Source organism: Pseudoliparis swirei, chromosome 23 (genome assembly GCF_029220125.1).
Source record: "Pseudoliparis swirei isolate HS2019 ecotype Mariana Trench chromosome 23, NWPU_hadal_v1, whole genome shotgun sequence".
Taxonomy (NCBI): domain Eukaryota; kingdom Metazoa; phylum Chordata; class Actinopteri; order Perciformes; family Liparidae; genus Pseudoliparis; species Pseudoliparis swirei.
In genome coordinates, this window is record NC_079410.1 from 17,825,390 (window position 1) to 17,946,249 (window position 120,860).

The following is a 120,860-nucleotide window of genomic DNA, read 5'->3' on the forward strand; positions in this document are numbered from 1 at the left end:
TACATATATATATATATATACACACACACACACACACACATACCACCACCATATATACAAACATATATATATATAACACAAAATAGATCATATATAAATACATATATTAAATTAGCTCTATCTCCTCTACCATATGTTATTGCATCAGTAATAATAATCCAATAATATAATGTATAATAATTAGTTCGTTCTTGCAATGGATCATTTTCATATTGCATTATTGGTACTTATACTTAAGTAAATGACCTGACTTCTTCATCTTGCTAAACAATGTCTGACCATTAGTCGTTTGAAATCAACCCCTATAATAGTATAACAGTTTATAGCAGCTGTTCAGGATGTGTGTGTGCCTTTAAAGCAGCCTGAGCGCCCAAACTCAGGGCAACGAATCCCCGGGGTCCTGCGTCATTTTGTCTCACAACTCGCCTGAATGAAAACAGAGGAGAGACGCCATTGTCACTACCAGCGAATCGGAGTTTAGGCAACAAAGATCCTCTGTGAGCTTAATCTTAGGCTTCACTTATCGGCAGTCACCGGTGTACATTTCAATCAGGTGCGTTTCCCTTCCGTCACAGACATCAATGGCCGCAGCTCGCGAGTGTTTTTCATTAATCACGGCCTGTAGCGGCTAACGGCGTGTTCATGCGTCAAACAGGCGGCGCGTCATAAACGGCTTCACGTTTCCAGAAACTTCTGTTTGGCGACCGTTGGAGCAGCCGTGTATGGAAATGCTGACTTATCACTACCCTCTGAATTGCACGTTTTTTGGCGGGTTTGTGTGAAGTGAGCCGCGCTACAGAGTCACGCTCGTTCAACTCCCGCACGTTAGCGCACCGAGCTTAGCGTAGACGCACGCAAACCAGTCGCACTCAGCTACGTTGTTAGCTTCATTGTTTCTCTCCCCCCACCCCCATCCACAGAGTGTCTGCTGGACGTGACGGAGCAGCATGGACCCGCGAAAAGTGACCGAGTTAAAGGGCTTCGTACAGATGTGCGCGTCCAGTTCCGATATCTTGCACCTTCCAGAAATGGCCTTCTTCCGGACCTGGTTGCTGGGGTCAGTAACTCATACATAGACTTATACCGCCTGTGTGTGTGTTAGAGGTTATTTAGGGTGGTTGCTTTCTGTCGTCACTAAAGTAGCTTTTTAAATATTAAAACCCAAACCGACTGCAAGTTTATCACGTGCCCAATCCCGCCTACTGTGTAAATTTATCACGTGCCCAATCCCACCTACTGTGTGTGTCCTTTGTTTGGTATTAGTAATAACTGGCATGTATACGTATGTTTATATTGCCATTTCAATGTGTATACTGTATATTTTAGTGATATAAATTACAATTTGTGGGGATATTTACTGAGAAATGTTGTTTGTTAGTATATCCATTCAATACAATGCCTGAAATGTCACGGCCCTTGTATTTCTCTCTGATTCGTCTTTGAATATTGTTTTATATTCCAGCATGGGTGCAAAAATCCCACCCAAGTCCAAGTCTGAGAGGTCGTCATGCCAGGTGAAACCGAAATATTACAATGATGTCTTTTTTCTTTCTTTTTCTGTGCTGTTGATTCTTTGATTTTATTTATTTATAATTGACACCTTGTTGTAACTGAGTGCTCTCTGACTTACAGGGTGGCTGTCCTTGTGGTCCTCCCCCTACTGCAGCTTCCCCTTCTGAGCCAGAACCTCCGGTACTCTCTGAGAACGAGGAGAGTGATATAGGTACACCACGTTTCTGAAATCGCAGCTCTGGCCTCAAGGGACCAGAGTGTTTAAGTGGGATTCCCGTAGAGTGTGGAAGCCCAGGCAAAACAATGAAGTGTTGTTGTTTTTTACATTTGGTCGTTTGTCTCTTTGTTGTTACAGAGCTTAGCTCGCTGGTTCTAACCTCATGCTAAGCTCTGTTTATATTTACCGTACAGACACGAGAGCGCTATCATTCTGCTCAACCAACTCTCGGCAACAAAGCAAATTAGCCTATTTCCAAAATGTCAAACCACAATTTCTAAGGTATAATTATAGGTGCAGAACTCTTTCTGCAGGTGGTGTAACCCTTGATATATGAAGGCTCTGCACAAAAACTTTAGGTCCATTCTGGTCGTTAATTGGAAAGAAAGTGCCTTGGGATAGATTTGACAGACCTGCCTGTGTGAGATTTGGGAGTCAGACTCCAACATTTACTTTTATTAAAGTAATGGTTTTATATGCTGAAAATAAATTACACGTTGTTGTGAAATGTTTCTAAATATGTGTTTTTATTACTTTGTAGACAACACTCTGTTCTCAAAGTAGTGGGTACTACTAGTAGTGTGTACCAACAAGAGCTCGTTGTAAATGTTGGACCCTTTTCAGAAATGGACAACGAGGGAGTGATCGAGCCAGACACCGACGAGCCCCAGGAGATGGGAGAGTTGAGCATTGAGGTAACGATGTTTTCTATATATCCATTAGTCATGCATGCAGTTACTCAAATATACTGAGTATTTAGATACTAATTAATAGCGTAACCGTGACCACTTGAGGCCGCAGTAGTGTGAACGTCTGTCCGTACATTTCCTCAGGTCACAGAGCAGATGATGGATGAGGCCGATGAGAAGAAGATGACGGCCATTGATGCTCTCGGAGAAGGTATGGTGACTTCCTGTTGAGTTTCTGCATTCATGAGGGGAAACTAAAAGATATACGGAATTGGATTTATGATCTATAATATTTATTTTCTTTTACAGGTAATCTGCAGAAAGCCTTGGATCTTTTAACCGAAGCCATCAAGCTGAACCCCTGCGTAGCCATCATGTACGCCAAGAGGGCCAGGTGAGAGTCCTCTCATTCAGCTCGCCCATGGCGGAGCATTCAAGTGTCACTCGGCTTTTGGTTGCATCATGACTGCGCGAGTCCGTTCTGAAAGGCTGAGTGGCATCGGTTGTCCTCGTTTGTGCTTAGCGTCTATATCCAGATGCAGAAACCCAACGCAGCCATCAGAGACTGTGACCGAGCCATCAGCATCAACCCAGACTCTGCACAGCCTTACAAGGGGAGGGGAAAGGCTCACAGGTACGTTTGTACTTTACACCTCTGTGCACACACACAACCGAACCCTCAGTGTCAACACTCTGCATTACTCAACTCATCTTGTTTGGAAACTGGCATTTAATGTTTCCTCAGCTGAGCTCGCTGTGTTGTTACAGCTGCACCCCTAACATTCAATATAATATTATCGTGTGCTGTCGTTATTACATTGTCGAATTATGTAATGTTCATCTTCATGCCATACACGACAGCAGATGTGATATTTATCCTTGTATGAACATCATAAATCTGATTTCCAGAGGACCAAGATGTAAATGGGGTTTGCAGTCTGATAGAACTTGTGTTGAATCTTTTTATAACTTGAGTTTTCCCAGATGAGAAGTTGACATTTTAGTATGTATTTTCATTAATCGTCGCTTCAAAATGCAGGCTGCTGGGCCACTGGGAGGAGGCAGCCAAGGACCTGGCCACGGCCTGTAAACTGGACTACGACGATGACACCAGTGTAATGCTGAAGGAGGTCCAGCCGAAGGTAAAAGGCCAGAGAAAAGAGGCACACAAAAAAAGAATGGTGCAAACGGGTAACAGGATATGCTATTTTGAATGTGGTGCTGAGAAGAGTTGTTGTGTCTGTGATGCGGTCACATGATCCTGAGCAGATGGATCAGAGCAGGGCTCCAGAAGCCCCAGACTGGGACTCGAAGGTGACGCTCCCAGCCGTGAGTTCGTGGTTCTTCATTATTTTCTCCTTTTTTCTTCAGGCACACAAAATCATTGAGCACAGACGCAAATACGACCGTAAGAGGGAAGAGAAGGAGGTGCAGGAGAAACAAGAGCGGGTAAAGAAAGCCAGAGAGGCGCATGCACGGGCTCAGAGGGTGAGTGGCTGTGTCCTATTTTAGACTTTCACGAACAAAAAAAACATGACAAATGGTTCTGTTCTATTATTCTTCCTACACAACTGTAGCTCATACTAATACAGTAGATGGTTGAAAAGCAACACGATTACAGTGGCTGCAGAGAAGCAGACACTTCACTCCATTCTCGCATTCGGCATTTTAAACTCGGAAGAAAACGCCATTGACATTTTCACAATAAGAGTTTCCGATGCTCCTCCTAAGATGGAGGAAACCACCCCTGAACCGTCACACTTAGTAACTCCTTTTGTATTTCAACAGGAGGAGGACGCCCGGCCATTCGGAGGAGGAGGAGGAGGAGGAGGTGGAGGATTCTTCCCAGGTAGGAGAAAGGGTGGGGGGGGGGGGGAAATACATCACACAACGAGATGAACACTACACATGTCTGTCATGTGGCCAATATTTTTGATTTAATATTGATCCAATACATGCCGTTGTATGCTGTATAATCCGACCGTCCATATTTAATCTTTATCTATATTTAAATGAATGACTTTCAGCGGGTCCTGCTGGATTCCCAGAAGGAGGAGCCCCTGCCGGCATGCCTGGTTTCGGTGAACTCCTGAAGGATCCGGAGCTGCTCAACGCCATGAAGGTGACGACGCTAGTTCTCCACGTCCCACCACTGTCACATGACTTTAAGGAATAGGTCGATGATTTGGGGAAAGCTGTTAATGGCTTTCATGCGTAAAGTTAGCTGGGAAGATTGACATTCCCCTCCAGCTGAGCGTGAAGCTTGTGAACTCACGTCCTATACGGACCCTGTGGAAGCAGAACTCACTGAGATCTGCGTCATGTTCACATGAAACTGTGTTTTTGCGTTGCTCACCAGCCTCTCTTGGGGGGGGGGGGGGGGGCAGCTGTATTTGAGCCATTTGGCAGCACCACAAATGGACTTGGATGCATTAGCCTGTAGGTCACTTGAAGAGATTAAAAAGCTCCGGGAGGGAGATGGAACATGCACCTGCTCACGTCATCAGTCAGAAAACACCTTTCTATGAGAGGGAGTGTACTTGCCGACAATCACACTTCAGTTTGAAAGAAAAGTGTAGACGTGTAGGTTTTATTTAACAGGACATTTATTTTTAGAGTTTAAAGCTCAGCTTATCTGCTTCATTGTTCAGGTTTTTATCAGATATTGACTTTGCGCTTTCTCATAATGAATTTGACAAACAATTAAAATAACTCCTTTGGGAAATTGGAAGAACATGTTTATTTTCTGATGTAGGCAATCAACCGTTAATCAATAGTAGAGAGCTGTGGAGATTTGCTGAGCTGGAGATCACCGTTAACGTGACGGTCTGAAGTCCGTCTCCATGCTCGGGGACTTCCCAGGATCAGAATGCGACGAAACGCGCTTTGTCTTTTTAGAGCTGCTTTTGAGATGCACTCCATGTGTAACGCTGACTCTGTTCCACTGCAGGACCCGGAGGTCATGACGGCCTTCCAGGATGTGGCACAGAACCCGGCAAACATCGCCAAGTACCAGAACAACCCCAAGATCATGGCGCTAGTCAACAAGTTGAGCTCCAAGTTCGGAGCGGCACCGCAGCCGTAGAACCAAAGACGAGTGGATGGATGGTGACTACGTTTGGAAAGCCGCAGCGTATTTCTATTTTTCCGCTGTGTGCAGGTGAAATGGGGATTGGTGTCGGGGAGAGAAATTGAGGCTACTTTCTAAATGTTCTTAAATCAGCCTGTTAGTTCAAACAAAGGTTAGGGGTCAACTTCTTCTGAATCGCCCCAGCTGGGACTTCACGTAACCGCAGGTTGACGTTTCCTAACGTGTATAGAAGCTAAACTGGGAGTTGCTGCATTAAGACGCTGGTTCAAACATTTCTACAGCCATTTATTACATTGGCTACGGGCCTTTCCTTTCTCCGAACAGAGCCAAACTCTCACGTACAATGTTTTTGTTATCGGATCTATTATAAAATACACACGGAAGAAAAAAAATGTACTGATGTTGATGTCTGACCCTGTTGGAAAATGACTCCCAATAATAAAACCTGTTGCTGCAATCAGTCTGACTCTGTTCTCGTTTCCTTTACAGACAACTGATTAACTGTTTCTCATCCGTTAAACAGATTTCATTCCTAAACATCGTCCAGGAGGACCTGCACTCAGACCTCTCTGGTCCGGACATGTTTGTTGTCGGATTTAAATGCAGCAACTTTAGTGGATTTGTGCTTTAATCCATTTGAAGAATAACATTTTAGTGAAGTATAAACCGATCATTTTACTGGGTTCCAGCCTCAAACTGCTTCTTGAACCAGTTTATTGTAATGAAACTAAACCAAATGGTTGTAATTTGAGACTGAAGCAAAATGGATGAATCTGAAATATTTCCACTGACCACAGTAAAACTAAGGTTTTAAAGCTGAAATGATTAGCAAACTGGATTATTTATTTATGAACCGATAGTCTGAAGTGTCAGCTTTTCACTTGTCAGTTTGGGCTTTTAGTCAAACCACTTAATTATGGACAATATTAATTGATCAGTAATAGCGCTGCAAACGGTATCGGTGCTGCTGTATGAATCCGGCCCAGGAGGAGGGGGTCGTCACCAGGCCACTAATCCACACAGGGCATCTTTCAGCCGGAGGATTACTGCTCTATAAACACATGGGTGCTGGCTCATGAAGCCCTGAATTACTGCATCAAAGCAGATCTGACCCTCTGGACAGCTTTGTCTAACACAAATGAAGTTTAAATATTTAGTTACAAATTAGTCTTTTGCACAAAACCGAAGCAAATGTGGATTGAACCTGTGGTATTTACAGCATCTGCCATTCTTGCATCACAAACCAGTACACTGAACCATCAAACCCGCTTATGACTGCACAAGGACCACAAGACCTGTGACAATATTGATGTTTATTTTTGTACTTACAACATACCAAAACAAAAAGACATGGGCGTAAAATAACCGCTTACAAGCAGGAGGGAACAGAAGAAATACGGGTGATGCTTGTAGCGCAAAAAAGTCAGCAAGAATACAGCTAGTGTCCGTATCTGTAAAAAGAGAGCGAGAGGACACACCGTCAATACAGATGTTCACTTCAAGAAATAATCACAACTTTACACTGTAGTGATACTCACTTCTGAAACTCCCACTCCCTGTTGTCCAGAGGACACACCTGTCTGGTTTTCAGCCAGCGGGAAATACAGTGGAAGTGGAAGGCATGCTGGGGACGAGAAAACCAACCAGGGTAGAAATACACAGGAATATATGTGGTTCAACGTCACCGTTAATATTCTTTAACATCCAGTTTCCCAAATAAATAAAACAGATGAGTTTGAATTATTTGTCAATTCTCCTCTACACTTATCCTATTTGGCAACAAGGTTTACAGTAATGTTTGTCAATAAAAAGGAGAGACACCGGCTTATATTTGGTCGGACATTACAATGGGAAGCCGTCACTTGAACAGTAAAATGGATTAAATGTACTTTTATTGTAAATAAAGACTGAAAGTACTTGGAGACCATTCCAATTAGTTTAGGTTTCTAAACTACGGATTAGTTATTAAAATCAGATTCACAACTGGACTCAGGTTGCTGAAAATAGGCCCACAATTATAAAAAAGAAAGACCTCATCGACATAACGTAGTTTACTTTTTACTGTAGCACTACGATAACTGGATGAAGTTAGCTTCATCACATGAGCCTGAACTAGGTGAAGAACGGGGACCTTTTTGACAACACAGGTACTCACATTGCAGACTCCCCAGGCTACAGTGCACTCCTCAGAGGTCGCAGAGGCCTGGTTGGCCTGGCACTCTATACCTGATGAGGGAGGGAGAGAGGAGTCAGCGATAAACCACCACATAACTGACTCGTCTTGATGAGTCCAAACACTGTGAGGACATGAGCTCACAGAGGTCCATGATGTGGTTCCGACAGATAGCACAGTTATCCACCACGATGTCCCAGGCCCACAGCGCCACTGCATTCCACTGGTGGGGATCAGATTCACAAAGCAACATTACGGGGCCATCACAGCAGGTGGTCTAGTTGACACCGATGGAGAGATTTAACGACAGCTTCCAATTATATATAGGTTCATACTGGCTTATTGTTTTTAAATATTTGTGTTCAGCTGGATGCAGTTTATAGTATTCATGAAAACGGCAGCTTCATTCTCACCTCCACAAACAAACCTAAGAATTTGACTGTGAAATATGAGTTGGAACATCGCATCTGCGACACAGTCATGACACCCTGTCAGATATTGCGTCATTATAATATTAATACACTATATTAGTCTAACGCTAGCGAGCTAACGGTCACCGCTGTTAGCTTGTTGATGGACGTATTTCAGCCGGCTTATAGACCGTTGAGCTGACGCGAGTTACTCCTTTGGTCCAGTTAGCGGCGAACAACTCTTCATTAACCGCAAATTGCTTTTATGTTGTCCTTGTAGCTCATCTAAACATCTTATGGCGGCAGGCTTTGACTCCTTGTGAGGGCTTTCAGTCTCCCGGTAACGCGGCTTAGCTAACCAACTAAACGTTTCGCCAATTTAGCTCGCAAAGTTAAAAGCATTTGTTTTTACGTCACCTAAAATGTAACAGTTACATTGGTACGGCTTTTCTGTCGTTATGGTAACGATTAAGACAATGGAGAGTTGTCTCAAGCTGATATAACGGTACATTTGTTTACTATTCTTCCTAAAGGAAGTGCACATTCGTGCCGTTAGAGGCTAACATATAGTTAGCTAGCGAGCTAACCTAGCTAACTCCTGTCCCAAACTAGAGCGATTTAACGCTGTGCGTCAGCAAGAGAGCCGAGTTAGCGCCATTTAGAGCTGCCGGTAGATGCACGTTCACATCTTATATAAAGCACGACTCTGAGTTACTTAACGCAGGCATACCTTCTTCACTTCAAACCGCTTCTTGCTAGCGCCACTGTTCGTGCTACTCGGCGTGTCAACATCCATCGCTGCTGCCATCTTGAGAGGAGAAGTTTGGCGTGAAGAGGAATTCAACCCGGAAGGAACACCGCGATTTCTGCCGGTGTGTCGGGCGTTAAACCCGCGGGTTGTGTTCGTCTGAGTCGCTTCACAGCGGTGCTGTTATCATGTTATGGCGTTTAAAACTAATGCAGGATTGTATCATAATGAATCAAACAGCGCATCAAACTATACTCAGGTTCCACCGAGATTTGAACTCGCATCGCTGGATTCAGAGTCCAGAGCGCTAACCATTACACCATGGAGCCGGTGGCCCGCCGCGACGCAGCAGAGCTATACGGCAAGACGGGTATTTAATGCAGCGTTATATGCTTAAACTATATTTCAAGTTTTAAGGTTTTATTTGCCATTTGTGCCAAGATCAAAAGTCCAGACACATTGGAAATATAGTTCAGGGCTCTTCGAGTCAACAGTTTAGAAATAACACTATAGTAAAGAAAATATCCAACATATAAAAGCCAACACTGTACAGAAGTTGGTAGTGTGTACATATAGGTGGTAATATGTACAATAAAAAGAAAGGTGCTACTATGTTTTTTAAAAATACAGATAGTAGAACTTTAGCCCACAGATATGTGGTTGTGTGTGATGTCCATCTTTCTGGTGGCTATACAATGAATAATCTTTCTTATTTGTGATGCATTTGTATTCATTTTTATATTTCGGATTCTGTAAGGCCCTGGGTACATATCTCATATACCTTAAACACCTTTTTAAGCACCTTGTATGGCAAGACATACTACCGTATATAGATGCAGGGGGATGCCAATGAAATTTGGCATTGAGATTATTTTATTCATATGTAGAAATGCAAGAATTCTTGTCCAGTAAAGTAAACATTTGTCACATAGAAAGCACCATATATAACCTATAACCATGTGGATTTTGAGAAACTGGCAAGGTTGCAAGAAAAGAGGATACAACACAAACTTTGATGCAAAGAGTTTACAGAACAGTAATAAAGCTCATTGCACATGATAAGCGTAGTGAGGTCGTTTTGGGATATTACACATATTTTAATAGTTTTGTTTTGCCATCAGTCTGACTGTGGCAGGGAAGAAGCTGTTCTGTAAGAGATGATGCTGTGTCTCAGGTTATACATGCAGTGTTTGTGTCTGAGCAGAGAGTGAGCTGGGTGGAGAATATATGAGTATATGTATATGGTTATTTAAAATCCCTTATTGATTTGTTTTAGTGTTTTTTTTTAGATGTTTAGCAGTCTGAACTAAATATGCCAATTTTGAATGTGTTGAATATGTTGTTTAAGTTCTTTATTTATCAAACAAAACACAAACATGATCTCATTCAAAATCAGGAAGGCAACAGGCTGGCTCCTCAGGTTTCTTTTGTCTTTTATTATATGATTGTTTTTACTTTACTGTGTTGATTTTGCTTGGATAGTAAATTGTGCATGTAGATTTCTAACACAGCTGTATTTCAAGATATTTTAATAAAAAAGATCTTAAAACTTTAAATGTGTTATATTTATTACAGTGTCTTGTTCTTGGTCACTTTTGGTCCCCCAGGTTTCCTCTGACGCTTACTCTTGGTTGGTTTGAGGAGTTTAGCTTTAGGCTTTGAGGGCCTAGCCTTCACTCCAGGGGTCTTCGAGAGGCTGGTTTTGGGTTTCTTGAATTTTGGAGATCTTGAGGACTTCACAACCTTCTTATCTGGAGGAGAGCTGCTTTCTGGACAGGCCGTGAACACATGGACATCCTTGACCTTCTGACCTCTGAGCTCGGGAGGATGACCGCAGGTGGCCATCACCTCCAAACTTACATTCTCCATCCACCTGAGACAGAGACAGCCACACACGTATTGTCAATGATGTAGCTTTCAATAACAATTAAGGTGAATTGATTACTATGCTTCCTTGATCCCTGTAGCAGCACTCACTTGTTTTACTCTTTTCAAGTTTACAATCTCACCACCACCTGTGCCACCCGGCTGCATAATTAAATGCAAAAACTCTACTTCCAGGTAAACTCTGCACTGACCTGCGTAGCGGCCACAGAGGACAGTCACACATCAGGGGGTTGTCCTGCAGGTCCACCACCTCAAGGCCGGTGAGTGGGCTCAGGTCAGGGAGCTCCTCCAGCTGGTTCCCTCTCATGGTCAGAGCCCTCAGCCCTGGGCCCAACCCGGCCAGAGCGTCCATGGACATCTGGACAGTGGTAAGTCAAAGAGCTGATCACCAATAACACCTGCTTTAGATCTTGTCAATAATACTAATCCATTCTTCATATCACAAGAGGTTCAGGTCTCAATAACTAATTTCACTTGTTGGGACTAAAGACTTATGTTTTCGGGTCCCATTCCTTCCCACCCTTTATCCTGCATTTGGATTTTGTGGCTCCAACAACTATCAAAAAAAGCATTCACTCAAAATCCATGCCTCAAAGAGTCCTTTCAGCAACTTGTTGGTGAAATCACAAACTCAAAATGTTTCTACAATTCATAACATGATATAAGTTTGAAGTGAGAGACAGTTTAGGATGCACAGAAACACGAGATAAAAAAGGTCCCGCACCTTCTCCATGCCCATCTGATCCATGTAAAGCCTCTTCAGACTTTGGGATACGGGCTTGAATGCGTTCGGTCCAACCCAGCGAATTGAATTCTGAGACAGGTTGATCTCCTCCAGGTTTGGGGCCTTGGACAGAGCATGGGTCGGTATCTCGCTCAGCTGATTTGAGTCCAGGTGAAGTGTACCCAGGAAAGCCGAGTCCAGAGCCCCTTTGGCTATAGCGGTGATGGTGTTGTTGCTCAGGAACAGTTCCCTGAGGTTGGGGCTCACTGACAGCAAACCAGCGGGCTCCAGTTTGGAGATGGCATTTCGCTCCAGGTGTAACACAAACAGACTTGGTAAGAGGGCCAGGGCTACAGGACAGACACACAAAAAGATAGGAAGTATCATTATTTTGGTTTCTTATGTGTTTTTACACACACTCGACTGGACCGACCACTCACCTGATCCGGGGAACTGCACCAGTCGGTTCCCTTCGAGATGAAGGTACGTGAGCTCGGGGGCTCCGGCAAAGGCTCCGGGGTCCAAGGACGTGAGGTCATTGTCAGAAAGATACAAATAAACAAGTGTTTTCATCCCCCGGAAGGCGCCGCCTTCAATTTCGTGGACCTTGCAGAATTCCAGGTGAAGAGAGACAATGCGGCCGGTGCCTGGGAAGCTGTTGGCGGGAAGGTGGTGGAAGTGGTTTCTGCGGAGGTCAAGCAGCTGCGTCTTGGTGGAGAAGCCTCGCGGGACTTTGGTGTGACCCCGACCCTCACATGTCGCGTGCTGGGTTTCAATCTGGGGAGGGTTACAATCACACCTCTTAAAGGACTGCGTAAACACCGGGGGACAACGTATTGAGGTGTTCACGTCATTGCTCAACATGCACAGCAGCTCCCGCATCGTCAAACACTCACGTCGCAGCCACAGTCAGCCGGACACTTGACTTTCTGCTTGGGCTTCTCTGTGGTGGGGGGGCTCCCTGTGCTCTCTCCCTCCTTCTCTAACTCGTCCTTCGACGCCTCCCCTCTGCTGCGGCAGCGCAGGTCCAGAGGAACCACGGCCTGCAGCGGCTCGTCCGAGAGGTGAGGCGGCCCCGCGCAGGCTCCCAGCAGCTTCACGCCGCCGGCACCCGCCCACTGCCTCAGGGGCCGCATGTAGCAGTTACAGTACACGGGGTTGCCTTCAAGAACAAATTAAGAGGCATATTGAAGAGGAAATCTGGGATGCTCCTTATCCTCCTCAAGTCAAGCAACACAGTTGTTTGTACCGGTCAGGTTGAGGCTGGCCAGCCTCTTGGGGCCTGGGAGGGGCTCCAGGTAGCGAAGCTGATTGTGGCTGAGGTCCAAGTGGGAGAGGAGCGGCGCGCGGGACAACGCCTGATCCGACAGGTCCTGAAGGGACATGTGGTCGAGGTAGAGGTGCGTGAGCTTCGCCATGGAGACGGATTCTTCCCCGAGGTAGGTCATGGGGTTGTGGCTCATGTCCAGGCGCGTGACCTGGGGAAGTCTTCGCGAGGAGAGGAAGAGTGGAAGTAAAAAGTTAAACGACACATCGTTTACATGACGTTTGATGTTTTATTGTGGACCATGTCTTACATTTCTAAAAGGGAGAAAAGTCATGAGCAACCGAGGACCAATCCCGCCTCTCATACGTGTCATAACTGTATAAATAGAGTGGAAGTATCGCACATTTATGTCAGCAGCCCTCAGAGAGAGGTCATCCGTGACATCACAGGATTCTTACTGGTCAGTAACACCATCATTGATATTTGCACTTTGTTTGCCAATAATCTCTAGTAATGTCGCATTTTTTTACCTATAGTCTGCTGAGAAGTCATAAGCACTGTTTTCCATTAGAGTGTTACACTGTTATCATGCCCATAATAACCCTTCCCACCTGGTCATGGTCTGAGTGGGGAAGAACTGCAGCTCGTTGTGGTCCAGGCTGAGGCGGCTGAGGGTGAACAGTCCAACGAAGGCCTCCGGGGCCAAGTTGTTCAGCGAGTTGTGGCTCAGGCGAAGCCACTTGATGTTGTGCAGGCCCTGGACGACGGGTCAGATTGCCGCGTGATCATATAGCCAAACAGAACTATTCATTGAGATTGATAAAGGTCTATGATCCCAAGAGTCTGAGTACCTGGAAGGCCATGTTGGGGACGTACACCAGCTGGTTGTGGGTGAGGGCCAACATGTTGAGGAAACCGAGCTGCGTGAAGGCTCCGGGCCGGATCTCCTCCACGCGGTTGTGGTCCAGGTGCAGCTCCTTCAGGGAGGAGAGGCCGTCAAAGGATTCCTGCAACAGTTGGGGTCAGAGGTCGGAGGTGAAGGGGTGAAAAGAAAGGAAAATTAGACAACCTCACATAAGTGCGTCAAAAATATCAACCCGGACTCTTCCGTGCTGCGTTCTCCTCTCACCTGGTAAAGAATGTCAATTCTGTTGTAGGCCAGGTTGAGGGAAACCAGGCGGCTCAGGGTCCGGAAAGCGCCCTCTTTCACCTTGTTGATGTTGCAGCGCTGCAGGTTGAGGTGGGTGAGGTAGGGCGTGAGGGTGAACGCCCCCCTGGACAGCACCTGCAGGTTGTTGTTCCTCAGCTCGAGCTTCAATGTAATCTGTGAGGGGGGTGAAACCAGAAGAGAGGATGTATCCTGTGGGAATGCCGGGTTAAAGGACGGGACTCATACAGGGATGCCTGATAAGAACAATACTATTGCCATAGAGCCCTTGAGCAAGGCACTTATCTCCTTCATGCTGCTGTCACTGTCACATTTGAACTACTTCCTATGAGATAAATACAAATTCATATTTCAGAAACATCTCAAATGCACCAAATAGCCCTAAGATGCCATTTGGTGTTTCTTGTGTGAGGTGGAGGTGAGGCGCTCCCCTTCACTGAGTGACTCACCTCATCCACAGTCGGGGGAATCTCCGTTAAGTTCTTGCCCACGCAGGTGACCGTGAGTTTGGTGCCGTCACAGCTGCACACTTTGGGACATTTTCCTGCTTCAACAGGTGAACTCGGCAGTAAAACCAGCAAGAAGGCCGCAGCCCCGAAGAAAAGCATCTGTAGCCGCAAGACAGTGAGACAGATGACTCAAAGGCTGCTGTAACTCCACCCAGTGACGTCTGCATCCAGATCAGAACCAGTGTTCAGATAATGTATTCAGTCTACTACACTATTTATTTCTTAACACTGCTTATGTGCTGTTTTCTTATTTCTGAAGTATTTGGGGATTTAAAGAACACATATGAAAACAAATTGTTGGTTGTGTGTATATATATATATATATATATACACACTACCGTTTAAAATGTTGGGCTCAACCAGACAATTTTGTGTCTTCCATGAAAACTCACTTTTATTCATCAAATGAATTTCAAAATGAATAGAAAATAAAGTGAATACTAGAAATAATTACATTTAATGAGTTTTTTTTGGAATATTAATAATTTTGTTCTCCAAACTTGACTCAAAGGCCAGTTTTACAGCTTCTCTCACCAGCAGAACTGTTTTCAGCTGCGCTAACATAAAAAGGGCTTTCTAACCCTCCGTTAGTCTTCTAAGGCGATAACACAATGTTCCATTAGAACACTGGAGATGGGCCTCTAGACACCGATATAGATTTAATTAAAAACCTAGAATATTCATTTACCACATTAACAATGTAGTGTATTTCTGATTAATTCAATGTTATCGTCATTAAAAGAACAGAGCTTTACTTTGAAAAATAAGGACATTTCTAAGTGATCCCAAACTTTTGAAAGGTAGAATATATTTATATATATATATATACATACACACAGAAACAATGTGTTAGTTGTGTATTCTTCACTAACATTACATGCTAGTGATTTTAGATATACAGTATATATAATATACAGTAATAAGTTCATCAGGTGAAAAACAGTATCAAGAAAATCCCAACTCTAACCTGGAAAGACAAACTGAAACATCCATCTTACCTCCAGCAGAACCTCCGCAGCCTGAACTAAAGAAAGTGTGAACGTGACTCTGCTGCTGACTATTTTACTCGGTGTCCAGCGGTCCAGCAGGGTTAATAAACACGGCTTTGGTAAATTCTTTTACGATGACCCCTGACTCGTGAGCGCCCTCAATGCAAATTAACACCGTGGCTTCACATTTCCGTTCTGAAACGGGGAGGAACTGAGGCTGCTGGTCGGATTGAGCCCATCAGTTGATATGTGGAGGCCATAAACTATTCTTGGTTCAGAAAATCAGGAACAACATGAAAAAGAAAAGAAAATCAGCTTCTTAAAACCTCCGTTAATGAGAAGCAATTAAAAAAAAAATCTATTTTTGTTGTAATACAAACTCATAAGTGGTTTTGCTCAGTTTTTACAGAGTTGTATATTCTTGTGATTTCCCCTTCAGAGCTCATATTTTTTTCTTCAATAAAACTTCTGTGCAGTTAAAATGCAATGACATCGAACACTCAGAGCAGCTTTATTTTTGCAACACAAATCCCAAACTTTGCACCTCTTGCCCCATTTAAACAGGCAGAAAACACATTTACACACATTTCATCCCTTTTGATTGTTCTATTGTCTTTTACAGTCTTAGTTTTTGTAACCATATTTATCGTTAATATATATTTAAATAATGCCAAAGTTTGACCACATTAAATCCAATAAACATTGTATATATATGTATATACACAGACATATATATATATATACACACATATATATATATATTTATACACATATGAATATATATATTTATACATACATATACATATGTATACATACATATATACATACACATACAGAACAGTAAAAGGTATATATGAAATATAATATAAAATGTGCAATAAGGGAAACTTAGAGCCCGGATCCTTTGTGCTCAGAGCTTTTCTAGTTTGCACCAAAGTGAATCTGAGCGTCTCTAAACCGACACACGGGTCTTATTCACCAGAATACAGATCAAGAAGACCATGTTGTCCGTGCTGTTCTGTGGTGACACAAGTGTACACAAAGCACTTCAACTAGTCCACACCAGAAGAGCGTAGAGTCTACATCGAAACACAAAGCATTTAAGACCAGGGTCCGGAGTCCAGGAGGAGGTTTGTTGCTGAGCCCGCGAGCGACGGACAGCGGGGATGAAGAGGAGTGAGCGGGTCGGTTCTTCTCAAGAGCTGCTCAGCTTTATTTGAGCTTGTGTGTGCTGGTTTCCAAAGGTCCATCAGTGATCAGTCAAAGTTCAGTCTGTCTCTGTGTGTGTGAGTCTGTGTGTGTGTGTGTGTTCACAGTCCTCAGATCTGACTCGCTGCAGTGTCGACTGGAGGCTGTTTCTAGCATTACCACATGACTCTAAAGCCTTGGGGTTTCTGTGAAGGAAACACACAGTTAAGAGGATGAAACACACACACACACACACACACACACACAGTAATTAAAATGGTATAATTAATACATTAACTAAAAGGGTTAGTCTGGTATTTCTCAGATTGTGAACACATGCCAGATCCTCAGTTGTCCAGAGAAACCCAAGTGAGCCTCCCTGCACATGTTCCTTTGCCCTGTAGTTGAGTCAATATCCATAAACGGTTCCGTTGCTGTTAATATGCAAAAGAGTTAAAAAAAATACATTAATCTGCTAAATAAAACCTTCTAAAAAAACAAAAAGGAAACTATATATTTGTACAGAGAGCTGTATACGAAAAGAAAGTATTAAGAAAAGTATTTTTATGGGATTTTTTTTGACAATGAGAAGAAAAAATAGCAGCTATAATCTTTATAAGAGTCATAAAATCTGCATTTATGTTACTTGCAAATCAGCAAAGAAAAGTTGTTCGAGGAGAATTTGCTCCACAGTTAAATCTTAAGGACGATAACTTTAAGGCTAAATCCCCATGAATCCTCCATGTACGTCAATGTTAGCCCATTAAGATGTGTGATATGGCGCCGTACGTGATGGCGGCTGTGTTGCGAGCTCCCGGATTTTGTAGTAGTTTTTTGTTATTTATTCTTCTTATTGCGACTATTTTTGCACAAAACGTTAGCAGCCAGTTAACGTACGACAGATGCACACTTCTGGAGATTGGATCGGCAGTTGCTCGCCGCCTACCAGAGTTTTTCAACTCTTACTCGGACGTCCCGCCAGGAACAGTAGCGGAACTATCTCCGTCCATTTTAGGCGCGATCTCACGCAAACGTCGCCGACGGAGGGGGAAGCGAGCTGGCGTGCTGGTTAGGCTGAGACGTCGAGCCAATCGACCCCACTACCCACCATTTTACTGGCAAATGTACAGTCTTTGGACAATAAGCTATGCGAGCTACAGGCTCGTATTCAATTCCACCGGAAACTAAGGACAACTGCATCATCTGCCTTACGGAGACATGGATGTCGGAGGAGGTTACCGACTCAGCCATCGAGCCGGCAGGATTTTCCGTCCACCGCGGACAGAACAAAGACTCTCTCTGGTAAAGATCGGGAGGGGGTATGTCTCATGATAAACAGATCTTGGTGCAACCAAAGTCATGTACATACTCTCAAGTCGTTCTGTTCCCCGGACCTGGAGTACCTAATGCTCATGTGTCGACCATTCTGGCTACAAGGAGTTTACAGCAGTCACCGTAACTGCTGTGTACATTCCGCCTCAAGCTAACACGGACATAGCGCTGAAGGAACTCTACGGGCGATCAGCGAGCAGGAGTCGGCACACCCGAGGCTGCTTTCATTGTGGCGGGGGACTTCAACAAAGCGAACCTGAAGAAAGTTCTCCCGAAGTTCTACCAACACATAAAAAGCAACACGAGGGGGGAGCGGATTCTCGACCACTGCTACACTCCCTTCCGGGATGGATACAAAGCCCTCCTCCGCCCACCGTTCGGCAAATCGGACCACCGCTCCATCCAACTACCACCCGCCTACAGGCAGAGGCTTAAGCAGCAACCAATCGCTGTGAAGGAAGTGCAACGCTGGTCGGACCAATCGGAGTCTATGCTACAGGACTGTTTTGAACGTGCTGACTGGGATATGTTCAGGGTCGCGTCGGACAACAACGTCAGTGAGTACGCGTCCTCAGTCACCGGGTTCATCAAGAAATGCATAGATGACGTTGTTCCTACCAAGTCGGTTCGGATTTATCCCAACCAGAAACCGTGGATAAATGGCGATGTTCGCTGCACTCCGCGCGTAACACCGCCTTTGACTCGGGAATATGGCGGAATACAAAGAGCCCGCCACGACCTCCGAAGACCATCGGCTCTGCCAAGCGGGAGTTCAGGAACAAGGTGGAGGAAAAGCTCAAGAGCCATGACGTGAGAGGTGTGTGGAAGGGCTACAGACAATCACGGACTTCAGAGGGAGAACCAGCGGTGAAGAGAACTCCTCTACCTCCCTCCCAGGCGAGCTAAATACATTCTTTGCTCGGTTCGACGTGAGCGGCAGCCCGCAAGGCAGCGCCGCCGAGGAGACCAGCCTGCTGATCATCTCAGAGGCTGACGTGCGCAGAGCCTTCAAGCGGGTGGACATCCGGAAGGCGGCAGGTCCCGACCACATCCCGGGCGCGCCTCAGAGCATGTGCAGACCAGTTGGCAGGAGTCTTCGCAGACATCTTCAACCTCTCCCTGTCCCAGGCTGTTGTTCCTGAGAGCTTCAAGATGTCCACCATTGTGCCTGTCCCCAAACACCCCAAGGTAACCTGCCTGAATGACTGGAGACCCGTAGCCCTCACCTCGATTGTCAGTAAATGCTTGAGAGGTTGGTCAAGGACTTCATTTGTTCCATGTTGCCTGCCACGCTGGACCCATGGCAATTTGCATATCGTCAAAACAGATCCACCGACGACGCAATTGCCATGGCACTTCACACCGCCCTTTCCCACCTGGAGGGGAGGAACTGTTGTGTGCGAATGCTGGTTGTGGACTACAGCTCAGCGTTCAACACTATTGTTCCCGCCAAGCTCGACACCAAGCTCAGAGGTCTAGGCCTGCACTCTACCATGTGCAGCTGGATACTGGACTTCCTGTCGGGCCGCCGCCAGGTGGTGAGGATGGGCGGTACCACCTCAGACCCTCAACACGGGAGCCCCTCAGGGATGCGTGTTGAGCCCTCTCCTCTACTCCCTGTACACCCACGACTGCACGGCCATGCACAGCTCCAACGTCATCATCAAGTTTGCTGACGACACAACAGTGTTGGGGCTGATCACCGACGACGACGAGACAGCCTACAGGGAGGAGGTTGGATCACTGGTACAGTGGTGCCAGGAGAACAGCCTCGTCCTCAACGTCAAGAAGACCAAGGAGCTGATCGTGGACTACAGGAAGCGGAGAGGAGAGCACACCCCCATCTCCATAGACGGAGTTGCAGTAGAGAGGGTCAGCAGCTTCAAGTTCCTCGGCGTGCACATCTCCGAGGACCTCACATGGACCACGCACACCACTCACGTGGTGAAAAGGGCCCAACAACGCCTGTATTTCCTTAGGCGACTGAGGAAATTCAACATGGCCCCCGCATCCTCAGAACATTCTACACCAGTACCATCGAGAGTGTTCTGACAGGTTGCATCACCGTCTGGTACGGGAACTGCACCGCCCTGGAGCGTAGGGCACTACAGAGGGTGGTGCGGTCGGCACAGTACATCGTTGGAGGTGAGCTTCCCTCCATCGTGGACATATACACCAAGCGGTGCGTGGCCAGGGCCAAACGGATGATGAAAGACAATAACCACCGGCCACAAACTGTTCACCCTTCTACCGTCAGGCAGGCGATACCGCAGTATCAAGTGCCGCACAAACAGACTGAGGGACAGCTTCTTCAGTCAGGCCATCAGGCTGCTGAACAAGGACTGAGACCCTCATTAACACTACACACCAGAACATATTCTGTGAATATCTATGGCCATGGTGTATATTTTATTACATTGTTTATATATATATATATTGTATATATATATTGTATGTATATACATATATATATATATAGTCTCAAAAAAGTGTATATTTTATTACATTGTTTTATATATATATATTGCCATGATGGATATTCTATTACATTGTTTTATATATATATTGTTAATACTTTCTTCTTTTTTTTGTGTGGATATTGTATAGTTTATTCTCATTCTTATTCTTTTTTTAGTCTGCTACTGCTGTCGGGTGTTTTGCACATAAGAATTTCACGAACCGATTATACTTGTATAAAAGGGGATGTGACAATAAAAAACTTGAAACTTGAAACTTAACAGCGATCGGGTAGCAAAACAACAAAAACAACAAACCCATCCCCAACACAACAATGAGCCATCACCAGCGTGTCCACCACCGTTGCTACGGCCACCAAGTGTAAAAACAGTCATTATGTGCTTCATCCCTGAAGATGGTAATCGTGGTATTTTGTACCTGGAAGCTGCCTGCTGATTGGCTCAATCTGTCACGTCCTTACCGGGACAGGAAGACCGCGAGCACGTCCACGTACTCCTTGGGGAAGTAGTCCTGGCTCGCGACGTGCTGCAAGGCGTTGAGGTGGCCGCGAACCACGAGCACCGGCGCCACCTTGTCCTCACTCTGGGCCGCCGAGAGGACAGGACCGAGGGACGAGGGGACAGAAGTGAGACGAGAAGAGAAACGTAAAGGAAACACAAGGCATGGGGAGAGACGGCCGGGCCTGGGCGAACACAGTAAACCCACCTTGATGAGTCCGAGCAGCACCAACAGAGTTGATACAAAGTTGCAGCCTTGGAAAGACGGAGTGGAAAAAGCTTTCCTCAGAAGGGCATCTGTGAGGAAACAAGTATTACTAAGTATTACAAGCATATGTTCCAACCCCCGTCAGCAAACGAGACAACAGGAAACGCCGCTCCCGTTAGCACGAACGCTAAACGGCATTTAGTGAGGCATTAAAAAGGGTTTTGAGTGCACTGTGTAACAAGCAGACGCTCGAAAAGACCACCATGCAATTCAGCCTCTAGAAAGGTTTTCTTCTGGTTCGATTGGAGAGACAAAGGACTTCTGACCTCATTAGATGAGAACAGCTTGGTAGTACATCAAAATGAATATATGAAAAACATAAAAGAACTGCAAGACATTGAAGGGCAGACTTGTAGCTTCTCTCAGCAATGCTCACCGATGCTGTCCAGCACGGCGTTCTTCACGTCGTCATTGTCCTCCTTGTACACAGATGCAATCTTGAGGAAGGCTTCAGCTGTTTTTGTCGCATCTGAAACATCCACCTAGACGCAGAGGAAGGCAAACATGTTTACTGATGGCCACCCGGCTTCATGGAGCTTCAAACGGACGCGTCCTTTGTGCGTCCGCCTCGAGGAAACACACGGGACCCTTTGCAGCGAGCTGAAATGTCCGTAAATGTGACCTCAAAGACCTTTTCCCTTCAGCCCTTCGTAGCTCGCATGAACAGATCGATGCCGGTCTGGGTCCTCGTGCGTTTACCTGCTGCTCGATCAGCATCGCCCTCGTGGCGCCCAGTTTGAGCAGCTTGTCCGGGGACGGAAAGCTGAGGAAGGAGGAGACATCCGTCGGCCGGGATGCTGCTACAGGGGTGGACAACTATGATGGAAGGGGAGAGGAGACAGAATACAAACCGTGGTTTCACAAGCCGACACTTGAATTCAGAATTTTTTTCTCCATATTATTTGGTCTTTGGTTCTTTTCTTGCAGCACCAATCGTTCATGTATGTGCAGGTACTTTACCTTGTTGCCATTGCTTTCCTCTTCCTCCTCCTCTATTTCCTCTTCATCCACATCCTCGTCGTCATCTTCCTCCTCGTCGTCATCGTGGTCATCCTCATCATCTTCCGGCTCGCCCTCGTCATCACTGAGGGCAAATATAAACCAGGGAAGATTTTGGGATGAGAAGCAAAAGACGGCGATATTCAACAAAATCGTGTTAAAGTCAAAATGGGGGAAGTTTGCGTCGGTTTTTCCAGGCGCTGATGTGACTCCTCAAGTGAGTGTCTCAAACGGTAGAGCAGGAATACACCCCCCCCACACACCCACACAACAGGATAGACAGTGACAGAGAAAGGATGTGTAGGCTTTAATAACTAGTCCGGCGTGGTTACCTGAGTGACCCGAGCAGCTCCCCGATGTTCATGGCCTCCATGGCGTTCTTCAGAGCTTTGCAGCCATCTTCTCCGAGGCTGTTACCTGAAAGTCAAATCACATTAACCACAGGCATGAAAACGGGTCAGGGGTGAAAAAGGTGAGGAGGATAGGCGCGCGGCGGGGGGGACTTCCACGAACATCGATGTTGGCCGTTGTATGATAATCTATAGGTCCTCCATTCTGACACCAAGTCAGTGATCGGGCCCTATAATACTATAATAATATTGTGTATAATATGGTCATTCATGAACCAACTTCCTTTTTTTGTTGTTGGCGTGAACAAGTCTTCAAGTCTGGAGCTCTGCTGTTCCTTGAGTCTGTTCCTCGAGTCTGTTCTGCCTCTACCTGGTTGTCACGATCTTCTATACCATACCTGCCATAAATATCATGATACTGATACAATACCATAAAAACAGTGTACCATAAATACGATACTGGTATATTTATCTATAATAGTAATAAATAAAATATCTGTATGGTTCACTTTTTACCAACTTTTTCAACACTTAAATGGCAGGAATATTAGTATTAATACAGCCAGATATGAATGAAACTAGATGGAGCCATCATAGCATTGATTATACACTATGAGGCCGTTCTGTATCTGGCAAGATGATACAGAGTTCATCAGGATGAGCAGCTGTAGAGTTACAGAACTTTACAGACTGAACTTAAACAGCAGCAGATGTAGCGGACTAACATTCAAGCTAACCTAAATCACCAAACGTTGAAGACATCTTGACGCTGATTGGCCGAGACGCGACACGTCCCATCAAAGATGTTTTATTGCGAAGAGCACCACTCCACATTTTCTCCGTGTCCCACTCCAATCTCATAAACGCCGGCCGGCCAATTGACCCCCCCCCATACCCCAAAACAAAAACTCTTCGGATCTACACGATTCACGTAAGTCACCTATTTTGGTTTCAAAACGGCGAATTTCGCCGAAAGGTGAGGGATTCTCATGCCTGTAACCAGCTAAGTCAGGCAAGATAAATTAAACAAACAAAAAAAATGTAAATGGCACCTTATTTGAAACACTTAAGAGCAGATTTCTTTGTAAAATGTTTTTCTTTTTAAATGTTGTGTGAAGAACAGTCTTATCTCTTTTTTAAAAAATGTAGACATTTTTTTAACCATTTAGATCCAGTTTCTCCAGCTGGTCCTTGTTTTTTACCGCTTGTGCCACAGCCAGAGCGGCCTCTTCCGTGATCTCCCCAAACGACAGATTGAGTTCCTGTTGACAGAATATTTACTCAGTATGGAAGGAAAATGTCAAAAACAAGCTAAGAACCAGAGGAATAAAGACCATTTAGTACAAAGTAAGGATTAAAATAAAGCAGTGACTGACAGCTCAGATCAGAGAGAGAGAGAGGGGGGGGGGGGGTCATTAGTGTACGACTCATTCACCCTGAGGATCGGGAGGCCCTCTGACACAGTTGCTGCCAGGGCTATGGCTCCCGCTGGCCGCACCAGACAGTCTCCAAAGTTTATTACTTGGATGTTGCGTAGGTGTTTCAGGGCCTGTGGAGAACAAACAACAATCTTTGCTACAGCACCGAAGCCTAAAAACTGAATTATTAATAGAACTGAAGTAAAAATGATCGTAATGGACAAATTGGTGAATGACAACAAGTAAAAGATATAAATTATAATTGAATACGGTAAAACTACAGGCTTCTACCTTTGTAAGAATCTAATTACTAACTGTGTGTAGTAATCAACAGTATGTTTTAAACATGAGGCCTGTGGTAGAAAACCGTGTTGTAGAAACACATGGATGCATTTTAATATCCTGACTAACACACATTCCTGCCTAACGTAGGCTAACATAGTTTTCCTGTGGGAACACAGAGGAATGAATAAAGACCGCTCACTGATGGTCTTCCTATTTGTGTTACTGAAGACATTTGGCCAATGCATTCGTAAATTAATGGTGATAAATAGTTTCTGGGATATTGATTCAGGGATTAAGTGAAAGAAGCTGGATAAGCATTATTTTTAGTGTTAAATAAAATTGACATTGTAGACGTACTAAATAAAAAAATGTAAACATTTATTTCAGCCTATCCTTTTGCCACAAAGCATTTCACTGCAATGCAACCGTCCCCTCAATCGTCAACAGTCAGGATACCAACGTCTTCGTACCTGAGCCATGGCGAAGGCCCCCTTCTCGGTGAAGGTGTTGTCGTTGAGGTTGAGGATGCGCAGGTCTGCGTTGTGCTGCATGGCTTTGGCCAGAGCCGTCACGCCCGGGTGGTTGATGCCGTTCTGAGGCATGTGAACCTCCTCCAGGCTGCCCATCAACTGAGAACACAAAGGATGATCAGAACAATGACATGGCCAGTTTGGTCAGGTGGTCAAATAACTAACAATATGAGCTACATCGATATAACCTGGTCCGAGATCAGTAATTGTAATCAATCAATCAGTGATCCAGGAAGGCAGATCTCCACGATGTAGCGTGACGATGTAGGGTGACGATGTAGGGCGACGATGTAGGGTGACGATGTAGGGCGACGATGTAGGGTGATGATGTAGGGTGACGATGTAGCGTGATGATGTAGCATTTTGCTGTGTTTCCCCAGAACAATGTGATGGGGCTGTCGGTCCTTTACCTGGAAGGCTTGAGCGAGGGCAGTGGCTCCATCGTTCTCCAGGCGGTTCCTCCCCGCAACAAACACCTTCAGGCCGAGAGGGGTTCCCTCTGCACTGGAGTTTTTATGGCACTGGATCAAAGAAGCAGCCAAGATCTAAAGGAATCCATCAACACAGATGTGATTTTTAATTACAGCCGTTTCGACAGACAAAATTCTCTTTTCAGTCCAGCTGCTATCAATAAATCAAAGACATCGAAAGATCTCTGTCTGTGTCTCTCTCTCTGTCTGTGTGTCTGTCTCTGTCTCTGTCTGTGTCTCTCTGTGTCTCTTTGTGTGTCTCTCTCTGCGTCTCTCTCTGAGTGTCTGTGTCTCTCTCTCTTTCTGTCTGTCTCTCTTTCTGTCTGTCTCTCTGTGTGTGTGTGTGTCTCTCTCACTCTCTGAGTCTCTGTCTCTTTCTGTATCTGTCTGTCTCTCTCTCTCTCCGTTCATAGAAATTGTCGAGGCCAACACACCTCATGTTAAAAAGACGTTCTCAAGACTTGCCTTCCCCCCTCCGATGCCCATGCCACAGTTGTTGAGCCGCAACTCCTGCAGAGTGTAGCAGGCCGTGCTCTTGAGCAACCTCTCGATGCCCCTCACGCCGTCTGGTCCAAAGGCGTTGTCACTGAGGTCCAAGACAGTCAGTTTGGCCCCCGCCAGCACCAGAGCGTCACCCAGTGAGTTCTACAGCACAAGGAGAGAAACGAGATGAGACGGCAGCTTAGCAAACACAAAGACAACATAGTCACTGCCTTGTGTCGGTCATGGCGAGAGACAGACAAGGAAAGCATGCAATATTTCCACACGTTGTCACTGGAAGCCCAATTCAACAAGTTTAATAATGTTAGTTACCAAGGCAGGAGGGATCTCAGAGCGAAGACGTCCTGTGAACATGTCACTCCAATAACAGCGCTGAAAGAGAGGATGAAACACAGTCAGCTGAGAGTTAAAACTGGAATATACTCACTACATTATACAGAAAATAAAAGTTCAATATCAACACAAAAATAACAATTAGTCTAACAAGATAAATAAAATGTGTGCAAAATGTGTGAATAATTCATTAATGCGTTCACTCATTTATTCCTGGTTTCAGAGTATTTGTTGCTTTTCACGTCTTATGTGAGGTAAACAAAAATACTTTAGGTTTTGGAGTATTGATCAGACAAAAAAGCAATTTGTTAACACCCTCTTGGCTTTAAGTAAATTATGATGGGAATTGTTTTACTATGCTCCGACATCTTATAGACCAGTTTATGTTTATCAAGAAATAACACAGAACATTTTTGGGTTACGGTGTCAAAAAAAGGGCGATGAGTCAAATTGAGAATGATCAGAAAGGTCAAGAAGAAAGAGTCCGAACCTTAAACTTGCTCTTTGTCTCGAGGGCCTTGGCGATGGCCTTGGCTGCCTCCACCCCGACAGTGTTGCCCTCCAACCTCAAAGCCTGTAAATCTTCAAAGTCCTGAATCTCCTTAACCATCTCCTCCACTGGAGTGCGGGAACAGGGGTTAAAAGTTGAGGAAGAGGGATTGAGGCGTTATTCATGAAAACTCAAGACGTTGGTGTGTTAAAGCGATCATAAGCAGGGTTTATGTCCGACACTCACCTGACTCGGCATCATCCAGCTTCTTCCCCTGGCCTTTGTAGCTGAGCTCTACATCCTCTACTCCAGTCTTAGCTAGAGAGTTGGCCAACTGTGCAACAATATCTGTAGCCATGGCGACACCTATGATTACAAACACAGCGTATTATTTTATATATTCTGGTTTCCAGTGACAGGAGTCCTCTGCACTTGTTGCCAATAAAGAATAAAAACACAGACCTCACATAACAAGTCATACTGGACTATAGGGTAGGAAAATAGCAATTACATTTGCACTTGCAGCATGACACGCTGCAGCTCATTTATAGATTTGAACATATCTCATGCGTTGAATGACATACAGGCGGTAAAGATGTAATCTTATAACCCAACACGTCAAGGGACAAGCCCTGGAGCTCTTCGTGTACAATTAACTGTCAAAGTGTTGTGGTAATGTTGAGAGGAGAAGAGCCACTGATGCTCATCCCCATCCAAATAAACACACATTTTAGTTGTAATGTACCTTCCACCTTCCATGCTCACACATGTACAGCTTACACACATATATATACACACACACATATATATACGTATATATACTCATATATATATATATGTGTATGTATTTATGTGTGTATATTACATTACATGTCATTTAGCAGACGCTTTTATCCAAAGCGACTTACAAGTGCATTCATACATATATGTATGTGTGTGTATATCGGTATATATTTGTATATATATATATATGTGTGAGTATATATATATACATATGTATATATATATATGTATATATATGTGTATGTTTGTGTGAAAACGTGTGTGTGTGAGTATATATATAAAAAACAAAAACAATATATATATATAAAATCACAAATATATAAATATATATAGAGATATACAGCCGCCAGGTTTTACACACGAGCCACATTCACGAGCTGTTGTTGTGGGTCCCCCAGCACGCAGCCGGCCGCTAGCTTTAGCGGAGGTCTGCTCCCGTCGTGCTAACACGCCGACACGGTGTGCCGCTGGTGGAGCCGGTTTGTTGACACCGGTCGGTTCGTGAACGCATCACGTGCCTGCTGGATAATCAACACACCTTGTCCCTGTGGTTAAATGACGGGCAGTTGTGTCAGTTAGCTCCCGCGAGCGTCCGTTAACGGGGACGTAGCGTGGCTCTCCCTCGGCCTCTGAAATCCGCTGACTAACGCTAAGGTTAAAAGTTACACAACCTGGAAACAAACCGCCGCAGTTCGTCGTTACATAAACTTTCACCCACCGTTCACACACAGGTTAGATGTATAGTAACCCTGAGTTACCGCAACGTCGCTGTACCGATTGAATCCAGTCACACGCTCCCGCTCGCTGTGAGGGTTCAAACCTGAATCCAACGCGTTACCCGAGCTGACGACCTGGGCGGAGCCGGGCGACAAGGGACTTGTAGTTCAATGAGACTACAACGCGTTCACTTCTACACCCAGTCTGTGGAAAGTGTCCGGGCCGTCAGTGTACGTTTGTATTGTTTGTTTTATAGTTTAGCTTTTTCTTCTTCTTTCTTTTGAACAGAGACTTAAAGCAGGGCAGGTGACCGGAAATACGAGTCTGTCAAAATAAAAGCCACGGCAATAGAAGGGATTGTAGGTAATATATTTGTATGTACCGTCTTTGATACAAATACATACGAAGCTAACATTAGGAGAACATTAATGAATCAATATGAATAAATACACCTTGGCCGATGGGATTATGTTCACAGTATTTGACATCAAGCGGTTTAATATTCATGTACACAGCAATAATCCAGTTAAATTAATCGTTGCATTGTTTAATGCAACACAGTTTGTAATATAGTTTAATCAAAGTACGTTTTGTGTGCAGTTTCTTGTTCCATTTTATTGTGCAAGTGTTTCCCTCTCTACCAGTAGATGGCAGTATACGTGCATTTAAACCATATATTTAGTTATATTTACATGCGTCTTAGGTAATTATCTAGATTTTTTATATAGCTGTAATTAATGCTATTTATTGTTTTTGATATGTTATGTTTATGGTTAATTTGCAACCTAGATGTATTCATCGTGTATTTACTTATATTTGTCATTTGTCAATTTAGAACCAAACATTTCTCCATGGAAGCGTGAACATGTGATGTTCAATCATGAAGAAACATACATATACTACCACCTACTGGTAGGAAAGGTAAACACCTTTACTCTGCGTCTCCTCCTACAGACTCTGCTGACTGTAAATTCAAGAAACAGCACAATACGGTGTAACAATACGTAACATGAGTGCTAACAGCAACAACTCTGCACATACAAATAATGTTATTAAACTATATTACAATCATTATATTGCCGAGGCTTATATTTTGACAGACTCGTACTTCCGGGTCTCCTGCCTTGCTTTTGTGTTTGTCTTAAAAAGAAGAAAAAACTAAAGAAGGATTTGCACACACAAAAATCGGCTCGTATATCACGTTTAACCCTTGTGTTGCCTTAGGGTCAATTTGACCCGAATCAATATTACACCCTCGTGTCGCTTTAGGATTAATTTGACCCCATTCAATGTTTAATGTCGGTGTTCTTTCGGTAGTCAACAAACAAACATAAAGTGCCTCACACTTAAACTTGGAAAACAATATTAATTCTAATAATTTTCTGGAGGTTTTAATTGCTGGCGTCAAATTGAACCCAAAGGGTAAAATATGTTAGTAAATATAAAGGTAACAGGAGGGTGAAACATTGAATCGGGTCAAATTGACCCTAATGCGACAGGAGGGTTAAATATTTAATCAGGTCAAAATGACCCTAAGGCGACAGGAGGGTTAATCATGCAACTAAAAATAAACATACGTTAATTGCCAACAATTAATTATAGTTACTAGTTTAGTTGTATATGGAAACTTGGTTTATTGACCCATTAAATATAAAACAAGTATTTCGAGAATTATATTCATCCATTTACAGATCGATGTACTCATTTATCTATTTAATCTTGCATATGGTTATCACAGCTGCTGCCTTTATATTATTTAATGAAGCTGAATAATATAGAGGTGTATAATCTACCGGGCACCACTTGGGTCTTTGCATCGTTTACTAAATATAGCACGGTTATTGCTCCCACAGTAAGTTAGATCACAGTGTGGCAATAAAGGGGAAGTGAAACTGTAAATGAGCAGTGTAGGGATGAGAGAAGAAGAACGTAAGTAGGCGGGCTCTACTGCGCGCGCAGGAAGAGGTGCCTGACAGACTGAATTCAGGGCTATCAAACCGCCAGTTAATTAAAGGGCCAGTGTTGCGGTGTGCAGTTTGCTCGCGGATGGACTGAGGCTGCTGGGAATCGAAACTTATCTGGGGGCTAAAGTCAGACGCGGATCCTCGACGTGTCTCTTCCTCCTCGGCTCGCTGATAACCGGCGTCGGCTCGACCGCTCGGCTGCACAGCGTGTCTCCGTCCCCCTGCCACTGGACACAAAGTTACTTTAAACTTCTGTTTAGTTCAATGAACTTCCTCAATTCCTTTCGGTAGGTGTGTCTGAAGTCGGGCCACGCTCGCGATATGATAGCGAGCGATACACCCGGGGGAGTGGGGGGGCTTTGCATGTTGGATGTTTGTCTTACATACGGAATAGACACCAGGCAGTGAGGGTCTTTGCACGCGGGGAAGACGGTGGCTGTTTCTGTCTTGCTCTGCTCCAGGAGGAAGTGGTTGTCCACCGGGCTCTATATCAACATCTTGGCTACTAAATTTAACTCGTGGTCTGTTTTGTCTTCTCCCCAGAAAACGACGAGCATGGACCCTGCCAGACAGAAACGCAAGGAGGAGATAAGGAACTCGCTGACATTTATACAGTGAGATGCCTTTTTGTTTTGTTTCTTTGAACGCACCAAGAGAGAAAACGAAACCTTCCATGGCCACCGATGACTCATAGGGTCGATAACCAGCTGCCTCTAAGCACGTTCACATCTTGTGTTGCAGGTCTTCCCTGGCTTATCCAGAGCCCGAGGGCTACCAGGTACCACGTCATTACACACGCCGAGTTATGTCTGTCTCCACTGGACCTTCACTCTTTATACACGTTATAATCTGCAATAGCCACAGACTCCTTCACTGTGCTCTCTGTTTTTGTTTTTCACCTCCATTCCTCTCGTCCTTTCTAACATCTCTTTGTTAATTCCTGTCTGCATGTACAATCAAAGACTCTTCTTCTTGGGCACAGTGATGCTCTTCCCATCCTTTTCCAGTCCCTCTTAATACTCTCATGGAAAGGAGAAACTTGATGCTGTAATCATTCCTCTTGATAGTTGATATTCGGGTTTTTAAGTGACGTGTCATAATAAAATGATTTGATGGACTGGCACGAACAAGACGAATGTTTACAACAACCAGCATGGTGGCCTTTTCTGAATATACTTTAGTCTAGTTTTTTGCCCCCCCCCCCCCCCTTCTAGGACTTCCTTACCCGGTTAGTGTGCAACCTGCTCGATGAGGGCAGCGCCTCTTTCGGAGACCGTGACTGGGCGCAGGCGGTGCGAGAGTTCAGCGAGGGCTTGAATGTCTACCACTACGCTGCAGCAGAGGAGATCCAGATCCCAGAAGCGTTGCTGGAGAGCTTGCACGTCCACCGGGCGGCCACCTACCAAAGCATGGTGAGATCCGGCTGGCACTGTGTGTGTGTGATCCTGACATGCCAGGTCCGCTTTGCAGACACATTGTTTCAGTGAGTGCAGCGCAGTCATTCGAAGTTTGTGTCGAGACACGTGCAGCTGTGACTGCGGCTGCTCAGGCCGGTGATGAAGGCAACGCCCAAACCTGATCTGTGCCCCAGTCAGCGGGAGAGACCGTTTAAAGTGGATCAAACCAAATTAATGACCTCCCAACTCTTTGAATCTGTAATAACCGGTAACATCCCAGTGGTTGAGCCACTATAGTCAGTGCTACATTTCAAATATGTTTCACTATAAATGAAAGGAAAGTTATTATAATGCCTGCATACAATACAATGCGTGGGATCACCACCGGCACCAAGGCAGTAGAAGAACGCTGCACGAAGCGGGGGAGACGACTCATCAGGAGTCACAGGGAGGTTGTTGGCGTGGGTTCAAGGGAAGGTCGAGGCATATCTCTGGGAACTCAGCTGTAAGTCTTGGAGTAGCATGTTATTCTAGTACAAAGCAGGGAGCACAGCGGCGTCAGAGCAGCGTAGCGTGATGGTTACATATAACTTTCACGGTTGAATTTTTTTTTTTTTCTCCAGAACCAGACTGAATTATCACAAGAACTATTGTATGGATTGACATTAATGTTCGTCTTTATGACCTTGATGATCCGCTGACTTTCAGCTTGAGGTCAACATGTGATGGTGGAAATTTGGCTTTCGGATGCATTGCCTTGACATTTAAATGCCCCCCCCCCCCATCGGGATGACTGTGATAACTCTGATAATCAGTTCGATACTTCAGTTTGTTTAACATTTAGTTTTATGAAACTAATGACAGAATGTGAAAATCAGATGTCTGGTTTTATCCATTGTATATTTGGCCAAAAATCACAATATCGATATCAATATTCAGTTCAACGCTGGAATTGGAAAAACCCAAACTTTTGACCTTCAATGGTCAGCAGCATAACGAATTACAAGTGACAAATAATGTTGTAAACCAAAGATCCCTTCATGTGTTCGTTCAGACCAAACACAAAGCTGTTATCTGTAAACATGAATTCATTGAACCATAGATCATGTTAATAAGACAATAATAATAATCATGTTTATAAGACAATGGGGAGAAAAGGTTTTCAGATAGAGAAAATACTTTATAAAGGAAACTGTTGACCTCTGAGGTCCAAAACAAAGTCCACTTGCGTTACGGCATTCCCGTTAGAACTGTTGCATTGTTTTAAAGTTACTAAGCTCATTATATTTAATTAATTATCTTTGCGGCTCAATTATCTGTACTTTAAAATAATAAACGGACGATTCCTCCGTATTCAACCTTTTTATAAGGCTTTTCTGTCCTCCATCTGAACTGCGAGGCTTCTTCCAGGAAACCATAACGGTGTGAGCCTCTTTTGATCGTGTCCTGTGTGTCGTCTCTCGTGTGGTCCACAGGGGGATTACGAGCGAGGCGTGGCGGACTGCGACATCGCTCTGAAAGTGTGTAAGGAAAGCCGCGAGGCGCTATTCAGGAAGGCACTCTGTTTGAGGGACCTCGGGAAGTTCAAGGAGGCCTACAACTGCACCACAGACTGCCTGCTGGTTACCCAACTGGTAAAGGAAAGAGGCGATTGGGAGGGTTGACGCTAATGGGTTTAAGAACATGATTAACATGGAGCAACAACATGTGTCCAGACTTTGATGTTGCTTTCAGGGTCAACCTTCAACAGGTTAGGTGATCCTCTGACTTTATCTAGCTTGGTAGTCACGAAGACCCTCATCTCCGTGACTTTATCTTCATGATATTTAACTTTTATCATTATTAAATGTAACTTTTTTATCTTCATGATATTAACATTTTTTTATCTTCATGATATTTAAACATTTTTATTTTCATGATATTTAACTTTTTTTATCTAGATAATATTTAACTTTTTTAAAATCTTTTAGATATTAAATTTTTTCATCTTCATGATATTTAACTTTTATTATCTTCATGATATTTAACTTTTTTCATCTTCATGATATTTAACTTTTATTATCTTCATATTTAACTTTTTTATCTTCATGATATTTAACTTTTTTCATCTTCAAGATATTGGAACTTTTTTATCTTCATATTTAACTTTCATCTTCATGATATTAAATTTTTTTTTATCTTCATGATATTTAACTTGTTTTTTCATATGTAAAAGTGAAGCATCACAAGATGGAACTGCTTCTGTGTGACATTTCCGAGGTGGAACTAAATGTGCATAACACATTTAGTTCCACTTCAGTACCGGTCCCTAAATGTCCCGGGCCGATACTGAAGCGTGTGCAAGGTGTCACTTTGTTCTGTTTTCACTCTCAACAGGACGAACAGGTGAACGCGCTCGCACAGGAGCTCGCCGTCCACCTGGGACTGAAAAATCGGAAACCATATGTCGGCATGAAGGTTAGTAAAAAAATATTAGTTTTTAGATTTTGTTCAATGAAGAATGCAAAGAAATAATGGGAAAGATATAGAGTTGCATCACGGCAAGTTATTTCATAATTTGAGATTAATGTTAGTCATGATGATTTGTAAAAAAATAATTGGGAAAACAAACAATTTTGTATTAAATACTAAATTGAATACCAAAAATAAATAATAAAAAAATAATGTGTATATATATATATATATATAAACTCTGATATTTCATAGTTTTGCCGAACTCCAATGCAGCCATGGTGCAGGTGTGTGTCTCATATTCAGTCTGTTATCGTCTCTCTCAGGAAGGAGGACTCATCACGAGAGCTAAAGTCGCTAACGTGACTAATGGAATGAAGACTGAAGCCATCAAGGTATGTTATATATATTCTATAGCTTTCACCACTAAAGGTAAAACTTTAAAGATTCCTAATCATAATATTTATGAACAACAACATTATGGGTTTCTTAACCCTCCTGTTGCCTTCGGGTCAATTTGACCCCATTCAATGTTTAACCCTCCGGTTACCTTTATATTTACTGACATATTTTACCCTCGGGGTCAATTTGACCCCAGCAATTAAAACCTCCAGAAAATTATTAGAATTAATATTGTTTTCCAAGTTTAAGTGTGAGGTACTTTATGTTTGTTTGTTGACTACCGAAAGAACACCGACATTAAACATTGAATCGGGTCAAATTGACCCGAAGGCATCAGGAGGGGAGGACCTCCAGGCTGAGAGATATTCAGCATCAGTGATGCATGTTATGCAGATATATTTTTACTGAGCCACTTTCTTAAATATTCATACTCATTATATTTGTTTTTATTTGACTACAAATGCTTTTTCTTTAATCCTTCTCACTTTCAGGTGTCTGGTATTCATGTCGGAAATGGGTTGAATCCTCTGAGTGGCCTCGCACCAGGTGGGAGTTCTTGACTTTGACTTGTGTCCTTAACAATACTGGCAACATGTATGTCTCCACATATGTTTCCCTTGATGAAGGTCTTGAAATATGTGAAAGAAAATGCAAAAAAAAATCCCGACTGCTTCTCTTTAGTCAGTTTTCCTAGCATGCCTCAGTCCTCCATTCGCTCCCCAGCTCCCAGCTGCCGCCAACCGGCTGTGTTGACGGTGCCCGACATCGTGGACACGCTGGAGGACTTCGAGCTGATGGGAGACGATTTGGACATCCTGCTCGACGGCTTCCCGACTGAGGCGGAGGTGAAGTGTGTGCTTGTGCTGCGTTTGTCCTGCAGACCAGGAAACTGCTCGTGGAATGATTATTACTACGGTTGAAGAACATGTTTAAAGGTTTTGGACCTGCGCGTCTCGTAAAAAAAGAAGGAAACCCTCTTTTAAAGGAAAGTAAACTTCAGTTGAATCCTGCTTTTGGATACCTAATCCATCCCATAAAACACTTTCAACTTTTTATCGCTTCTAAAATTAACTGATCGTTACATGTTGATGCAGTTGGATATTTTGCCTTGAATGGTAATATTTAATATGTTGGGATGGGACTCTGCAAAACAGCATTTACTTTGATTGAAGACAAAAAATATAAGCAAACATCATTCTGTGATGAAAAGGATGAAATGCATTTTTGTGTGTTTTTTCCCCACTGAGGTCCGAGTCTAAAAAGAACAACATTTTTAATTTTTCTTTAAAGCTGCATTAATTGTTTTTTTGGGCCACTTCGGGGCAGCTGAGCATCCTGTTTTCACAATAGCATCATTAGTAAAGTTGATATGTATGTTAGAAGATAGTTGCCTATTTACACATCAAGCAGCCACAATGCAATATTATTCAAATTTTAGTCCAGTATTCACACTTTAATTAGCTTTGTGTTGATCTCCATTGACTCCTGAGCAAAATATTTATTGAGCAGCTACATGTTGCATCTTCTTCACCAGCTACTTGCTAGTTTTGTCTGTTATTTGAATCTAATCTGATGAGTGATTGTGGGCCATAAAAATCAAAATAATAAGCTGATACATACACACATACATACATAAACACCCAGAGACAAAGAAAATCTAAATCTTCAAATGTAATCCTGATTACATTTTGTCCCATTTCCCATTTTCTTCTTCATCCATCTTCACTCCAGTTCCGTTCTCCGTGTTTTCCAGACCCCCGCCCATGAAACATTCTCAATCGCACGCCGGACTTCCACCTGCGACCGCGCGGTCCCCTCTGCGCTGCCCGCCCCGACACCCCAGCTGCCCCCGGCCTTCTTCAGCTCGGCCGTCAGCCAACTCAACTCCCTGGACTCCTTCTCGGGCGGCGGCACCACGACCGGCACGCTGAACGCTCTGGACGACCTCTGGACCGCCGGCATCGGTGGCGGCGCGGGTGCGACTAACTTGGCGCTGACCTCCGAGTCGCTGGACGGCCTCGACTCGCTGGACGACTTCTTGGATACGACTCAAACGCAGGCCAACGCAGACGTTGACGCCGGGGGGAAGTCCCTTGATGATTTGCTGGATGAACTCGATCCTCTGGAGGCCGTCTCCCATCCAGGCGGTCAGGGTGGAGACGGCCCTCAAACCGGCGTGCTCGACTCCCTTGATGCCCTGGACTCGTTCCCCTCGGTGGAGGCTGTCGCGGCCGCTTTGCCGGCGGTCTCCTTTGGAGCCACGTCCCTGGACACGCTCTCCGACTTCAGTGCAACTGGTGATTAGGATTTCTCGGCGACTTATTATATTGTTGGCAAAGCAGGACGACCTCTTCTTCCAGAGGTCATGCCGGCGAGTAGCCGACCAATCGAAGTGATGATGGTTTTTGGCTCTCGCATCGTTTCATTTGAAGGACTTGCGAAGAGAACGCACACATAAAAATACAAAGTGTGCACAGATTGTTATTAATGCATTTCCTGTTATTCCTCCTCAGGTATCGCAGGCTTTCAAACGGCTGCAGCTCCGGTGATGCGACCTCCAAAGAAAATCTATAAAGTAAGATCTGATTACCCGGCTGGTTTTAGGGGCTCTGTCTGTTTGGTTGCATTAACTGAAATCATATTGTTACCCACGGCAACAAAGGAGACGAACATCCCGGCACTGGTGGCGGCCTCCAACCCGCTGTCCTCCACTCACCAGTTCCTGCAGGCCTGCGCTGCCTGTTTCCCTCGGAAAGGTGAGTCGGCAGTTCAGCCCCGCCTCTAAATAAATGGAGTGGAGCAAGAAACCGCCACGGTTCTGCTGCCAGGTTGAATATCTTTCACTTTAAAAAATAACCCTCCCCCGTTTTTTGTTTTCAGGTCGAGGGATTTATACATTTGTTCACAAGCCCGACCTGGAGCACAGCTGTCAGCGAGACATTCTACTGTGCAGACGGGAGGCGGGTTGTCCTTCGGAGTGGACCCGAGTACGACAGATTCCCAACTGGAGTTCCTTCAGCGGGCCGTTCGTTCTCTGCAAAGGTGAGAAACTCGATATCAAATGGACGAGGGTGTCTTCTGGTCAATCGTCTGTTGGCGTTCACTGTTCGTCGCTTGTTATCGTAGCGTAGACGTATTTTGTGTAACGCACGTTGTGTGTTTTTGTTTTGTGGGCGGTCGATAATAATACAGTTACAGTGCTTAAAACGGTCTACCTGGGTAAATTTAGAAAAACATTTGTCTAAATTGCCTCATGTTGATAAGTAACTACACCGTTCCTTCATAGGCAGCCTGTGTATCGCCCTAAACACATAAATAATATGAGAAGTCAGACCTGCAGACAAATCTTGATTTCTCCCTGAAATGAATTATTGGGAGAGTTGGAAAATAGTGAATATGAAGACGGGGTCCAAAGGATGAGTTACCAGCTTAATGCTGGTGAATAGAGAGTTTCACTTGCCGAGCGTTGACATGCAATGCTGCATTACTGTTGAGGTCAAACAGACCATGACACATTTAAATTGTGTGCTGTTATTGTATTTAACAAATGTCCTTTTACAGACCTTTGGAATGCAAAGAGAGGAGTTGACCTCTCAGATGTCAGGTTGAGGTAGAGGTCACACATCCTGTGGTCTAATCTCCAGAGGGGAATCGTGTGTGTGCGCGCATTTTGACACTATTGTCGTCTCGGTGCGGAGGCAGTTTATCGTCCGCTGGAATGAGAACATGACGAGTTTAAATGGAGTGGGAGAGAGGGAGAGAGAGAGAGCGTCGCGGTGTTGTGGGATGTGTTGTATCTGTCGGCTGCAGCCGGGAAGGTCAGGGAGACCTTGGTGAAAGTGGTAAAACATGTACATATTTGTATTTTAGGATGGTGACGATGCACTGATACCTCAATCACACAGACTGGGATAAAAGTTATGGCTTCAAACAGACACTCAAATAGACACACACACACACACCCTTTCACGAGGGAAAAAGGGAAAACCCTTGAGTAGAGCAGCAGAGGAGGATCCCTCTCCAGGATTAATGGATGTCATGTGAATGAACGCATTCAATGACTATGACAGAAATCTGTGAATAATGAGCGTTGAGGCCAGGCCCTTGAGGCCGGAGGCACAAAGAAGGAGCACAAAGCATGTAGGAGCAGTTCAGCCCTACAGACAGGAAGGGCCTCGTCGAAATGACCTGAACTGTTCAGGTCATTTCGACGAGGCCCTTCCTGTCGTAAATTTAACATTCGTCGCTCCCGTTTCCATTAGACACTCGTTTAGACTTCGCGGGGCTGTTTCCTGGCTCTGATATCCGAGTTCAGAAAACAATGTCAAATTGTTTAGTATACAACTTGGTAGTTTTGAGGAAGGTACCCACTGTTTGTATTTTCATAAGGCAGCGTTACTCTCAACCCGGATTGGTTGGAAACATTTAAATGTGAAGGAGCTGTTGATGAGGCATGAATTAACTAGTTCTAAAAACGTGTGATTAATGTCAACACTATGGATGTGCGGCCGGATGACTGTCTTTATGATGTCAGAGCTGCTGAAGTCTGGGGATTTGGGCCTGTGCAAGTTCGGAGAAAATTGCACGTTTGCCTACAACCAGCTGGAGATCGACGTTTGGACCGCGGAGCGGAAAGGCACGCTGGACCGAAACCTGCTGTTTGACACGTCGGGTTTGAAACTGGACCCGGTGAACAGCATCATCCGCCTTCTGAGGGAGGACAAGGGCACTTTCATGTTCCTCTGCCAGGTTGGTTTTAGAATTATTATTATTATTATTATACCAAAAAAAAGCAACGCTTCACCACGCGCTGCCACGAGAGAGTGAGAGAGTGAGAGAGTGAGAGAGAGATTACAGGGGGCGCTGCCCGGGATACTCGTGCACGTTGGCTCCACCGCCCTGGCCATGCGTCACCTCGTTGGCGCCTCGGATGACCTTCGCGGAGAGAAACCTGTTTTTTTAATTAGCGTTAGGAATATTTTAACCCAACCCAATAAAGTGTACACCGGCGTCTATTTCCTCGTAGCGCACTATAGAGCTCGGCTAGCGGTCGGTTCAAACACTCGATACTTGTCAACACTTCTGTGTCCTGCTGCCTGCGATGCGTCTGTGTTGGCGGTCATCGACTGGTCAACCGATATTTCTGCGTATGTGTTCGAAGTCATTAGGAGGGTAAGGGCATTAAAACCCAGTATTAACAGGAGGCCCATTCTTATAATGAAGTGCCCTGAAGATGTCCTGGTCACATGAATGTGTACATTGTTTCTCCTGACCCCGAGGCCTTGTTGACCCCCAGCTGCATGTGTGCCCGTTTCGGGCCTTTTTATCCAGAGGTCTCTCCTGTGACCTGGTTTAAGAGAAAGTATTAGCGGCCTTCGTCTAAGTTAAATTCATATTAAATTGCAGGCCTTCCAACAACACACACACACACACTAATTGATTTGTTCATATATTTGACTAAATATATTTAACTTGGTTACTGAGCTCAAACTCCAGTCCGTTTTGTATTAAAACCTGAGAAGTACTAGTTGCCAGTGTTCGTCCTCTCCATGAAGCGTGTTCCCCGACACACTGCCATATCTATGTTTTTAATTTCCATATGCTCATTTGTCTTGAAAGCTTTTTGTTGCATCATAATAGATGTATGTATTCATAAATATTGCGTGAAGACGGTCATCTCTTAATATCTACACGTGCTGTCTTTGTTTGTTCTCGTCCTGCATGTCTCAAGGAATGCTACGACGGTAAACCTCGAATCATCAGTAAGCGTTGCCGAGGCGATCACGCCGTCTGCTCCAACCTGGACGCTCGCCACACCTTCGATGCCAATAAGTGAGCGCCGCGTTCACCACACGAGTGCCACAGAGTCATCGTTCCCTCGCTCACTTCTTTACTTGCGTCTTTCTCTCCGCCGTAGATTAAAACGAATGTATTTCTCTCGTCTCTGCTCGTCAGGTGCTTGGCGTTTGTGGTGCAGACCCTCAGCGTCAACTACAGAAAGGTCCGACCGCTGAGCATCCTATGCCACTTGGATTTGTGCCGTCAAGCCATCCGGTACGGCTGCCAGAGAGAGGACGGCTGCAATTTTGCCCACTCTGTCATCGAGCTCAAAACATGGAGGGTGCAGCGCGACACAGGTGCGGTTTACCAGACACACATATATATATACTGTACACTACCATTCAAAAGTTTGGTGTCGCCCAGACAATTTCGTGTTTTATATGTAAACTCACACTTTTTTGTATTTATCTAATGAATTGAAAAAATAGTCGAGACATTGACAAGGTTAGAAAATAATGATTTTTATTTGAAATATTAATTTGGTTCTTCAAACTTGTGGCTCAAAGGAAGGCCAGTTTTATAGCTTCTCTCACCAGCATAATTGTTTTCAGCTGCGCTAACATAAGAAGGGTTTTCTAACCCTCCGTTAGTCTTCTAAGGCGATAACACAATGTATCATTAGAACACTGGAGATTTCAGTTTTTGGCCTCTATACACCTATGTAGAGATTTAATTAAAAACCTAAAAGTCATTTACCCCATTAACAATGTATAGAGCGTATTTATGATTAATTTAATGTTATTTTCATTGAAATAAAACAGCTTTACTTTGAAAAAATAAGGACATTTCTAAGTGATCTCAAACTTTTGAACGGTAGTTTGTATATATATATTTTTTTAAAGAGAATCAATAGTGTTTTTGTTTCTTGAACACAAATGTTCAAACATGGATGAAAGGCAGCAATAGACTCTTAAAGTGAACAAAGTGCTTGTGTGATTTTCAGGTATCAGCCCCGAAGAAATTGTGAAAGTATCGACAAAATACAACGACAATCAGGAGCAAAACAAACATAACGGAAATAGAGTAAGATTTTTATAATTTTTTGTTTTGTTGATTTTATGTTTTCCGGCACATGGATCGAGCTGTCAGCCAACCGTCCTGAATCCTCTCGGTTTTTTTCTTTCTTTTCTAAACGGGATTAAACCCACGTGTTGAATTTACAGACCTTCTGATGTCATAACTGTCACACTTATTATATTCATTCATTAAAATTCTGTGTAATAATTGGCTTGTCTAAACAAAAGATTAATTTGATAGTTTATAGAGGCAAATGAAAGCTGTCGAGAAGTCTTGTATTTTATTTTGATTTCATTTTAAGCAGCCGTCTTCTGGAGGCGATGGGAGCAAACCAAGAGGAGGAGGGAAGAGTCTGAACATGAAGATGAAGTTTTCCTGTGCTCAGTGCTTGCGGGACGGCCTGATCCGTGAGCCAGACAAAGCCCTGAAGCACTGCACGGCAAAGGCCCGGCACACGTGAGTACAGATACAAAAAGCTTGCCAGCTCTCCGAACTCGGACGGCACCGCGGCGCTGCTCATTCCGCCTCACCCCAACGACGCCCTGGAGCCGTGGTCACTAACCTCTTTAAGCCCAAGATCCCTGACCTCTAGGCCTTGGTGACACGCAAGATCTCCCTATCGAGGCGTTGAGAGAAAAAGACTGAGTCCAGACTGGACCAGTAACTTGAAGCTTTTTATTTGGCCTAATTGTAATTTAATGAAATCATAGTTTGTCCAGTTTTCAGATTTACGTGACCAGGAACACGCTGAATGACTTGATTTCAGCGTAACATAAATGGGAAGTTACAACACAATACGGACCAAATGATCAGTCAGTGCAACTAATGCATGTTCAGTTCAGCTCTGTGTCATCACAATGCCATCAGAGGTCATGTGACTAAGAGAACAAGAGAACGCCAAAGAAGGGCTACAAACTCACTCTTGGGTTAAACTGCAATACAGTGCTTTTTTTAGTTTTTTTTTTTATAACTAAAAAGAAAAAGGATTACAGCTGCAACGCTCAAAGACAGAAAATTAAAACTGAATCTAGTGGTGCTTTTTACGAGCATCGATTATATGTTTGAGAATGCTTTTAAACAAACGCACTCCTTCACAAGGTGGTGGACTGTGTTTATTAGACGGTTACACCTCACCTTGACCATTATGAGGCATTATAAGAAGAAATAAAGCACAAGAATAAAAGTTCAAACTTAAGACATCCGAATACAAAGATAAAACGATTGATATGTTTAAGGATCCGTTCCTTGTTCTGCTTCGGCTTGTCTGTCCGCAGCAGAGCCGAGAACAGCAGCAGACCACCTCGGCTGTTGGTTCTGTTATTTATCTTTGATTCTGCATAGCAGGCACTTTACTTTGTGACTCACAGCGCCCTGAGTCACAGTTCATCAGTTTTTATCTTTTATGTTCATTGTTTTCTCAATCTGGTTAGTTATAATTACCTTAAGTTAAATTATAGGCCAGGGCATTATGTCTGAGATATTCAAATGAAATTGCACGTCTTCCAACAGTATAAATACACCTGTGTCATATTATCATAAATCCTATTATATATGAGCCAGAGATTCAAACTGGTAAGTCACTGATGATCAGGACGATCGTCTCCGTCTGTGTAAATGTCAGCCTCTGTCCTCTTCAGGTGGACTAAAGAGAGGTGGGTGCTGCTGGTCATGTCCTTGGAGAGAAGGAAATGGGTTCAGGTCCGACCGCTGCCACACGCCAAGAACTTCCCTGTGCATTATGATGTAGGTATGCCTCCTCTTCGCTAACTCAATGAGCCGTTTCAGCTGATCCATCCGTCAAAGACTATGTTGATGGCAGCTGTACGTTTGCCTGTCGTGGTGTCTGGTGAATGTTTGTATTGTTGTTTATGTTTAACAGCATTATGTTTTCTCCTGGCAGATATGCACCCAGGTTCTGAAGAGGGGGAAATGTAACTACTCGGGGAACTGCACCTTCGCTCACAGCCAAGAGGAGAGGGAGATGTGGACATATATGAAGAATAATGAATGTGAGTTATTAGAATAGTGCAACATGCCACTGGTTTTAGCAACCAACGATATCATATTTTTATTGTATTACACCTTCCTCTCACCTGGCCAAATGTTTGTATTTGCACCTGCAGTGAGAGAAATGCAGCAGATATACGACATGTGGCTGTCGTTAACCGCCCACGACCGGCAAGAAGATGGAGCCATGCTGACCCAGCCGGTCCCAGGAGAAAGATGTATCATCATGCCGACTGACTACGCTGAACCCATGGTGTGTTATCCAGTAAAGTCAAAGATTTGACGAGATCTGCTGCACACGACTCAAACAAACACATGCTGGTTCCCGACATCCCTAAGAAAAAGATGACGATGATGCTTTGTTTATTATTATTTCTTTAGACTGGCTTCCACTGTCGCCTGTGTGGTAAACACAGTAACGGGGAGCGTCAGTGGCAGCAGCACATCTCCACTGAGAAGCACAAGGACCGGGTGTTCAGCTGTGAGGGGGAGGACGAAGCTCTGACGTGGAGCTACCGCTTCCCCGGACCGTGCTTTGAAATCTGCCCCAAGTGAGACCTTTTCCTCAGGATAGGAAGTTTGCTTTGTCCGCCCCGTATCAACCCGTATCAACTCTTAGACGGATGCATCGTGGGTTTCCAGTTTTTTTTTTTCTCAAGACATTACTGTTCGGCAGGTCTGACGGCGGCTGTCCCGACGGTGTGAGCTGCGACTACGCACACAGCGCGGAGGAGCTGCGCGAGTGGACGGAGAGACGAGATTTCCTGCGACGGAAGCTGGCCGGAGCCAGGGCGGACATGCTCATCATGCCTGACGAGCATGACTTTGGGAAGTTCAACTTTCTACTTCAGGACTGAGAAGATTTTTTATTTGTTTTACTTTGTGAGCCAAAAAACTGCCAAGCTAGCATTTCAGTTAATGAAGAGTTTTCAAATCTTCACCATCATCTGAAGGTGATGTCATCAAACTAGCAGTGTATACGATGTGCCTGCCAAAAGATGACATCATTCATGAAGCATGTGTGTTTACATTCCCAAACATACCATATGCTCCTTATTCTAAAGATTTTAATGTCTTCTTACTGGATGGAATATTTTCACAACCACTTTCTGCTTTTGTCTGTTCAGCTAAAACCATCAGTAAAGTGGTGCCACTTCAAAAAACACAGCAGATTCAAAGACACACACACACCGCTCATCACAGAATATTCATCAATGGTTCATATTTAATCAAATACGCAGCCGTATAAATGTTTGTTAGGTTTGTTTACCTTCCGTTTGTGTCTTATTTTAACGGAGTTTTATTGATGTTTATAAGAGAGGATGCCCAAGCCCTCAACTTGGCATTAAAATACTCTCCACAAAAGATTGTTCTTAATAAAAAGTCTGAATAAAGTCTTGTTCCCTTTTTATTTGTACTTTAACAAAGATTTGTTTTTGGTGTTGTCAATGAAAAACTTTTATTACAGACTCAAGGTCCAGATAGTATAAAATACAAGCAAAACCACAAGTAAAAAAACAAAGAACTACACATGCTTAATATATAAACAGCTGTACCAGTGTCTCCACAGCTGCGTGTTGTGCTGAATTTTATATTTGATAAAAACATGCTGATCTCATTTTCGGAGTCATCAAGCCGGCGGATGAATTTGTACATAAGATTTATTAAAACTGCTTTGAATGTTTTGACTCCAGCAGCCACAAACATCTGCGGAACTAGTCCACCTGTCTCTTCAACATTATTATATATATAAATCTCCGAAGTGATTTGACTTTTTTTTTAATTATCAGATTATCATCATTAGACTTAACAGTTTTGATCATAGTTTAAATAAATAAGAACTGTTCTCCGTTTAATACACCAGTGAACCAGCCGCCGCCTGTTTTAGCGCACTACCACAAAGCGCCGTTAGATGGCGCGCGGCGCTCGCGCCTCCCTCCGGGCTTGCACGTGGTTGCGGTGCGTGGAATGTCCTCGGCCGAGCAGGTTTGTTGTGCTCGCGCGAGAGCCCGCCCCCTGCTGTTCTCGTAGGCTGTGCTGCGTGACAAACAAAGAGGGGGTTTCGAGCTATATGCACCACGTGACCAAGTTAAATGGATAAATAACGTGGTCTTTTGGTGTGTTTTTAGAATATGAAAATGTTAGTGTCGAGTCAAAAGGTTCTCAGGCTGTGTATAGCTCTGTATTAACATCATGATGTCACATTGTTCTTTCTGGTGGTGCATCGCCCATGTTAGCAGCTCACTCGACCGAGATTTTCCGCATTCATTGATTGATACGTTGCATTATCAAATCGAGGTAAATAGCTGAGACGACGACAACAACAACAAAAGAACAGGACGTGAACAGATGCGTCGTGTGGTCGCTCACCCTCGGAAACACGCGCTGTGTGTACCGTGTGGTGAACACGCCCTACACACGCCCCACACGCGGTTTGAACACAATGTTCCCGAAACGAGACACGCGCTGCGCACGGAGAGAGCAACAGACTCTCGCGCGCTCAATATTGCGGCGCGTGCACGGTAACGGGATATTTACTCTTTTGTTGTGGCACTTCTGGCGTTGGATGCAGGATGTGGAATATTTAAAAAAACATAACAATATTTTACCGTAAATATACGGTTGTGTGACACGATGGATGGATTAATAAATGTAGCAGATAAATAGCCCTACAAGCACTTAAAAAAACAATTAAATATATAAATAAACGAATTGTGGTCAATTATTATAAATATACGGGTCGATTTATTTAGCGAAGTGCGCGCACACTTCTTAAACTTTTGTTCTCCGTGCCAGCTGTTCGAACGATGGGCGCGTGCCCGCTCCGGCTCACCTTAGCCCGCACGTGCTAAGTATCTGGAGCCGCGCCCCCCGACAGAATGTACTTTCACGTGAGGACGGTAGGGGCGGGGGCACGTGTTCCGCCACGAGTGTGCGCGCAGAGGGGGGTGTAATGACAACAACAGTATTCGCACGAGCACACTGCGTCGTGTTTTTTTGTGTAGGGTCTATCGAGAGTCTCCGTGGGTGCAGGCGCGCAGTTTAATACGTGGACATGTGTATCATTTAGATGGACGCCGCCCGATACTCTCACCAGTATAGTGACTCTTCCCACTTAAAAATGCATGCTGGTTTTCTACACGAGACCGGACGTTCCGCACCCTGTGCCATATACCGTCAATAATAAGAGACGGTACAGTCTGTACGTAATGGCTCTTCATTTTGACAATTGGTGGCCAATGAGAAGTCTTGGACCACAATACAGACGCTATGTGCAATCACAAGTCTGTGGTCAACATGGACCGCGCTGACAGCCAATCAGCTTCTAGTATTCTACGAGGGGGGCGGGTCGCTTGGCTCATGAATATCCAACAAGCGCGCTCGGTGGGGACGGAGAACAAGGGGCTTGTTTTTTAGTGTTGTGTTTTCTTTTTGGGCATCATAAACGCGTTGACAACAATAAGCCCGAGACGCAGCAATAGCGTGAGAGGAAGAGACACTCTGCGGTCCGTTTGTTGCTGTCGCTTCCCGGTAAAGGAGGCAGCCCCCCCCCCCCCGGTGCAGTCCAGGACGCGCTCCGCTCTGAGTTGAGCAGGGACCATGCCTGGCAAAGCCGCGGTGACAGTGGCGCTTCAGTCCGGCGATAAGGTCGCTCCCACGGCTCCGCGCAAGTCCTTTCCTTTTGTTTTGAAGAAGATCATGGACATCCCCCCTCCCAACATCCTGGAGGAAGGAGACGACGGTGAGAGCGAAGCGGCAGAAGGAGCGCTCGGTTTGTTTCCGTCATGTTTATCGACACTACGCGCGTAAACGTTATTCGTCCAAAAATGCGCGTAATTCTCCAAATCGACTCCTCGGGCCGTTAACTGTATTTCTATAAAGCGAAGACCGGTCATCGGGCTGTGGCGGACACGCCGTATGCTGCACGGAGCCGGGGTCTCCTCCGAGGCAGCGAGGAAACGAGAAAAGAACCCAAAGTTCCAGCTCCGCTCTGCTGCTGCTCGAGCGGCGCACGCGGGCTGGGAGGATAATATCTGCCACAAGACATGGTTGACTTCCATTAGACGCATTGGTCCGGTTGGTACCGGGTGTGTTTGTGTGCTGGTGCACGTGTGCACCGAGCATGGCCGTTATGTTTCTGGTTTCCCAAAAGCCTCGTTCTGTATTTTATTAAATGGTCTCACTTTCCAACTCTAACAGGATTTTTTGGGTTGAAACCCCCCCTTTTTTGGTCAGTTGTCACATTACCACTCCCCTCCCTCCCCCTTCCTCATCCTATCTGCTTGTTATCTCTCACTCTCTCTCTCCCCCCCCCCCCCCCTGTGTGTGCTCCTGTCTGAGACTCTCTGACACCCATGATGTCATATTTCACTCACATTAAGCACCGATGTCTTGTCTTGTCTGCAGAAATCGAGAAAGAGAAGCTGTGCTCCTCTGAGGATGGGGAGGGGGGCGGGGCTGGAGCAGCCAGTGCTGGTGCAGGTTCAAGAGGAGGAGGAGGAGGCGGTGGAGGGGTATCCGCCTCCTTAACCCCAGCCATTTGGGACAAGACCATTCTCTACGATGGGGAGACGTTCCACCTGGAGTACATGGACCTGGATGAGTTCCTCCTGGAGAACGGGATCCCTGTGACTCTGGAGGAGGAGGAGCTACAGAAGACTCTGGCCTTGGCGGGATTCAAAGGCAAATTTTTCCCCAAGGTTACTCCTACATTGTCCACAACTACTGTTTCTACTATTACTGCTGCTGCTGCCGTCGCACCTGACCACGCCTCAGCGTCCCCTCCGTCTATCGCTGTCCCCTCTATGGTCACCTCTGATCCAGAGGAAGCGGTGACAGTCACTATGTTACTATCAGCTAAGCTGGAGGAGGAGGAGGAGGAGGAGGAAGAAGATGAAGAAGAAGAAAAGGAATCTTTGTCTGTGGAGGCAAAAGCAGAAGTGGAGGAGAAGAAAACAGGTGAGAAATATAGGTTTATTATATTATTTTGGATATACAACTCATGAGATTTAAGACAACTCGGACTCAGATTCTTCGTCTTTTCTGTTACTTTTTTAGTTAAAATTCCCCATTACTAACTGGCTGAGTCATTTTTGGAAACAACATTTCTTAAATTCTATATCTCGAAGCTGAATACGTGTGCTTTTTTGTTTCAGCTGTTTGAAGCTGTCGTCGTCTGCCCTCTGCGGCAACATGAACTATTACTGCACATTTAGACACACAGACATTCCCTGACCTTTGAGCCCGCGCTTTGGCTTTTAAAATGTTTGGCAACTGGCCAGCACGACAAATCATCACATTACCTGTTGACCATCATGCGTGAGAGGGATGACCAACTCTCCCAATCGCTGACGATTTGCATTCGAACACAACATCTGCTCTGGTTCCTCTGCCTCCGCAGAGCGTAGCACCCCCTCTCCCGTCGACCCAGAGGCCATCGAGGTCGACATCAACTTCCAGCCGGATCCCACTGACCTGGTCCTGTCCAGTGTGCCGGGGGGAGAGCTGTTCAACCCGCGCAAACACAAGTTCTCTGACGAGGAGCTGAAGCCGCAGCCGATGATCAAGAAGGCCAAGAAGGTGTTTGTCCCCGATGAGCAGAAGGTAACTCCAACACCACGTGGAGCCTAATGAGGATCTAAGAACTTTTAATAGTGTAAAAAAAAATACTACATGCTGTTCTGTCGGTTTCATTCACCTCCCCCCCAGGATGACAAGTACTGGTCCAGGAGAAAGAAGAACAACGTGGCGGCGAAGCGGTCTCGGGACGCGCGGCGGCTGAAGGAGAACCAGATCACGGTGCGCGCCTCCTTCCTGGAGCGGGAGAACGCGGCGCTGCGCCAGCAGGTGGCCGAGATGCGTAAGGACTGCGGCCGCTGCAAGAACGTGCTGTCCCGATACGAGGCGAAGTACGGGCCGCTGTAGAGAACTCGTATCGCAACCCCCCCCCACCCCGCCCCTCAAAAAGAACCCCCCCCCATCCCCCTTTGCAGATTTTCAACTCTGACCCAAACCACCAAGGGGAGTCTAAATTTGCACTGTTGCCTTCACTGACCTCCAGCAGCCACGTCGAGCTCACTGGATGCACACTGGCAGGCGGTGAGGCCTGATGGGAGGGCGGTCACAGGGAGGCCCACGGAGAGCGCCTGGCTCCTCCACTCGGGAGAGAAGGGGACGATAGAGGTCAAACACATGGAAAGTCTGATGCGCCCCGAGCCGTTTTTTAAAGAAAATTCAGGAAATGCGCAAAAACCAGACTGGTACAAAAGAGTCACCGGCTTTTAAATGCCAAACACGCGTCCGTTTTTATCACTGCAGAGCACTTCTTCTTCTTCTTCTTCTTGGACCAAAGCATGAGTCAGTCAGAAGTCCAGTATTTAGTCCGGGGCCCTCCGGCCCGCCCCTCACATTCCCTTGTGTTGAAACTCGTGTTTATGTCTGTGATTCCTTCCAAAATACTCAACGGGAGCTGGTGAACTCGCGGCAGGGAGGGAGAGGAGCTGACGAAGGCTCAAGAGAGGTGCAGAAGGCAGATTCACGGTGGTACTTCCAGCTCGCCGGCGGAGGAGAGAAGGGCAAGAGGCGCTTAGCGGTTAGTTAGTGAGGTTCAGTCACAGTTCTTCGCACATACAAAACAAACCCGCTTGTACATATAGTCGCCTCCCCGCGCCGCGGAGATCGGTGCGTGCGTCGGCGTGTAATCCACTCGTGCACTTTTCACGAGGCTCATGGCGGCGGCCGACATCTTCCCGATGTACCTCCACCACGGGAGACGGAGCAGCTTCTAAAGGGCGGGAAACAGGCATGACCTTCAATTTGAAAGCTACTGTGATCTAGTTTCCTTTTCTACTCACCTCAGATCAGCTTCCGGAGCCTCACACAGGATGTTCTAAAACAAATATTTTATTTATTTTTATTCCAGAAGAAAGACTTTGGGTTTCCATAGAAGATGACTATATTTTACAAATGAAGACTGAGTTCATATTTTTTCGCAGGTAACTTCTGAAGGCAGTTGCCCTCACTGGTGGAGGGGTATGTTGATGCGGAGGGATGTTTATTTCACTGCGCACTGCAGATAGAGGGCGCTAGAGCTACACCTACTCATGGTGGGATGGCCGGATTGAGCTCATAAGAAAGGGAAAAACAAAAGATGGATCCAGTCCCACAGTCGACTGCTTCTAAACCGTGTAAATAAATGATTGTCTCATGGTCTTTATTTCCCAAGACAGGAATTCTGACTTTCTTTATTAACCTCGTACTATTCCTCATATTTGCCAAATAGTCAATGAGTGCTGTATTTATTCTGATGGTAATAAGGCATCTGTTGGTGGTGATGTACAACAATACGTGGGATGATTCTATTTCCTTCGAGGAAACGACACTTCTAATGAAACCAATGCAGGGAAATCAATGGGTAAACTGTGTTTTTTTGGATGTTTGTTTTTAAAACTAGATTTATATATCGTTTTATCGGATGGCTGCCCCTCCCCCTCTATATACATACAGCATGTGTTTGAACACACAAAGAACAAGGCTCACTCTTGTTTACCTCATTCAGCATTTCCTATTTTGAATGTTGAAAAGTTTAGCAGGGCTACACAATGGCAGAAGTTGAAGCAGAAAGCACATTTTTAAAAAAGCAGCTTAGTTCCATTTGGCAAAACTTTGAGTTTTCTTCTTCTTTTTTGCTAAACCGAGTCTGTTAGCTAGTAAATAAAACGACAGGCTGTTACGGGACTTCATATCTCAAGTGTCTTCGGCTGACCGGTCGGCTTGTGCTCATAATCGCAGTGAATCTCGGAAAGTAAATAAGTGTGGCAATAATACTCTGTTATGTGATGCTCGTTTTAATTCCTTGATGTCTGTAGCCTACAGTTGTTATGATGTACTTAATAGAAATGCCCCAAAGTCGTCTGTGCTTCCAGTTCAGATCCTCCGTCGTCTATAGGACCCTAATGCATGAAGCCAGTAAACATGTCTGTTATTTTCTTGAATATTTTTACACCAAGTGTTCTTATGTCTGCGAATCATTACTGAAAACTCTGTTTTGGGATGGCTAGGTCGATGGTCTCTTGTACAGCGGTCAAAAGAAAAAGTGTAACATCTTTGCTATAACGTTATGTGTTTATGACTTGTTCGCATAATAGTGCCATAAATCCCCGCGCAGCCAGAGCTTGACCTTGGGGCGAACATCAGCTTAAGACGGCATCTTTTAATCACTGTGTTGATTGTTGTTTATTCACTGAGCATCTATAAGACGCATCAGGTCGTGCTCTTCTCGGTGGATTTTGTGTTCGTTCCAGTTTCCTGGGAGGCATTTCTTCGCGACGTGTTTTTTATGTTGCGTTGACATTCAAACTTTGGCTACATTATGCTGTTTATACATCAATTTGGTTGATGAATGCAAACTCGTAGTTGTTTTTGAACTACATTCAAATGTACTGCACCGGGCAGTCGAGTCTTTTAGATTCAGAAGACAGAAGTCAAGCTTGTTCATAGAGCTGCTTACACTCTGTAGGAATTTCTTCTCTTTTGTTTGTTTGTTTTGTTGATGCAAAGCACCTCACGGGGGTTTAAGTTCTCTTCGTGCCAAACGGGACCACCAGTAGGAGAGGAAGATAATGACTCCAGTGGTTTAAGTCTGCGGCTGTGTGTCTCCACCTACAGACACACAGTAATAGCTGCTGCACTATTAGAACCACTGTGCGCCCCCTGGTGGCCATGAATGTTACAACAGCCAGTTTCACCTTTTTGCTCTTCGTTTTCAAAATTTAGCTTTTAAGTATGAATACACGTCTTCAAATAATACCATGAAGGTGACAGACGTCAAATACAAAAAGTATTTGAATTGTTGTAATACTTTCCCAACCAGTGGCCCAAGTGTTAAAGTGCCAATGCTTTCTTTGCATGTCGGTGGTGCAAATGAGCCGCGATACACCTGTAAGGTCCAAACTGCCATTTCCACTTCCAGCCTGAAGCTGTTGCCAATGACGACGTCCTCGTCTGCTATTCAAAGCTACAATACTAACTTAAGTATCTGGGTTTTTTCCTTTTTGCTCTTTTTATATAAACATGTTTTTGTTTCGGTGTTTTTGTATCGTCCTAAATATGTGTTAGATACATGCAACGGCGGTACTACGGTCTACCTGTATCTCGTGTGTCATGCGTTGAAATAAATGGGCACTGAATGACATGTGGGCTCCTTGTGTGACCTTGCCACCCAGCTGCAGCCGCTCTAATGGGAGACAAAGGAAGCATGGCTAACAAAGGGGAGAATAGATGAAGACGTATTCCTCATCCTCGATGCACATGTACACACGTGATCGTGTTTCCCTCTGCTGCTGCCGCCCCCCCATTGCATTGCCTTGGTCCTGCAGCTCATCAGTATTCCAGAGGAGGCGCAGATGTTGCGTAACGATCACATCGACACACTGAGGGGGGAGAGGAGCAGCGTTGCGTAACAGCAGCAGCCTCAAAGACCAGCGGGATGGGCGTGTGAGTTTGGAGAGAGGGAAGCAAGGGAGGGGCTCTGGGAATTGGGAGAAGGAGGTGTGTGTGTGGAGGTGGGGGGGGTGTAAGAGGAACAAGGAGAGGAAGAGAGTAGGTGATGAGAAAGATGGAGGGGCGAGAAGAGAGGGAGGGATGGGCGGGGGTGGAGGACAATGGGGGAAGCAAGGACAGAGAAAGATAGAGAACAGGGGATGCAGTTGAAAACATGTGAGGGGAGGGAGAGGAGGGAGCTGGGATGCAGTGAGTGGGCGATGAAGAGGAGCCGAGGAGGAGCCCACAGCCCTGCATGTTAATGTCACACCACGGCATGTTACTATGGAGAGGCTGCCCAGCGCGAGCCAACCTCACGGGCGCGTGAGGGGGAGAGACGGACTGGGCTGCCGGATGATGATGACTGAAGTAATATCTGTTGGGATGGGTCCAGCTGACGTGGGAGGGGTGGTGAGCAATCTGGCGCCTCACGATTTGGAGGATTTCATCTGTGCTTTGAATTATTGATCAAACGCCACTCGAGTTGGTTTACTGCAATGAGAGCTCCACTCGCCGTGGCGTTTGATCTGCAGGAATGTTCAAACCCCACCCAGTGTACGACACACCGAGAGGTGAGCGAAGGGGGGGGGGGGCATCTGTCACCGAGCTGGTCACAATGAGGATGAGACGCAATCAGCTTCTTTTCCATGCTTCTTTTTGCCAATCTGTTTTCTTTTTATTACAAAACTTAAAAAAAGAATCCGATACAATAAGAAACTGCAGTAGTAACTCCCCATTCCCTGGGGTGGGGTGGGGAGGGAGGGGGAAGAGGCAGCACAGAAAACAGGTCATTGCATTTCAGTCGTGAAAAGATTCATTACACATCTACAGGGTGTACAGATCAGATACAAAATAGGAAAAATAATAAAATACAGGCAGGAAAAGAAAGCACTATATTTATACATTTGAACTTTTAATTATATCTATATTAATCTTAAATGTTAAACTTTGACATAGAAAATAAACTTCTTTTATGACAATGAAATATTCCAAAGTGCAAAATAAAACGCACACGTCGATATAAGCAAAAGGACATCGGAATACAAAATTCTTCTTCATTGATGTTCAACCCTGATCGTGGGATGGCCTGCGTTTTTTAAAGAAATTTGCGGCGCATTTACAAAAAAATTAAAAATAAACCCACGGCTAAAGTGTTCTTTTCAAGTGTAAAACAAACCAGCGTTCACTCTTAAAGATGCCGGGGCCAAACGGCTTTTACAGCCATCACTCACGTCCTCAGATTCAACAACCCACTAATCTGAGAAATATGGAACAAAAGAAAGAAAAGTCGTAACTTGTGACTTTTCGTGTCATGCAAAAATTCTCGTTAAATCCACAAAAGAGGAGTAGCAGTTTCCTCATTTTTCCCCCGCAGGCCATCTCAACCAGGGTTGAGTAACAGATCACATTTACAGCACATTCATTTCCTTCATCCTTCTGAACCTGCTGTAACACTGTCGTCCTAAAAGAGATATATACTGGATTAATTTTAGTTCATACATTTTTTAAATTATTATTCCCAAGTGCAGAGAGGTAGAAACCCCTTGAATCCTTCAGGGTAATTTAAATTATGGCATTACATTGCACTGGAGAGGGGTGAGTCTGGGATATGGCTGTAGTGTCAGGGCCAAAGGGCCCAGGCTCGTGGGAGAAGAGACCCCACTCACAAAACAACGAGGGGGGCTACGCAATATGAGGGGGGCCAAATACAGCCGGGTTTCTACTTTAGTAGCCCAGATGAAAACGGGAGAGTTATTCAGTATCGTTGGTGTGAAATAGTTTTTTAAACCCTCCCTAAAAAGAAAACACGACCCAGTGATGGACAATTATTCAGGGGGGAAAACAAATATATATATAAGTGGTTGACCACAATATGCAGCGCATTCACATTAAAAAAAAGAAATTAAAAAAAGGGTTAAATGGACATTGCACTGAAAAAGATTTTTGGTTTAAATGTACTACCGGTAGGAGTAGTGTCGCCCGGCCGCCCCGGGAGCAGAAGAAGAACTAAAAAGTGATATCAGCCATCCCGTCGTACACGACCCCACTGTAAACATTCACATCTTAAGCTTCAAATCCAACTTGAAGAACGAATACATTTACCCGTCTTATTAGACAAATGCTGCACAAGGTACAATACACATTCAATACTTTATTCTGTACATCTTTATTTTCGTCTGTTTGCATATATATTCACGTTATTTACTGGAAAAATAACCTCCGCATGTAAGAAACTAAACAAAGAATCCAAACTTAAGAACTTTGTATATACACATATTCCTGGACTTGTCACGTCTTACTCATACAAATGTTAAGTCAGCATTTTTGCAAAAAAACAAAATCAGAAATAAATTGCAAAACATAAAACTATAAATCTTTCCCCTCATGCGGTGTACCTCTGCACCCACTCCCCCTTGGAGAACAAAACCACCCAAATAAATGTTCATGCATATGAGAAGATGTCACATTGCAAAAACCAGCGTGCGCACAAGTCAAGGGTCCTTGTGGGTCATCGTATACAACAGCGACTTGAAAACATTCAAGTGAACCGACGAGACTCACTGCACCTCCTCACAGGCGGGATGCACTTGAAATACAAATTAAGCTCCCGTTCCAATCTCTGAAGCGTTTCATGAGATGTTCCAGTTTCAAAACAGAGGGCAAAAGGGGAAAACGGTGTAAATGTGCTCGCGGCGCCTCGGGGAGCCCAGTAATAAAGTGCTGGACGGCTCAAAATGGACATCTGAGAGTTACACTTCCCTGCAGTGACTCACCGACAATCACGTGGACACGGCTGGTAAACAAACCGCCGTCAGAAACGGCGGCCTTCCAGAGATCGGACGAGCCATCGGGTAGAGCGACAAAAAGCAACGGCGGAGCAGTGAAGAAACATTCACGTCTTTGTTCACATAACTGGGAGGAGGGAGGTGTGTGTGTGTGTGTGTGTGTGTGTGTGTGTGGCGCAACCTGAACCGTACGGTTCTGGTTCCCCATCGTCGATGGCCACAGAAGAATCCCGAGAGGAGGGAGAGAAGAGTGTGAGCCTTTAGCTTCAACACAATTCAAGCTCACCAGAAACGTGTTCTGGGTTTCAAAGTGCCGCTCCGAGCCGACAGAACCCTCAAGTCCCTCTCCCCCTCTCCCCCTCTCCCACTCCTGCAGCGGAAAACCTCTCCTTCAGTCAAAGTTATGCTAAGCCATTGATCACAATCCCTATTGCTGCAAAACAAACACACACATGTGTGTACGTGTGTGTGTGTGTGGGTGTGTGTGTATTTCAATGCATGTTTGAAACCATAACTTTCATCCCAGTCTGTGTGATTGAGGTATCAGCACATCGTCGCCATCCTAAAATACAAATATTTACTCGTCTTCCCACTTTCACCAAGGTCTCCCTGACCTTCGGCTGCAGCCAACAGATACAACCCCCCCCCCACTGCTCTCACTTCGTTTAAACTCGTGTCATGTTCTCATTCCAGCTGACGATAAACGCCCCACGACGACAACAACAACAGTGTCAAAATGTGCGTGCGGGCCCACCGTACAAACAACGGGTCGCTCCATCACGCCGAGCCACAACAAAACAGAGCACGACGACACACACACACACACACACACGGAGCAAAGCCCCCCTGTATTTGTGGCAAGTCGGGCAGAGCAGATTGCAGAGCAAAGTGCTGAGCTCCTCCTCAGCCGTCGATCCCTGCAGGACTCGGCACGGTCCCGTCTCACAGCGTGACAGCGCAGCGCAAAGATGGAGCGACACTGGAGGACCAACAAGTCGAGGGTCAAAAAAAGAAAGAAAAAAAAAGTCCCTCACATTGACATACTACACCAAAAAAAGCGTGTCTATGACTCGGTAGAAAGGACCCCCCCCCCCTCCCCCTCCTACCCACTCCTGTCAAAGCAAACGCACAGACTGTGACGAGGAACAGCAACGGACTACAGGGCGGGGTTGGCGGGGGGGGTGATGGAGGAACAAAACCAATCACAATAATTACTCAGTGTACGGGTATTTTAAATCTTTGTGGTTTTAAACTTGTATTAGTAACACTTTCTTAGAAAAAACTGAAAAGATCTGGAGCATCATTGTCCAAACCCGCCTCCCCCGCCATCGGCCGTCACAAAGCGAGGCCTAGTTGGCCAGCACGACGGGCTGGAAGGACTGGCTGGGGTACTGCAGGTTGTAGCTTCCTAAACCTTCGACAAATGGCGGCTTCTCCATGTAGGGGATTCCTCCGCCGCCGATGACGCCCACACTCGGGGCAGGGGGGGGGCTGGAGAACGGGTCAAAGGAGGGATGGGTGTCCAGACCGTGGGGCGGTTGGAACGGGCTGGCGAGCGGCTGCATGGGCTGGGCGTCGGCGTCGAAGTAGAGGGGGCCCGGGGATCCTGGGTAGACAAACTCTTTGGCGTTGGGGGAGAGCTGGCTGGCGACGGGACCGCCGAGGGAGTGCAAGGAGAGCGACAGCGGTTTGTGCTTGAGCAGCTCCGGCGCGGCGGCGGCGGTCGGAGAGCGGGCGAGCATCCTCTGGGCGGGCGGTACGATGGCGGCGCCGGCGCTCGCCGCCGGCCCGGCCCCGCTGCACTTCTTCATCTTGGTCGAGCCAAATTTAGTGGCGGCGAAGCTGGCGGTGGTGAACGTGATGGGCTGGGGACGGGCGGCGGGAAGAGCGGCGGGCGGCGGCTGCTGGGCGGAGAGGTAGGGCAGCCCCCCGCTGGGGGGGGACGGGGTGGAGGCGTTCGAAGAATGGCCCGCGGCGTCGGTGGGCGTGCCGGAGCTCGGGTAGCCGAAGAGCCCCGGGCCGGACTGGGCCGGCGGCGGCGTGGGGGAGCTGGACAGCGACGGCATGAGGGCGGGAGACGCCTGGCTTCCAATCGGCACAAACACCTGAGCGTCCGGGTTGAAGCCCAGACTCCTGGCCGCCTCCTCCGCCTCGGCTTCGCCTTGACCCTCTCCGATCGCCCCCTCGGGCCCCTCGCCGTCGAGGCCCGGGGGGTCCTCCAGGTAGAGAACCTTCACGGACCCTTTCTCCCCGATCTGGTAGGACACCTCGTACGGGTCGATCCACACGCTGAGCTCTGCGGGAACATTGGCGCACACTTCCTCCGTGTCCAGTCCGCTCCTCTTGGCGGCCAACTCCACCACGGGGTCCCTCGGGGCTCCCAGGTGAATGCAGCGGAAGGCGGAGCCCCTGAGAGGCGCTTCGGGGTACCAGTGGCCCTCAAAACGAGACATCAGTATCCTCTCCAGCTCCTCGCCAAACAGGTCCGCTCGGCGCCGAGGCAGCTTGTTGTACAGGTAGGACACGATGAAGTTGAGGGCGACCTTCACCTCCAGATGCATGGCTGCACCAGGTGAGCCCCGACCTGGTAACAGAGTGACGAAGAGGAGGCCGAGCGTGAGGCAAAGCGACTGACAAGGAGCGTTCCCCTCGGGCTTATTGTAAAGTGTACGATTCTTTTAGTGTCACCATGGTAACAAAGGCACCTTGAAGGCGGGGAAGCCGGGCGCAGGCTGTCCTTTGTCGTCGTGAATATGCAACGATGTTGTTGTTGGGTTCCAACTGTGGAGAAGAAGAGGAAAAAAAACAGAAGAACGCCGTCATTTCAAATGGAAAGAACCGGAGGAATATTTTAAAGGACAGCTGAAGAAAAGATGGAGCAAAAACAAAAAGGGGGCAGGAGAGGGTTACGTGTTTTTAACATATACCAGATCTTTCATATCAAACGCCATTTGAGAGTCGCCAATAATCAAAATGTTTCAAACATTTAAAAACAAACGCTGCTGATCGAAGCCCTTTCGATCACAATAAACAGAAACAAGCGAGATCCTGGTGGAGCGGTTTGGGAAATGTATTAGTGAAGTGGGACACTTCATTGATTGACATCATTATTTGAACGACACTCTCAAGCCTCCATTTAGGTCATTGCTCTGATTAAAGCAAGGAATATTCACATCTGCAGGTATGTGTCAGTAAGTGTGGAAAAAAAGAGACACATTGTTCTGAAGTGCTTATCCAGCCGTCATAACTAGATTCAGCTCAGCAAGGCCTTCAGGGAACTTTGAGACGGGATAGCAGCAACGCTGTATATCTGTTACATGTGTAGTGAGGGGGATCAGAGTCACGAAGTCTACATGTGGTACATTTAGTTTTTTTGCGAGCAAATTAACTGACACCACCGATAATCTTGTTCATTCACACGCAGCATGTATACACGCTTAATGTTTTGGCGTCATCGGCTGCAGGATGTACCGACAGATGCAACAGATGCCGTGTTGTGGGCTTCATAAATCCTTCATAATCTGAATCCGATCCCACGGAGTGCCTCCTGCTTAATACTTTAACACACACACACACAGACACACACACACACACACACAGGGGGCCTTCATCACCACGCAGAGTCACACCGAAGGAAAGATTACACGCCAGCAGAACAAAAACAATCAAACACACAAGACTCACAAAAGAAAGAGGTGTTAAATGGCAGGGCAGTTGGTCAGAACACCATTTCCCACCATGCAATGCGTGCAATAACCCCCTCCCCCCATAGGCACGCCCACACACACACACTTCACTTCCCTGCCAGATGGGGCTTCGGCAGCTAAGATTAGGAAGACGCCTCTGATTAAAAGACAATTCTAATGTTATTACAGATGAAGCTGCTGGGTGCTGCGCTGTGGGAGCGGCGGCTCAAGACCAGATTTACATTCACCCTGTCGCGTGCAAAAAGGTGACATTGAAGGCAAAGATGGGGGTCGGTTGGAATGGGCTATAAATAGGGCCCCATTTTGCATCATCTGTGGTGCGAATTCATCTCCAGCACCAGAGTTAGAAATGAGGAGAAGTTACTGTAGAGAGAAGGATCTATGAGCACAGGAGACCCCCTCCTCCCCGCCCCCCACCACTCACCTGCAACCGCAATCATGAGAAAAACAACAACCTTGTGCACACACACACACACATGGCTAAGCTACCTACAGCAGCATTTATCTCATTATAAAAAGGCAGCAGGATACACAAGATGTCCAATGTCATCCAATGACATGAAAGGAACGGCTCAGTGAATAGGTGCACGTGTGCTGCGTTGAGAGTGCAGTATATGCTCTAAAATCACAGAACGCAGCTTGAAATGTTTCATTTTAAAAGAAGAATCTCTCATGTTCAAAACATCACAAACCCCCTCTGCTGTGCTCGTGTTTGTATTCTCCACCTGCAGGTTTGGGACACAGCTCGAAGTAGCTAGATTCTTGTTGTTGCGGGTTCACAGCAACAGCAACATCTATCCTGCTATTTTTGTTTACATACTCATTATCAGAGCTAGAGAAGTGTGGCGCTGGGTGCTGCACAGCATCCACTGCCTGAAGCACATCTACTCCGAGCTTACAAGTAGCACAAGCTAATAGATGCACAGCAGATGGCCCAAAGCAAAAGAAAGGGCCTTAAGAAAGATTCAAAGTGAGGGTTAAACAAAACACATGGAGGCCTGACTGCTGGTCATCGTACACACACAACCTTAACATGACAGCACATGATATTATCAGGATTGTTCCTTTGCTTAAAATAAAAAGGCCCTGCACTTCAATTGGCTCCCATTACAACTTTAAACAGATATTTAAAAACTATAGGGGAATATGTTGCACATCTATGCCAAACAATAGAGGTAAATATGCAAAGGTGGGTGGGTGGGGGGGGGGGGGGTTGAGATTGGAGAAATGGTCATCCAGGTCTGCATGTTTGTGTGCGTGTGTGTGTGTGGGTGGGGGGGGGGGGCACGTGGGCAGAAAGGGCACCGGGTCAGCCGACATCCCCGTACCAAATTGTCCCTGTAAAATAAATGAGAAGGCTAATTAAGTGGGGGAGCATCCTAACGACCAGTGTGTGTGTGCGAGCTGAACAAATCAGAGCCTCTCCTCGGCATAAACAACACATCTAACATTAAATAAACACCCGCAACAGCTGCACAGCGCGCGAGAGGGTCACTCCGGCTCATATACATAACGGGCTGAAACGAAAACAAAAAGAGGAGCCTTTCAATCAACGGCTGACACCAGTGCAGTCATTCATTCGAGTCGAGAGGCATTTAGCCAAGCCAGAGGACGTCAACACGCAGCAGCACGCCGCCGACAGACAACACGCCTCGTATTTTAATAACGCCGTTTTACATCAAGTGGACCGGCTGACATGGAGTCACTCACCCACCGTCACGGACGCGCTAGCTTGACTCGTACTCCTGCGTTTCTGTGTGTAATTCCCGTGTGTTGTCTCGGATTTCAAGGTGGAGGTGTCGATGCCGACCACCGGCTGTCTTCCACCGGGTAGCAGTTGGAGTCCTTCACTGCCGACCCGATTCTCAAATGGCCACGGGCTTCCACAGTGTGTCTCCCGCTGACAGTTTGCATGGAGGGTCCAGGGAAACTTTACTGTTTGACAACCCGGCGTATTTATACAGGGTAACTCGCCCACACGTCGGTGACGGCAGGGACTACTTTCTTCATATTATAGTAGCTGCTGGTTTATTATTCCACATAACGGCATTGATGCAATATGTTCCCCTGTCAACAGACCGTTAATTATATATATATATCTATCTATAGATATGCACATTACCTATGTTAATATCAACCAGCGGACAATAACAACAACAATATCAACAACAATACAATAAAAAGTTAACTCTTCCCTCACTTATCAGTTCCTAGAGAAGATGTCAATTTCTAGTCATCCTAAAAAAAAGCGACGCAAAACAAATCTGAAAATGAGGCCGTTTCATCTCGATGTTTACTTTGCGGGCTCTAGTTTATTTGGCGGAGGGTTACTTGGAGTTTTCTGCGGTGCTGAACAATTTGCTAAAAATACAAGCGGTGATAGCAACAGAGTCTCCATTGGCTGAGATGGAGGAGGACCCGCCGATTATTGGGCTGCATCGTCCACTTAGCAGCTGAGGAGACCTGGCTTTTACCAGGGGCTTGTGGGAAATGGTGTTATTATCACTCAATGGCATGGGGTTGTGAGAGTGTTAAATTATAAGAAGTGCATTTGGGTATTTGAAAGTATTGAGTGATGGATTAGAGGTAGATAGTATTACCTAAATAGTAGACGTTTGACAATGACACCAATGAATGGAACACATGGTACAAAGTGAGCCTTTAACGGGGCTCAAATATTACCAAATATATTTTCACATTTGCTTATTGTTGTGTTATGCGTTCATGTGGTTAGTGTCTAATATTACATTAAACTATGAAAATATTGTAATATTCATATACTATTATGTGATATAATGCTATTAATTATATTATATTATAAATGTGGGGTAGTTTCAGTGGTGGAAGAAGTATTGAGAACTTTACTTAAGAAAAGAAGCAATACTCTGTAGGCTGTAAATTCTAAAACTGACTGTATGGGATAAAACGACAACATCCTCCTCTGAAATGAAGTAGGAGTATAAAGTAACACATCATACTAGTTTTGACTTGTGGCTTGTTTGTCTGCCTAGTCTATACATGTGTGAAAAAGATTATATATAAATTATAGATGTTTTGCAGCTTACTCACACTGACATATATAAGTGTATACACTTAATAGAGAGATCAGAGAAAGACTGGGAAGAAGATACAACTGGTGTTATTGTCTCATCACTATGTGTATGGAATGATAGCCAAACATTATTGTTAATATTACTACTAATAATGGTGTTCCAACTGGACAAGTCGCCATCCCTAATAATAATAATAATAATAATAATAATAATAATAATAATAATATATTATAATACACAATATAATATACATATTATGATAATATTATGTTTAATATATTAATAGTGATATTAACAGTATTCTATTTTAATTATAAAAATATTGGCTTTACTATATAAAACATTTGTTGTATGTATTATTTAAACCAATGACAAATTCACGGGCTTCTTAAGCCGCCTACGTCACAGGAGCGCGACACACTCATCTTTGTCAGTGAACAAAATGGCGTCTTACTGCTTAACTGTCACAAGACTGCGGGTAAGAAAACGTTTATCTACTATTTTAGAGTTTGTGAATGCCTTGATATCGAGTACATATATGACAACATATACGTTGTGTCGTGTAGTGAACCCGCCAGGGCTGAAGTCTGACGGATGACAGGTAAATGTGGAGCAGCGCGCGCACCGCGCCGCTCGAGACAGGTCACGGTGCCCTCGCTTGACTCGCGACCTATTCTAACGGTTATAAACGAGTTCCTACTTGACAGCAAACAGTGTAGTTGTTAATAGCAGTGACAAGTTTGGTGAACAACAAATGAATAGTGGCTAAAACCGCCTCGGTGCTTCTGGTGTTTGCAAGGTGATCGCAAGGTTACGGAGAAAGAAGACGAACATGGTTGCTAGGGGAGCGTGCTCGGGTTGTCTGAGTGTGCTGTGTCACTACTCACTACATCATTTAGCCAACATCTAGAAACATCTAGGAGAGAGTGTTTCTTTTTTTGTTCAATTTGAGGAGAATCCATGGTCAATGTGTAAAAGGCCGTCGTCAGTCCTCCTCCTTCTCATTCACCTTCACATGTTTAGTTTATTATTTGGATGTTGAGTTGACCTTACATAACAATTATGCATTCTTATTTCTTACAGCTTCTTTATGAGCCACTTGCACCTGTTACTGTCAGAGTCCGAAACGCTGAACCTGCTGCCCAGTATTACCCAGTGTTACGAGGTTATCACTTTGCATTGTCAAAGAATCCTCCTTTGAAGACATTTATTCATGTTTTCAACACATCCTAGGACAATTCTTTTGACTGAGTTACTCTAATTTAATTGTAATCTAAGAAAGCACTTTTATTTACATTATAAAGAATGAAATGCCTGAAAAAGACATAACTGACTACATTTAGTTTATTTCTAATCTCCGGTCATTGCTGGCCACCAGAAGGTAACAATTCCTGAAACTATGTGGAGCGCCTCTGAGCAACATTTCCCACTGCAGCTGGTTTATTGACACAGATCTTGTTTTCAGTTAAAAGTGCTTGTCTTATTTACTTTGCCTGCAGTAAACCGTTTACTGTATGATATTGTCAGTACGAGCCGAGTAGGTCAGGCTGCCCCTGGAAATACAAGCTGTTTGAACTTTCACCCAGTTATTTCTGAGCACAGTGACTCTCCACTCAGGGCTGGATAGTGAGTGAGCTTAGCATCCCTTTTATACCGCTACTGACACTCATTGGCATGTGTATTGTAATAATATTATAGCTGGATTTGCTGCTCGTGGCAAATTACATCAACTACTAATAATGATTCAAACTTAAAGCCGTTTCCTGATTAAACAGTTAGTCTAATAGAGCTTGACATTGCACACTTGAAGTTAATTTAAGTTCCTGAAAAGAAGATCTTGAAAGGCTTTACACAGTCTGATATTGCTGGAGCAGTACGATTTTAACAGTATTTTACGAGCATGAAAACAATATTGACGTTCAAATCCAGTCTTCATGAAGTTGCTCAAATTGAGTCAATGCAGCTGATATTTACACGACATACGTTTTAAATTGGCTCTAGGATTTTAACAAAGTCCAGTATGGACGTTCGTGTCAGCTGGTGTCGATGGTCGACAGCTGACAAGAATGCACTTTTTCATTTGGATGGATGGGTGAGGTCTTGGATGTGTTTGGGGAGTGAGTTGGAGAGGGCCAGCTCTGGGGAATGCTGCTAAGTCTGGACTGTCCTCACATGTTGTCCCACTCTTGCGTCATTTAATTGCCTCTGTTTTATCTTTATAGTTATTATGTAACTCAAAACTAAAAGTGTTAGTCCAAAGCGGCCCAGTAAAACCTTGTTTATGGTGTAATCTCTTAAAACCTGTCTTCTGTTTCCTCTGGTCTAGCTGGCCCTTGGAACCGGGGCGAGGCGTCTTCATGTCTCCGCGGCCTTCAGCGCCAAGGCCAAGGTGGCCATGAGCCGGTTTGAGCCCAGCTCCAGCGTTAACTATGAGAAGATGCACGAGAACATCGACATTGTGCGCAGGAGGTCAGCAGTTTCCCTTATCAGAAATGCACATGAACATACAGAGTCCTTGGCTACAGTTTGGCTCGAGGAGGGGCTGGTGTTCATCACAGCTGCACAGTTACTCTGGACTGCGTTACACGTTAACCACAATTTTGACTTGTGAGGGCCTGCGGGAACTCACTTTAGATGTCCTGGTGTCTCTCCCTCACTGAGCTTACCACATAAAACCTTTTGTGTTTCTGTTATATGACTATTATATAAACAGTTAACCCCCCAAGGTGTTTGCTGTCCTGATATTTTGGTGTTGAGGGCTTTTTCCATGATACTTGGCAACTGATAGAGATGCAAGGACAATGCAAGAACACTTAAAGTACACGTGTATAGATATTACAAGTAAGACTTATCGTATCTACAATCCATGTCCGGCACAACACGATGTTTACCGCATGTTTCCATTAATCCATGCCAACAGGCTCGGCAGGCCTCTCACTCTGTCGGAGAAGATTGTGTACGGTCACCTGGATGATCCAGCAGGGCAGGCCATCGAGCGCGGCCGCACCTATCTGCGCCTGCGTCCGGACCGCGTGGCGATGCAGGATGCTACCGCTCAAATGGCAATGCTTCAGTTCATCAGCAGTGGGCTGCCCAGGGTGGCGGTTCCCTCCACGATCCACTGTGATCATCTGATTGAGGCTCAGATCGGAGGACCTGAGGACCTGCAGAGGGCCAAGGTAAGGGCATAGGAATGCAGTGTTATTGTGTACATGTATTCTTGATGGTACAGTCATTGGTTTAAAGTATCATCGGAAGTAGGGTTTCACAAATCTGGACAAGAGTTGACGTGTACATTTCTCCTGGGAAGAAACAGGAAATAAAGTAAAATAAAAAGGTAAATAAAGGCGTCACCTGCCCAGGATGTATTTAACATGCCATATGCAGATATATACAAAACATGGACAGACACATTTCCTTAATTTACCAAATCCTTTTTTTTATTTGTCAATTACATTCTATGTGAAATGTGTCATGTGGTGCGTTAGCTAGTTTGCAAGTTAACTGATGGGGAAAGTTTTTTTTATTTTTGATCACTTACATTATTTTATTAATTTAGATATATTAACATAAAACAAATACAAAAATGTCAGACATAGACAAAATAAAAACACCAGTAAAACAGGTCAAAATTATACATATATATGTTTATATCACCTGCTATAAGACATTTTTATTTATTTTAAGTTTGATTCAAATTGTCTGTTGAATAACAGGATTCAGTGCTGCAGACAAGTTTATTATTATTCTATTGTTGCATCAAGGATACTCGAGTATCCTATATGAATACAACTCTTCCACATTTCCCCTTAACACAGGAAGTAAATGAGGAAGTGTACAACTTTCTTGCCTCTGCTGGTGCCAAATATGGAGTAGGCTTCTGGAAACCCGGTTCAGGCATCATCCATCAGGTACAATACACCGATTTTATATTCATGCTATTAATAGCTTTTCTATTACTCTAAAATGTGTTGAACATATTGTTATTTCTCTTGGATGTTTGACTGTCACTTTACAGAATGATGAAAGTGTCCGTCCAGGAAAGGACAGTCCCAGAAACAGTACATTTTAAATAGCAGTCTATAGAGATTTTAAGTCCTGTGGGTAAAAATGGCTGATTTTATTTGGACAGATCATCCTGGAGAATTATGCCTATCCTGGAGTGATGCTGATTGGTACAGACTCCCACACTCCCAATGGCGGTGGCCTGGGGTCCATCTGTATCGGAGTGGGTGGAGCTGATGCCGTGGACGTCATGGCTGGAATCCCTTGGGAGCTCAAGTGTCCTAATGTGAGTTCTTGACACTTGAACACTAATTTTAATATCATGTGCAGGTTCAACCTCTTAATGTCTCCACACATGTTTGTTTTGTTTAACCCTGTGTGCTTTTTGTCCTTCTTTTTTCCTTCAGGTGATTGGAGTGAAGCTGACCGGAAGCTTGTCTGGCTGGACCTCTCCGAAGGACGTCATCCTGAAGGTGGCTGGCATCCTGACTGTGAAGGGAGGAACTGGTGCCATCGTGGAGTATCATGGGCCTGGAGTTGACTCCATCTCCTGCACTGGTAAGGATGGGATACAAGACCTGAAACACTGGTGGAAGACATTCTCTGTGCTTACATCTGAAAGTCAAAGAGCGAAGACTGGGCTGAATCGATGAATCTCTTTATATTTGGTGTAGTATGTTTTACTCCAAGGGGTAAAGTGACACTATCCTTTCAGGAATGGCCACTATCTGTAACATGGGCGCTGAGATTGGAGCCACCACGTCCATTTTCCCCTACAACCACCGCATGAAGACGTACATGGAGAAAACCGGCCGTGGAGGTCAGCGTCCTACTGTTATTCTGTCTGTTTATTCTTTTATTCACGGCGTCTTACCTCCCAACCGTGTCCTCTTCTTCATGCCCGCTCAGATATTTCTGTCCTGGCTGATCACTTCAAAGAGGACTTGGTGCCAGATAATGGCTGTGAATACGACCAGGTCGTAGAGATCAACCTGAGTGAGGTGAGTACACATATTAGTCCTGTGTAACATTATTGTTGGCTGGTCCAAATCCATCCTACATACTACATATAGTGCTGCTTCAGGTGTATAATACAAATACATCAGAATACTTTGAAGTGTTGCAATAGTCAAAACAGACTTTACGATATCCAAAGCCAATCCAGCATTCCTGGAGCAGTCTTTCTCCACCTGCCACGATTACTTAGCATTATTTTGCAGCTGAGAACAGCTTCTCCACCTTGTTTGTGCATTGCATTGTGGGAGAATAATATCCACCAACAGCACCCTGTATTTAGTATGTGTGAGGTATATTTGAGTTTTATTCTATTAGTCTCTTTTCCAGAGTGAATACACTGCAAACCTGCCTAGAAACAAGATGTTGAATGGATTTAAGTCCCGCCACATAATACATGTGAGACTCACTCATGTTGTCATTGTGTCTCTATGTGGACACAGGATTTACAGTGTTATGTATTTGATATTCTTAATGTGGTTTTTTTCCAAGCACCTTGCTGCTAAAATATGTGTAACATTAAACCGGTTGTTTTTGGTGTTACGGTGTTGTATTAGGAAGCTTAATTGTGTTTTAGTCTTCCTCTTTTAAAAGTTCCCAAATCTATAAACCAATATTTATAGCATACGCAAACATGTCCCACGTTTACTCAAATTCTGACCTCGCTTCATTCAACATGAAACAACCGTCCTCCTCTCACAGTTGAAGCCCCACATCAACGGCCCGTTCACCCCTGACCTGTGTCACCCAGTGTCTGAGATCGGAGCCATAGCTAAGAAGAATGGCTGGCCCCTGGAAGTTAAAGTTGGTCAGTATCTGTTTGACACCGCTGTATTATCTTACACTTGTCCATGTTTTTTTATTTTTATTTAGGCTTTGTCTCGAGAAATTGGATATTTCTTTTTTTGTTCCTACGAACTGTGTTAACCAGATATGATCCGATCACATTACAGCCCTGTATCTAGCCTGGACTGCTGAATATAATTACAGATTTGCTTCTCCTCTCATTCCTATCATAGACAAATGTAGATGAATACGACCAATTGGCGACTAACTGTGTACACATTTACTTTAGTTTTCTTCTTTAGTTCTCGGTTCTTCTCTCACACACGTGGAACTTGTCTCCTGCAGGTCTCATCGGCAGCTGCACCAACTCCAGCTACGAGGACATGGGCAGGGCGGCCTCTCTGGCCAAGCAGGCTCTGGATAAAGGTCTGAAGTGCAAGGCCCTGTTCACGGTCACCCCCGGCTCTGAGCAGATCCGCGCCACTATCGAGAGAGATGGATATGTGAGTCGGAATCTCCCCAACATTAAGCCAGTGACGCATCGCATTTTGGAAGCTTGCTTCCTGTATTTTTTTTCAGCTGTTTTTTTCTTCTTCTTTTTCTCATAATACACAGTTGTGTGTGTTTGAACATGCAGGAACGTTTTGTCAAATTCATGTTGTTCTTCTTTCAGACCAAGATCCTGAGTGATGTCGGTGGAATCGTCCTTGCCAATGCGTGTGGACCCTGCATCGGTCAATGGGACAGGTATGAACCCCATTAGGAAGCAGGGCCGTGTCAGTTGATCAGTCTGTTCTGCCAATGCTGTAATCCAAAATATCTCAACAACCACTTGCCAGATTGCATGACATTTAGCAAAGTATTTTCTCTTCAACACTGGTTCATGACTGGATTTCCATTAAATGTACTGTGAATATTTATATGAATATTATTGTTTCTGGGGACCTTTCTGCTCGTACTACCAGTGCACCATTTTAAAAACAACTTTAGATTAGATTAGATATTCCTTTTATTAGTCCCATAGTGGGGATATTGCAGGTCTCTGTACATTGTTACACAATAAATCTCAATCTAAAGAAAGATTCATGCTCATCAGAACTATTCTAATTTAGATGTTCGATAAACTTTCTTGTGGGATCAATTAGAGGCCAAAAAGACTTTCATATTGTTGTATGTAATGCACACTGCAGCCATTAGGAGGCCGTCAGACTTTTAGTCTTGTAAACTGATATGAAACAGGTGGCTCACCTCATAAAAGTGAAGTCTGAAGAGTGAATTAGGTGAGATGCAATGCATCAGACTAACATGCTCTGTGTTTTGACTTTCTTCAGGAAGGACGTGAAAAAAGGAGAGAAGAATACGATTGTCACGTCCTACAACAGGAACTTCACTGCTAGGAATGACGCAAACCCAGCTACTCATGCTTTTGTCACCTCTCCTGAGGTAAGGAGCCCTGAAGGTTGAACACCAAGCTCAGAGATTCATAACTACATGGGCATCATTGGGCAGACTCGCAGTAACTCCACGCGTAGTGGAGGACTTGATGATGACATTCTTATTTTGGTTTCCTGTGATGGCGTTGACATTCACACACCCTAAAATGCCTTTTTTGTGACTATGTAGATCGTCACTGCCATGGCGATTGCCGGGACCCTCGACTTCAACCCCGAGACCGACTACCTGACCGCTGCAAATGGAGAGAAGTTCAAGCTGGAAGCCCCCACCGGGGACGAGCTCCCCTCCAGAGACTTCGACCCGGGCCAGGACACCTACCAGTACCCCCCTGCCGAGGGCGGCTCAATAACGGTATTTTAGATTTCGATTTATTGTTTAATAATAAAAACATACATTATCTGATCTCAACAAATCTGGACGGCAGCACTAGCTGAGCATCTTCTGTCATAACCCAATGAGAGTTTGAAGCAGCACAAGAAAAGTCACGATCAGGGCGGGTTCTAAATGAAAAGGTGTCATGTGACAGTTTGTCTACAGACAGACCTTCTTTTTAGTGTGTGTGTGTGTATTTTTGGAAGAACATTACATCTTACCCTTATCTGACGTTGTTCAGGTGACCGTGAGCCCCACCAGCAACCGTCTGCAGCTTCTGGAGCCCTTCGACAAGTGGCATGGAAAAGACTTGGAGGGCATGAGGATCCTCATCAAGGTGAGCCGTGAAAGACTAAAACCCTGAAGTTAGCACAGAATTGGTGTTAATGCCCTCCAAGACCCGTCCACAAGTTAAAGTAGTATAGACACTTCACCATAACCTGAACAGTCTCAGACACACACACACACACACACACCACAGTATTCAAACATGCTGGATAAATAAAACGATGGCAGACATCATACATCATAGAATACATACAGAATTCTATTTTGATTCATGTATCTTTTCGACAACAATCAGCAGCCCAGAACTTGAGGAGCTAAATAGCTTCTTAAAGGTGCAGTCAGGTCACTGGCTTTTGAATATATATGGGGTGGCTGTAGCTCAGTGGGGTAAGGGGGTCGTCCTGCAACCACAAGGTCGTCGGTTCGATCCCGGCTCTCCCCATTAGTTGCAAGTCGAAATGTCCTTGAGCAAGGCACTGAACCCCCAGGTGCTCCCCGGGCGCTTCACTGCAGCCCACTGCTCCTTAATAACTAAGGATGGGTAAATGCAGAGAATACATTTCATTGCCTCTGTACCTGTACTCTGTGCAATGACAATATATTGAATCCAATCCAATGAAGGAAAGAATGGGAAATAATGGGATTAGGACACAGACGCACAGAGTAGATGCGTTTAATTGTGGGATGGAGCAAATCATTGCTCGTTTTGTTTTTTTAATGTGATTTGCTGATGAAGAAAAAGCCTTTTCCTTTTTAAAGTAGGAATAAATTATATTAATAATACATTTTATTTGTATAAAACCTTAAAGGGTACTCAAGGCACTTTAAAGCAAAACTAGTATCACAGGCTAAATGCACATTTAGGGGGCAGCAATGGAGAAGGAAATGATGAGGTCACAATGGTCCGAATAGCTTTGCTAAAAGAGAGGGATATTAACTTACATTATATTGTGCATTTCTCACAACGCTTTTTAAAACTCCACTAAATTATACTGATGTTGTTGTGTCTAATAGCCGTTGTTTGTTATCGGTTCATTAACTTCCTGTCCTCCGCATTGCCCTCTCTTTCCCTCCGCCGCTGTAGGTGAAGGGGAAGTGCACCACTGACCACATCAGTGCTGCCGGGCCCTGGCTGAAGTTCCGCGGCCACTTGGACAACATCTCCAACAACATGCTCATCGGTGCAGTCAACATTGACAATGATGGCGTCAACAAGGTCAAGAACCTGCTGACGGGAGACTTTGGAGGTGTGCCTGATGTGGCTCGCCACTACAAGGTGAGTTAGGCGGGACGTGTCTGAACCTTGAAGCTATGCATGCAGGATTTATTGCAGGACTGTTTTGGACTGCGTTGTGTTTAGCTAGGTGTACCTAATAAACTGGTGAACATGTTTTCTTTGTTTGACCGTACCATCCAGGCCAATGGAGTGAACTGGGTGGTGGTTGGAGATGAGAACTACGGAGAAGGCTCCAGCAGGGAGCACGCTGCGCTGGAGCCACGGCACCTCGGAGGACGCGCCATTATCGTCAAGAGCTTTGCCAGAATCCACGGTTGGTTTCAGAGCACGGAGAGAGAAAAAACACATGCACACATCATCTGCATCTCTGCAGCAATGTGCGAGTTTTATTCTGCGTCTGCGTGCAATGTTTTCTGGAGTGGAAATTCAGTAGATCGGACAAACATCTACTCAAGAATGAATGGATTAGAATCTGGTCGTTTCACAAAAAACAGTTTGGGCCAGAATTCTGACAATTTACACAGTTTTTTTATATCAGTATTAAATTAAGAAGTAGTGACAGTTTGGGAAGACGGGATGTAAACTGCAACTTGACTGGTAGGCGGGAGGTCTAGCTATCGCATACAGGCAACGGGGCAGCAGTTCTTAACCTGTACGGTTGGGTTCTCGAGCAAGCTGATTATTATTATGATTATTATTATTATATAGTCTGGCATGTTTACAGCCTGACAGAATGAGTGTCTAAGAGTTCAGATTATACTTCCAGTGCATTAGAGCCCGTTTATTACTGGAGGCTACATGTAGGTAGTGTAGACGAAAGCCTGTGATCTGAGCTGTGTTGCTTTCTTTTGTTTAAAAAGAGTTCCTCAGAACCAGAAACGCACAAAATAAATGTGTTTGTGTGTCGTCGATATGAAAAGCTTTCAGCATAATTTGGGCGTGACAAATACGATTTCCAATCACATGACTTCTGTGTCGGTGCAACAGCTAATTCATCATGAGAACCCGAGCTAACCAATAACAACCCGAGACGTATGCTCACGAGCTCTATGCTCCACGACCTTGTGTTTCTGTGTCACGGATACTCCTGACGACGAGGAGCCCGTCTCCGGTTACCTGTTGGAAGTACAGAGTGAGTCGGTGTCTTGCTATTTACGTCTCATTTTTCCATCTGTTTCTCCTCCTCAGAGACGAATCTGAAGAAGCAGGGCCTGCTGCCTCTGACCTTTGACAACCCCCAGGACTACGACAAAATACGCCCTGATGACAAGATTTCAATCATTGGGCTGCCCTCCCTCGCTCCCGGCAAGGTGAGGAGCATTCTGACATTGATCCAAAGGATAGATGATCTCCTCTGAGTGTTACCTTGAAGATGAACTGGATGATTGACACATGATCCTGTTTGCCCCCTGTGTCCTACCTCCTGTGTCCTACCTCCAGCCCCTGACGGCAGCACTCGAGCACAGCGATGGCAGCCATGAGTCCATCACTCTGAACCACACCTTCAACGAGACGCAGCTCGAGTGGTTCAGGGCCGGCTCCGCTCTCAACAGGATGAAGGAGCTCCAGTAATCGGTGGAGAGGAGGGAGGTGGGGCCTGTAGGGGCCACTGAGGGGCCTTGGCATGGGTTAGGAAGGGGAGAGATGTGGGCCAAGAGAGGGGCTTTGCAAAGAGGAGGAGACAATGTGAACGATGGATGGCAACCAGACTGGCTGGTTTAAGGGACAGCTGTAGTCATGCTCAGTTAAAGAATACACACACACACACACACACACGGTCACTGTACAGATAAAAAGCACACACACACACACATATATACAAGCAGGCACATGCACAGACAGGACTGGTGGAAGCATTAACGTGAAGCATAATTCATTATCAGCTCCACTATATCCACCCTTTTCATGGCCGTATACAAACCTGATTCAGCCACTGGACTCATGAAAGTTAAGGCACCGTTTGCCTCGGTAGTTTCCATCCAAACAGCTCAATAAGCTCACCGTGTTGTTCAACTCTCATTAATGTACTTTCCCCTCATTTCCTGCGGAACATCTTCCCCACATCCTCTCGGTGAGGACCTCCACTAGTCGTCCTTCCCTTTCCTCCTGTAGTGAGCTGCTAGAGTTCCCATCATTCACTTAAACGCGCGTTTCCATGCCGATTGTAGTTTGGCGTCACACTGTAAACGATCTACCGGGCCCACCTAGTGCTTTCCCAAACTGCTACATTTCGGCCAACACACGTGTCTGTGTTCACTCCCAGCTGCGCTTCCTTTGGTTGTTTGCTCGTTCTCTCTCTTTTTGTATGATATAACACCCCGTTGTGTGAACACTTGGACACTAGAACATCCAACCACATCACCTACTGCCATTGAGTTAGCACTACCATTGTTATTTTCGTGTGTGTGTGTTTGTTAACATCGGTCTGTGTTCACATCTGTGTGTCCCTCTTTGCTCATCTTGTCTCTCTTGTTGTCATGCAGTCCAAACCAGAACCTGAGTGTCTGGGGACAAAGGCTGTAATCAGATTAGTGTTGCCAGGAATCCCATTTCTAATATACACTCTGTTGTCGCATGTAGACACCGGATATCTTCTGTGCTCATCGGAATTGAAGCACAACGTTGTCCCGGAGAAAGTCGTCTGCGATGTCCCGAGAAAGCTCTTCTCTTTGATAGTCGCTCTTTTGTCCCATCCTCCCAACTAAGCTTCCCAGACGGTCTGTTATCGTGGTCTGTCCGTGTTTAGCCGTGTTCAGTTTGTCCTCGTCGTCTTCTGGAGTTGCCAGCGTGTGACATTGCCTCGTGTAGCTGCGACGGGAGATGATGTGTTTGTGTTCTAGGCATTGATTGTTTTTCTTCAGGTTGAGGTTCGGCCCTCCGCAGCAAGAGGAGGCCGGCTGTCGCACACTAACACACAATCTAGTGTCCAGATGCCTGTACACTAGCACTTTGTAGAGTTCAGAAAGTAGTCTTAGGTGTGCTCTGCCACGCTTCCTTTATCCTCTGCAAACCTTTCACTCTTTGTGTGTGTGTGTGACTATAGGACATACGTGACATGCATGCAACTCGTAATTCTCATTATTGAGACACACGTTTTCAGACTGGAAAATGATTCGGGATCCTTTATTGTTTTAAGTCTTGCCATGTTGTAGACCTCCTGTACGCCACTGAGATAGTCTGGTGGTGTGTGTGTGGGATGTTTGTGGTCCTTGTTGATATGTTTTTTTGCGTGGGATTATTCAGTTTAGCTCCTCGTCATCTAGAAAGTCTTTTAATCTGTCACTTCACCCTGGAGGTAGACTTCGCTTTAGATTGATAATCACAGACACTGAGGTGAATCCCTATGAACTAAAACGATAGTGTGTGTAAATGATGTGATTTATATATGTATGTGTATATATATATGTGTGTGTGTATATATAAGAGAGCGCTGTACTTTGTATCAGGATGTGTAAATACATGATAAAATCCTTATATAAATACATATAAAGAGTTGTTAACTCTGTTTGTGACCCCCCCCCGTTGTCCACTTCTGGTGTGTGTGTGTGAAATTCAAAGCAGATACTGGGTCGTAGCAGTCGGTTGCTGCTGGGCTGTGGCGGTGAAGAGGGTCTTGAAATATTAGGACGGGTCTTGGTGGTTTAGTGTATATTTCTTTATCGTTTTAGTTTTGTTCAAAAGAGGTGATTAGAAACTGCAGCAGCCTAACTTCAAAGACGTTAATGAGTCCATGAAGGTGTCATCCGTTCCCAAATAGCCATCATATTTTCATTCCCTTTTTTTTTAAACCCATCCCTGCGATGGTTAAACACTCCTCACCACTGTAACAGATTTACTGCCAAAGATGCCTCATGGAAACACTGACATGTTAGGAAGTAATGGTTATCCATAAATTGTGTTTGAGAAATCATCAATGACTGTGTGTTCGTTCGCCCTGTGCATAATTATCTGATCAACCGGGCTGTTGTTACCTACAGGATCAATGTGTATCAATAAATCATCTTCAAAACTACTGAATGGTTAATCATCCTTTGTCCTCCGTCAGCATATTTAACACAGTGTGGTGCAGTTTGCTCACGCTGTGATGTAAGATGATGTTTTATTGTGCAGGAGTTTAAAAAGCGCTTCTGTGGAGGGACGAATCAAACGATGTCGTTCATGAAGACCCGCGTGTCACTTTGGACTCCGGTGTGTTTGAAGACAATTCGACAACATGCTTCACTTGTTCGGATACAGCAGATAAATATGGAATGTGAACATCTGCTTTGTTTCAGTCACACTCCGGTATAAGCATTACAGTTTTGTAAAGTAGATGATACAAACGCCTCCAGTTGTATTGCTTGAGAGATTGAATATGTATTGACATCAACATAACCAGTAAATTAATAAAGATAAAGTTGTGAAGTGAATTTATTTGTGGTTTTATTTGTTCAATGAAATAATTAATAAGCTCATGTGATAGTCAGTCATGTCGTGTTACTATACAGGCTGACATTTATTATCTCAATTATTTCTCTATGACGGTAATGTTCATCTGTGAATTGCAGTTTCGAAACAACATCCACGACTTTGAAATATCAAAATGAATACTCATACCTGTACGCACGTTCGTGCGTACATGGATTCTGGGTATTATATATTTATTTCTAACGTTCGTCAATGAAACTCCAATAAAGTGCATTGCCATTCCAATGATGGACAATATCCACTATGCATAGTTAAATTACAATTGCTTATGGAAATATGTGTGCGATCCCCTGAAAAGATCGAGGCTCGATACAAACTAAGCTTTTGATTTTAGTTCTTTAGATCAGAAAAAAAATGTCTGATCTGAAGGATCATGTTATTTTAACTGTTGTAGTCAATATAATACTAGATGTGAAGTTTTGTCATTATGGGATAGAAGTGTTTATGCTAGCAATTAAATTATATATTTTATTTTTAGAACTTTAAAAAGTATAGAAACCAAATAGCACGTTGTGGCAAAAATAATACACACAATTACACTTACTAACAATAATTACAGACTATACAACAAGCTTTGAAATTGTGCACTGTAGCTTTAAGATTTGCGACATGTCGTAAAAACGCATTGTCGAAAACCGTCACGTGGAGACATCATGGATGCGTTTGAGTTTGCCGGAGACTATTATACTTTGTCATGGTGTCTTTAGCTAGATAGTGAACAACTCTCGATATTTGTATTTGCGCCATATCTCTGCGGTAAAACGGGAAATGAGGCCCCGAGAGTAGGCGACATATCGGAACTCACCTGAGAGCTCACGTAGGCTCTGCGCGTGTGCGCGTGAGTCCCTGCTCACAGTCTGCATCATGTTCGTGTTGGTGGAGATGATCGATACCGTCAGGATCCCTCCATGGAACTTCCAGAGGCAACTCAACGAGGCCGTGGCCGAGGAGCTGAACAAGAAGCTGGCCAACAAGGTGCGCGAGGCTCGATCTGCGCACTGTTCAAAAAGACTTCAACATCTACCAGGAGCATGCCACACATATACACCAGTGATGATGATGATGATTATTATTATTATAATATTTATATTATAATATTTATTATTATTTTTATAATATTTATATTATTTTATTAATTATTATTATTATTATATTATTATACTTATTATTATTATTATTACTATCTTTATTTATTATAGACGCCTTTTAAAGTGCATCAGGAGAAATGAGCACAATAATGGAGCATGAGAAACACAGACCTCTCTGTACACATGACATCTATTGCATCTGTCCATCCTGGAGAGGATGCTGCTCTCTTAAAGGTGTTTTCCCTTTTTCTTCCCTTTTTTCCGTGAAAGGATTTTTTCTATTTTTGGGGAGTTTTCCTGATCTGATGAGAGGTCAAAGGTCAGGGATGTCTATGTGTCAGATATAAAGCCATCTGAGGCACATTTGTAATTTGTGATATTGGGCTATAGAAAATAAACAGAAATTTATTTTAATTGAATTGAACAGATTCCACATCAACAAGGTTAAATTCATCGGCTGTGAGTTGAGACTGTCGGATATTAAATGCAGAATTAAATCCTCCATCCGTACGTATGATGATTGGAACTCAGCCTCAGTTGAGTTTTTCTGTTCTGTATCTTCCACAAAAAGTATTACATCTAACCACAAGTTTCCCATTGAGATTAAAAGTCTATTTGTTGAGGCTGAGACGGCCAGCAACATGTTAAACACATAGTTACAAACAAAAAACAGAACAAGTTAAAAGAAACTAAAAGTTAAGAGACAGTGACATAACAGAGTCAATTTAAGAAACATTGATATTTTTGGAAACCTGCCTCCATTTCTTTCATTTTATATTCAAAAGCAGTAAGTGGTATCAGTTCTTTGAGTTTTTAAATATTCTGCAGCATGTTCCAGGATGAGGCTGCAGAGTACACTAAAGCCTTTCCCCCCATTTTCATGTATCTTTAGAGTGTGTAATATTGTAACGTGTCTCCATTTCTTCAGGTGGTCTACAACGTGGGTTTGTGCATCTGCTTGTTCGACGTCACCAAACTGGAGGATTCCTACATATTCCCCGGGGACGGAGCCTCGCACACTAAAGGTGCGATGCCGCTCTCTCTCGTCTCTTCGCGCACTTCTTCAAGTCGTCAACTGTGTTTTTTTAACAGCTTTACATTTGAGACACATTACGCAACGCAGGCGCTTCCTCTTAGTCCTCTAGTTTGAATGTGTTTGTGAGACGTTTGGTGTCTCTAAGTCCTGCTGAGAGTAAACTCCTGTAGGACATCCGGATATAGATTTCCTATCCAATAATGAAACACTGACAGGCAGACGGATGGAGGTCGGCCCCTTATTGCCTCTGGTCATGTGACACTCTTCACTTCGCTCAACGTTCCCAATCTTCCGTTTTCTTTTTCTTTCAGTTCATTTCCGGTACGTTGTCTTTCACCCTTTCCTCGATGAGATCCTGCTCGGCAAGATCAAGTACTGCAGCCAAGAGGGAGTTCACGGTAACTTCTTGTCTTTCCTTCTCGGCACGTTTGATTCAATCTCCAGAAAATGTGTTGGCTGATTTAATTCTCAGGGCGAAGTGACATCTGTTTTTGTTCGACCTCCAGTCCAAAGACACTGACTTTGCAATACTTTAAAACAGAGAGAAGTAGCAGGAAATACAAGAGTACATCTGCGTAATGTATGGGTTTATTTTGGACATCTTTTCTTCATTTAGTAATGCTGGTCCCCAACATTCTTTGAGCCACGGACCGGTTCCGTGTCTTTGAACGCAGCTTTGTTTTGAGGCTTTTCTTCTTCTGTCTCTTTATTGGCCGTCCCCCTCGCAGGCACGTGCACAGATAGGCCCCTAGTGGGGCTCAAGCTCCGGCCCTTTTGCCCCTTTTTCTGGAGACACATTTTTTATTCATTCATCAGTATTTAAGAATAAAAATTACTTTCTCTGTCATCAATTCCCTCCAAATGTGTTTTGATATCTGACGGGCTTTTATTGATTTTTTTACCTGACTACCCATTAGCCAATCAGAACGCTTGTACTGTCGTTGCCATGTAATAATTCATATTTATTCATAAGGAAAATGTAAGCTAGCTGTCTAATCCTGCCAAGAGGAGACGCACGTCGAGGACAGCTTCACTAGTGTAATGCTGCTTATGCTTCAACTCTGAAGCAAAACATTTTTGGCGATGGATGCCCCTTTTTTTGGTTTGAGCACCTGCCCCCCAAAGTGTCTGTGCACGTGCCGTCCCCCTCGCCGGAGAAGCTCTCCAAAGACGTTTGTTTTGTTTCACTCATGTTGGCTACCTTGTGGGTTTGGTAGCGCTCGTGCCTTTGCTAGATTTTTTTTCCGTATTCCGTGATTTCTTGACATGTGTCACGTATTTCGTGACCTCGTGAGAGGCTCGGACGCACACGCGGGTGTATCCGGCCCTTTTTCAAAATAAAATATTTTTCTTACAAAATGAAATCTTTGATTTACAAAATATATATATATATATATATATAATTTATTTTTTGTGCGGCCCGGGACCAACCAAGCTGCGGCCCGGTACCGGGTACTCATCCCGGTCCTTTTTCAAAATAAAATATGTTTCCGACTTTGATTTAAAAAAGATATTATTATTATTGTTTCTCACTTCTTCTGTGCGGTCCGGTACCAACCGAGCCCGGGGTTGGGGACCGCTGCTGTAGTGTACATCTTTTTCTCACCTCTGGAACCAAAGGTCACATGTCGACGTCCCATGTGACGTTAAAGTATAACTTGATTATTGGAATGGCCACGGGATCTGGTGTTTGTATAAACTCTCTGCTCATGCACCGGAGGAGGAGTCCCGGTATGACCGTCCCCTTTCTGTTTCAGTGACCATGGGCTTCTTCGATGACATTCTCATCCCACCAGAGTCTCTTCAGCAGCCAGCAAAATTGTATCCTCACAGAAAGTTGTTCCTACAAACGAACGCGCTCTGATTCGATCTTAAGAACAGTTTTTCCACGTAGTCCGTAGATTATCATCCAGAACCGACCGCGGCCGAGCCGTCCTTAGCTCCGGCCCCGCAGTGACGAAGCGGAGCAAGTCTGGCTCTGGGAATACGAGACGGACGAGGGGGCCCACGACCTCTACATGGACCAAGGGGAGGAGATTCGTTTCCGGGTGACGGACGAAGTCTTTTTGGACACCTCGCCGACGGGGCCGGCGGCCGCGGTGCCGGACACGCCGGTGCAACAGCCGGGGCAGTCGGAGGCTCCGCCGGCGGAGGCCATCGAGGAGACGAAAGAGCCGCCGTACACGCTGATCGTAAGAGCACGCGCATTTAGACCTGTGAAAACGTCTCAACTGAGAAGGTTGGGTTTTTATCTCTCATGTTAACCAAACGCCATTGTGTCCCAGATACGGGGTACATTTTTAGTTTTTATTTAATTAAATTTCTTTACTACTGTCAAAAGTCCAGCATCTGTGCTGTAGACTCCAGTAAAAAACACTGGATGCAGGGTTCGTACGGTCATGGAAAACCTGGAAAAGTCATGGAATATTAAAATGGTCATTTCCAGGCCTGGAAAAGTCATGGAAAAAACTCAAATCATAAAAGTTTTGGAAAAGTCATGGAAATGTGTTATAATCACATGTTCATTTACGCCGAGTTTGAAATAATGTATATGTTTTTTTTAAAGAAAGACACTCAAAAACGCACAACATTTTCTAAATTGTTCATGTTTATACCGAGATTTTAGTTTGGTCGTGGAAATTTGGTTTAAAGTCATGGAAAAGTCATGGAAATCCATTGGTCAAAATGTGTGGATGTGTTTACCGAGGGCAAAATGGAAACGAAGGTAGCTCGCCGTCCATCCTCACCCCGCTGCGCTGTCGTTCCAGGGCACCATCTGCGACCCGGGCCTGGGGCTGCTGTCATGGTGGAACAATTAGCGCCGCAGCAGGAGGAACGAGGACGTTTTGGCGGTTTACGACCGGCGGCGCGAGGGGCGGCCGGAGACGCCGAGGCCCACGAGTTTGGATACAGAAGTGAAAAGGAGGGAGGCGGAGCGCTCTGAACCGAGATGCCGTTGGCGTGAAGTGACTCGTTGAGACTGAGAGGCTCCGTGCCCACGTGACCACGCTTTGCAAAAGAGAATCACTTGATTGACATTTGCGTTCGTTCAGGTGTATTTCACATGAAAATTAACCCCCCAATTCGAAGGAACACATTTAAGATGCCACTGATTATTTGAGTCATAGTGATAGTCAGACAGACACACACACACACACACACATACACACGTTACAGAGTCTGACTTAATGGGTCAAAGTCAGTGCTGAACAGCAGGATGAATACATGTGCAGCCTCACGATACTTCAAAGGACTCTAGTGGTTAAAGATGAGAGAAATGAGGACGAGTGATAATTTTGTTCATAAATTAGATCCATGGGACAATTTATACCACATTCGTATCATCAAGATCAAACAACATTTATAACATTAAAATAAAATGCCACGTTTAAAATATTAACTTATTTCAAATGTTTCCTCAAACATGTTTTTTTGTGCTCGCTTCCTCAGTTTATGGAACATTCTTGTGCTTTGTTGCCATTGTTTCTCTCAGTAAAAGGGCGTCATCGTCAGCGTGAGTTGTTGTGATTTGTCATGTGTGATTATAACGGATTAGAGGCCGGCCGTTCAATCCCACAGTTTGAAAGCCTCCGTTCTGTTGGTTTAAACCACACACACACACACACACACACACACACACACACACACACACACACACGTGTGTGTGGGTTTCATCAGACATGGGGTGGGTTGATTGTTGTGAGACTATAGAAACTCCTTGCAGAAATATATCTACAAAAAGCTTCACATTGAATCTTTCATCACATACACATGCCAGACATTTACAGTCCTCATCCGTCCATCCATCCCCCTCTTCTTCTTTTTTTTTTGCTGGCATGTGTATGTAATGATGAAATGTATAAATCCATCTCATCCCTGGAGTCCAGTCTACCCCACAACACACACACACACACACACACACACACACACACACAAACTCACTCTACCGGAGCAGCGCAAGAACAGGTGCGGTTTCTTTTCTTTTTAAATGTATGCGTAAAAAACAATTCCTCTGAGCGCACTGTCTCCTAAACAGATTACACACATGCGACGGAACGAAGAACCCCCCCTCCCCCCACACACACACACACGCGCGTGCGCACAGCGTCGCATCACGCCATCGGAATCTCCGCCAGCTGCGCAGACTCAGCAGCCCCTCACACCGTCACATCAGGGCTTTCCGTCGGACTGCGCTGATTTACTCGACTTATTTATTTAATACCTCGTTATTTAATACACACCGATTCAAGACAAGTCGCTCGCACACGCGGATCGACCTCAACCAATGCAGTAAGTAACATTTCTGAGATTATATGGAGGGTCCGTGCAGGTGGGGAGGGGCTTTGTTTTGGCATCGGGACAATGTATTCTTAGCACGCTCGACAGAATATCCGAGACTGGTTTTATTGTGAGCCATATTCATGTGTCCATTGTTTGGACCGGTCGGTGTATCGTCTCCACCATGTTCTCCAATGAACAGACGTCTCAGTCTGGTTTATATCCAAGTTATCCATCGTCTCATCGCATCGACGGCTTTCTGTTCCACCTTTTTATTTTGGACAAATTGCGGATATCAAGAGTGCTGTCCATTTGGGATTCGTGTATTTACGTGTTTTTAATAAAACGAGGAGGAAGCACATGGGTGAAATGTTTTTTATTTTTTATGAAGGCGTAATATAAGTGTATGAATTCAACTGCAATCCACGAACAACACGCTGCCTGTGGAGAACCGTGGGACGGGGACCATGACCCCATGTGGCTTAATGTCTGCACATCCAGATGTTCCGCTGCTGCCTGTGAACTCTGAGTCATGAGTTGTTTGTCATTATGACACACGTTTGATCCCCCGACGCGTGGACGCTGTGGCGTTATGGTCGTACTACTCCTGCAGGAGATATGCAATCGTTCATTTGGGGGGAACGGGGCACTGACGTCACGAACGCACCACTGGAGGCGGTGTTCTGCAGCTGTTCTGACGTCACGATCGTCGGCCTCCATCGTTACACGTACGCGAGAGGTGTGGGCGGAAAGACCACACGGTGTTTGTTTGTGGTGTCTTATGAAAAACGGGAATTCACCCTTTGGCCAGTTGCCTCTTATCCATCCTTGAAAACAGAAACTGGATTAAAAGATTGAAGGGCAAGGTCACCTGACTACGATATGTTGCGGATTTTAGTATTAGGGAATAATGATCAACACTGATGGACAGAGGAATAATTCACTAATTCTCTGGAGGGAAGTGGAGGCTGGATTAAGAGCATATATGTGTGTGAATACACTCTGCATAGACGTGCTCTGTCATATACTGAACGGCAGGGATGCACGTCAAGTATAATAGGATAATTGAATCTCCACGTGTCTTCAGACAACGCTTTGGGCAGCTTCATCTAGAATCCCCATAGTAGTAGTAGTAACATTACAGAAGGAATCATTCAAAGGCTCCAGAGGATACAAGGACAATTGCAGTTTTTTGCATTAAATTATATTTGGGACCTGTATTTTACTCTAAAAATGTGACATCCCATCCTTGTCATATCGAAACTGTAATATCTTGTAATGTCAAATCAGAGAAAATATCTGTGTGGGGGGGCTTCCTTTGAGATTAAAACCGTAACTGTATCTCCATCATGTTGTTGGCTCTACCATTTATGAGCCACTACTAACAGCAGTTATATATCTTGGCCTCTGCTGCATTGTTTTTTTGTTCATTCTTATTAAAATATATCCCGAGCAAGTTCCCCAACCTTAGGATACGAGATAATCAGTGAGCCTCTTTAATATTAAATCATATTTAAAATGAGAAGGGACTTGCTTTAAAGGTCGTTGGAACTGACTGAGGAGGAGTAACTTCAACATCTATATCACGCTTGGCAGGAGAAAAACGAAAAATCTCATCGCATTTTTTTTGACATGGGAATGGGAAAACAATATATTCTGAGACACGAGGAAAGACCAGTTGCACCTGGTGCTTTATTACCTTCGCATTGAAAATGCGGAAGGTTATGTTTTGATCGCCGTGTATTTATTTATTTATTTGTATGCGTGTTATTCGCATAACACAAAAAGTATTAAACCGAATCGCATGAAATTTGGTGGGATGATTGGTTATTATCCGAGGACCATTTGATTAGATTTTGGGAACAATCGGGTCAAAGGTCAAGGTCATGAAAAGGTCAAAATCTTCTTTTTACCGTAGCGCGGTCAATTTTTATCCAATTGGCATGCAACTAATGCCAAAATGTTCATAATTCAATGCCCAATCTTGTGATATGCGAAGGTATGCGCTCTACCGAGTGCCCGTTCTAGTTTCTATTGTTTCTGCTTGAACAGACTTATTCTTGGCTCTGGGACCCCTTCTGCTCGCCCCATCAGGTCTAAAGCCACATGACAACTCTCTGATCCTCATCCCTCCTCTCCCTTTCCTCTTCCTCCTCGCAGCCTGTCTTCCTGACCGACTTGAAGCGACAGCCCTGACCTGGATAACGTCTGTGCCTCTCCCGGCAGAAGGACTCGCACATCCGCCAGCGGACAGACGCCTGCGGCTCCAACAGCAGAGTGCGACGCTGCATCCACACACCACCCTCCCTCATCTTCCCCTGTCACTTCTGACATGGCAGACCACAGCCTCACGTCGCCGTCTCGGACGCCGCTGCGCTCCCCCAACGCCTCCCTCAGCCTCTCCTTCCCCTTCCTGAGGGAGAGGAGCCACATATGGGAGGAGGGGAAAGAGCAGCCGCTGCCTCGGGATTTGCCAAGTCCGTTGCCAACCAAGCGCAACCGCACCTACTCCGCGTAAGTCCGAGTGGATGATTATTCACCAAGAAGACGTTTAACAAACACACATTGGATTTTTTACATTTATTTTTACGCAACATTTCAGAGAACATGTTTATTTAAGTAGCTGCAGCCAGCAAACCGGAACAAATGTGTTCAGAGCACTTAATGCTAATGTACATTATCACGCCCACGAGGTACCGTGTAGTGTCTATAAGAGACGCACCGGGCTCAGGATGAAGACCAAAATAAACCCACACAGGGCGAGAGGGAGTGGAGGTTGTGGATAATCAAACAAACACAGCACTGACAGCCAGGAGGCCGGTGCTGCACATCCTTGTTTATGTTTCACTTCGTCCTCGTAGTTATTTCAAGCCGACCGTGATGGTTTCTGAGTGGCTCTGTTGCCTAGACCTACGTTTAAATGGGCACAAACATACGCTTAAAGTCCCAACGTTGAGCCTGTGTTTACTGATACTGATTTTGGCTTCACCGATGAGACAGCGGCTTGTTTTTAAATGTAAGTCGGGCAGCTGGATATATTGTGGCTGCGACTAAAGAAAGATTAAATACTGTTCTCCTTACACGGAGCGATGTTCTCATCTCTGCGTGTTGTGACGTGGCGAGGCGAGGCAGTATGTAGGCGTTATCACCTCTTCATCCTCCTTCTAACCTTCATTGTGAATCCTCCTCCACAACCTTACACGTCTCCAGTTCTCTTGTCTAAGGGGCCGAACTCATAAAGTGCCTCACATCAAAGAAAAAGATGTTCTTCTACACTGCTCCTTCTCGTCTTACTGAAACAACAGCCACAGTAAGTTGTACTGCGATGAGTCATTTTATGCTTAATGTAAGAGCGTTATTGTTTCCCTCCCTTTGGCTGCAGTACCGTACGTGCTCAATCGGGTCCCGTGTTCAAGGGGGTGTGCAAGAACTTCTCCAGGTCACAAGGTCACGGCTTCCTCCGACCCTCCCGCGGTGGCGAGGACATCTTCGTTCACATCTCAGAGTGAGTATAGCGATAGCACACGACACCCTCTGGAAGGAGAGAATGGGGTACAGAGAGGGTGTCATATGGGGTACAGAGAGGGTGTCATATGGGGTACAGAGAGGGTGTCATATGGGGTACAGAGAGGGTGTCATATGGGGTACAGAGAAGGTGTCTATGGGGTACAGAGAGGGTGTCATATGGGGTACAGAGAGGGTGTCATATGGGGTACAGAGATGGTGTCATATGGGGTACAGAGAGGGTGTCATATGGGGTACAGAGAGGGTGTCATATGGGGTACAGAGAGGGTGTCATATGGGGTACAGAGAGGGTGTCATATGGGGTACAGAGAGGGGGTCATATGGGGTACAGAGAGGCCCTGTACATCTGCCAAAACAGTATCAAGTAAGACTCCCTTTGACTTCCCGTTCATCGCCCTACTTGTGCTCTATTCCAGCATCGAGGGGGAGTACGTCCCGGTAGAGGGCGACGAGGTCACGTACAAAGTGAGCCGCGTGCCTCCCAAGAACCTGAAGGTGCAGGCGGTGGAGGTGAAGATCATACATCTCAACCCGGGGAGCAAACACGAGACCTGGTCCGGCCAGATCATCAGCTCGACGACCTGAACTCTGGGCCTGGTTGGTCGCGCAGGGCCGCGTGGGGGGGGGGGGGGGGACGGACCCGTCATCGGACTGATAACTTACACTCTGTGCTAAAATCCTTTCTTTAAAAACACGTTTTATCTACACAGCAAATGGTAACTCATGTGTCGCTCACGCGTCGTCACTCGCAGAGCGGATGCACAGTTCAACGCTGTCCGCCGCTCTGAGGAACTTGCTGTGTATGTAAGACTGACCATGTATTCACTGTACGGAAAAAGACACATTTTGTTTATTTCTTTCTCTTTTTGTCATGACAGCAGGAATAAAAGTCAGATTTGAGGGTAGAGTGACCGGTGTAGGATGAAACCGGAGAAAGGCTTTTAGGCCTCATTGTTCAGAACGATTAGCCCTGTAAAGTGTTACAAAAAACTAGTAAGAAAGGACATGACTATGTTGCAGGTCTGCAGAATGAGGTATGAGGAAGGAGAGAAGGAGAGAAGGAGAGAAGGCTGAGTTCAGCTTGACTTCCCTTCTTTACTTTACATGTTGGGTCAGATTATCACTGCCAGATAAAAAAAAAAAAGACTGAGTTCAAGAGCAGAGATAACGGAAGTAAGAGCAAGTCGTTGAGGGAATTGAAGTGGAAGAGTTGAAGTGGAAGAGTTTTGAAGGATTGTTGAGTGAAAGGAAGTAGACGTGTCAGGTTGACGGCAGTAAATCAGTTAAAATCAACACATAGATCAATATCTCCAAATATGAATAGTTCTATGTTTGCACCCTGGACAGGACGTTGTGTTGTCTCCCTTTGGCACCAGTTTAGAAACATACAGGACAAGAAGAAGATGATTATGTGTGGAGTGAGCTCTAAGTTATGAATTAAGTTTGTCTTCGACAGGAAAAGCATGAAAGGAGTAAAAAACGTGACACACTTTACTGTGAATGGAAAGCGATTACAAGTATTTTCCTGGTAAACACATATCCTTGGTTGTGTGTCTTGTGAGTAGTTATTTATTTTAATAATGTATTTATTTAATCAGATGTGTGTGTGTGTGAGACCTTAGATTGCGAGCTCTCTATTTCAGTCAAAGCTTGCGCTTCAGAAAAATAGAAATTTCCAAAATGAAAACTGCCAGAAAAACTTCGATCAACATCACTGTCAGGTTTTTCCAAAATTTGTGGAGTTGTTTGAAACATTTTCATTTTGAAAACATCGTGGGCCAGATATTGCTGATAAAAAAATAATAATTTGTAAATCTCTTTTTCTATTATCAGAAAAAAACATGTATCTGTGTGTTTATCAAGTGATGGTGAACTCCATGACTTCGTAGTGATCATAGATCATCCACACATCAACGCTGGTGGTAGTTATTAATTTTCTATTCTGTCTGATCCAGAGAGTCTCTTTGCATCTCGTCTGTCTGTCAGTGTCACTGCCTGAACTTGTTCAACCTAATTTTGGATTTATTTAAGGGCACTTTAATTTGTGGACGAGCCACGGTGGTGGTGATCCCCACGATCACGTCTACTGAGCCTTGAAAGAACATTAAAGCATTTTATGATTCACGTGTCTGAGGGAATCTGCGTTTCTTTAGTTGCACGTGGGAGTGAGAGAGAGGAAGAGGAAGAGTGGTGTGATCTTTGATCAACATGTGAGGCTGTCTGTAATAAAGAGGTCACAGGTTTGACCACAGACAACACGTCCTGTCAAAGTTAACCCCAGACTGATCAGTATGACAGTGATTATTAATATATTAAATTCACTGCATTTCATTTATAACTGGATGAATCAGCGATGTGGGTGTTTTAGGTCAAGGTTTAAGCTCACCCACCCACACGTCAACCGGTCTTCATTGGTAGAAACAAGTGTATGAACCTCAAGGCTGTTATTTAGGAGAGGCACAACAAAAGATTAAGCATTTGTGATGTCACTTCCTGCCTCTTTTCTACTTCTCCAGAAGTCCGTGATGGTGTCCGAGGAAGAACTTGAAAAAGTTTGCCGAAACATGCCTTTTGTGTTCTTCCTGCCTTATCAGTCGATACAATATTTAGTGTTATACATTTCTCCATTTTTTACATTTTCTACCGTGTATTATTACTGAGCCTCAAACAGCTTTTACAGCAGGGTTGAAAAAACAAAACAAAAAAATACCAAAATAAAATATAATTCAATAAGCAATATTGGTTGACGAAGTTCAGTCTTTGATGCTGAATATTTGAAGTACAACTTATCTAGTTATTGGTAGAATACGTTCACGTGTCTGATGGTACCGAGTCCCCCTAAAACCTAATGTCAGGCACCGCTGATTTACATTAAAAGATAAATTAATGTTAGGACAATAGATTAATTTGTGTACAAAGAGCCAAAAGTTGAATTGTATTTTATCGTCAAAGCATCCGGTGTGATATGAACGTTTCTGGCGTCTCCCAGTGGAGACACGTAAAGACACAGAGGCAAACGAGGACTTCACAATAATCTGCAGAATTGTATTAAAGTGCAAAGTTTATGATGTTGTGAGTGAGTTACATATAACAGGAACACTTGAGGTCTCAGCTCAGTTTGGGCCAACTGGACAAAGAACACTTGAGAAGTCGGTGGTACGATATCAAAAAGGTTTTATTACGATTAATTAGCAAATTTACTTTTTTTAATCCATAAATGATAGAAAAACAACAAGAACAATCTTTAATCAGTTAGTGAGGCATTAAAATATCATCTGCAGTGCATAGAAGACTACATGTGTAGTCTTTGTAGTTGGAGCAGTGTTTACAGTCAGCATTTATAAACAATTTATCCTATTTACAACAACTTTTTTCCTGAACCGTGACAGAACATTGACCCATCGTGGAAAAACCAAAGTCTCAGTGTTCACACATTTTAAAGTTACTTAAAAAAAAAAAAAAACTTGAGGCATCTGTTAAAAGCGACGTGAATCTGGAAGAGATTAGCAATAAGCATCAATCAATACATTCACCTAGAGCGCAGGCCACGACGCAGCTCGTACAAATATTTGACATAAAAAAAAAAACCTCGACAAAAGGTTTGCAGTGACTCAGTCACAGCAGCTTAATTCACTGTTAAAGTCAGTAATGTTCAGTTTTCAAAACGAAAAAAAAAAGACACTTGAAATTTAAGGGATGACGAAGAACATAAACACATCACATATTAAAACACCTGGAATGATTCATATATCCCCGACTGCAGAGGAAGAAATACCCACGGCACTTCATTTTCAACGAGTAAATGTTCCTTCTCCGTCACTTTGGTCGCCCTCTTCCCCCTTAGTGGTCAACAGGACGACAGCACACCAACGATCGGTATGAACATATAACGACAGTAGTGCAAAACATACTTCTGCGCGCTTTAAAAAATCTGTAGTGATAATTTATAACACTGCTGAATATTGCAGAATCTCTCTTAAGTTTTTGAGCTAGTTTCACGCCTCATGCTACACGTTGCAGTGCTGCCACACGGACGCTTACACACACACACTTCCTCCGTTTCCGTCCCTTTAAGACAAAACCCACAAAAAAGCAAATGGATTTATTGCACGCGTTTAGTAAAAATGACCCTTAATCCAGAGTCATCCCATTAGTGACATGGAGGTGATCAGCATTACCTTTCAGCAGTTGTAATCTGGGATGGAGCTGCTCGTTGTTGTACCAGAAAAGACCCGCACGGGGGGAAAGGGGTCGAGGGGGGGTGGGGGTGGGGGGGCATCAGGGCTCATGTGGTGAGGTGTCAAAGAAAAGCTCCCGACAGAACCGGACCGTGTCCTCCGGAGAGAAGACCGTGAAACCGATGGTCCGTGGGTCGTTGAAAATTTCGTAGTCATTTCCGCCCTGAAAAAGGAAATCAAAAGATTATGAACCATTATTAACAATCTCTCAGCCCAGTCCCACACCTGGAAATATTAGCTTTAACCTCCGAGCCAGCGAGAGCCATCGAGACCTGGAGGCGTCAGAATCAGAGGAATTTGACTCGGTGAAAGGTGCATCACAATAATCATAGAATAAAACAATACACATAACTACGGTGAACTACAAACAGACCGCGTGTCCCAGCAACACAGTCGGCTCATCTTTGGGATCTTTACAGGAAAGACGTTGTTGTGCATAAATAAATACATATTTGTGAAATGAATTCTCAGAAGAGTGGAAGTGGTTATTAGCAGCAGATTAATCCCCGTGGTTTTAGAATAGAGGTATTCAACAATCAATGTAATCTTTGATTGTCCACATATCGTCGGCCATGCCGTGTATGAACACTGTAACTGGTAAACAGCTTCCACACCGCCGCACGCAGCCCTCCGGTAAACACTTCCCAGGATGAACTTACATCCGACGTCTCGTTGCCAAAGAAATAGATTTGGTCGAGGCCTTCGCGGTCCAGCAGCTCCAAACACAGCCTCTTGTCCCAGCCCTCTGGAAACACGTCAAAGCTGATGAGACCACCTACAAACACACACACACGTTATAATGATCAAATCATACGCATTGTGATCATTGAATAAACATCTTTAACAATATGATGCAGTTGAGAGGATAAAAGAAACATTCTGATATCAGTGAACAGGCATTTGCCAATTCTTTGAGGAAAGGAGTAGACGAAGAAGAGTAGACGAAGAAGAGTTCACGTCGCGTTTACGACACAATTCATGTGAACCAGTGCTCTCAACATGTCCGTGAAGACTTTCCCTTTCACATTCTTCCACCCGTTTACACTCAACACGTGTGGCACACACACGGTTTACCGCCTGAGACACTTGTCAGACCTGTTTGTTAACAGGTGGCAGAGAGAGAGAGAGAGAGAGACCCCCCCACATGTCTGTGTGTCCATCATTGACCAAACAATGACAATCATTTTCTATATTCGAGGAATCCAGAGACGACAGTGACGGGCGTGATAGCGTGTAGATAAGGAAACAGATTGCGACGTGAGTTTTGCAACACGCTCTCGTTGCAGCTCGTTGTTCTTCACATTTTAAAAGGTCACAGAACATGTTAACCAAAGAACGGAAACATTTCTTAAGCACTGGCAAAAGTGGTGCAACTATGTCACCGATAAATGGCCTGACTGTATTTCTTTACTCTATAGAAAATGATTTCTCCCTGCTATATTTTAAAGTTTTGTTACTATGGTATTGTTTTTGTTACTTTATTTGCATATGTGTTTATTTTTTTGTTTTTCACTTCTCTTTATACAAAGAATCTGAAAAATGTCAATATGTGTATGTGAGATTCTGAACACTAATAAAATATAAAAAAAATAAAATAAAAGGTCACAGAAAACGTTCCCTCGTTGCTCGGCTGCCAGTCGAATGATCCGCCGCCCGGGACGTGGAGCCAAGACGTCTCCCTCAGAGCTCTACGCTGCACTTCCCCTTCAGTCTTCCCCCCATGAATACCATTCACGGCCTCGTCTCGGCTTAAGAGTTGAAATAGTCAATAACAAAGGCCAAAGCTGAGGAGCCTCTGGCCAATCAGAGGGCTGCATCACTCACCCACCCTCCACACGCCTCCATCCTAAACACCTTCAACCCCACAACACAAACACCTCAGTGGGCAACTCACTGTGCGTCTCTAAGCTGATTAAATGTTCATGCAACACCTAAATAATATTTACAATAAAGACTTGAAATGATGAAGGCACTTGCCAATGAGAAGGTAGTATAATATGTAAACCATACTTTGGCGTTTCATTTTTAACCTCTTAAGATGTCCTTATACTTGTATTTTCTTCTTTTGGACCATAACACTGACTATGAGGAAGGTCTTTGGTAGATAATAAAATAATAACAGATCAGCCGTGCAGAAGCAGAAAGACACAGGATCTCAAACTCAAAATGAACAAACCGTTCCTCAATCTGCGCCAGAGAAAACAAAGTGACCAGTAAGACATCTGCAAATAACAAAAACATCTCTGCCTCATCAAGAGTCGGTGACCTACATCATCCTGCTGCATTAAGTCAAACTTGAAGAACAGGATGAGGTGCTGGTTAACAGATTTGAGGTAACACCTTTGTTTGCCCGTATTGTGAAACTCCTTCTGGCGTCATCAACTGAGGCGCACGCCTCGCAGAGCACGTAAGCAAACATCCATTAACCGATTAACCTCACTGTGTCGCCATAGAGAGAGAGAGAGAGAGAGAGAGAGCGAGACACAGAGAGACAGAGACGGAGACAGAGAGAGAGACAGAGAGACAGAACTGTGTGTATGATGGGTAACAGAGGCCTCCACCGTGAAGCACAAGGTCCTCCACACAGCACCGGCAGTCCGGAGGGAGAAGAGACAAACAGATGTGTGTACAACTAGTTTTTCATTAAACTGCACCGTCATCAGGAAGACAGCGAGACCCAGAAAGATCAGACTCCAAGAACACAAACAGAGACGCTGCAAACTCCAGTACGTTAAGGTCACGTGACGTCCAAACATGCTACACAAGGGCAAAGTCAGATTCTCATGGAACATTGTCATCTGTAGTTTTGACCCCCTCCATTTGAGGGTGATATCAGGGTTCAAAAGGTTAACTACAACACATAGGATGCACTGATATGACACAGATTCTCACATTCTTCCAACACAGAGATGCAGCGCTCTCTTCATGCCAAATCTAAAGTCTGCGTGCCTCCCTGGACATTTTTTTTTACAGGCTGCGTTACAATCGATTCAGCCCTGAACCGGTGGCACAAAATAAATGTAAAAATTATGTGCGAGTATGTGATCAGACTCATTTATGCGTTTGCAATAAAGAGTCACTGTCTGCTGGGGCTCGGGGCAGCAGGGAGGCCAACAGACAGATGGACACTGGCTCTTTTCTCTTACGGCTCTCCGGTGCTGCTGCAGATGAGACACAACTGCCATTCCCCGAATGTAATTCTAGAACCGTCAGAATTAGAATACGTGGGTTAAATATGACAGGATGCATGTTTACTGCAAGATTTCGACTCCCGCACCTTTAGTGAACTGCAGTCCCTTTCCAGCAAACTCCTCTTTCAGGGCAGTGACAAATTTCTCCCTGATCTTCTCTCTCTGTGGAGTAAAGGGACAAACGGTCAGAAACGGCCGACAGGTACAAACCGTGTGCGTCTGCACTTATAACCATTACCTGCTCCGTTGCACAGATGTTAAATGTGTGCAGTTTACCATCTTGTTTCACATAGTCTGAGTGTATATATATATATATATACACACCATGCATAGATGTTAGCGGGTAGCTGGAGGGTTAACCCCCAGCTATGTGAGCCATCAATGTGCAGCCTGTTGGGAGGTCCTGAAAGCTCGACATTGTTCCACCTCCTTCTGTGAATCTCAGTGCAGCTTGTTAAATTTGGCTACTGTGCATTTTTAATTAAGTTCTAGCAGGTTTCAATCTCAATGCAAATCAGGCGAATTTTTAACCCAGTAATGTGACGCTGGTCCCCATTAATGCTCCAGTGGCAATTCTCTCACCTTGTCGATCTCAGAGAACTCAATCCGCTCCTCCGCCGTGCAGCTCCGGCCAACGGGGGAAATGTTGATCATTCCATTCCTGAACTCGATGAAAGTTCCTCTGCCGGGCAACAAAAAACAAAACAAAAAAAAAGTCACGCTGCTTGTTTAGTGGACTTGAGTGAGGCTGAAACTTGCATTTGGCTTCAAATAATACAAAGTGCCTCTCCCCATCGGAGGAAGAAGAAAAAACACTAATAATACTGTTTTAGCTTTATTACTGCTCAGAGATAACAATGAGGCAGCTTTGTTCCTGCTTCAACTGGTCAGGGCGGATGAATAATAGTTACCAGAAATACCAGGAATGCAGGTCAAAGGCGTGTGTGTGTGCGTGTGTGTGTGTGTTAACCTGCTGGAGCACATAACTTGTGGCCTGACTGTTTCTTAAGCTCACTCAAAGTCTGACCTTTTCTTTGGCAGCTTGATGAGCCCCATGTAGCCGAGGCAGAAGTTGATGAGGTCCTGCAGCAGCTCCTCTCCGATCTGGTTCTGTATCGCCTAGCAGGACGAAGATGCACTTTATTCACAAAAAAACACCTGGCGGGCTGTGCTCTGTCCGATTGTTGCGACAGGTGGCTGAAACTGATCGCAGCGTTGTGTGCGCCCTGAGGACCTGGCTCGTCAAGCTGTAGGGAAAGAGCTCATCTCGGTAGATTCCTCGTCGTATGAGATCTGACATACAATGATTCTTTTTCCCTTTACTTTCCACTCTCCAGCTATAGTCGTCTACTAATCACAACCCGGCTAATGCATTACATCATCCGTCTTACGTCTTTGTGGGTAAACATACGTTTCACACAATCATGTCTTCCTGGCTGGTACTGTGACTGAGAATGAAACATGGGACTGATTGTTCACTTACATACTTTGAGAGGAGCTTCCCGTCTTTGTATTGCACGGTGCCGTTCTCAGCAAAGACATAGTCGAACTTTCTGATCACTGCAAGAGAGGAGACGGATGGATCAGGGCTAAATGTGCTCGTCTGGTTCTTTAAGACACTCAACCGAATCAACAATGGCTCTTCCACCAAGGCCTGCAGATGGAAGAATGGAACAGCCTGCTATTTTTACCTGGTAGCAGATTACAGAGGCTGGAAGAGCCCAGTGTAATCTCTCTGACCTTCCCATTCCCTGCAGCCTGTAGCTGCCCTGCAAATACCTTGTTTCACTTTACCTTCATAACACAGCAACACTGCATAAAAAGGCATGTAGAAGATGATTGTAAAATGACTTCTGGATTGTGTAAAAAAAAATATTCCTCTAACTGGGTTAAAAAAGTAATAAAAGTGTAATCGTAATCAACATTTTGTTTCAGATACATTATACTGGAGCAGCAACAACGAGACCTGCTGCAAATGTGTGCATCACAATGTATACAAATTATCAATCTTTACACATGCGTGGCAAGGTGAGGAAACCACATGGCACAACATCTGCTTTTCAGCCGTACCGTAATATTTACAAGTTTCACCCCGTCCACGAAACCACATGTTAACTCAGCTGGGAAGTTGCTGGCTCAGCAGCGTGAGGGCCAGTGTGCCCGCGAGGCAGGTCTGTGGGTCATAGGTTAATAGTAAACCTGTTAACCTGTGTTTGGATGTTAGAAAATGTTTAATATATTAAATGTGTTAAACTGTGGCTCCCAAGGTGATGTACAACCACGATGAGTTGAAATGCAACAGTTAGTCATCAAGAGACAATTGTTAGCTCGGCCTCCTGCCTTGCGACATAGATAAAGGAAGAAAGGGGTGTTCAGGCTTGTGTTATCATGCTTTTCTAATAGTGGGTCTTTTAAAAGCATGTCGTTTTACCCAATAAAGCTACACGATGGCCTAAATCCAACATTATTCCCAAGCACCGTGCTCTCAGCTCCACTCTCTGTGGACTGGAGTCCAATTAGGCAGAAGGTACATCAAGTGTCGGGTCGTGTGACCCAGCTGTGTACATGACAGGAAGAGGACTGCTCACCGTCATCCCCCTCCCCGAGCTGCTCAGCTATCTTGGAGTAGTCGGACCCTCCAACGATGCCGATCTTCACTTTCCTCCGCAGGGTCTGGAAAAACTCATCCAACTGGGGCTCGATTTTCTGCAGATTACAGAAAAGATTCACTGTATTAAATTTTTACATTACATGTCATTTAGCAGACGCTTTTATCCAAAGCGACTTACAAAAAGTACACTGCACATTATCGCTTTGTTTACTGGTATAGAGCTCTCATAAAAACAAAACACACACATGCATGAACCATCATTAAATAGACAAATCTGTGTTGCTGAAGCATCAACACAGAACAGAGAACAATGGACAACATTGCAGAATTTTCCTTTGTGGTGTCATCATTTGATACAGATTTCCAATCATTTGAGTTTAGCACACGAAAGAAAAACTAAAGTTATGTAACACACACATTGTTAAGCAAAAAGCATCACTAATAAAAGATATGTTTTATCCTTTAGCCCATAGAGAATTTTCTTAATGACAAAAACACCTCAAAACTACAGAAAAGAGGCATTTAGGCCAGTTTTCCTTGAGGGAATCTAAAGTATTTTCATAAATAAAACACTCCAATTAAAGCCCAGGCGAGGTGACAGTATCAGGCCGTTTGTGTGCTTTGACAGAAGTAGACCACCGGACGTCAGGTGGAAGACATGTCCTCTCACAAACTGTCTCACACCCTGGACACACACTATGAAGGCAGAAGGTCTGCAGAGAAGGAGGGAGACTTTACAAAATCTTATGGTAACCAATGACCCCTCCAGCCGGGGTGGGAGCGCTCACCTCTCTCGGTGCTGTCAAAGTGCCGTCCACATCGAACAGGCACAGGATGGTTCGGTCGGAGGAGAAGACGTTGGGTTCCTCCATTTCTTCTTCTTTATTCCGAGTGTTCCTTCTTTACAAGCTGCGCGTGTCACCGGTCCGCGCTCGTGCAAACAAACACGCAACAACACAAATTCACGTGGAGGAGAAAAAAAATCATCAAAGTATCCTGGAGCCAGTTGACATATCCAAATAAATAGGGTTTGAAGATGGAAATGACAGAAATGAAATCTTCTCGCGCAACTTCTTCTCGTTTAGCTTCTTCCCCGCGTCTCCAGCCCCGCTGTCACGGCTCGGCTCGGATCAGCCCGGTTGATCTGGAACCGTCAAGCTTAACAAACACCGCTCGTTGTACGTGTCGTGTATCTTTTGTACCGCTGTGTGCCACACACCTGGCAGCCAATCACAGCCAGGCTGGCTTGACGTAAACAAGTGGGCGGGGCGTTTGAGTCCAGAGCAAGCTGACCTTTCACCTCCAAGAGAAAGAGGGGAACAGAAACAGACAGGAAACAACTGACAGTCGCATAAACGGTGGAGTAGAGTAGGAAGTTATTTATCAATGAAGAAACGCCAGAGGGACTTAATACTCATGAATAATCTGTGTATTGACAACCAGTTGTAAATAAACACATCTAAAGGATGGGGCAACATAAGGATGATTGTAACTGGTTTGAAAAAACCTGTTGATTGAGTTATATAAGTAAAATAATAATAATTAGAAAATAATATATATATATATAATTTTCTAATTATTACTAGTTAGGATCAGCTGTGGAGGTGTGTGGGGGAGTGGCTCAGGGAACAGGTGCCGGGAAGAGGCCTAATTGGCCTCAGATGTGGGGAATCAGGTTAATTGTGGGTAGTGTAACAGGTCTTGACCATCAGAATTCAGTGCACTGAAAGTACCCGGATGGTGCACTGCAAACGGGCAACAAATGCAGTGTAAAACGATGGACACTACTCGCCCTAAACGGCCGCCATCTTGGCGACGTAGCGGAAGAGGAGGAGCCCTTTCGCCAGCTTTTCATTTTATTTCTAAAACAATGGCGGACGAGATGGCTACGGTAGCACAAGCGGTAGACCACGGAGGCTCCTGCCGCGATTGTGGAGGTATCGCAGTTTCCACATGGGGTGGAGAAAGGGGTAAACAAGGGACAAAAAGAGGGCAAGCAGTGCATTCATTTTGTCAGTTTAAGTTTCGCGGGTATCGCAAGCAGATTTGCATATGTCACTCCCGGCTTAATTTCGCTGGTGCAGTGAACAGATTTGCGTCCGTCACTTCCGCCAAGTGGTTAACGTAAGTGTTCCATTTGATACAGCACTTATCAGCCACGGAGTGCACTACAGATGTCAGTGCACTGTATTGCAGTGTACTTCGTAAAGTGTCCGGTCGTAGACACAGCCTTGGTGTAACGTTTGGCAGGATACTTTATTTCTAGCTCTGCTCTGCCAGTCTCACCCCCCCCATCTCCCTTGAAGCAGAGAGGCAATTAACCTGATTCCCCACACCTGAGGCCAATTAGGCCTCTTCCTGGCACCTGTTCCCTGAGCCACTCCCCCACACACCTCCACAGCTGATCCTAACTACACCCAGCCACCACAATGAGAAACACATTAAATTAAAGTGTTTTCTTATGCTTCAAAGAAAATGCTATACCACAAAGGTAAAGTTGTTTTACATTCAGCAGACGAGAGTTTTTATGGTTTTATTTTGAAAGTCCACCAGTTACGATCTCTTCAGGCTCAGACAACATGAACCCTCGCCTGGATTTGATTTCTCTCTATGCAGCTACTTTGCTGCATAGAGACATGCTGCTGCACAATGAGGCTTCAACTGACACAACACTCACTGATATCAACACTGATGCTGACTTTGAGGGTAAACAGGGTGACAAAGGAACACCTTAGATCAGAAAGAAGTACTGCATTAAGTGACACGTGTAAAGTACCTATAGCTGTGACGAACATAGATATTATTCAGAGGTGGAAGACACTAATGAGCTAATCTGATGTCTAGATAAAGTCTTACGGGTCAAGATGCACCAAGCTAGCCCAACTGCTTTAATTTAAACAAATAAGAAAAAGATACACCATCTCTTTCCCTGCCTTTCTCTCTGTAGCCATGGGCCCTCCTCTTGTTCTGTGAGCCAGCTCAAACACCCTGCTGCAGTGTAACCATTTGCAGAGCTGTGTATGTACAACAGAGTTTTTAAAACACACTCAGAATGGATCTATCAGACCGTGTGGAGACGTCTAAATTAAATTAGATGACATAATATATAACATGACTATATTAGATGAGGTTCGATAGATGTGTTAGGAATATATCATGTACATCTGATTTGATTAGATTCAATTAGGTTGGAAATCAAAAAAAATAGATGATGCTTTATTGAATACATTAGAATAAAGTAGATGGATTATAGTATATGAGATGAGACAATGGTGGTACTTGAGTCAATTCAATTGTGTCAGATCACCTTTCTGTTTGACTGGGCTCTGTTTCACGTCAAAGACAACAAAGACGTGCTAATCCTAATTCCCTCAGAGCATTGCAGACAGTTCAGAGTCTGACAGGTGCCTCACAGGTGCCAGCGGTAAAGCAACATACCGTGACGCACTGCGCTCCAGAGCTGTGCCTTTTTAAAACGGGTCCAACAGACTCACCCAGAACAAAAGGCTAAGTGGCATTTAGTAATAATTGAAATTTAAGCAACTCTCAAATGAATGAATCAAGTCTGCATCATGTTATTCTCTGTGCTCGGGTAAAACGGTCATTACAAAGGTTCACTGGTGGTGTCTTATGGGATGTTGGCAGCTTTTTGGAACCAACACATCCACAAGAGGGCAGAATGTCAGCGAGACGGAGGAGGTACACTGAAGAGTGTCATAGTGACTCATTGAGTTGCTGTCTATCAGGAAATTACCCAGAACTCCCAGTTAACAACTAACATTTTTCATTCTTGGAATTTAGAAACGACTTTGTTGCGTTGTCCTTGACATATGTATATGGACAAAACGACACACAGCTTGATTTAATTCTTTAATAACATATGTTGAAACACTTTTACACAGTTTTACAATAGGTGCTTAATACTGGCTCCATAAATCACTTGTATGACTTTATCTTTTCCGCGATTCACAGCAATCATAAATGAGGTTTTACAGAACATAGTTCGGTAGGGGAGACCACGCCCCTCATTCAGCCAATCATTCGAGCCGACGGTACTTAAACACGTCACACCTATTCACGCCCTCTTCGTCTCAGCGGCGACATCCCCACCAGCTACCGGGACACCGGTAACCCGCCGACCTTCTCCCTCTCTCTCACCCATCTAACCCCTCTACCTCCCTTACTTCTTACACCTCGACCGTCATCCCGTCCCCCTCGACCCCATCCCTACATCCCTCATCCCCACATCCCTTCCCCTCGACCCCCTTTCTCTTTCGCTAGAAGAGGCTTCGTTTCAGCGCCGACATACGGCGCTCTTCCAACCGGTCGAGATCCAGCCGCTCGAACGCGGGCCGTGATCGACCTCCATGCCGACGCTCCGCCGAGCGCTTTACTTCCCACCCCCCGGGTGGACAGTACGTAAGCCGAAAGACGCACTCGCCCAGCGCAACATTCCATGTAAACAAACCTGACAGGAAAACCAGACTATCAACGCCTGACGGACCGCCGGCGGAACACCACGGCACTTCCGGGTTCCCGGCGTCGCAACGACAGCAACGCCAAGGACGTCACTACTTCACTATTAACCCCTGCACATGCTTCCTTCCGCCTTCCCCTCCCCTCCCTCATCCACAACATGTACGTAATGATAACCATAATACCCTGCATGCAACCCTTCCTTCCACAGGTAGAGACACGTCGCGCATCGGACTAGCACAATCCTAAACTACTGGCCTGAAAGAAACGGTCCTCCTTAACCCGACACGGACGAGCAGCTGCGTTCTGAAGCCTCGTAATCTCCTCCTTCACTTCCCACGCCCGTCGCCAGCATCATCGGCTGCTTCGCCATCCACGATCCCGCGCCACAATTCATCCCGCCGGAGCTCCCGGAGCTCCGACCGCGCCCGCCACGCCCCCCACCACCTCATCTCACCATTCCATCGGCGTCTACAAATCCCTCTACGCGAGCGCACAGTCCCCCAACCGAAGACCGCAACCATCGAACCCAAAATCATCAGTCTAAGGAAAAAACAAAACTTTTCCAATACGTTTACGGACCGGCAAAGCCAACTCTCGATCTCCAGCGGAGCACTTCCGGGTATCCCTCCGCCGCGTCAGTCGCAGCTGCGATGACGTCACGACGCATCAGGGCGGAGAAACCCAGCCATTCTCACCAGGTCGTATCCCAGCCATCTTCACCAGGTCGTATCCCACCCCATTTCAAGCTGCCTCTGTACCAGAGACATTTCACCTCGCAATTTCTTGGCCAAACTTCACCGCCAACACATCCACACTGATCCCGTCACCACCAATGCTGACGCAGCCCTCGCAACCATTAATAATAATAATATCACATTTCATTTGGAGGCGCCTTTTAAGTCACCCAAGGTCACCTTACAATACAATAATACAGAATAAAAGACAAAAGCAGATCGAAACAAAATGAAAACAGAACATAAAAACAAGTCCAACAGCGGAGGCGCGGCAGCAACTTGCCAGCGGACCTTCCTCCTCAGGAAAAAAGTATATCTTACTTCCAGCCATGTCTTTCGCGTTTACGTTCACCGAATTGATTTAGACTCTGGATATGTCTCCGCTACGACAGGCCTCGAACAGCTCCTGAACGCCCGCCGACGCCGCTGCGCCCGTCCGCCTCGAACCAGGCTTGAGACGCTGCAGCTGCCGCCGCCACCAGAGGAGGAGGTCGTCGAGTGAAGTTCGCGCTGATCGCAAGGATGATGCCGGATAGGTCCGGGGAGGCTTCGGCCACCTCGATTCCCCCCCCCCGCTGCATTCCCCCTCACTCTCTGGAGGTACGGGGGCCGAGGTCAGCACAGCCATCGGTGGAGACGCCAGAGGAGCTCCCGAAATAGAGTCGTTCTCGTCGGAGACCGCAACGCGCTTTGCGTTGTTGCTGCTCCTGCAGCCGGTCAGACATGACCGCCCACTGCTCGGGCCCCTCTCGCTCCAAATGTTCCAACTTTCAGCACGCCGGAGCCATTCCGAGGCATACACGAACGGTCCAGCACCGTCGCAATCTATTCAGACACAGCTTCAAAACTTGACCAGTGACTCACTTTCGGTTCCTCGTGCAGGAAGACCAACTCATACGCACCAGCCTCCGACTCCCAACCGGACAGCCATCGCGGCTCCTCTACCTTCATGCCTCGACCACCACCCCTTACCCTACATCTCCTCCATCCTTCGACCTCGACTCATAATGACTCGATCCTCCTGCCCTTCATACCTCCACGCCGACCCTAATCTCTACATCCTTCCCCTCGACCTCTTTCTGTCCTCGTTGCTTCCTCGCTTTCTTGTACCGCGGTTACATCAGAACCCTGATCCCATTGGTCATCCTCTCCCAGTCGTACTCAAAATCGCGAGTAACTTCCTCCTTCCTCGCACCTCTCACTCTCTGGAGGTACGGGGCCGAGTCAGCACAGCCATCGGCGGATACGCCAGAGGAGCACCGAAATAGAGTTGTTTCGTCGGAGACCGCAAGGCGCTTGGCATTGTCGCTGCTCCTGCAGCCGGTCAGACATGGCGCCACCGCTCGGGCCTCCTCTCTCGCTCCAATGTTCCACCTGTCGGCACGCCGGAGCCATTCCGAGGCATACACGAACGGTCCAGCACCGTTGCAATCTATTCAAAAATAGCGTCGACATAACATCCGAGCCTTCCGTCCAAGGGGTCAAAACCTGACCACTGACTCACTTTCGGTTCCTCGTGCAGGAAGACCAACTCATACGCACCAGCCTCCGACTCCCGACCAGACAGCCATCGCGGCTCTTCTACCATCATGCCTCGACCACCACCCCATCCATTCACCCCTACCCGAATCTCTACATCCCTTCCCCCTCGACCCTCATCCTCACATCCTCTCATTCCTTTACCCCTACCCTAATCCCTACATCCCCCGACCCTAATCCCTACATCCCCCTACCCTAATCCCGACTACCTCTACCCTAATCCCCACATCCTTTTCAACCCTTCACCCTCTACCCTCTATCCTTCCATCACACCACCCGCACCCCATATCCCACCTGTATAAACTAATGTACACTACTAACCTCTCCTGATCCGGTCCTCGTTGCTTCGTTCGTTTCACAGGTTTCCTCGGACTGCGGTTGCATCCGAACCCTGACCCCACCGGTCATCCTCTCCCGGTCGCATTTGGAGTTTCATGCGGTGACCGTTACTCATCGGTCCAACTTCACATTGTTGTTCTCACCGTCCCCTGGTTCTTTGGGAGATTTCTTGGACGAGCTAGACGTCCTCCTATCGAACTTTGCGGAACACGGCCCCCCGCTCATCCTTCTGGGTGACTTTAACATCCAGACAGAGAAGTCATGTGATCTCTTACTCTTATTGTCTTCCTTTAACCTCTCACTCAGTCCCTCCCCTCCTACTCACAAAGCCGGCAACCACCTTGACTACATTTTCACAAGAAACTGCTCTACCTCTAACCTCACTGTGACTCCTCTCCATGTCTCTGACCACTTCTTCATCTCTTACTCTCTCTCGCTCTCTGGTACTGACAACCCACCCATATCTACAGACTCTGCACCTGCACGCCGCAACATTCGCACCCTCTGTCCCTCCTCTCTTGCCTCCTCTGTCCTATCTGCTCTCCCTCAACTGACTGCTTCTCACTCATGCATCCTAACTCTGCCGCAGAACCTCTCCTCTCTTCCCTGTCTTCATCTCTTGATTCTCTTTGTCCTTTTAAGACACGACCGGTTGAAATCCTCTCCGGCTCCGTGGTTGTCGGACTCGGTGCCTTGAGAGAGCCACCTCTGAAGCGGAAAGAAAATGGCGCAAATCGAATCAAGCGGAAGACTTGCTCTTCTATCAATCTCTCCTCTCCTCCTTCTCTTCCTCTATCTCTGCAGCCAAAAGCTCGTTCTACCTGACCAAAATTCAGTCTTCCTTCTCTAACCCCAAAAACTCTTCTCTATCTTTCCAACCTCCTTGATCCCCCTGTCCCCCTCCTCCTTCCACCCTTTTGCCGAGCCACTTTGTCGACTACTTTACAAACAAGATAGACGACATCCGCTCCTCCTTTACAAATCCATCTTCTATCACCTCACCAACACTAACTTCTTCATCCCCCTCTCTTTCCTCTTTCACCCCCTTGTCTCCCAATCAAGTTCTTAGCTTGGTGACCTCCGCCGACCACCTGCGCCCTTGACCCCGTCCCGTCTCCCATTCTCCAGGCTATTGCTCCTGACCTTCTGACCTTCCTCACCCATCTTATTAACAGCTCCCTCTCAACTGGCTGTTTCCCTAACTCTCTGAAGGAGGCGAGAGTCAACCCTCTCCTGAAGAAACCCACGCTCGACCTGTCTGAAGTCAGCAACTACAGACAGGTCTCTCTTCTTCCTTTTCTCTCCAAAACTCTGGAGCGAGTTATTTTGAGCCAAGTGTCCCCCTATCTCCACATTAACACCCTTCTTGACCCCCACCAGTCTGGTTCAAGGCCGGCCACTCGACAGAGACGGCCCTCCTTGCTGTCTCTGAGCAGCTTCACACTGCTAGAGCAGCCTCTCTCCTCTGTCCTTATCCTTCTCGACCTTTCTGCAGCATTTGACACGTGAACCACCAGATCCTGATCTCTTCTCTTCAGGACCTGGGGATCTCAGGCACTGCACTCGCTCTTTCTCTTCCTACCTTAAAGACCGCACCTACCGGGTAACTTGGAAGGATCTGTGTCTGATCCTTGTCCTCTCACTACTGGGGTTCCTCAAGGCTCCGTCCTGGGTCCCTCCTCTTCTCTCTGTACACAAATTCTCTCGGCTCTGTCATTCGTTCGCATGGCTTCTCCTACCATAGCTATGCTGATGACACCCAACTGATCTTCTCGTTTCCACCGTCCGAAACACGGGTGGCGGCACGAATCTCTGCCTGTCTGACTGACATCTCTCAGTGGATGTCTGCTCACCACCTGAAGATCAACCCTGACAAGACTGAGCTACTATTCCTTCCAGGAAAGGCTCCCCACCCACGACCTGACTATCACCTTCAACAGCTCTGTGTTGGCCCCTACCGGACTGCCAGGAACCTCGGGTGACACTCGACAGTCAACTCTCCTGACGGCCAACATCGCTGCGGCGACGCTGTTCCTGTAGGTACATGCTGCACAACATCAGGAGAATCGTCTCTTCTTCTCAGAAGGCGGCGAGTTCTGATCCAGGCTCTGGTCATTTCACGCCTCGACTACTGCAACTCCCTCCTGGCTGGTCTACCTGCTAAGGCCATCCGACCCTGCAGCTCATCCAGAATGCAGCAGCTCGACTGGTCTTCAGCCTCCCAAATTCACCCACACCGCTCCGCTCCACCGCTCTCTCCACTGGTTGGCGGTGGCTGCACGCATCCGCTACAAAACACTGGACCTGGCATACCGTGCTCTAGACAGATCGGGCCCGTCTACATCCGGGATATGGTCACACCGTACACCCGGCACGTTCGCTCCGCTCGGCAACAGCCAATCGACTTGTGCCTCCTGCACCTCGAGCTAATCACTCGAAATCCAGACTGTTTGCTGTCCTGGCTCCTCAGTGGTGGAACGAGCTCCCCACTGACATCAGGACAGCAGAAAGTCTCTACATCTTCCGTCGGGGACTGAAAACACACCTTTTCCGACTATATCTGGATTAAAACACAGATTAGCACTTCAGTGGCACTTAGATAGCACTTACTTATGGTACTTTTGTAGTTCGACTATGTTGAGGAAATGTTACTTCCTGTATTCTTGTTGTTCTTAGTTTGTACTCTAGGTTGAAATGCACTTATTGTAAGTCGCTTTGGATAAAAGCGTCTGCTAAATGACATGTAATGTAATGTAATGTAATAAATAAGTGATTGTGTCAGAAACACAAACCAATTTGACCTCTTTTTTTGGTTCAGTGCATACATATATGTCATGCATCTTTGCATATAAGATACCATTATATATTTGAATGTGTTTTATTATCCATGCTGATGGAACTTTTGCCATTCATGTCTGAGTTTTAGAGTTTCTTCAATGTCAAAATAACAAAAATTGGCGTCAATAAAGTCAGGTCGTTATTTATGTGCCTGATTTATTAGTAAGATGCCAATTGATATTGACAAATTGCATGAGGGAGGAGGCAGCTGAGGACAATTGTTGACTGATCATAAACAGACTAATCATTAGCCTCTAAAATAATGAGCATGCCTCTTTATCCCCATGTTTCCTAATCAGGGGTCTAATAGCTTTAACCTTTATTCTCGGCTTTATTCTGGCTTAGAAACAAGCGTTATTGTCAAAACATCGCAGGAATCCTTCAGTTAATCGGTGTCTCAACTCTCGACCACCTTAACCTGCCCCTTTGTCTCAGACTCATGTACTGAAGATGTCAATCTTTAAAGGGACAGATCACCCCAATATAAAAAAAAAACATGTGTCTAGTTTTAAAGATATTGTCTATAGGGATGTCTGGTATACCTCCAACAGCTGGGCATTGTAGTCTTTTAACAAGAATAAATAGTGTTCATTGTGGGGAGTATTTTTGGACACGGATTGTAAGCATCATCATCATCATCATCATCATCATCTTTCCTTGAACACAGATTTAATGTTTTTTGATAAATGTGTGCATGTCCAGGTACCCCAGTAGGGAAAGGAAGGGTAAAAGCTATACCCTATATATATATATCATTTTATTCCAGACTCTCTTCATGTGTACATGAATATATAATCCACGGTTTATAAAATGTGCTGATTTCCATACTGGGGTTAAGGCCCATGTTAACAACCAGATGTCGACTGTGGCAACTCGGGTACATCTGAAAGCAGAAGATAAAGAGAATACTCTGTATCTGCTTGTTCTGGGTTTATCACGCGTACCTTCAGTAATGCACTCAAATTCAAAAGGGCGTTGTTTTTATATTTTATCTGTGGAAACTTGCTGATCTTTGAAATACAGGTCACTGGGTTTAATAAATGTGTGAGTTTGTTTTGGGGTTGAGGAGGTGAGACACTCAGCAAGATAAATAAATAAGTATATATATTGATATAGTGTGTGCATGTGCGTGCGTGGCCTTCATGCTCACACACCTGTGTGGGTGCTCTGTGCGTTGAGCTGAAGGCCTCTGTTGAAACAGCGCTCTTATCTCCCTTCATGCGGAGGGCAAAAAAGTGCTCACTTGGACCCGTTTTTTTCCGACTAACAACAACAGCCGCTGTTAACAGCGTCCAGTTGCTATTAAACAGACAATAAAGCGAAGAGTCGTGTTCCTTTTAACACGTTCCCTTTTCCTGAGAGTAGGCCAGGATGCGTTGAGACGGAAAGCCTCTTCACATGAAGCAGTAATGGGTCTAAATGGCCGCGCACCCCAAGCCAACCGCGCTATTACGACGTCATACGTGTGTGTTTGTTTAGGACGTTTACGACCTTGTGAGGTGGCGGCCAGACAGGAAGCTGAGTGGTGATGAATTGTACTGTAAAGACATGAAGTTTGGAAATGTTGAGTCCGAATGTGTACGAGCATTGTTTGTTTTGTGTGGTAGAATCAGACAAGCGGAATAATGTTGTATGTTTTGGTGTGAATTGCAAAACGTATTTAAATAAATGAAAGTGCACACGGTATTATGATCTTCCACGTGTTGCTCGCCAGAGCTTTTAGAGAGATGAGGGAAAAAAGGCTCATTTCAATTCACTGACAGGAATGTCATGTAAATATGTTTTTTTCTTCTTCTGATTGATCATTTTTTTTAAATTCCCGTTATCACCGGTGAAGCAAAGAACATAACACAGTGTGAGAAAGACAATTCAATCATGGAGTGATAAAAGAGTCGGACACCAGCGAGATTTAGGACTGGCAATAGGACCACGGTGTGTTTGTAGAACATGTGACGAGGACAGACCCGCGAGTGAGACACACGGACACAAAGAAACCCGTAAAACACAGGTGTCAAACACAACACATTGTGTGCTGTTACAAATTATTCCATCCAAAAATCTGCGATTACATGTTGCATTTGTTTGATAACTTGATGAGTGTTAAGATGGATGTGTGAGCAACCTCTCTCCACCCACTGCACCTTAAATGTCCAAATATAGTCACTTGCACCTTTGGCTTTTGGTTTGATGTTTGTTTGGTTTGCTGTTTGCACTTGCTGTTTATATCTATTTGTACATTTCCACTGTTGAGCATATCTGCACTGCATTTTACATTTTGATTTATGGTAGCCTATAGGCTACTGCTTCTTTGCACATTTCGTTGCCCCAGTGCTTTTACTCTGTGCAATGGTAATAAAGCTGAATCTGAATCTGATCTGAGCAGCTCAATGTTTGTGTAGTTTGTGTCACACAAAAAAACATGCCAGCATGTGAGGCTGTATGAATACAATCACAGCATCAACACATCGCATTCACAATGGCGACGCTAACCAGCAGGCGTTACGTAAGTTCATGTTGATATTTGCTAAATAGCTCTGTACGGCTGAGGCTTAGAAATGTTGTAAACAGGTATTTAGTCATAAATCAAAGCACATGGACAAATGAAAATGTACATCATGGTGTAGAATATTTTGATCAAAATGCTTGGCGATACATCCAATAGTTGTTGAGACTCGTCACTCAACCACAGGTGTGTGAAGTCAGTCAAAAAGACCAGTGGGCTCCTCGAACGTTGTGCCAACCCTTCAAATAGATAGATACTTCTTAGAATAGTTGAGCGCCTCGACGGGCTGGTGGTGATCGGAAAATAATGCCGTTATCACGCTGTAATGTCATTATTAGCCCGAATGAACACATTAATGATGTGTTTAAACTAAGAGGACAGACTGTTTTTACTTGTGTTAGCCTGTATCTTCACCAGCAGGGGCAGTTTTGAACATACCAGAAACATATTTGATGCACCTGACTACAACTTTATGTCACGCCGACGTCACAGGTAGCGAGGTGCAGGAGCTCATGTGCAGAGGAATCGAGGAGTCAGTGTAGATTATCAAAAAGGCACTCTTTAATGAGGCAAACGTTACCACACAAAAAACAACAAAGTCCAAAAAGGGGCAGGCAGAGAATCGGGGTTCAGGGCAGATAGGCAGGCAGGCAGGCAGGCAGGCAGGCAGGCTCGAAAACAGGCAGGATCCACAATGGGAACATATACACAGGACGACGGGAAAAAAGACAACAATCCAGCAACAGACAAGGGAAAGAGTGGCACAATATATAGGAGGGGAAACAGGTGTACGACATGGAAACAGATGTATGACATGAGACATTAACGAGACGAGTGGCTGAAGGCAGGTGCAGGGAATGACACAATCAAGGAGATAGAGGAGACACAGAGAAGACACAGAGTACACACAGAACAGAACCTTACACTTTAGGGGCTAGAGAAACAAACACTACTGGTGCCACACTCACACTTTTCATTTGGTTTTGTAAGGATTAAAGCTGCTTTCCTCAAAATGTGGCGACACTGGTTTATGAGCAGTTTGGCCAAGACTTTTACTGGGATAATCCACCCTGCTTTTATAGCAGACAATATTTATCACCTCCACACAAGCCTTCGCTTTTATTGCCTTCCTGTGACCTTTGCCCCTCTCGCAAGCTTCCCCCCACCTCTCTTTCGAACAAAGAGTCTCTAGAACAAGCCAGAAACATATTAGTTCCACTGATCCCATTGTCTACGTTAATGGTTTTATTTGTTGTCACAGGTACAATTATGCTGCGGTTGTCAAATGAAGAACCGGCAAAGACTCTGCGGTTTCATTCTTACACTTACAGGTTACTATGGACTTATTAGTCACTAAAAAAATGAACAATTTGTAAATAATCTTTAAAGTTATTCAGATGGGAGATGTAATGTGCAGACAGGCCTTAACTTCATGTTTACACACAGGATGGTTTATGAGCTGAATAAGTTTCTCAGGGAGGTGTCAGTCCAGATGGAGTGTGGGAGTCTCTGCTGCCCTCCGTCTGAATGGTGCACCGACTGTCACTTGACTGTTGTTCATTAACGTGTGGAGGACAGGTAGACCAGACCACACCAAGGTGGAGGATTATTGATCTCAGGCTTGAGAGGAACAACTGGTGTGAAACCTGCGATAGATTCTATTGTATTGACTGAAGTGGTTTTGTGGAAGATCTCGAGACAAAGTGTTGTTCTTGTCTGGATGCTGGACAGTGAACTTCTGCCTTTCCACTGAAGAGTCAACCGTTCACTTTGGTTTCTGGACTTGTATCGTCAATCGAGAGGATCTGTTCAAGCGGACGAATGTAAGAACCTGCTGTCGGCCTCTGTTTGTCAGGACGGGGTTTTGTAGTTTTTGACATGTAGAAACTTTGGAAAAGACACAAACTTCGGAGGGAAACAGGAAAATCTGACGGAAAACAACATGTACAGCTCACACAGTTTGCCTTACCTGGGAGTGTTAATAGTGGCGGTGGTTGGCAACAAAATATTGGAAGAGTGTCTGTTATCGAACCATACGTACACCATGAACGTCGTGCTGCTGGAGGACAACACTTATGGGTGGAGTCGGCCGTTTGTCCAGGCGGCCGTGGAACGAGCCATCGCACAGGACGAGAAGGAGAATGAGGACGCTGGTAAGGACTGAGAATTTACAAATACCGTACAGACACATTTTATCTGATACGATAAGCAAACAAATACATAAATAATAAAAAACAAAAAGTGCAAATAACTCAGATAAAAAAATGTAACAATCAGTTCTGTCACAAGGAGCCAATGTTTTTTTTTTTTGGAAAGTGATAGATCAATTTAAAATAGATTAGAGTGAAATAACAGAAGCTCCTCGAAAACTACAAAGTCTATATGTTTTATAAATGTGTGAACTATGTCTCTGCATCATGTTGAGTAAGAAGAGGTTTTATTGCACCAACACGGTGGACGTGATAAAAGAATGCTGAGGATGAAAAACAAGGTAAATGAGATTTAAAAACTAAACCTGCCCAAGATTTAGTTTAAATTGTTCATGGATTAAGAGATCTTGTTTGGATTTAGGGATTTTTCAAAAAAAATTCTATATATATATATATTATTTTTTACAGATAACTAACTTTAAAAAAAAAAGATTCACAAATTGATTAGACTTTAGAATTCAATTTTACACTTAATTGATCCTAATAAAAAAAATGCTATTATTTAAGAGAAAATAGGATGAATTCAATTTGTACACTTTAATTTATCAAGACGTAACAACAAATACATGCCACCAGTGTGTTTCTCAAATATGGTGGAGGGGGGGGGGGGGGTCTACTTTCAGAGTTAGAAACTCTTAACACAAGTAGCCGTACAATAACTTGGCCTAATAGATATTGAGGTCAAGAAATAACTTTAATGTTCATCTAAATAAATCTTATTGATCAAAGAAAAATCATAAGTAAAACATACCTGACATACAGTGCAAGTCAGTATTTGACAGTGTTTGCTGTACTTTGGACCCATTGTGATTGGTACCCAAACGTCTTGGGGTTTGGTTTGATGCCCGGCCCGACAGGGGCATGCTGTGCAGGAGCCCTCTGGTTGTGTATGTGATTGCTCTTGTGGGAGATGCAAGACGCATGTTTAAGACACTGAAACGAATCCAGCACAGTCTCTTTATTATCTTGACATGTGCAGAGATAGGAAACATCCAGATGTAACACACTGACAATATGCAGCTGGGCGTTCATGGCATATTTCCCTAGTTTGGCGGAGGCCAGATGTGTCTACCTTCTCTTAATGTCCGTGCTCAGTCACAAGCTTTGAAATCTCCTGTGAAAAATCTCTCCTGAACAGACGTGACATCTATATATGCCTGAACCACAAAGAAGCATGAAGCCAGTCTAATCTAATTTAATTGTACCATTTTTGATATTAATAACTCTTATCTTCTTTCCATGACTCAAGGTTTAGACTTCAAGTTGACGGCTAACTATAATGGCTTCGACACCACAGTGTACAACCGGCAGGGCTGTGGCAGCAGCACCTGTGAGGGAGTGGCAATCCTCAAGCTGCTGCATGTGAGTGGGGTCAAAAGGTTTTAATGAGATGAAGGGTGTTTAAAGTGTTTCTGTCAGTGCAGCCAGTAAGGTCAAATCAATCAAGGGTGTTGTGGAAAAAATATTTAAGGTGAAGAGGCACTGCAAGGCTTCGAGAAATAAGTGCACTATTGTTACCAGTGAGACGATTTAATGGATTAAACCGTTCTGCGGGGTCAATAACACAGTAATAACCGTGCATGTTTCCTTTTTTGTGTTTTGATAATGTATCATGCCTAGATTACTCTTTAGCTGGCAGTTACATGTCAATTGCTTCATGATAGTTATCCTGGCTCACTTAAATGATGAATTTTAATAAGTATTTTTCTCAAACTATTTCCAGGACAGTTACAAAGGCTTAAATGCTAATCATTAAAAACTTCAACAGTAGACGTAATTCTTTGAGCTGTCAGTGATAAACAACTTCTTTGAAGACTGACCATCTTGCACCATACAACTCTAAAAAGCATGTGCACATCTGTCTGTGGGGTGAAACAGTGGAATATTTTAACTGATGACATCAAAGAAAGTAAAAATCTGGTGCTATTCAAGACATTTTTTAAAAATGGTATTGATGAAGCATAATAAGTAACGGTTAATGGGGACAAGTTTTTCAATTTCTGGTTTGTTTGTTTTGTTTTTGTTTGTTTTGTTTTAGTTTTCTATATATATATATATTTATATATATACAGGACTGTCTCAGAAAATTAGAATATTGTGATAAAGTTCTTTATTTTCTGTAATGCAATTAAAAAAACAAAAATGTCATGCATTCTGGATTCATTACAAATCAACTGAAATATTGCAAGCCTTTTATTCTTTTAATATTGCTGATTATGGCTTACAGCTTAAGAAAACTCTAAAATCCTATCTCATAAAATTTTAATATTTCCTCAGACCAAGTAAAAAAAGATTTATAACAGCTGAGTGTTTGTCAAGGCTCAGGAAACCCTTGCAGGTGTTTCGAGTTAATTAGACAATTCAAGTGATTTGTTTAATACCCTACTAGTATACTTTTTCATGATATTCTAATATTTAGAGATAGGATATTTGAGTTTTCTTAAGCTGTAAGCCATAATCAGCAATAAATCAGAATAAAAGGCTTGCAATATTTCAGTTGATTTGTAATGAATCCAGAATGCATGACATTTTTGTTTTTTTAATTGCATTACAGAAAATAAAGAACTTCATCACAATATTCTAATTTTCTGAGACAGTCCTGTATATGGTTCTTTGGAATAAGTTTTTTTAAAGCAACCATAGGTTAGGGCACTTATAAGCTAGATAGCTTCACCCTTAACCCTTTTGGTCAGCCACTTTCTTCTTTTGTTTATAACTGATGGTTGTATATTTTGCTGATTGAAATAAACAAACTCAACTCAACTCAACACCAACACTATCTCCAATGCAGGGGTTGCCAATGCAAACATAGCATTGTAAGGGACACACGTATATTGCCTCCGTGATGACAGAATAAGTACATGCACTGACTGTATCTTTCTGCAGAGTAAGGATGAGGTTGGCTGCGTCATGCTGGGGCCTTCCTGCACTTATGCCACCTTCCAGTTAGTGGAGTGAGTATGACTCTGTTTCTGTTTCATTATCTACCGCCAAACAACTGACTGATTTCTCACTTTTTAACCCCCGTTATCCACCTCAGTGATGAAATTGGCCTGAACCTGAGCATTCCCATCATCTCTGCTGGGAGCTTCGGCCTCTCGTGCGACTATAAGCCCAAACTGACCCGACTTCTGCCTCCAGCACGCAAGATCTCAGACTCATTATACAACTTTATGATAACAAAATTGCCATTTAAGGAGACATGGAAACAGGTCTACGTCTACAAGAAGTCCACCAACGTAACTGAAGACTGCTTCTGGTGAGACGACACAGGCGGAATCACTTGATTGACCTCGGCAGCTTCGCTCAGCACTAAAGCACGCGTCCCCTTTTTGGTTTCTCCTTCTCGCTTCTTCCCCAGGTACATCAACGCGTTGGAAGCACCCTCTGCCAGCTTTGCCTCAAAGACAGCCAGAGAGATGGTGCGTGGGGAGGACGAGCTGAAGAAGACACTCAACTTAAAGAAGAGACACAGCAACAGTGAGTATTTGGTTTGTCTGTTTGAGTTATATCTCACCACATCAAGCATTTCTTCCTGAGCTGCCTTTTTTTTCAACAATGCTTGAAATCAAAAGGATTATGTTTGTCCGAAAAACATCATGTAGTATCTATTCTACATCTATGAACAACCTAATCTGGACATTCAGACCTTTAGTGTGCATGGGTTGAACAGGAAATCAGTCTAGGTCAAAATACAATACAGTCAATGGGCTAAAATGCAAACATGTTAATTTGGGCTACATAATTCTATCGATAGATCTTACTCGCAGAGTCTAGATACACTACCGTTCAAAAGTTATGGGTCACCCAGACAATTTCGTGTTTCCATGAAAACTCAACACTTGTATTTATGAAATGAATTGCAAAATGAATATAAAATATAGTCAAGACATTGAAAAGGTTAGAAATAATGATTTTTATTTAAAATATTAATGGTGTTCTTCAAATTTGTGGTACAAAGGAAGGCCAGTTTTATAGCTTCTCTCACCAGCATAACTGTTTTCAGCTGCGCTCAGACAAAAAGGGTTTTCAAGGGTTTTCTAACCCTCCGTTAGTCTTCTAAGGCGATAACACAATGTACCATTAGAACACTGGAGATGGGCCTCTATACACCTGTGTAGAGATTTCATTAAAAACCAGAGAATAGTCATTTACCACATTAACTATGTATAGAGTGTATTTCTGATTAATTTAATGTTATCTTCATTGAAAAAAACAGAGCTTTACTTTGAAAAATAAGGACATTTCTAAGTGACCCCAAACTTTTGAACGGTACAGTAATTTAGCTCTGCTCTGTTAACCTGCTTTCCTATTTTTTATGTTTGGATTATCAAATTATCAAAATGTGAAACACTGAGGAAGTTGCCGCTGGGTGTGGGAATGTGTGTGCCCCAAATCAGGAAGTAACGCTGCTAAAAATAGTTTGTGCTATTGAAGGATTGGTCTGTTGGTGTGTCAGTTGGTCCAGAGTAAAATATCTCTTCAACAGAATGTAATGGGTGGATTGCATCACATATGGTTCAGATATTGCTGGTTCTGGAAGGATGAAGCCGACTGACCTTTCCTCTAGCTCCACCATGAGGTTGCAAGTTGCTCATCACCAGCCCACCTTTAGTTTTGAAATGTGTATGCAACCAGCTTATTGTCGGTGTTTTTAATACACATTACATATCTAACACTGAAGGTCAATCTGTATTATACTCATGAAGTGATTGTACATATCGTAACATTTAAATTATGGAACCGGTGCTAAAAATAAGTTGTTTTAAAATGTTGCATTTCAGTTTTCATCTTGTGTGGGGGCCCCGATGACGTGGTTTCAATAAAGCAGATGGTGGGCCGGATTGATGAAGAGATCATGTTCGTTCTCCTTGATATTTACAAGTAAGCCGGTCTATGATGACACCATTTACCCACACACTGTGACCATGAAGTTTCACGAGTCAGTGTAAAACAAGAAATCAGAATAAACTGTAACATGTGTAGTGAAGGGACCTTTTTAATGTATACATGTCTATGTAAGTGAGACTGTTTATCTTCCTCCAGCCCTGAGTATTATGTCAACACAACATCCAGTCAGGGTATGCAGGATGTACTAGTGATCACGCTGCCTCAGAGGAACTACATCTATGGATCAAACTCAACAAGCAACGACACGGTGAGCAACGTGACAACAACACTGTGTCGGGAAATGGTTCTTTTATCTGGCTTTGACCGTTTTGTCTATCTCTCCATCTAACGGGCAGATAAATGACTATGTGGCCGGGTACCACGATGGGGCTCTGCTGTTTGGCAAAGTGCTCAGAGAGAAGATGCTCAGCCAGCGAGAAAACCGATCCTATGATGCGCCTCTGGATGACAACCCTTTTGTCAATGTCTCCTTTGACGGTGCGTATGATGAGTGTCAGCTCACGGTTTATGGAGGACTTAAAATGTCTTCAGTATAAATAAATAAATAAATAATACAGAAATAAATAAATACATGTATGAATAAATACAGGAATAAATAAATAAATGCTGAAATAAATGTATAAATATATAAATAAATACAGGAATAAATGAATAAATGCTGAAATAAATGTATAAATAAATAAATAAATACAGGAAAAAATAAATAAATGCTTAAATAAATGTATGAATAAATAAATAAATACAGGAATAAATAAATAATTGCTGAACTAAATGTATAAATAAATAAATAAATACAAGAATAAAAATAAATGCTTAAATAAATGTATAAATAATTAAATAAATACAGGAATACATAAATAAAGTTATACCTAAACAGGACATCATTAAATAAATCTATTTCTACATTTCTGTATTTCTTCATATATTTATGTCTCTATTTATGTGTCCACACGCATTTCTTCATTTATTTATGTGTGACATTTATGTGTCCTTGTATGCAAACGAGCTGGGGCGGTCCAAACCTCTGTCTAAAGCATGATTGGTCACAGGAGTGTGATGCACCTGGTGTGTTATGCTCTACTACTTCTGCCTTGCACATGTTGTTGAAGTTGGCAAACCGATAAAAAGTACATCCGGAGGTTAATTCCGATATCTTTCAAATTATTTCCCAATTTTTTTGTGTTTAAGTGACTTTTAAATTGGTCGAGTATTGAGAGTATTCTGTTTGTTATTTTGTCTTGTGAAGGTAACGGTGTGAGGGAGTTGAAGGGAGGAGTGACTGAGTGGGTTGTGTTAGAGTATAGAAAGTTTCACTTAGTGTTATCTAAAAGATTTTATTGAGATGGGTGAATGCTGATGATGAGGTCGCGAGATTTCAGAAGGAGACTTTTCAGAGTGAGATCTGTAGGCTCTGCAGGGTCAGAGCTGTCGGGTTTTCAGACACTTATAATAACCATCTGATCCCGTCCGTGGCAAAACCAAACATTTTAGTGGTAGATTCATTAAAGGCTAGGAGTTTCTCTCAGTGATAACCTTTCAGTCTGCTCTCTGCAGCATTCAATTAAAAAATATATCTTTATTAGTCACGTTCCAGGTAAAAAAATACCCAAATCACCCTTTAACAAAGCAAGAAACAACAACATTGATACGGCCATTTTTATGCTATCCAGAATTGCATATGGTTTGATGTTGTTTTGATAATGTTGCTTGTTTTGGACGCTGCTGACCACCAAGGCACCATCTGAGTTTCCAAATGCAATACTGTAAAAGTTTTGCGATGCTTGTTGTTAGATTAGACATTTAATTGATTAGGTTGCTGACTGTTCTGATCATCGAGTATCATTACTTTTCAATCAAATGTGATGTGATGTGTTGCCAGATGTCTGTCAGGTATAATTATATATTTGAAAAGGTCACCTACATCTCTCTTTAATTGACTAAACAATGAATCGATTTATCAAGAAAATGGCAGATTCATTGTGGATTAAATTAATTGTTATTAAAAGGTCAACTTGTTGTTTTTTTGACTAAATAATGTTTTATTAATATGAGATTTTTCACAATTTTCCAATCTAAAGCAAAGACAAAGGCAAATCAGGCTAGACATGTTGTAGCTGATTCAATAACATACAATCAAACATTTAGATTATGCCATGTGTAGGAGTTTAAAAATACTTTCTTCTTCAGGTATGGGAGGACACTATGTGCTCGATGAGTATGGGGACCGAGATATAAACTTCTCCATGATTTACACATCAACCGTCACTGGCAAGGTGAGACTATTACGCATTCAGTAGTCGGCACGGTCGATGTGAACATGTGTTGTGATACTTTGCCTCGGTGTGTCTCTCCAGTACGAAACCCTGCTGATGTTTGACACGTCGCAAAATAGAAGCATCGTGGTCGACGCAAACCCCGCCCTGCACTGGAACGGTCACCTGCCTTCTGATGTGCCAACAAAACAAAATGGTAAACACACGCACACGCACACACACACACACACACACACACACACACACACACACACACACACACACACACACACACACACACACACACACACACACACACACACACACACACACACACACACACAGACCTTGCTTTTTGTCATATTTGAAAAGCTTTAACACACAGAGCCAAAATAAACTCATTAAAATCCATGTAGTGTAATTTCATTGTTTTTATTCCTGGTACATCTGTGTATATGTGTGTGTGTGTGTGTGTGTTTCCAGACTTAGATATGCAGGACGTGATTGTGATCGTTCTGAGTCTCAGTGTCGTTGTGGTGACGGCCATCGCTCTCATCTTCTACAGGTAAGCGGCTGCTGCATCACACCAGCTGCATGTAGAGCTTCAGCATCAGTGAAGCTGCGTTCAGAGACCAGGAATATTCGACAGTTCTGACTAGAGTATACAGTACATTGTTGAGGACAAAATGTTTTTGATGTTGGAGCAGCAGAAGAATTAGTACTTTCTCCAAGATTAAGTTTGGTCATTGAGGCAAATAAATGAAGCATGATTAGATTCACTCTAAAGCAAAATAGTTATTCTATACAAATATCCCCTGTTCTCATTATGCAAGCATTTACGGTGTGTGTGTGTGTGTGTGTGTGTGTGTGTGTTTGTTTGTGAATAATGTTAGTCAGAACAGGAAAGACCATCTCATGCAGAAGAAGTGGTCTCACATCAACCCGCTTCTGATTGGTCCACTGGACGAGAAGGCGGTCTCACTGAAGGTAAACAGCCTTCAGCGGTTTCCTTCAGGTTCAGTGCTTTTATACGACGAGTGTCACTTTACAAAGATGAAGACAACCGGCGCGCCGGCAGCGTTTCTTAACGCACCTCATTTAGTTCGTTACACTATTATTGGAAGTTTGACCTTGTCTGAAATTGAACTATGTTGTTGTTGGCCTATTATTTGCATCGGATCCCTTTCCTTAATAGTTGCTCATTCACGCCTACACTGTTCAGTTCTTGAGATCAGTTTCTAATTCTGGATATGACGGTGTGTGATTGTTCATCAATCAATCAAACAAAACCTCTGTAAAGCCTCGTCTGTGTGTTCTCTGTGTGTGAGTGGCTGCCCATGTTTAGCAATACGCTGAGCTGCCCCTTGTAGCGTACTTGGACACCGCCCTCCTGATGGACTCAGTTTCATCGAACTCTTCTTTGATGTTTTGTTTAGCTTAAGTTAGGCTTCACACTTGATATTTGTGACACCACATTTCCCAGTAAAAGGTCCATAAAACAGACCTGCTAGATATGCTCACGTGGCTCATGCCTCTTGGTCCTCTTTGTCAGGTCGGTCTTGGCGACCGCACTCAGCAATAACTGTCCACCCTTTCAGTAAAGGATGTCTGACGTACCATCATGTCAACATTAATTCATCATGCTGGTTTATCTGTTTTATCATTGACCCAATTTAGCAGCTCAAGTGATATTTAAAGGTGCAATGTACAGGAGTCAAGGCTTTAACATAGCAGCACTCAACTATGATCAATGTAAAGATCCAGAGGAGTAATGTCTGCCTCAGAAGAGAAGGAGGTCACTCTCTGTCGTGGTGTAATCCGAGTTTCTCCCTGCTCATGGCGTCCGGATCGACAGCGTAGTCGCGGGAGCATTGAGCATCCACCTGAGCGTTGAACTCGAGTGCATTATCAGGTTATCAAAAATGCAAAGTTTCTTGATTGACCTTTTCCTGACCTTGACCACATCTGTAATCCATCAGGCTCTGGAAGTTTACGGAGTTCGATACTTTCTTTTAACATGATGTATACTCAAAGTGATGAAATCATATCCAGCAAGATCTGAATATGAAATCAGATAAGTGTGTGTGTGTGTGTGTGTGTGTGTAACAGATTGATGAAGATAAGAGGAAGGAGAGCACATTTCTCAACCATCGAGGCCGCTATGATAAAAAGGTAACTTCCAAAAATCGATATCTCGCCTAAAAAAGAACAAAATAAAAGAGCCAATTGTGTGTTTTCTACTCACCGTTTAAATGTATCTATTTTCTTTGTGTTCGTCAGCCTGTAATCTTGAAAGAGTTGAAACAGACGGACGGAGACTTCACAGAGGGCCAGAGGATTGAGCTGAACACTGTAAGACGCCCCCGTATGATGCCTCTTTTAAAAGAAAGCGTCATATAAAACTCTTTTGCTAAACCTACCTCCACCTTTCCCCCGTTTTCTTTCCCTTCCGGTCCCACTTCCCTTCTTGACCCCGCCTCCGTGTTCCAGCTGCTGCGTATAGATTACTACAACCTGACAAAGTTCTACGGCACAGTGAAGTTTGAGTACGGTGTGTTCGGCGTGTTCGAGCTCTGCCAGAGGGGCTCCCTCCGGGTAAGAGCTTCATCCACACAGTTTCCCTTCAATATCAGATCAGAGGTTATATAGAGGTCATTCTTTTTACATTGCAAGATAGTAACTATAGGACCTGGGTCATGTGTCCCAAGATAGAAACTATAGGGCCTGGGTCATGTATCCCAAGATAGTAACTATAGGACCTGGGTCATGTATCCCAACATAGTAACTATAGGACCTGGGTCATGTATCCCAAGATAGTAACTATAGGGCCTGGGTCATGTATCCCAACATAGTAACTATAGGGCCTGGGTCATGTATCCCAATATAGTAACTATAGGGCCTGGGTCATGTATCCCAAGATAGTAACTATAGGACCTGGGTCATGTGTCCCAAGATAGAAACTATAGGGCCTGGGTCATGTATCCCAACATAGTAACTATAGGGCCTGGGTCATGTATCCCAATATAGTAACTATAGGGCCTGGGTCATGTATCCCAAGATAGTAACTATAGGACCTGGGTCATGTGTCCCAAGATAGAAACTATAGGGCCTGGGTCATGTATCCCAAGATAGTAACTATAGGACCTGGGTCATGTGTCCCAAGATAGAAACTATAGGACCTGGGTCATGTATCCCAAGATAGTAACTATAGGACCTGGGTCATGTGTCCCAAGATAGAAACTATAGGGCCTGGGTCATGTATCCCAAGATAGTAAC

The 120,860-nt window shown here is 44.5% G+C and overlaps 12 protein-coding genes across 23 annotated transcripts in view; 7 read left to right on the forward strand and 5 right to left on the reverse strand.

The window, feature by feature from the left end:
- Positions 1-431: 431 nt before the first annotated feature.
- On the forward strand, positions 432-5,975 carry st13 (ST13 Hsp70 interacting protein). Of its 3 annotated transcripts, none has more exons than XM_056407607.1 (13): positions 432-553; positions 921-1,057; positions 1,463-1,514; positions 1,633-1,723; positions 2,354-2,424; positions 2,563-2,629; positions 2,728-2,812; positions 2,942-3,052; positions 3,458-3,560; positions 3,790-3,906; positions 4,207-4,267; positions 4,446-4,540; positions 5,369-5,975. In XM_056407607.1, the coding sequence occupies exons 2-13, from the start codon at positions 948-950 to the stop codon at positions 5,501-5,503; spliced, it is 1,098 nt and encodes a 365-aa protein (XP_056263582.1). In that variant the 5' UTR covers positions 432-553; positions 921-947; the 3' UTR covers positions 5,504-5,975. The 3 variants fall into 3 exon arrangements, with proteins under 3 accessions (XP_056263582.1, XP_056263584.1, XP_056263583.1); XM_056407609.1 differs by lacking the exon at positions 432-553 and adding an exon at positions 648-720; XM_056407608.1 differs by lacking the exon at positions 432-553 and adding an exon at positions 688-783.
- Positions 5,976-6,807: 832 nt separating this feature from the next.
- rbx1 (ring-box 1, E3 ubiquitin protein ligase) lies at positions 6,808-8,931 on the reverse strand. Its single transcript, XM_056407610.1, has 5 exons — positions 8,823-8,931; positions 7,827-7,905; positions 7,665-7,735; positions 7,048-7,133; positions 6,808-6,960 (listed from the first exon to the last, which is right to left on the reverse strand). Exons 1-5 carry the CDS (start codon positions 8,898-8,900, stop codon positions 6,948-6,950), a joined length of 327 nt encoding a protein of 108 aa, XP_056263585.1. The 5' UTR covers positions 8,901-8,931; the 3' UTR covers positions 6,808-6,947.
- Positions 8,932-10,177: 1,246 nt separating this feature from the next.
- chadla (chondroadherin-like a) lies at positions 10,178-14,560 on the reverse strand. Its single transcript, XM_056407388.1, has 10 exons — positions 14,336-14,560; positions 13,848-14,042; positions 13,570-13,725; positions 13,330-13,475; positions 12,701-12,939; positions 12,348-12,613; positions 11,892-12,228; positions 11,452-11,801; positions 10,919-11,085; positions 10,178-10,713 (listed from the first exon to the last, which is right to left on the reverse strand). Exons 1-10 carry the CDS (start codon positions 14,492-14,494, stop codon positions 10,410-10,412), a joined length of 2,319 nt encoding a protein of 772 aa, XP_056263363.1. The 5' UTR covers positions 14,495-14,560; the 3' UTR covers positions 10,178-10,409.
- A 1,319-nt stretch (positions 14,561-15,879) lies between these two features.
- rangap1a (RAN GTPase activating protein 1a) lies at positions 15,880-28,366 on the reverse strand. 3 transcript variants are annotated; one of them, XM_056407612.1, is made up of 16 exons: positions 28,025-28,366; positions 26,770-26,889; positions 26,524-26,651; positions 26,013-26,072; positions 25,665-25,844; positions 25,140-25,274; positions 24,670-24,828; positions 24,019-24,045; positions 23,659-23,758; positions 22,479-22,563; positions 22,108-22,231; positions 21,847-21,963; positions 21,524-21,629; positions 21,088-21,176; positions 20,843-20,964; positions 15,880-16,778 (listed from the first exon to the last, which is right to left on the reverse strand). In XM_056407612.1, the coding sequence occupies exons 2-16, from the start codon at positions 26,879-26,881 to the stop codon at positions 16,652-16,654; spliced, it is 1,671 nt and encodes a 556-aa protein (XP_056263587.1). In that variant the 5' UTR covers positions 26,882-26,889; positions 28,025-28,366; the 3' UTR covers positions 15,880-16,651. The 3 variants fall into 3 exon arrangements, with proteins under 3 accessions (XP_056263587.1, XP_056263586.1, XP_056263589.1); XM_056407611.1 differs by having other exon boundaries at positions 23,932-24,045; positions 28,025-28,365; XM_056407614.1 differs by having other exon boundaries at positions 16,691-16,778; positions 20,800-20,964; positions 23,932-24,045; positions 28,025-28,365.
- Positions 28,367-29,217: 851 nt separating this feature from the next.
- Positions 29,218-44,496, forward strand: LOC130188807 (zinc finger CCCH domain-containing protein 7B-like). Of its 5 annotated transcripts, none has more exons than XM_056407313.1 (23): positions 29,808-30,274; positions 30,531-30,601; positions 30,729-30,765; positions 31,202-31,399; positions 32,860-33,018; positions 33,761-33,841; positions 34,162-34,230; positions 34,729-34,783; positions 34,919-35,082; positions 35,991-36,534; positions 36,751-36,812; positions 36,900-36,993; positions 37,118-37,279; positions 38,772-38,986; positions 39,969-40,069; positions 40,193-40,374; positions 41,022-41,101; positions 41,397-41,551; positions 42,733-42,838; positions 42,996-43,104; positions 43,219-43,355; positions 43,484-43,653; positions 43,779-44,496. In XM_056407313.1, exons 2-23 carry the CDS (start codon positions 30,543-30,545, stop codon positions 43,957-43,959), a joined length of 3,120 nt encoding a protein of 1,039 aa, XP_056263288.1. In that variant the 5' UTR covers positions 29,808-30,274; positions 30,531-30,542; the 3' UTR covers positions 43,960-44,496. The 5 variants fall into 5 exon arrangements, 4 of the variants coding, with proteins under 4 accessions (XP_056263288.1, XP_056263291.1, XP_056263290.1 ...); XM_056407316.1 differs by having other exon boundaries at positions 29,809-30,274; positions 34,961-35,082; XM_056407315.1 differs by having other exon boundaries at positions 29,812-30,274; positions 41,400-41,551.
- A 2,180-nt stretch (positions 44,497-46,676) lies between these two features.
- Positions 46,677-52,295, forward strand: tefb (TEF transcription factor, PAR bZIP family member b). Its single transcript, XM_056406991.1, has 4 exons — positions 46,677-46,844; positions 47,510-48,061; positions 48,504-48,706; positions 48,812-52,295. The coding sequence occupies exons 1-4, from the start codon at positions 46,703-46,705 to the stop codon at positions 49,025-49,027; spliced, it is 1,113 nt and encodes a 370-aa protein (XP_056262966.1). The 5' UTR covers positions 46,677-46,702; the 3' UTR covers positions 49,028-52,295.
- A 998-nt stretch (positions 52,296-53,293) lies between these two features.
- On the reverse strand, positions 53,294-61,112 carry LOC130189138 (protein Tob2). Of its 3 annotated transcripts, none has more exons than XM_056407822.1 (3): positions 60,850-61,112; positions 58,134-58,209; positions 53,294-58,012 (listed from the first exon to the last, which is right to left on the reverse strand). In XM_056407822.1, the coding sequence occupies exon 3, from the start codon at positions 57,987-57,989 to the stop codon at positions 56,778-56,780; it is 1,212 nt and encodes a 403-aa protein (XP_056263797.1). In that variant the 5' UTR covers positions 57,990-58,012; positions 58,134-58,209; positions 60,850-61,112; the 3' UTR covers positions 53,294-56,777. The 3 variants fall into 3 exon arrangements, with proteins under 3 accessions (XP_056263797.1, XP_056263796.1, XP_056263795.1); XM_056407821.1 differs by having other exon boundaries at positions 60,846-61,112; XM_056407820.1 differs by lacking the exon at positions 60,850-61,112 and having other exon boundaries at positions 58,134-59,505.
- Positions 61,113-62,606: 1,494 nt separating this feature from the next.
- Positions 62,607-75,754, forward strand: LOC130188962 (aconitate hydratase, mitochondrial-like). The gene is made up of 18 exons (XM_056407542.1): positions 62,607-62,666; positions 64,515-64,657; positions 65,109-65,367; positions 66,007-66,099; positions 66,321-66,479; positions 66,601-66,751; positions 66,909-67,013; positions 67,103-67,194; positions 67,910-68,015; positions 68,339-68,496; positions 68,667-68,740; positions 69,325-69,436; positions 69,617-69,799; positions 70,062-70,157; positions 71,193-71,384; positions 71,526-71,658; positions 72,534-72,655; positions 72,786-75,754. The coding sequence occupies exons 1-18, from the start codon at positions 62,631-62,633 to the stop codon at positions 72,915-72,917; spliced, it is 2,346 nt and encodes a 781-aa protein (XP_056263517.1). The 5' UTR covers positions 62,607-62,630; the 3' UTR covers positions 72,918-75,754.
- Positions 75,755-76,451: 697 nt separating this feature from the next.
- polr3h (polymerase (RNA) III (DNA directed) polypeptide H) lies at positions 76,452-81,448 on the forward strand. Its single transcript, XM_056406632.1, has 6 exons — positions 76,452-76,787; positions 77,829-77,925; positions 78,248-78,334; positions 79,694-79,757; positions 79,891-80,128; positions 80,705-81,448. The coding sequence occupies exons 1-6, from the start codon at positions 76,677-76,679 to the stop codon at positions 80,753-80,755; spliced, it is 648 nt and encodes a 215-aa protein (XP_056262607.1). The 5' UTR covers positions 76,452-76,676; the 3' UTR covers positions 80,756-81,448.
- A 90-nt stretch (positions 81,449-81,538) lies between these two features.
- csdc2b (cold shock domain containing C2, RNA binding b) lies at positions 81,539-87,869 on the forward strand. Its single transcript, XM_056406633.1, has 4 exons — positions 81,539-82,226; positions 84,375-84,728; positions 85,597-85,719; positions 86,156-87,869. The coding sequence occupies exons 2-4, from the start codon at positions 84,547-84,549 to the stop codon at positions 86,322-86,324; spliced, it is 474 nt and encodes a 157-aa protein (XP_056262608.1). The 5' UTR covers positions 81,539-82,226; positions 84,375-84,546; the 3' UTR covers positions 86,325-87,869.
- Positions 87,870-88,896: 1,027 nt separating this feature from the next.
- LOC130188329 (phosphomannomutase 1) lies at positions 88,897-96,979 on the reverse strand. 2 transcript variants are annotated; one of them, XM_056406631.1, is made up of 8 exons: positions 96,568-96,979; positions 95,757-95,874; positions 94,652-94,728; positions 94,196-94,287; positions 93,751-93,850; positions 93,255-93,330; positions 90,637-90,722; positions 88,897-90,140 (listed from the first exon to the last, which is right to left on the reverse strand). In XM_056406631.1, exons 1-8 carry the CDS (start codon positions 96,649-96,651, stop codon positions 90,018-90,020), a joined length of 756 nt encoding a protein of 251 aa, XP_056262606.1. In that variant the 5' UTR covers positions 96,652-96,979; the 3' UTR covers positions 88,897-90,017. The 2 variants fall into 2 exon arrangements, with proteins under 2 accessions (XP_056262606.1, XP_056262605.1); XM_056406630.1 differs by having other exon boundaries at positions 90,637-90,752; positions 96,568-96,975.
- Positions 96,980-110,153: 13,174 nt separating this feature from the next.
- gucy2ca (guanylate cyclase 2Ca) overlaps positions 110,154-120,860 on the forward strand; it is a 23,099-nt gene continuing 12,392 nt past the window's right edge. The window contains exons 1-15 of the mRNA XM_056407785.1: positions 110,154-110,364; positions 111,671-111,783; positions 113,308-113,375; positions 113,462-113,680; positions 113,783-113,901; positions 115,206-115,305; positions 115,468-115,579; positions 115,668-115,809; positions 117,520-117,605; positions 117,687-117,801; positions 118,068-118,149; positions 118,478-118,571; positions 119,694-119,756; positions 119,865-119,936; positions 120,075-120,179. Of these exons, the coding sequence (XP_056263760.1) occupies positions 110,154-110,364; positions 111,671-111,783; positions 113,308-113,375; positions 113,462-113,680; positions 113,783-113,901; positions 115,206-115,305; positions 115,468-115,579; positions 115,668-115,809; positions 117,520-117,605; positions 117,687-117,801; positions 118,068-118,149; positions 118,478-118,571; positions 119,694-119,756; positions 119,865-119,936; positions 120,075-120,179 (1,701 nt within the window). The remainder of the gene's footprint in view (positions 110,365-111,670; positions 111,784-113,307; positions 113,376-113,461; positions 113,681-113,782; positions 113,902-115,205; positions 115,306-115,467; positions 115,580-115,667; positions 115,810-117,519; positions 117,606-117,686; positions 117,802-118,067; positions 118,150-118,477; positions 118,572-119,693; positions 119,757-119,864; positions 119,937-120,074; positions 120,180-120,860) is intronic.

Excerpts from the sequence above, each read along its gene's own strand:
- st13 (XM_056407607.1), top strand. The coding sequence starts at position 948 with ATGGACCCGCGAAAAGTGACCGAGTTAAAGGGCTTCGTACAGATGTGC. Across the intron at positions 1,058-1,462 it reads TTCCGGACCTGGTTGCTGGG|CATGGGTGCAAAAATCCCAC; the intron begins GTCAGTAACTCA and ends TTTATATTCCAG. Across the intron at positions 2,630-2,727 it reads CATTGATGCTCTCGGAGAAG|GTAATCTGCAGAAAGCCTTG; the intron begins GTATGGTGACTT and ends TTTCTTTTACAG.
- rbx1 (XM_056407610.1), bottom strand. The coding sequence starts at position 8,900 with ATGGCAGCAGCGATGGATGTTGACACGCCGAGTAGCACGAACAGTGGC. Across the intron at positions 7,906-8,822 it reads AGCGGTTTGAAGTGAAGAAG|TGGAATGCAGTGGCGCTGTG; the intron begins GTATGCCTGCGT and ends GATCCCCACCAG. Across the intron at positions 7,134-7,664 it reads TAGCCTGGGGAGTCTGCAAT|CATGCCTTCCACTTCCACTG; the intron begins GTGAGTACCTGT and ends TCTCGTCCCCAG.
- chadla (XM_056407388.1), bottom strand. The coding sequence starts at position 14,494 with ATGCTTTTCTTCGGGGCTGCGGCCTTCTTGCTGGTTTTACTGCCGAGT. Across the intron at positions 11,802-11,891 it reads GGTGCAGTTCCCCGGATCAG|CCCTGGCCCTCTTACCAAGT; the intron begins GTGAGTGGTCGG and ends TCTGTCCTGTAG. Across the intron at positions 11,086-11,451 it reads ATCAGATGGGCATGGAGAAG|ATGTCCATGGACGCTCTGGC; the intron begins GTGCGGGACCTT and ends ACCACTGTCCAG.
- rangap1a (XM_056407611.1), bottom strand. The coding sequence starts at position 26,881 with ATGGCTACAGATATTGTTGCACAGTTGGCCAACTCTCTAGCTAAGACT. Across the intron at positions 25,275-25,664 it reads TGGGCATCGGAGGGGGGAAG|ATCTTGGCTGCTTCTTTGAT; the intron begins GCAAGTCTTGAG and ends GGATTCCTTTAG. Across the intron at positions 20,965-21,087 it reads TGCTGCTCGGACTCATCAAG|AGTGAGGACAAGGTGGCGCC; the intron begins GTGGGTTTACTG and ends TCGGCGGCCCAG.
- LOC130188807 (XM_056407313.1), top strand. The coding sequence starts at position 30,543 with ATGGACCCTGCCAGACAGAAACGCAAGGAGGAGATAAGGAACTCGCTG. Across the intron at positions 38,987-39,968 it reads CTTTCATGTTCCTCTGCCAG|GAATGCTACGACGGTAAACC; the intron begins GTTGGTTTTAGA and ends GCATGTCTCAAG. Across the intron at positions 41,552-42,732 it reads ACGGCAAAGGCCCGGCACAC|GTGGACTAAAGAGAGGTGGG; the intron begins GTGAGTACAGAT and ends TGTCCTCTTCAG.
- tefb (XM_056406991.1), top strand. The coding sequence starts at position 46,703 with ATGCCTGGCAAAGCCGCGGTGACAGTGGCGCTTCAGTCCGGCGATAAG. Across the intron at positions 48,062-48,503 it reads AGTGGAGGAGAAGAAAACAG|AGCGTAGCACCCCCTCTCCC; the intron begins GTGAGAAATATA and ends CTGCCTCCGCAG. Across the intron at positions 48,707-48,811 it reads TTGTCCCCGATGAGCAGAAG|GATGACAAGTACTGGTCCAG; the intron begins GTAACTCCAACA and ends CCTCCCCCCCAG.
- LOC130189138 (XM_056407820.1), bottom strand. The coding sequence starts at position 58,251 with ATGACGGCGTTCTTCTGTTTTTTTTCCTCTTCTTCTCCACAGTTGGAA. Across the intron at positions 58,013-58,133 it reads CCGGCTTCCCCGCCTTCAAG|GTCGGGGCTCACCTGGTGCA; the intron begins GTGCCTTTGTTA and ends CTCTGTTACCAG.
- LOC130188962 (XM_056407542.1), top strand. The coding sequence starts at position 62,631 with ATGGCGTCTTACTGCTTAACTGTCACAAGACTGCGG. Across the intron at positions 66,100-66,320 it reads GTTCAGGCATCATCCATCAG|ATCATCCTGGAGAATTATGC; the intron begins GTACAATACACC and ends TTATTTGGACAG. Across the intron at positions 66,752-66,908 it reads TGACTCCATCTCCTGCACTG|GAATGGCCACTATCTGTAAC; the intron begins GTAAGGATGGGA and ends CTATCCTTTCAG.
- polr3h (XM_056406632.1), top strand. The coding sequence starts at position 76,677 with ATGTTCGTGTTGGTGGAGATGATCGATACCGTCAGGATCCCTCCATGG. Across the intron at positions 77,926-78,247 it reads CGGAGCCTCGCACACTAAAG|TTCATTTCCGGTACGTTGTC; the intron begins GTGCGATGCCGC and ends TTTTTCTTTCAG. Across the intron at positions 78,335-79,693 it reads CAGCCAAGAGGGAGTTCACG|TGACCATGGGCTTCTTCGAT; the intron begins GTAACTTCTTGT and ends TTTCTGTTTCAG.
- csdc2b (XM_056406633.1), top strand. The coding sequence starts at position 84,547 with ATGGCAGACCACAGCCTCACGTCGCCGTCTCGGACGCCGCTGCGCTCC. Across the intron at positions 84,729-85,596 it reads CGCAACCGCACCTACTCCGC|TACCGTACGTGCTCAATCGG; the intron begins GTAAGTCCGAGT and ends CTTTGGCTGCAG. Across the intron at positions 85,720-86,155 it reads ATCTTCGTTCACATCTCAGA|CATCGAGGGGGAGTACGTCC; the intron begins GTGAGTATAGCG and ends GCTCTATTCCAG.
- LOC130188329 (XM_056406630.1), bottom strand. The coding sequence starts at position 96,651 with ATGGAGGAACCCAACGTCTTCTCCTCCGACCGAACCATCCTGTGCCTG. Across the intron at positions 94,729-95,756 it reads GCTCGGGGAGGGGGATGACG|TGATCAGAAAGTTCGACTAT; the intron begins GTGAGCAGTCCT and ends CCTCTCTTGCAG. Across the intron at positions 94,288-94,651 it reads GGAAGCTCCTCTCAAAGTAT|GCGATACAGAACCAGATCGG; the intron begins GTAAGTGAACAA and ends TCGTCCTGCTAG.